This window comes from Cololabis saira, chromosome 11 (genome assembly GCF_033807715.1).
Source record: "Cololabis saira isolate AMF1-May2022 chromosome 11, fColSai1.1, whole genome shotgun sequence".
In the NCBI taxonomy this organism is placed as follows: Eukaryota; Metazoa; Chordata; class Actinopteri; order Beloniformes; family Belonidae; genus Cololabis; species Cololabis saira.
This window is the reverse complement of record NC_084597.1, coordinates 1,827,330-1,965,263: the sequence shown is the minus strand read 5'-3', so window position 1 is coordinate 1,965,263 and position 137,934 is coordinate 1,827,330. Positions and strand designations below refer to the sequence as shown.

The following is a 137,934-nucleotide window of genomic DNA, read 5'->3' as shown; positions in this document are numbered from 1 at the left end:
ATCTAACTGGTTTTGCTTTAATAAAAACTCCTGACGTCCTCTTGACTCTGTTACAGGATCTTGTGGATTTACTGAATCAACTAATGGTGCTTTTCCTCTAGTACCTATTCAGCACGCCGGGTTTTCAAAATGTATTTTTCACTCAAAGACGAAGATTTATGTAAATATAATACATTTGTGCTCAGGAATGAGCAGAACATCTGTCTAGTTTACATATAAATTATGTGTTAATTGTCTCCAGATATAGTCATTGTGAATGTTAAATATAATATTCAAATAAAGAAATATTATTTTAAATGCAAGTTCATTTTGAAACCATGCATTGTGCAAAACTTAATGAAATTGATATTGACCTACTAATATATAAAACTATTTAATATATATTAATTTTTTATTTTTTTTATTGAAAGACAAGATCCAAACAGCACAGGAAGAGGGAATCAGCGCAAGAGCGGCTCGCGGCTTCCTCTTTTTATTCAACAGTAAACGGCAGCAGAAGTGTGTTTCATGATCCAACTCTGCAGACGTTCATAAACCTGGTGCTGAGGAGAGAATTAAAAAGATCTATTAGTCCGGGGGCCGGAGCCCAAAATCTCACTGGTCAGCACCACTCAAGGTGACCAAACTTACTTATGATTGTTGAAAAGATCCATGTCTGTAGATGATATTCTGGTATAAAACCTTCCTGAGTGGCAGCTGGATCAGAGTTATCAGCTCATGAAGTTAGGGCTGAAACGATTCCTCGAATAATTCGAGTAATTCGATTACAAAAAATGATCGAGGAATTTTCTCTGCCTCGAGGAATCGTTTAATTTATTTATTTATTTATTATTATTTATGTTTAATTTCACCAGCTCAAATCCTCGTATTACGCCCGGACTACATTTCATGCGACACAACGCGCTGACGCTGCGCCGTACATCCATGCGCTGCGCACGTTAAAGGGGGAAGAAAGAGGCGGCGGGTATGTTTGGTTTTAGTAACATCATGCTCAGGCAGTGTGCAATGGCCCAGACGGGAGACACATGCAGCTCAGTGCTTAACTTTTATTTTTAATCCACGCTATATTCTTCTGGTCCGTTCCCCTATGTTCCCCCTCTAAAGCCAAAATTATTGTTCCGCGTTGAATCGACGCAGAGTCTACGGTGCTCTCCGGCGAGGGCGGAGAGCGCCGGTCCGGCTGGCGGTGCTGCGCTGACGTGCAGGCTCTGTTGCCACGACTACGCCGTAGGGTACGGCGTAGGGTACGCAGCGACGCGCACCATTCTGCGTTGTTGTAACGCGGAACCATAAATCAGCCTTTACCAGGTACATAAACCTCTGTTCCCGCTAAAGTTTTAACTAAAAGAAAAGGCATAAAATGTCAGAAAAATAAAAACGTAATAAAGCTAACTGGGTAGTTTTCATTTCATTTTATCTCTGTAGTCATTCATGGATAAAACAAGCAGCACTGGTGTCTAAGTTTATTTTGAACACTGCCAAAACTCTAACTTAAAACACAAATGACACAAATGAAAGTTCAATTGAAACACGTGGGAAAACCACCTAACATTTTAAGTTATGTGTTATCAGGTGTAATGGCATTTTTAGGTTAGAAATAAGAACATTTCTTGGTAAGATCCTTAGTTTTTTGAGTGAATCAGTGAATTTGGTCGACTGGTGTAAGTTCAGGGTTTTAAATGCACAGCCATGAACCTACTGGATTATATAATTTAGTCTTAGTAATGTCAATTAACATCTAACATCTTATGTATATTCATAATTGCTCTTTAACTAAACAAATATATTTTTTATCCGATTACTCGATTAATCGATGGAATTTTAAGTAGAATACTCGATTAGTAAAATATTCGATAGCTGCAGCCCTACATGAAGTTACCACCCCCTTCAGAAAATTACATTTTAGATGCTGCTGCATATCCTGGTTTAGACTCATGTACAGGAAATCTGTCAATGTTTCACTATATTGTCTTTGGTATCATTTTAAAGGAGACCTTTTAAGCATTCATTCAAGCTAAGATGTGATACATTTCCTGAATCCTTATGGTCCTGTGAGTATTCCAGTTTTTGTATTTTGTGTCTCTGTTGTTCCTAGATGACACAGGGATAAAAGATAATATATCATTTAGGTGAAAATTGTGTAAAAATGTGTGTTGTTTATAGTTTAAAGAGCTGCAGTGACCTCTATGTTGGTCAGAAAGATTCACATCTTAGCTTCCTTCCTTCTTAGCAACAATTTTCACCTGTTTCAAGTAGATTGTCACTCAAAATAAGTAGAAAAATCAAGATAGATTTGCTTGTAATGAGAAGATAAATCTTGTTCCACTGGCAGATTTTTCTATTTATTTCAAGTGAAAATTTACTTGAAACAGGTGAAAATTGTCAAATAACAAGTTATTTTTTCTGGTGATGACTCTTGTTTTAAGTGTAATGAGATTTTTTTGACTAAAAATGAGACATTTTAACTAGAGTTAACAGTGCAGAATTAGCTCGCGGCTAGCGGGATTAGCTCGGTGCTAACGTAATTAGCGATCTTTTTACACTCATTTATCGCCACTAAAATGATCTGTATCTGTATCTGTGTAGTCTCCCGTACTCTTGGCGACAGTATCACAGCTCCAATTGGTTTTTATTCATGAATCAAGAGTAACAGTCACAAGGAGTCCTGATAGCCAAGATGGCGGATTAGCATTAGCATTTCTTACCGGAGCTAAGCTGCTAACAGAGGCTCTCCATTCCAGCTGAATCCTCACACAATGTAACACCCTGGCGAACAAATAACATGTTAACAGTGTGTACCAGGCGAATTATGGTGAATTTCTGGTGTGAGGAGTGTTTATTCGTTACCGGGAGTTCTCAGTTGGTAAACTGTTGCTCTTGGCAATGACTTCTGCCGAAAAGAGAGTGAACACAGGCTGACCGTTTACTCATAGCGGACGCGCCACCCTCTGGTCGGCCATGGAACTGCACCGTTCCACAACATTAACTTCTGAATCCCAGGTGGGTTACACTATGTTATGTTATGTTATGTTATGTATTGTTATGTTATGTATCTTTGTGTATTGTTATGTTATGTTATGTTATGTATTGTTATGTATTGTTAAGTTACGTTATGTTATGTTATGTTATGTTATGTTATGTTATGTTATGTTATGTTATGTTATGTTATGTTATGTTATGTATTGTTGTGTTACCGTATTGGCCTGAATATAAAACGGTGTTTTTGACATTGAAATCAGACTGAAAAAGTGGGGGTCGTCTTACATTCGGGGACCCATTCACAACACTAGATGGCGCCAGATATCTTTAAAGTGAATGCTGAACTAAACTCCCCAGGCCAAAGTGAACCCCTGTCACGAAGAATAAAAATAAAAAATAGTATAAGAAAGAAAAGAGGAGAAAATAAGAGAAGAGATAATAGAAAGTGGAGAAACGTAGCGACAATCTGGAGAAAAGAGGGTGGAAGTTCGGCAGGTGAACCGGCAGCTGAGGAGAAGTTATGATGCAAACTTCAAGATAATGATTTCAAATAGTCAAAATAACATGCTTTTTCTCTCGAATATATTATTATAATCATTTGTTTCAGATGTACGGTAATTATTTTCTGTATAAAAATTGAATTTGGTGTTCAAAAAGTCTTTTTTCAAACTTGAGTCTTGAAAAAGAGGGGGTCGTCTTATAATCGGGGTCGTCTTATATTCGGGACAATACGGTATGTTATGTATTGATATGTATTATGTTATGTTATGTTACGTTACGTTATGTATTGTTATGTTATGTTATGTATTGTTATGTTATGTAATGTATTGTTACGTTACGTTACGTTACGTTACGTTACGTTACGTTACGTTACGTTACGTTACGTTACGTTACGTTACGTTACGTATTGTTATGTTATGGTGGTTGTGTTTGCACTGGGACTTTGAGATGTTTCCTCCTCCCCGAGTAGATAAAACCATCCTTGATTCAGACGAACCTGCAGGTGTTTATATATATATATTTGAGGTGAATCATGTGACTGCATGAACATGTACGTCCTGGCTGTTTCTCAGAAACTCAGCATCGCGTGGCTCGTTCCAGCAGGAGCTCTTGTTTCTGCACTTCTGCCTAATGAACCAGCTGCCATGTCTCTGTGTGCATGTTTGATGTCCGTAACCCCAGACGTGCATTAAACACACGGCTCTGACAGAAACGCTAATCCTAATGCTTTTACATCGAACTCAATGCCTTTTATTGTCATTATACAACAACGCTGTGGATGCCATGGCTTTAAAGGATTATTGAATTCTGCTAAATATTCATTTTAAACACATCTATGCAACAGTGCCATTATTTACTAATGTGGTGCCATGGACAGTGACAATAATCTTGGTTTTGAAAAGCATCTTATGTGAGTGGATGGATTTCTGCAGGCTGTGGGGCGGAGGGGGAGGGACGGCATTGACCTGAAAGTCAGGGAGGGATTTATGCCATTGTTCAGTATCACATATGAGAGAGAAATGCTGGGACAAGATGAGTTTAAAGCTAAATAGAGAGAGTAAAAAGCGCAGCGCAGGAAAAGAAGGTGCAAACGATGAGGAGATGTGACAGGTGAAGAGAGCAAACCAAAATAACAGCCGGATTCCCTCCAGGTTCCAACTGAATCTGAAATGAATAAGCACTGGATGTTTGTGAAATAAAGGACGCATGAAAAGCCGAGTCTAACGGATGATGAGCAGGAAAACAGCGCTCCCCATGACTCAGAGCTAAATCTCCCTTATCAACATATTAAGCCAATTAAATATTCATGGAGATAAATGTTAAAGGATCCAGCAGTGAGCCGGAGAAGGGTGTCATTTTCTTTTGTTTTTCCATGTAGATACAGATGTTAAATGACAGCAAGATACATTGTAGAATAAAACCGTTTAATAACATTTGTTACTACACAATTAACTGAAACATGGATTTGCTTTCTAACCATGAATAAGCTTTGCCTTTGGGATGAAACACACATTTGACCTGAACATGTTAACTTTAAAACAAATGATTTAAGAAAAGCAGTTATAGACTGTAAAGTTTTTTTATTTTTTTATTTATTTATTAATTTTTTTATTCTTTATTCCATTCAAAAATAAAACACACAATTCAATACAAATAAAAATGTTCATAAATTGTGAATGAAATTGTGAATAAAAAGGAAAGGAAAAAGGAAGAGAAAAAAGAGAAAAAGGAAAAAAGATAAAAAGGAAAAAAGAAGAAAAAAAAAGAAGAAAAAGAAGACAAACAGAGAAAAAGAAAAAAAAGAGAAAAAAAAGAAAAAAAAGGAAAAAAAAAGTCAAAAAGCTCCAGGAGCCACTAGGGCGGCGCTAAAGAGCCCCATGCGGCTCTAGATCCCTGATCTAGACGTTTGACTCTTTTCACATTATTTTGAGTGTTTAATGAATGTGTGATGTATGAGATGGCTTTTGGATTCATATATTAACTTATAAAATGAGTTGTATAGGAGGAATTGCCATTAATTGTTGGGGGAAGAAAATAAAACACATGACTTTCTAGTTCAACTTAACACGTAGTGGTTTATTGTGTCCATCACAAAAACACCCAAAACTGCCTGTTGTGATGGAATCTGGTGCAGTGATGGAAACAAGCAGAGGAAGAAAATATCCTGAAATCACTATCTATAAAAACAGCCCATATTCTGTAAAATATAGGTTTGAATTAAAGAAATCTGCAGCTGCTGAACAACGTTGACATAACTCCCTCCAGAGTAACAACTATTCAACTATTAACGTTGTTTCTTTCCCTAAAATAATACTTTTTATTAACTCAAAATTAAATTAACAATGCTAAATAAACACCAAGCTCTTATTCTTAAAAACAGCATGAGTAAACGACAGTGGTCAATATTCATAGTGGATCAAAACACGTCATCATTTTGTCCTGAGGGAAGAAACGGATATCGATCAACATTAGTTATTTTCCCTTCACCAGTAGATTTGTGCCAAACCCAACTATCACAAAGAAAAGCCTGTGATGGAAACACCTAGAATTTAACCTGATCATAAAACATTTTTACACTTTCATTAGTGTCAACAGCAGGAAAGTTAAACGCAACATTTTTCATGTTTGTCTGTATTCGGTCAATTTGTCATCCAGATCTAGTTTCCAGCTGATTTTGGTCTCGTAGATGTGAAGTAGTTGTACTACAACATTACTCCGTTACATGCAGGCATTGCCTTTAAATAATCAATATTCTTCTGTTGAACGTTTTCACAACGGCGAAGACGTTTCCATCTCCTGTTGGTTTTGTAGAAAAGCTACACAAGTTAGTGGAATAATGCACTGCAAAAATTCAAAATCTTACCAAGAATATTGTCGTATTTCTAGTTAAAATGTCTCATTTTTACTCAAAACAAGAGTCATTACCAGAAAAATAACTTGTTATTTGACAATTTTCACCTGTTTCAAGTAAATTTTCACTTGAAATAAAAGGAAAAATCTGCCATCTCCTCTTTTTTCTTTTTTTCCTCTTTTTTTCCTCTTTTCTTCCTCTTTTCTTCCTCCTTTTTCTCCTCTTTTATTCTCTTTTTTTCCACTGTCTCTTTTTTCATTTTTTTCTCTTTTTCTCCTCTTTTTTCCCTCTTTTTTCCTCTTTTAATGCGTGTTCGAAGTAAAATCTTCAAATCTTCAAATCAAATCAAATCAAAAGATAGAGAATATTTGACTTATTTCTAGTTAAAATGTCTCATTTTTAGTAAAAAAAAATCTCATTACACTCAAAACAAGAGTCATTACCAGAAAAATAACTTGTTATTTGACAATTTTCACCTGTTTCAAGTAAATTTTCACTTGAAATAAGTAGAAAATCTGCCAGTGGAACAAGATTTATCTTCTTATTACAAGCAAAAAAAATCTTGTTCCACTGGCAGATTTTTCTACTTATTTTAAGTGAAAAAAAATTGTTGTTTTTTCCAGTGATGAGTCTTGCTTTAAGTGTAATGAGATTTTTTTTACTAAAATGAGACATTTTAACTAGAAATAAGACAAATATTCTAGTTAAGATTTTGAGTTTTTGCAGTGCACTTCACATATCAGCATAAGTAGCTGTATCCTATAATATTATTATTAGTGCCACGGCCTCCAGTCAGAGGTACAACTCCTCCAAAGCTATGAAATAGCAAGGAGGAGGAATTGTTATTCTGCGGGTTTATTATTCCTCTTCCGGACAGATTTCGGTTCGCTACTCCTCCTACAGCTTTGAGAAAACGCGAAAAGTAAAAACGTAGAAACGTGCGACTTAATCGGGAATCGTGTGCTATGACTTTCATAAGCGATTGGCGTGCACGTTTTTGCGCAACGTGCACAAACGTGCGCGCTAAAACCCATCCGGAATGCATTGGGAGAACTTTGGGGCCTCACCACTCGCACACCGTTACTCGAAAAATTCTGAACCAAATTAGAAAGTTGTAGGCCCTGAATTTAACTACAGTCCTGTGGATTTTCAGAGCGATGGCACAAATGGTTTTTGCACTTTTTTGTCAAATCTAGAGGCAGGTTCTAATTGATTAGAGTGAGGAAACATTCAAAAAATGATCATAATTTTTATTTGTAACTCGGGCTCACGGCCAAACCGTGAAAGGTAGACAGATAATTTTTGGTCAGAATGTAGACATACGTCTTGGGATTCATAAAATGTGACTTTGACAGGCGGGGTATGCACAAAATTCAAACGGTGGGGCTAACAGCCACGCCAATTCCTGCCACGGTCTCCATTGACTGCAATGTAATAAAAATAAATAAAAACCTTTTCTTCAAAAAAATCTCACTTTGTTTTCGAACTGCCGTTACTAACACATTTTAAGGAATATCTGAATAAAATTAAGATTGTCAGAATCTGCCGGGTTCTGTGGCTCTCACGATGTCTTTATTTTTCTGCTAGGAGCTACGGTTTTCTCACAAATCGGAGTTATTTCAGAACTTCTCACAAGGCAAAAGCTGGAGTTTTCTCAAAGCGAACCCGGAACATTCCTCATTTCGAGGTTGCTGTTGCCCCTAGCAACCAGAGCACAGCTGTTGACTGATTAGACTGAGCCAGAACTGGTCACATGACCCAGTCAGTACAGACTTCATATAATATAACCTGGAAAATTGAGAAATCTGAACCCTGACCTTTTGACCTTAGATGATCACCAGTCCTGCTGGGAACAGGTTCATGGGATATATATGTATATTATTATTATCATACATATAAATATTTACATTTGTATACAAATTAGCCCCGCCCCTTCTTCTGATTGGCCGATATGTTATAGTCCAATAACTTTTGAATGGTTTGACATAGAGAGTCATGGGTGGTGTCATTGGACTCGGTATTGAGTCCTTGACCTTCATTGGTGCAAATTAGCCCCGCCCCTTCTTCTGATTGGCAGATATGTGAGTCCTTCACCTTTCTTGCTTGCAAAATGCAATAATGTACACAAATGTGCAGCAGCCCGCCGTGGCACTCTCGAAATTTCTGCGAGGAAATTGTCTAGTTATTATTATTATCCCTTCATTCTTGTTTCTTAGTCACAATTTTAAGAAGATGAAAACCTCTTTATTTAGATGTATTTATTTATTTAGATTCTGAACTCATAAGCTACTCTGAACTCATAAGCTACTGTATATACTATGCAATATTCTCCCATTCATTCAAATATATTTATATTGTGTGTTCCTTATTTTGTTTTTAGTCTTTTACATGTGTGCACTTTTATGGAGCTGCTGCTTAATCTAATTAGTGCCACGGCTGCAGCAAGAGGCACTCCTCCTCCAAAGCTATGCATTGGAGGAGGAGTGCCTCTGGCGAAGCCAGAGGCGCTAATGTTATCCTGCGTGTTTATTATTCAACTTATTGATTTTCCGGACAGATTTCGGTTCGCTACTCCTCCTACAGCTTTGAGAAAAAGCGAAAAGTAAAAACCTAGAAACGTGCGCCTTAAGCGGGAATCGTGTGCTATGACTTTTATTAGCGATTGGCGTGCACGTTTTTGCGCAACGTGCAAAAACGTGTGCGTTTACCCCCATCCGGTAATGCATTTTGGAAAACTTTGGGGCCTCACCACTCGCACACCGTTACTCGAAAAATTCTGAACCGATTTAGAAAGTTGTAGGCCCTGAATTTAACTACAGCCCTGTGGATTTTCAGAGCGATTGCACAAATAGTTTTTGCACGAAGTGCAAAAACATTTCCAAATTTCCAAACTAATGGGGAACTCATTTCCCATGTATTTCTATGGCGCCATTCAAAGTGGATGGGAAAATGTCGAGAAAAAAGACAAAATTTACCTTTTTTCTGAGTCACGTATCTTTCTCATACTTGTCATTCAAACTTCAAAACGGAGGAAAACTTCTCTTCTCTCTGCAAACCCTAAACAGTTTTTTCCTAAAATGTACAGTTTTCAAGATATGAGCGCTCAAGCGAGGACTGGAAATCACTTTTTTGTCAAATTTAGAGTGAAGCTCTAATTCTTTAGAGTGAGAGAAACAGTCAAAAAATGACCTTATTTTTTATTTGTAACTCGGGCTCACGGCCAAACCGTGAAAGGTAGACAGATAATTTTTGGTCAGAATGTAGACATACGTCTTGGGATTCATAAAATGTGACTTTGACAGGCGGGGTATGCACAAAATTCAAACGGTGGGGCTAACAGCCACGTGAATTCCTGCCTCGGTCTCCTTTGACTGCAATGTAATAAAAATAAATAAAAAACTTTTCTCTAAAAAAATCTCACTTTGTTTTCGAACTGCCGTTACTAACACATTTTAAGGAATATCTGAATAAAATTAAGATTGTCAGAATCTGCCGGGTTCTGTGTCTCTCACAATGTCTTTATTTTTCTGCTAGGAGCTACGGTTTTCTCACAAATCGGAGTTATTTCAGAACTTCTCACAAGGCAAAAGCTGGGGTTTTCTCAAAGCGAACCCGGAACCTTCCTCATTTCGAGGTTGCTGTTGCCCCTAGCAACCAGAGCTCAGCTGTTGACTGATTAGACTGACCCAGAACTGGTCACATGACCCAGTCAGTACAGACTTCATATAATATAACCTGGAAAATGGAGAAATCATAACCCTGACCTTTTGACCTTAGATGATCACCAGTCCTGCTGGGAACAGGTTAATGGGATATTATTATTATTATTATTATTATTATTATTATTATATATACAAATTAGCCCCGCCCCTCCTTCTGATTGGCCGATATGTTATAGTCCAATAACTTTTGAATGGTTTGACATAGAGATTCATGGGTGGTGTCATTGGACTCGGTATTGAGTCCTTGACCTTCATTGGTGCAAATTAGCCCCGCCCCTTCTTCTGATTGGCAGATATGTGAGTCCTTCACCTTTCTTGCTTGCAAAATGCAATAATGTACACAAATGTGCAGCAGCCCGCCGTGGCACTCTTGAAATTTCTGCGAGGAAATTGTCTAGTTATATTATTATAATGACAATAAAGGCTTTCTGTTCTATTCTGTTCTATTCTGTTCTATTCTTTTCTATTTACGTTTGTAGTAACGTTTGACAACATTGTCGACTATTTACCTGATGTTTTTTTGTTTGTTTCTTTGGCTTGCCAGAAGATGTTGAGTTTTTGCAGAGTAATAATATGAGAGAGTACAATCATTTGTTTCTCCATTCACGGTCTTACTGTTTATGCCATAACTCCAGCATTTTTCCCCCATTGTGAGATGAGAGTCCAGCATCTCTCTGCTACTTAATACTGTTCAAAATAAGACGTAAATGCTGTTTTAAAGCCGATGTTTCTGTGTGTTTGACCTACAACGTCCCGGCGGAGCCGTCAGTGACTCAGACGTCAGTGACTCAGACCGTGATCCAGTCCCGTGTCTGGAGGCGGAACCGCCGTGCCGTAACACTGCTAACCCAAAAGTGTTTCCTCCAAACTATTGAGGTCACTGGAATTCGTTCACACCGAATTAAACTCTTAAATTCATGGTCCGGTAGATTAGGGACACACACACACACGGGCTGCACGCACGCACACACACACACACACACACACACTCAGGCTACACACACACACACACACACACACACACGCACACACACACACACACACACACGCGGGCTGCACGCTCACACACACACACACACACACACACACACACACACACACACACACACGGGCCGCACGCTCACAGTTGAAAAGGACACTGTTGTTTACGTCTTTGGAGCTTCAGTCTCGCTGTTAAAAACTCACCTTTTCCTGCATTTAGTCCGTGTTTCAGACCAGATATCAGAACCATCAAGGTGACAAAACCTGAGTGGCAGCTGGATCAGAGTTATCAGCTCATGATCATGTTCATGTTCAGAAAATTACATTTTAGATGCTGCTGCATGTCCTGGTTTAGACTCATGTACAGCAGGTTTTTCAACCGGTGGTCCGCGGCCCTCTGCTGGTCCGTGGCGGTACTGCAGGTGGTCCGTGAAATTGTAAATGGAAAACAGTAATTTAAAAAATATATATTTATTTAGACTCAATTTATTTAAGAAATATCATGATCATTGTTAAGTTAGGTGGGTTTTCTTTTTTTTCTTTCTCTCTTTTTAGCACCATTGTCAAATTTTTTTTCTCTGAATCAAAAAAAGAATATCTGTGTTTGACGACAGCTATTTTGTGTTATTTTATAACTTTGTTGTAGTTTTGTTTTTGTTTTTTTGTGTTTGTTTTTTTAATAACGTTTATTGGAAAGTGTTTTTTATGGCATCATTTTTTTTTTTTTATTAGTAGACCTACATTAATTGAAATGTGATTTCTTAGGAAAAAGGGAAAGATAAAATAAGCTTAGTCGTCTTTCTGTTAATTTTTATTCAAGGAAAGAGATTTGTTGTAATTATATTGAACTGTTTTGTTTTTCTTAATGAATGAAATAAATAATAAAAAAAGAAAGTAAAGAAAGAAAGATCACACTTGAAGTTTGTTTCTTCCTCCAGGAGCCCGGGGAGATTTGAAAAAAGAGAAAGCAAGTATAATTTAAAAGGAACAGAGTTTTTTTTTAAAAACCAAGATGCAGGACTAAATTGATGGAACGTTGTGTTTCTGTGAAAAGAATCAGTTTATGGAACAATCTGAATAAAGAAAACAAAGAATCCAAATCAAACATTACATTCAAAAGAACAATTAAAGCCTGTATGTTAAGTAAATATAATGAAATATGTTAGTTAAGTTTGATTGACAGACTCATAGACGGCGGTAATTTAATTTTATTTTAGTTTTTTATTTACTTTTTTTTTTTTTTTTTAATTTATGTTATTTGTGAATTTTTTCTTGGAAAAAGGGGCAGATTAGATAAGATTCTTCTTCTTTCTGCTCCCTTTTCATTCACAATTTATGAACATTTGTATTTGTATTGAATTGTTTGTTTTATTTTTTGAATGAAATAAAGAATAAAATGAAAAATGAAATGAAATAAAAAAAATCAAATCAATGCTGTTTCTTAACCATTCTTCATGTTGATGGATTTTGTTGGTATAATTGAACCACACACAAACACTGTAATAATAAAAACAAACATGATAAAACTGAAAGCACAAAACCATTTTTAAAAAAGGCTTCTGTTTCTGTTGTTGCTGTTTCCTCTGAGAATAAAAAAAAAGAGGAAAAAAACAGAAATGTCACATCAAATCCCATATTGCTGATTCAGATCCGTGGACCAGAAACCAGTTGTGCATACGTGAGAAAAATATCTCCCGACAAGCTCGCAGCCGTCCAGGCCATGCTGACGCTGTTCATGCTGCTGCTGCTCTGAGGGAAATCAAACACGGCTGCTGCTGCACTCTCACGCTAAAATAACCCAGTAACAAGCAGGAAATACGGGGAAAATAACCCAGTAACAATCAGGAAATACGGGTAAAATAACCCAGTAACACAATCAGGAAATACGGGTCAAAGTCAGTCAGATTCAGTCAGAACACACTGCAAAAACTCAAAAATAACTTATTTGACAATTTTCACCTGTTTCAAGTACATTTTCACTTGAAATAAATAGAAAAATCATTTTTTTCCTCTTTTCTTCCTCTTTTTTTCCTCTTTTTTCTGCTCTTGTATTCTCTTTTTTCCACTTTTTTCTCTTTTTTCCACTTTTTTCTCTTTTTTCATTTTTTCTCTTTTTCTCCTCTTTTTTCCCTCTTTTTCCTCTTTTTTATGCATGTTCGAAGTAAAATCTTCAAATCAAATCAAATCAAATCGATAGATAGAGAATATTGGTCTTATTTCTAGTTAAAATGTCTCATTTTTAGTCAAAAGAAAATCTCATTACACTTAAAACAAGACTCATTACCAGAAAAATAACTTGTTATTTGACAATTTTTACCTGTTTCAAGTAAATTTTCACTTGAAATAAGTAGAAAAATCTGCCATCTCCTCTTTCTTTTTTATATATTTTTTTCCTCTTTTTTCTCCTCTTTTTTTCCTCTTTTTTCCTCTTTTCTTCTCTTTTTTCCACTTTTTTCCTCTTTTCTTCCTCTTTTTTTCTCTTATAGGGTTATCTGATTGGTCCAGACAGAAAAAAACTTTGTGCCTCAAGCCCCACAATACTGTTTGACGTACATGCAGGAAAATCGGTACACACCTGTATCATGTCACAACTTAAAGAAAAGTCTCTTGGCGCCATGGCCCAAACCCAACAGGAAGTCGGCCATTTTGAATTGTGTAATTTTGCCACAATTTATGCCATTTCTTCTGCCGCTTCTTCGCTCGAATTAAGAGCCAATTGTTTAATTTAAGCAATTCATATTTTATTGTATTTCATTTTTTCCCTTATTGCATAAAAGTTGCATGTCGTTCCACACTGTCTGCTATAAACTGCTAAATTGCGCCCCCTGGTGTTTGGGCTTTTCGTTTTTCATGCGCAGCTGCAGCAGTTAATTAGAGACTCGGGTTATAACAGTGAAATGAAGACGCTAGGCAAATCTAAGGAACTTCATCAGCACCAACGAGGACTAAGATCACAGGCGGTGCACAGTTCAGATGTTCAGATTGTTAATCTCCTCTGGTCCGTCTGCAGCTTCCTGTTTGGTTTAGGTGTAAATACCAACACAGGCTGCACTTGTTGAGTGTGAGAGCTTCATAATTACGTCCGTTAGCGAGACTTGCTCCAAGATATTCCTAACAGTGTTTTCATTTCTCACTTTGTGGCGATCAGGAGCTGCAGACCTGCCAGAATCGGTGTGGGAACGACAAACATCCCTCGTACCCAGGACCTGCCGGCAGCACCGGCAGCACCGTCAGCACCGGCAGCAGCGACGCTCTTTCGCTTCAGCCTGCGCTCCGACCAACAGCATTCATTTACAGCAGCACAAAGCCAACGTTAGCAGTGGGCGTTAGCAGTTAGCTGTTAGCAGTGGGCGAGTCAACATGAGGCTCCTGGAGCGTCTGGAGGACGGAGACGGAGACGCTTTGGACAAACACACGAACATGTCCCAATCTTAACCTTATCCTTTAACTTCCTAGTTTAAACTTGATGGTTATTGTGTAACACAAGACTGTATGAAAAATGACAGACATATATATATAGTATGTATAACGATAGATCTTTGAAAGAAAGAAAGAAAGAAAGAAAGAAAGAAAGAAAGAAAGAAAGAAAGAAAGAAAGAAAGAAAGAAAGAAAGAAAGAAAGAAAGAAAGAAAGAAAGAAAGAAAGAAAGAAAGAAGAGTGTGTTTGTGTGAATTAACGTCACATTTCCGGACTGGAATCTGTTTACGGATAAATATGATGCTTGAGCTTTTTCTGCTGCCAGTGTTTATCTTTAGTTTCTCAAAGCAGATTTTTATCTTGAGATAAAATTATATTCACGTTATTAAACATGTGAATGGAATTAAAAAGTAATACATTATACGTTTTACTTTCTTATTAAAATTCTGTTGAGGATCATTGGTTTTGACTTCTGTCAAGTGTAAAAGTGCAGATAGAAAAGACTGGTAACGGTGTGAAACTGCTTTCACTTCCTTGCATATTTTATTTGGCGGAGCACTATTTCTCTGCCAGATTTAAGAGACGTGAGGAAAGTAAAGGAATATTCCTGAGTGAAATCAACCCGTAGAGCTGGATCTGTTGGGCCGTGAACTCTCCTCGTTTCTCGTCTGTTGTATATCAGACATTTAGGGGTGAGAGTGGTGGTGAAGTGAACGGAAACAAAACTGTCCTTTTTATTATTAGTGCAGCAAGTTCTCATTTTTCAAGATGATACTTCACTTTGGTAAAGAAACATAACATTTGGCACAGATTCTCTCCAAGGTCTACTCTTTTGGAAAAAGGCGCGTGCCACTCAAAACTCCAAGATGGCAGCCCCTAAAATCTAACATGTCCAACCGATGTCCACAATACCCTGGTAAGACGCCCAAGTTCCCCCACCGGCCATCCCGTAGACGGGGGCCGGCCCTCCGAGCCGGGCCAGGGCCCCACCGTACCTCCACGGGCGCTCCCGGCACTGCCGGAGCCCCCAGGCGGAAGGAGAAATGGTCCAACATCCTCCCATTCATACTGACAACATAAGACAGACACCTGGGAATGGTGCCACCCCGCCGCCGCGCCCGCCCGTGCACCCCCCGGCTAGGGGAGGCCCGATCCCCGGACCCCGCCCCACATCCCCCCCCACCCCGCGGGGCCACCCCGGCGGACACCCCCAGGGGTCACTGAGTCCCCACAGACGCAGGGGCACTCGGCCCCAGCCCAGCGCACGAGGACCAAGGCAGCTATGCCCCCCCAGCGCAGACAGCCACCCCCCACCCAGGCAGGGCCGGGCCCTTCGAGTGGGACCCCCACGGTCCAGCCACCCCCCAGGAACACCAGAGACGCCCTAGCTACCGCCCCCCGCCCGAGCCCCCCCCCAGCCACTGCCATGAGATAATTATTTTTATAAATATATAGAGGCATCCTTTTCAAATTAAGAGCCATCCAGCTGTTTAAGATGCTTTTATTGTGAAATGTTTGCAGGAAGCTGTTGGGGGAACAATCATTAACTTGCAAAGTTCAAGTTAGGAAATTGCGAAAAGGTTAAAAAAACACAAAAAAACAAGAAGAACACAGATTTGCAGGGTACCGCTGTATTAGAGCATCAACTACGTCTGGCGGGAGAAGAACCAATGAACTCTGAAAGAACTCTGGAAATCAAAGCCCTGGGATAATAAGCACCCATTTTCTGCTCAAGATGAAATATTTTCGACATTTACAGTTAATTGGATCTGTGTCCTGCCCCCAGGCGACTCTGCATTCATCTGGTCCCCAGATCGAGTCGTATACGACGGCGCCAGCCACTGAATCTGCTCCGAGCTGCAGAAACACTCTGAATCTGAACAGGGTTCACTGGTTCCTCACTTACTCTTTTGTCAGAGAGGGACCTTAGCGAGGGACTGCTCATGTCTGAGGTGACGGTGTTTATAGAAACACTGACACAGAGGTTATTGTTGATGTGAAGTCCGAAGTTTAGAGATCAGCCAGTGCAGCACATGTAGTCTGATCTGTAGCGGAGCCAGAGGGGGGTTAGGGGGGCGGGCGCCACCAGGCCCACAAGCTCATAGGGCCCAATGATAGGGCCCCGTTTTGTGTGATACGTTCATATATAATCGTAAATTGTAGGCTATAATAACGATAAAATGTGCATTGTGCGGCCAGTGTAGCTAATTCTTACTTTACAACTGTCCTGAACGCATCAGGGCCAACGCTGATTGGCTGTAAAGCCTGAATTATGGTTCCGCGTTAAATCGACGCAGAGCCTACGCCGTAGGGTACGCGGCGTTGTGCACCGTACTACACATCGCCACGTACCGTACGCCGTAGCTCTGCGTTGATGTAACGTGGAACCATAAATCAGCCTTTACAGTTACAGCCAAGTTATATCGCCTTCATTTTCATGTTTTGAATTGAACTTTATCGTAGAGACATGGTTCGAACTTTCAAACCCTCGGCCCGATTGGCACTAAAGGACCGTTCAACCTCATTATGCCAATTATTACGGTTTTTGCGATATTTAACTTTCAATTTAAAAAAAAAAATCCATTTGACTTTGGTCGCTTGTTGCTAGGCAACAGGTTATCGTAGAGACATCGTACAAATTTTCCCCGACTCGGCACGCTGTGGACTTCAACATATTCAAATTTCATGAAGCTGGGACTTAAGGAAATTTTTATTTCAAAATCCAGGCCAAATGGCCCCATTCATTCGGATGGGTTTTTTACCATGGTGAAAAAAAACCCCATCCATTAACGTAGCCTGAACCAGAACGTGCACCATGCATGGCATACATCAACACATGTGGATCCATCGTGGCTCGAAGGGCAATACTTTTCTCTGCCACCGTGTCACTTTTGTCTGTTACCGTGGCAACGCTAGATGCCAAGAAGTGGAAAAAAAAGCTGAAAATTCGGATGCTTATTGCTCGGCCGAACTTTATCGTAGCGTTTATTATGCCAATTATTACAGTTTTTGAGATATTTAACTTTCAATTTAAAAAAAAATGTCCATTTGACTTTGGATGCTTGTTGCTAGGCAACAGGTTATCGTAGGGACATGATTCAAATGTTTCAAAACTCGACTCGCTGTGCACTACAACATATTGAAATTTCATGAAGCTGTGATTTACGTACATTTTAAGTCCTTCTTCTTTCAGGCTTCCTTCCTTCCTTCCTTCCTTCCTTCCTTCCTTCCTTCCTTCCTTCCTTCCTTCCTTCCTTCCTTCCTTCCTTCCTTCCTTCCTTCCTTCCTTCCTTCCTTCCTTCCTTAAATCAGCTTTACACAAAAACGTCATCAACGGGAATTTATCGTTTTTACCGTGAGATACAAATTCTTACTGTGGGGAATTTTTTTGACGTTTTATCGTGAACGGTAAAATATCACCCATTGCTACTAATCATTTATCAATCATAGCAGGACGATGCTCCGATCTGGTGGTTTCAAGAAGGAAATTAAGCTTTTTGCCAAACTCGAATAGGAAATACTTTTATTATAAAGTAATAATTATTTCTTCCCTAGATTAGAAATGTTTGGCAACATGTTTCTAAGGAATAAAAACATCAACCACATTAACTAAATCAGCTACAAGCCCAAACAAAAACACCCTCCAGCTGCCGCCAAAACCAAGAACAAAGACAACAAAGATGTTTTAATACCCAGATTAAATAATCAGAGTAGCTGCGACTAATCCAGAATAATCCAGATTACTTCAGATCATGACTTAACACACCTTTGGGTGAAATGTGACACAACAGTAAAAGCTGCAGCACATTGTTTCTCCATCTTGCTCAGCAACAGCACACATTAACCTCGGGGTGAACTTTGTAAATTAATCCCCATGACGAGCCGACTGACCCGCCAAGGAGAGTAAATCAAGCTTTTTTACAAATACATGAAAAACATGTGGTGGAGGATTTCCTCCTGCTCACGACCAGAGCTGGTAGTAACGAGTTCCATTTACTCCATTACATTTACTTGAGTAAGTTTTGGGAAATGTTGTACTTTTAGGAGTAGTTTTGAATCACTATACTTTTTACTTTTACTTGAGTAGATTTGTGAAGAAGAAACTGTTCCTCTTACTCCGCTACATTAGGCTACGTTGAGCTGTTACTTTTCTTTTATCCCTTTTATCCACGTACGCGTCAATCTCATGACATCACTGGGTGATTCTTTGGGATAAATGTTAGTTTTTGCATGTTTTGTCACATTTACACAGACTCAAACACACACAGAGTTTCTATGAGTTCATGTTTGTTCTAGTTCTGCTGGTTAAAAAAGAAAAGTACAAAGGCTGGAAATTTTGTGCTACTTGAGCTTAATTTATTTTTTTATTCAGTTATTTTATTTATTTTATTATTTATTAAAGTACTTGAATTTACTTTAAGCTTATTTTAATTTAAGCTATTTTGTTATTCATTTTAATTTATTTTATTTATTTTTTTTTTTTGTAATTTACTTTTTATTCATTTTTCTTTTGAAATAAAACAACATACATGTGCCAACTGGGCACAACACATATAACATGGGGGAGATCTGGGTGTTAATAAGACATCAGAATCAGCATAAATACAGTATACACACATAGACACATGTACCCACACCCTTACTTATCTTGACAGCTCAGTCAGTTTCCACATCTTACTCGCATATAGACACATATTCACATAGATACACACCATACCCACTCCTACTTGAACAGCACGTGTCTGTATATACCACATCTTTGTTTTTGCATGGGCACCAACATCCAAACTTAAAAAACATAAAAACAAAAACAAACAAACTTCTAAATTTGGAAGATATGACCTTACTAATGGTTTGCCGATTATACAAAATCAGGTCTTAAACTTGACACATAAGAGAGCCACTTTGACCAATTTCCTTCAAAAATCTCAATTTGTTGTCTCAGCCTAAATGTGATCCTCTCCATCACGTATATATTATATATTATATCAATCCATTCATTTATTGTTGGTTTGTCCTTCTTAAGCCATTTCCTGGTCAGGGCCTTTTTGCATCCCACTAATAAAACTCCTAACAGGTATTTATCCTGCTTTGTGTATTTTAGTCCATTCAGATCACCAAGATACATGATTTTAAAGTTTAGGTACATTTTCTTTTTAAAAACAGCTTCCAGGACCCCGTGGACATCTTTCCAAAATGGAGCCACAGAGGGACAACCCCAAAAAATATGATAGTGGTTTGCTAACGTGTTTCCACATGACCTCCAGCAGGCAGTCTGATTTGAATAGTTAGTCTTTTGCGCCGGAGTGGTAAAGAATCGTGTCGCATTCTTCCAGCTGAATTCCCTCCAGGTGGGGGAGCTTGTCACTGTCCATTGCTGTTTGCAGATCCTGTCCCACTCTTCCTGTGATACTGTGAGGCCTCCCTCTGTTTCCCATCTTTCCTTAATGTACAGGGTATGGTCACTTTATAGATTTTGGAGAGCCAAATATAGTTTAGATATTATTTTTTGGAAGGTAGCATTCTCATAAGCCTTTTGAAAAATGTTCAGAATTTCTTCCCCCCCTGAGGTAACATCCGTTAGGAATTTTTTGTTCACAAAGTCTCTGATTTGTAAATACCTGAAGTGATCTTGATTTTGTAGGCCAAATTTATCCTTGAGGTCCTGGAAGCTTCGAACTGTATCCTTTTTTAAGAGTGTGCAGTATGCTGTGAGCCCATTCCCCATCCAACCTTTAAACCTTGTATCATATTTATTAGGTATAAAATCTGGATCATAGGCAAACCATTTAAACATTTCAGTCTTTTTTCTCAGTTGATACCTTTTAACTATTTCATTCCATGTTTTTAGCGAGCCAATTATCCAAGGATTATTAGGGTTAATTTATTTTATTTTATTGATTTAATTTGCCCGAAGATGATAATTTTGTACTTTTGTCTGTTTGAATGGTTGTGTTAAAAAAATAAATAAAAAAATAAAAGTAAAGACGTTACTCAACAGTTACTCAGTACTTGAGTAGTTTTTTCACCAAGTACTTTCTTTTTTACTTTTACTCAAGTAATTATTCGGACGACTACTTTTTACTTCTACTTGAGTCATAATATTCTGAAGTAACAGTACTTTTACTTGAGTACAGTTTTTGGCTCCTCTACCAGTTCTTCTCATGACACACAACACAACTCCAGCTCCGGCAGCGTGGAGCACACGGCAGCCGCACAAAAATAGCATCAACTATTTCTGTCAAAACTCATATCTCACGTTATCTCTTCGGCCGGCCCTTCGACCCTCTTTCCCAGAACTCTGAAACGTCATAATCATTTACCCTTTTCCTCTCATTCTGTCGTCCACCTAAAAAAGCCGGATTCACCGGGTCCTTATCAGCTGCTGCGACGGGAAAACAAAGGATTGCTCTGAAACTCAGACAGCCTCCCGTAAGGGAAGCAGCACCACACTCCATACGCCGGTCTCTCTCACAAAAACTCTTGTTCTTTTTGTTTGCTGGACATTAATGTTGTTTTCAGCAGAACCCAGATAATCCAAACTTCCTCAAGTCCCATTTTCATGTTTAGAGAAGCCGATCGAATGTAATGAAGCTGCAAAACCCACAAATGCATCATTATCTGGCCCTGAATATTGGTAAGATGGACTTGTGTTCATCTAGTTTCTAGTTTATATACGTGTCCATTCACTTTGTATGACTAGGGGGGTAAACCTTTTACTAGGAATTGAATTTTGAATTGAATTTAAATTTTATTTCGAACATGAAACAGTAGTGAAAACAAAACAAAACAATAATAATCAATTAAAGCTGCAAGCAGCGATGAACGAGCCCTCGCACCCTTGTAACGTTCAGGCTGCAGTGGAAGCTCGTATGACTTGCATGTAGGGCTGGGCGATATGGACCAAAAGTCATATCTCGATATTTTCTAGCTGAATGTTGATACTCGATATATATCTCGATATTTTTTCTGTGCCTTAATTGGGGTTTCCCCCAAAGCATTATAGCATAGCATCTCTGTTAGCATATCTGTTAGCATCTCTGTTAGCATATCTGTTAGCATCTCTGTTAGCATCTCTGTTAGCTTCATTTTTTCTGAGGCAAAACTTAAAAAAACAGTCAGTTTTAATACAAAGCCTCGTGCCAAATGTCACACAGGTTCCTTTATTAACAGAGGTCTGCACAATATCAACATGTATAAAACAAATGAAATAAAAATAAACTGCCTGTATATATAGAATAAAAATGCTTCTTGAATAAAATAAAACAAATATCTCTTTCCTGCATAACAATTAAATTAAGATACACTGTAATTAATACAATGTAGACAGTAACAGGCAGACTTTTCCACTGAGGTTGACAGTTGTGAAAATAACAAAACATTTGTGCAAATCTCAAATAAAACATTCAAGTCAATTTGTCACAAAATAAGCTACCGTAGATGACCAAATAGTCGCCCGCGCGCAAATACGCGCCTGTGCTCTAATAGCCGCCGGGGTCCGAGCCCATTTGGCATAATAAACGCCGGTTCAATTAAACGCCTGGGCGACTACCGGTAATAACCTGGTAATAACACTGTATTTGCATTGTATTGTGTACAGTATCGTTCATACTGCTCTGATCAGCTCCGTGTGTCGCCGTTACACAGACAAACTGTCTTTGTATACCAGAGCATGTGAGCGGAGTGGCCGGAGGGACCCGACGTCCCAGCAAAATGAGAAGAGAAAAAAGAGTTGTTCCGAAGAGCAGACAGCGCACACACTTAAGGCTGATTTATGGTTCCGCGTTACACCAACGCAGAGCCTACGGCGTACGGTGCGTGTCGCTGCGTACCCTACGCCGTAGGCCACGCCGTACCATACAGCGTAGGTTCTGCGTCGATTTAACGCAGAACCATAAGTCAGGCTTCAGAGTCTACAGCGCGACTGAGAGCGACTGCACTGGTACGCGGCGACCCGCACCGTACGTGGAAATGCGCTCTTTTTTTTGCTATTAAAACATGATTTGTAATGTGAATTTGCAAAACTTAAACTACAAATAATAGTTTTTGACGTAACATCAGAGATTGTGCATGCTCTCTGTGAAAGGATGAGTCCAATCGGGTCGCAGCTGCTTCAACTGTGATTCCTTCACGAGGAGCGACCAGGATTTCAAACACACTTGATTTTCTTGCGACCTCACGATTCGTGATCGGGAGTTCGTCGTGAGGTGTTGTGTTGTGTACAGTGTGTACAATTTTAGTTCCAGTGGTACTATGGTGATCTCATATGTTCTTTGTAAGTAATGGTCTGGTGCTGCTCATTGCAAAAATAAATTGTAGCCTGGTGCAAATACCCGCCTGGTTCTTATCAACGCCTGGGGTCCAAGTGGATTTAGCATATTAAACGCCCGGGCTACTAAATGGTCATCTACGGTATATCAAAATCATTAAATAAAATCGATATAAACATTATTGTCTCGTACCATATCGCGTTTGAAAATATATCGATATATATTAAAAACTCGATATATCGCCCAGCCCTATGCTGAGTAGAAAGGTATAAAGACGCGACAGCCGGAAGTCCGGGTTAGAGTCAGCTGTGGGTCTAGTGCACGGACGCCCAGCGCGGTTTCTTTGGCCTACTCTGTATCAGGACTGTTCGGCTCTCCAGTCTCGTGTCGAGGTAAGAGTATGAGGCCTTGGCCCTTTGTAATTGTGTGTGCGTAATATTGCTCTGCCATTTGTGGGGGATAACTTGACACCTTATCCTAGCAAAAAGAGTAATTGTGTGTGTGTCTTCTATGCAAATGCTTGCTTTTCTGGAAGAGCCGGAGGGAGAGCCGGAGGAAGAGCCGGAGGAAGAGATGGAGGAAGAGATGGAGGAAGAGCTGGAGGAAGAGCTGGAGGAAGAGATGGAGGAAGAGCTGGAGGAAGAGCTGGAGGAAAAGATGGAGGAAGAGCTGGAGGAAGAGCTGGAGGAAGAGCTGGAGGAAGAGATGGAGGAAGAGCTGGAGGAAGAGCCGGAGGAAGTGTCTGGGGTGAAGGAAGTCTGCTGAGGCTGCTGCCCCCGCGACCCGGGAACGGATAAGCGGCAGAAAATGGATGGATGGATGGATTTAAAAAACAGAAAGAGAGGAAAAGGCAATGCAGGGGTGGTTAGAAAACAACACTTAAGGCTGCAGAAACTTAATCAGGACAGAAAAGAAAAGCAAGTAAAAATGGCATAAATTCTTTGAACAGAGTTGAATTTTTAATCCGAAAAAAAGATTGGAGATTACTTTGCGGTTTGCACTGACAGACAAAAGAGAGAGGACTGAGACAATAATGTCCAGAACAGACAAAAACCCACGCTGATAGATAATAGGACAGGAAAATGTACAAAGCTTATCCTTCGCATCACTAAAAGCAACAAACTAAACACTAAATCAGGTCAAACATTTTGGACCAAAGAAAGTTGACATTCTCCTTTTTAAAGATAATCAATTAGTGATGCGTTGCAGAGTGTGTAGCAGAGTGTGTAGCAGAGTGTGTAGCAGCTACATCACCACAAACACACAAACACACAGGGAAGTGCTGCTCAATCACAAACCCCGGATCACCAGTGACCTGAACAAAATTGCTCAAGAAGAAAAGAAAACAGCCTTCAAGGAGGAAAACAAGGAATTATTGTGTAATATACAAAATCAACTAAGAGTTAAAGCAGCACTATGTAACTTTTCCACCTTAATCTAATATTTCATCATCATCATTGTGATGGAACATCAACTTCCAACAGGTTTAATGAACCTCTGTCATGGTCTGAGGGGTCTGTATCGCCTTCACTGGCACTATGTAACTTTGAGGAGCTTGGTAGGAACCCTTCCACACTAAAAAACTACACATTTTTACGGCTTTGACTGCTTTACGGCATACGTCACTTCCCCCTCCTTCCCGATTCGTAGTGGATACAAAGCTGGGCGGGGCGTGGAGCGCAGAGCTCAGCAGAAGCTGGTGTCATGGCCGAAGCAGCGAATAAACCCAAGAAAATAAAAATTTTATCGGAAGAGGAGAAAAAAAAAGAAAGCGGGAGAGTAACAAGCTAAATGCCCGGACAAGAATAAACATTGGCCCGGCGTTCACTCGCTGGTGGGAGCTGAAAGACGAGGAGGGATGTCCGACAAGAGAGACAGAATTGTTATGATACAAATGTAAATGTTGTTGGATCCAAATCAACATTACATAAATTCATAACAAGGAAAGACACAGAGACTGCCTTGGAATGGGTTTTTAGCGCACTCCTGCAGGAGGGGGAGAGCAACAGGAGTGCAGGGCAACGTGTGGCCCTCATTGAGAACTCCTGAGCTTCCCCCAGATCCTCCCTCTAGAAGATGCTTTTATTAAGAAACTTTGACAGGAAATAATCATATAAGGACAATGAACAGTAAACAGTTAGACAGTAGACAATGGGTGGAAGTGATAACGTGTGATTGAGTCCTGACATTACAGTGGTCAGATGTCACCAGGACAGTCCAAAACCTGAGTAGATCAGGAAGTGGCTGTCGTGACTTCTGTTAGCCAAGCATGTGACAGTTTCATAATGACAAAACAAGTTCAAAGGTTGATTAACCTCACAATTACCTCCTCTTGTCATTTTGAAACTTCAACTAAAATACGTCCATTAGGCTTAGAATAATAGCCTCATATTAAGAGGCAAAAACCCGGTTATATGGGGCAAAATTCCTCTCCGACCCTCCTAGTGAGCGATCACTCTGGCCAAGACACATAAAAGCTTAAAACATTTCACAGTAAACAAGATGAAACAGTCTATACTCCAGTGTTATCATAAACATCCTTGTCATCAGTTAGGAATACTGGACTAAGGAAGTTTGGATGGTTCTTTGGACCATTGCACTAAGACACAGAATGATACACACAGAACAATACAAGGACAGTAATAATCGAAATCATAATTTTAGCCATTATTGTATGTCAGTCCAGGGGCCGGAAGTCAGCCAGGACCCGGAAGTGGTGCCTGCTGAGCGTCTGTCTTCTGACACGACTTTGGCCAACTGACGTAATTCGGCTATAGCTTTGGTAACATTCACTTCAGCACCAGTCTATGAACGTACAGAAGTGTAATCATAATTACAACACAGCAATGTAAGTAAAGAGTTTTAAGGAACAATTCCTAACATGTCAGCATGACTCATTAGTGGAAAAGTATCTTCCATCTCTCGGAGCTCCTCTCCAGTCTGTTGTAACCAATCAGCTTGGGCTAGTCATCATCTTCAGGCCTGTGGCAGGTGAGATAGGCATCAGTTGAGTTCTTCAGCGGACACAGGTTTTGATACCGTCCGACTTCCAGCACTACTCAAGGCCTGGAACATTTCTCACTAGCTTTCACTGCAACTGGTGCTTTGGTGACACAAAATTAAGTGAAAAAAAAAACAAAGTCATATGTATAAGAGATAAGATAAGATAATCTTTTATTACTCCCTCAGTGGGGAAACTCACAGGTTAGCAGCAGTAACTTAACACACACATGCAGGGAAGGGGGTGAAAAAGTAAAAAGTAAAAATAATATATAATTACAGGACAGTATATACATTGCGATGGAAAAAAAAGTAGTGCGAAAGAAAAAAAAGCAGGTAGAATGTGTGTGAGGTAGACAGACAGATATTGCATAGATATTGTATACAGGGTAAACCAAAGAGAAATGTAACGAATCACTTTACTCTTTTGGGGGGGGGGGGGCTCCAAGGTTTATTTGGCAGACAGCCCCCTTGATGTATCTGAGGAAATTAAATATGTAGGTCATGTCATTTCTGATGACTGGACGGATGACAGAGACCTGTATCGACAGCACTTTCACATTTATTCTCAAGCTAACATGCTTATCAGGAAGTTTTATGTGTTGTGACTCTGTGAAGTGTTCCCTGTTTGGAACCGACATCACACCGTTATACACTGTGGCCGAGAGCCGCCATTGCTGCAAATAAAAGAAACCCTGCTGCAAATAAAAGAAACGCTTAGCAAATGAAATAAACGCCGCTGCAAATAAAAAAAAAACGACGCAAATAAAAAAGCCAAAACGGAAGTGATTTACCGGGGACTATTTTTGCTGATGCACCGGTGTTTTTACGTTGATTGATTGAAGAATTTATTAGGAGAATTGCATAGGATCAGGTACAGTTTCATGACAGTACAGATTCGCTGATACAAAGTCAACTAAAAGGCATTATTCCAAGAAAGCATTACACTTGTTTACATTGGAGACCTTTTTTAACTCATATAACATTGAATGACAAACAGGTAAGAAGCAGTACTTGGTAGGGAAGATTGTAAAAAAAGGGGGGAATTACTGTTATTTTGCACCGAGAGAGACTAAAAAGGTGATGAGACAAATAGAATAAGCTAGGTAATACAAAACAAAAGCAGAAAACAAAACAAGTGAGAGGAGAAGGAGAGAGAGAGGAGAAGAAGAAGACGAAGAGGACGTAAGTGAAAAGGAAGAAATAAGAAGAGCGAGGAATAAGAAGAACAACGAACGAGAAAATAAGTGAAAAGGTTAGTGTTCAACGTCGCTACGTGTCATTTTTAATGTGCAACAACCGGTGCATCGGCAAAAACAGTCCCCGGTAATTCACTTCCGTTTTGGCTTTTTTATTTGCGTCGTTTATTTATTTTATTTGCAGCGGGGTTTCTTTATATTTGCAGCGTTTATTTTTGTTTGCAGCGTTTATTTTATTTGCTAAGCGTTTCTTTTATTTGCAGCGGCGTTTCTTTTTGTTTGCAGCGTTTATTTTATTTGCTAAGCGTTTATTTTATTTGCAGCGGCGTTTCTTTTTGTTTGCAGCGTTACTTTTATTTGCAGCAATGGCGGGTCTCGGCCACTGTAGTTATAAACTGCTCACTTATGGTCTAACTATAAGAAAAAGAGCCTGCAGGCTCAAGGAAGCAACAAGGATGAAATGAGGTTGCTGCTGCGTGTTCCTAGGTTTAAGGTTTTAAAGTGTTTCCTAGGTTTAAGGTTTTAAAGTGTTTCCTAGGTTTAAGGTTTTAAAGTGTTTCCTAGGTTTAAGGTTTTAGAGTGTTTCCTAGGTTTAAGGTTTTAGGTTAATTTAGTGCCAGTCAATTGTTTGTGTCCAACAGAGTGCCAACTTGTGAGGCTCTTAAGACAGTTGATGTTTAGTTTTATGTGTTGATTGGAAAAAATCAGAGAACATAATTAAAGCTATAGTCAGCCCTTTGAAAAGCTGCTATAGATTCACCTCTAGGATCAGGTGGCATTGGTGCAATCAGGGCCGCCGCAAGGGGTGTGCGAACCGTGCGACCGCACGGGGCCTCGCGCTTTTTTTTTCAAATTTTTTTTGTTTTTTCCCTTATAAATATCAACAGTCACATTCCATTACAGACCTAAATGTGTACTAGTCTGTGCATATCAATTAATATATGTGCAATGATGCGCGTGTCTGTTGTTCAATACAACTGATCAGACCAAGCGCAGACACAAGCTGCTCTGATCCAGACGGGGGAGTTGGAACAAACTGTCACACAATGTCGAGAGAACGAGACAGAATCAGGAAATTTCCAACAGGGGATGAAAAAAGAAAAAAAACTAAAGAAAATGGAAGAGTTTAAAGCCTCTCTGAAAGGCTCGTTTGATAAATTTGTTACAAAAATCACCGATCCGACCGGGTCTCAAGCAGCCGTGGGGCCCCGCGTCGAGGCAAGAGATGATGATGAGGCAGGGGAAGGTATCCAGTATTTTGATCATTGGAGAGTTAAAATTGAACATATAGACACTCGATCCGACCAGAAAAACCCAAAAACTTTGCGAGCGCTCATTACGCTCACGCGCAAGGGCCCCCCCGGCATTTCATTTCGCACAGGGCCTCACAAATCTCCCAGACGGCTCTGGGTGCAATAGCTTGTATGTTTTATGAATTGAATATTTTGTATATACAAGCAATAGCTTGTATGTCTTATAAATGTATATTTTGTATTTTTGTATTTCTTTTTTATACGTTTTATATTGTATTATGTTTTATATGGACCTGTTTCTGCAATAAAGTTGTTAATTAAAAGGTCACTAAATCTGATCTAAACCAGGATTCACAGCTTTTGAGGGAGTGTTTGTGTAGTTTGGTGAAAGGATCCAGGAGTAGTTAAAGTCTCCAGGTCAGCGTTTCACCAGAAATACGACGGCGCCCCCTGGTGGACGTTCTGGGGAATGCTGTGGTCGAGGACTTAATGCATTCTACATTTGCGGAAAAAGCACGAAAAAACAAAGTCGTTACAATATTGATTTAAATGATTTGAATGAATACATTAAATAGACACATGTATAATCTTACAGATTTACAGAACAGTGTTTAGTTAAGTTTCAAACAAAATTACACACAGTACTGGAGTTGTAAAAAAATAAATCAGGGGGGATGGTGGATTTTATCATATGGGGACAGATAATTTGTGCTGATTACAAATAATATAATATATTACAAATAATAGCAGTGACCAAAACAGCTGCAGAAATACTGCAGGAATGACATAGCAGCAGTTAAATGCAGCCTTCTGTAAGCTTTAAATATCCACTGGGCTTACATCAAATACATCAAAACACAACAATAAAAAACACTTTTCTGAACTTATCAATATGACTCTGTCCTTCACAGGATAAGTAACATGGATCACTGCAAAAACTCACAATCTTAACAAGATTATTTGTCTTATTTCTAGTTAAAATGTCTCATTTTAGTAAAAAAAATCTCATTACACTTAAAACAAGACTCATCACTGGAAAAACAACAATTTTCACCTGTTTCAAGTAGATTTTCACTTAAAATAAGTAGAAAAATCTGCCAGTGGAACAAGATTTTTTAGCTTGTAATGAGACGATAAATCTTGTCCCACTGGCAGATTTTTCTACTTATTTCAAGTGAAAATTTACTTGAAACAGGTGAAAATTGTCAAATAAGTTATTTTTCTGGTGATGATTCTAAATGTTGAAATAGCAGTAAAACCACATTCATTGATGAAATGACATAAGGGATGGAAAGGGGGGATGGCAGTTTTACCGGGGGGATGATTTGGACCGTTTTTATTTCAGGGGGGGATGATTTTTATTTCATCCCCCCTCAACTCCAGTACTGCCAATAGTATTCAAACCTGATATTTGAAAAAAGTCAAATGGGCCGCTCGGTGGCGCAGTGGGTTAAGCAGCGGCTCATATACTGAGGCTACAGTCCTCCTCCTGCAGCGATCGCAGGTTCGAATCCCGGCCTGCGCACCTTTGCTGCATGTCATCCCCGTTCTCTCTCTCTACCCCCTTCATATCTGCGACTTGAATAAAGGGCCACTAGAGCCCAAAAAAATCTTATAAAAAAAAAAAAAAGTCAAATAAACCTTCAGCCCTAGATGCATTATGGAGAAGTAAGTAAGTACGTTTTATTTGTACAGCGCCTTCACAGACCACGGTCACAGAAGCTTCACAGTTACAACAAAAACAAAACACAGTTAAAAGATACAGATGGTGCTAAATTAGCATGGCTGTTTCACTCGCGGGATACAAGATTCACGCAATTATAATAATAATTCTGGCTCCCTGCTGCTGTGGGCTGAGTGGTGTCCTCCTGCTCACAGATGCCCCTGGTGGGTGTTTGGCTACACTGCAGCCTCTGGTGACCCCCCCCTCCTCCCCCCTCGAACAAGAGACGTGATTCTCACATGAGATCTTGTGAGAATCAAGCGTGAGTGGCTTCGCATGGAACTTTACCCATCTTGTACATACAATTTAAGTTTAAAAGGCCAAGACAACACAATGACGATCATAACAGCCCCAAGACAATTAGGCAAAAGCTGCACAAATAAATAGCTCTTAAAGGGGACATATTATGAAAAACACGTTTTTTCTTGTTTTAACATATATAAAGTGGTCTCCCCTCACCCTGCCAGCACAGGGGAGACAAAATACCATGAATTTCTGCAAGCTCTCTGACCCCGCCGGACAGAGTCCCCCAGTGTCACGTGGTTTTTTTTGAGCCGATTAGAATCTGCTCCCGTCGTGACGTCACAACGGGAGCAGATTTCCAGAGGTTCAGCCTCCGCTGCTGAAACCACGCCCACAACCAGCTCTCTCCGCTGCTGGAGCGGTCCTTTCATTGAGCCAGTCGGACGCGGCGCCGCGGCGGAGCGGATCCGGGTTGAATCATCCAGGTTCCCGGGTGATTTGGGACCTGGGTCCTCGGAGGTCCGTCCCAGGTCGGACCAGCTTCACCCTCCGAGATTTTCAGGCAAATCTGTCGGTTTGATCCCCGGTAACGGGCGATGCGCCGCGGATGCGCTCCGGAGCCGATCTGTGCGCCCGCCGTGGGGTTGCAGCGCCCGTTGCGCAGCATCCGCCGCGTAGATCCGGCTGAAATTCCGCTGGTCGGTCCCCGGGAGTCCCTGCTACCAGTCCAGGCCGGTTCCTGCGGTCCCGGCCGGTCGGAACCGGTCATATTTCCCGGTTAAAGCCGCGGTGATGCGCGCTGCTCCAGCAGCGCTGATCCAGCAGCGCTGCTCCGGGACCAGCGTTCAGCATCCGCCGGGTAGATCCGGCTTAAATAGTGCATAAATGTTATTTATATACAACTCATATTTTATTTTTTTAACAATAAAGTTTCCATTTGTGAAAATTCAGTGTTGTGATAATTTACAGGCTCGGGCTGCTCTGGCGGAGCAGGTTTATTCTCCTCCCCTGCTACACGTCATTCAGGGAGCCAATCAGCACAGAGCCTCATTATCATACCCCCCCCTTCCCTTAGAATGGAGCACAGAAAAAGAGGTTAGAAGCGGTAAAACTAGTGACAGGGCCCACAGGCTGGATTTATGATTTATGTAGAAAAAACAAGCTTTAGATTGTTTTTAAGACATTCAAGGCCTGTTTAAAATATACATTAAATGCCATAATAGGTCACCTTTAAGTTTCCTTTTGAAGGATCAACAGACTCCATGGAACGCAGAGAGAGTGGAAGATCGTTCCAAAGCCTGGGAGCAACGGCCTGGACGGATCGGTCTCCTCTGGTCCGGAAACCAGTACGCGGAACCATCAGCAGATTCTGATCCACAGACCTCAGAGAGCTGGGGTTAGGGCTGGATCAGAAACCAGTACGTGGTACCATCAGGTTCTGGTCCACAGACCTCAGAGCCCGAGCTGGGGTTAGGGCTGGATCAGAAACCAGTACCATCAGCAGGTTCTGGTCCAGGGTTAGGGCTGGATCAGATCCTGATGGAAGGAGGAGCCTGAACATGCAAAGCTCTGAAAGTTAAAACCAGAATTTTAAAATTGATCCTAAAGGAAACTGGCAGCAAATGAAGATCTTTAAGAATAGGGGTTATATGCACGCCCGCCGATAGGGGGGGACAAACGGGTCTGTCATATTTCAAAATACCGTATGCCTATTTGTGGAAAGAATATGTAGTATTTGAGTTACATAAAAGCTTGTTATTTGTTTTCTTCCTAATTGTCCTTGTGGTCAAGAACCCCCAACACTAAAATGGTTTGGCCGCTGATCAAAATTTGATGTTATCATTTAATTTGAAGTTCAGTGCGCTCAAAATGTCCGGTCAGCACAAGTCCGGTGCTCAGAAAAGAAGAGAAAAGAGAAGAAGAGAGGAAGAAAATAGAGGCCTCAGAGATTCTCTACACAAATATTTAAAAAAAGGTTGCGATGGTGAAGCTGGAATTAATAAAGTCAGCGTAGAGCAAGGTAAGAAACAGCAGCCAACCAGAGGCGGATCTAGGGAGTGGCTACTTGGGCCACATCTTACCAGGAATATTTGTCTTATTTCTAGTTAAAATGTCTCATTTTAGTAAAATAATCTCATTACACTTAAAACAAGACTCATCACTGGAAAAAACAACAATTTCCACCTGTTTCAAGTAGATTATTATTTATATTTATTTTAGAAGATTATTTTGCTTGTAATGAGAAGATAAATCTTGTCCCACTGGCAGATTCTTCTACTAATTTCAAGTGAAAATTGACTTGAAACAGGTGAAAATTGTGAAATAAGTTATTTTTCTGGTGTTATTTTTCTGGTGATGACTCTAAATGTTGAAATAGCAGGAAAACCACATTCATTGATAAAATGACATAAGGGATGGAAAGGAGGGATGGAAGTTTTACAGGGGGGATGATTTGGACCGTTTTTATTTCAGGGGGGATGATTTGGACCGTTTTTATTTCAGGGGGGGATGCCATCCCCCCTCATCTCTAGTGTATTCTCAACAGAAGATTGTCTCAATTCCTCTGTATTATTGCAAACAGCAGAACACCATAATTTCCTGCTACCAGAGCTGGAAATAGGGCTGGGCGATACAGCTTTTTATTAATATCTCAATATTTTTAGGCCATGTCACGATACACGATATATTTCTCCATATTTTGCCCTAGCCTTGAATTACCAGTATGATGTTTCTATATGTCTACATTAAAACATTCTTGTTCATACTGCATTAATCCAAAAATCACCAAATTTTGCACCAAGCCAGACCTGGTGATAAATGTGATATTTCATGGTTTGCATTAATGGGCGTGGCCTAACGGCTCAACAGCGCCCCCTAGAAAACTTTGTGCCTCAAGCCCCACAATACGGTTTGACGTACATGCACGAACATCGGTACACACCTGTACCATGTCACAACTTAAAGAAAAGTCTCTTGGAGCCATGGCCGAAACCCAACAGGAAGTCGGCTATTTTGAATTAATCGTGTAATTTTGGCAAAATTTATGCCATTCCTTCGGCTGCTTCTTCACCCGAACCGTAACGTGCACCCAGGTGTGTTATACATAAAAATGTGTGTCTCCATCCTGCGACACCACGCATTACTTGATAGTTCCTACTTTCTCCCATAACTTTTGAATGGTTTGACATATAGAGTCGTGGGTGTTTCATCCCCTAAATGTCCAGGTCTGAAGAATCTACATTAGTCATACGAGCTTCCACTGCAGCCTGAACGTTACAAGGTGGAGGAACGTTCCTCCGTTCATCGCTGCTGCAGCTTTAATTATTGCTGTTCTTTGTGGACCCAGGAAGACTAGTTTGTTACTACGGTAACGGCTAACGGGGATTCTTAATAAACTAATAAACTAAACCAGTGCATTTAATGGAAAATTAAATATCCAGTGTTTTGTTTAACAGTCATTGTCATTCCAAGTTCATTGATACGGCCATAAAACAAATATTAAAACATCAAAACTCACAGTTGGGTTCCAGTATCATCCGTCCCATAATCAGCCCAAACATCTGCTCATCCACCTGACAGATTACAGATGTGGGTCACTTCAAAACATAAGCCTGTTCACAAAGATTTCCAATATAAGACATACCGGTATTTAAAACACTAATATGAACAGCCACAAAAGAAATTAAATCCTGGTAAAAAAACAACCTTAATTGAGCATTAATAAGTGCAAAGGCAGAAAAGTGGGTGGTTGGAAGCGTTTATTGACGTATTTACAGATGTGTTTTTGATCATTAAACCTCTGGAAACACATCTAACAAACATTTGATGCAAACTGTTACTTGTGATGTATTCATTTATTTTGGAATCTAAGAAAGATATTAATATTTAAATGTCTTAACATTCTTATCGTCTTTTATGAGGTAATTCATTTCTTTTCCAACTCTTTTTAAGTATAAAACTGTGTCAAAACAATGCACTGCAAAAACTCAAAATCTTACCAGGAATATTTGTCTTATTTCTAGTTAAAATGTCTCATTTTTAGTCAAAAAAAAAATCCCATTAAACTTAAAACAAGACTCATCACTGAAAAAAACAACAATTTTCTCCTGTTTGATTAGATTTTTCTACTTATTTCAAGATTTTACTTCGAACAGGCATAAAAAAAAGAGGAAAAAAAAGAGGAAAAAGAGAAAAAAAGAGGAAAAAAAGATGAAAAAAGAGAAAAAGAGGAAGAAAAAAAAAGGACATGGCAGATTTTTCTACTTATTTCAAGTGAAAATTTACTTGAAACAGGTGAAAATTGTCAAATAAGTTATTTTTATGGTAATGAGTCTTGTTTTAAATGTAATGAGATCTTTTTTGACTAAAAATGAAACATTTTAACTAGAAATAAGACAAATATTCCTGGTAGGATGTTGAGTGTTTGCAGTGTTTCCCATCACTTCACAACAGTCACGACACAGTCGTGGTGAACGTTCCCCCGGGTGTCCATCCCCCCGAACACGAAGGCCAGATGCCTCGTCTCCGTCTCCGAGGCCTCGGGCCGGCCGGCCCGGGTCTCCGTCTCCGAGGCCTCGGCCCGGGTCTCCGTCTCTCCACTCGGCCTCCAGGGCACCAGGCACATGGAATGGTCCAGGCGGCTCGCCGGCAGCGCTCCCGTAAACCTGAGCAGGACCCAGATGTTTGTGTCTGTAACAGAAGGTTTAAAGCAGAAGGTTTAAAGCAGCTCACGGATCAGTCAGATGTTTCAGTGACCTATAATAGTACAGCAGGTTAGTGAAACGATACTTCACTTTGGTAAAGAAGCAGAACATTTGGCACAGATTCTCTCCAAGGAAAAAGGTGCGTGCCACTCAAAATTCCAAGATGGCGGCTGTGAGATTAATTAAACTTCTGAATTAGTTTGTCCTTATGAAAACTATCAGAGTCAAGTCAGCTTGGAGAACTGCCTGTTGTTCACATGCTTATCACATGTTAACAGATGACAGGGCAGCACTTCCTGTGTTCCGTCAGGGGTGTCGGCTGTCCCACAACTGTCCCATTGTCAGTTGGACCATCTGTTCAAAACCCCCAACAGAGTTCCTGTTTTTAGTTGACCCCTTGACCCTTTGTGTTTTTTAAGGATGTCTGTTTGTTTCTGCATACCACAGATTAGTTGCTCTTTAACTGAAAATGTCACATGTGTGACCATCTGTTTCCTCCCATTGTCCATCCACTGTCTACCTTTGGCTGTCTTAAAATGGTCATTCCTGTCACCGTTTTCTCAAATAAAAGCGTCATGCTGCAAGAAGATTTTGGAGAGAAGAGCTTAGGAGTACTCTGTGAGGGCCTGCGGGTCCTGCACTCCTCTGCTCTCCTCTCCACTTCTGCAGAAGGCCTTAAAAACTCATTCTACAGTCTCTGTGTCTTTCCTAAGTTATGAATTTATGTTATGTTGATTTAGGGACCCAACATTTGGTGCCGAAACCCGGGATCTCTCAAGCTCTGACAATTGGGGCGGCGTAGGTTCAACAGGCCATCTAAACCTGTCGACAGCCGTTCCGACTTCAGGGACGGGGCAAAGTTAATCCTGCGCTGTTCCAGGAAGTCCAGGTGACGAGATCCCCGAGCCAGGGAAGGCACTAGGAGACTGGTGAGACCTCTTCTTAGTGAAATTCTGTGTATACTCTGTTGAGCCGTGCATTCCTGCAGCTCTCAGTAGTGAAGACTTTATGAGCTTCTTTAACAGTAAAATCACGAGAATTAGAGAAGAAATCAACCAGCCTGTTGTAGGTGTTTCTTCAGCTTGTTTGTACAGCCTTTTTTTCAAGCCTCAACCTTCTGTCCGAGTGCGCTGCTTTGTCTGCCTATCCGGCTTAGTTAAACCTGCGGGTTTGGATTATTTGGATTAGTGTTTGGATTATTTTAGAGTCCTTGTGCAAAGTATCAGGTTATGAGAGTAACATTTTCATAAATCCATACTCTCGTAACAACAATCAATCTTACAAAATTCTCACTTTTCCAGGTATATATCTCAAGAACTGTATTGGATACAGACATGCACTTGGTACCAAAATGTCCACAATACCCAACTTTATATTAAACTTTGATATATTTATGGGGCTTAAAACCCAGGCATTTTGAGTTATAAAGGAAAAGGCACGTTTTCGGGCGGATATCTTGGATTTGAGGGGCCGCCATCTTGGAATTTTGAGTGGCACGCGCCTTTTTCCTAAAGAGTTAAACCTTGGAGAGAATCTGTGCCAAATGTTCTGCTTCTTTACCAAAGTGAAGTATTGTTTCACTAATCTGCTGTACTATAAAGCAGGTCACAGGTCAGTCAGATGGTTTCAGTGACCTATAAATCAAGTGGATAAGTGATTTAAAACACGGTTTACCAGAGTCAAATCTGTACATGAGGTTTGTGGCCCCGTCCGTCGTCATCCCACCAAAGATATAGATGTGTTTGTCCTTCACCACGGCCGCATGGGAGGCCACGCCGGGGGGGACGTCTCCTCTGGTCTGGACTTTCTTCCACTTCATTGTTCCTTCAAACACACGTTTATACATAATATGCATATTATGTTGTAGATCAGGGGTGTCAAACTCATTTCTCTTGGCGGGACGGATTTGACCAATTTTTTTCTGGCGGGTCGCACGCTCAAAATAACAAAAACGGTGCGGAAAATCTTATTTCTAATTCTTTTTTTTTACTATTGTTATCTAATCCAATATCAGTTTATTTAATTTTAAAGGAAATATGCACTTTTTTTACACTCTAAATTATGTAAGATACTTTTAATATCATTTTACAAAGATAAACAGAAACAAGTGTGTTTTTTTTATATTTCGCTTTTTTATAGGAAATGTAATTAAAAGCTAAATCTTTCTTATTACATCCGAGAGTGTTTTTTTTTTTTGTGATTTAGAGATTTTTCCAGTACAATTAAGTGTATTTATTTTTAAAAATTGGCGCAGATATTTACGCCAGTGTGCTGAAAAAGTCAGCACTTCTTTTTTAACTGTTTTACTTTGTCACTATCCTCGTATTCAAAACTGAAATTCTCCCAATAAATATCTACTATCACCTTTTTTAGCAGTGATATTTTTCCTGCGAAAATATATAAAAGTATTCAGTTAATAAAAATAAACGACCGTCTACAAAGAAATAAAATTGGTAAATGCATTCTAGAAAACTATGAAATATATTATGGGATATGCTGCGATTCATGGCAAATATTTATACCTTCCTTTTTAGTAAATTAACATTTCGGTTTTTTGCGTCTGAAACTTCTCGCTGGCCGCACATTTGACACCTCTGGTGTATATTATACAGGTTTATACATAATATGCTGTATATTATACAACATTCCTGACAAACACTTTTTTAAATATTTAAAATACATTGTTCAATCACTTATCAAAGCAAATTAAATCCAACTATGGTTTTCTGAAATAGAGAATATATTGATAACCTCGTATACAATTAAAGGGAAGATCAGTGAGTTTTATAATATTTTGTCATCTTTCCAAACTTTAGTGAAGATATGGGGGAAGGAGTTGGGGATGGTCTTTGAAGAAAATACTTGGCCGAAAATACTTGGCCCAGGCCGGTTCCCTCACCGGCCTGGGCCTGGGAGGGTGGGTCGGGTTACCCGGGCCTGGCGGGGCCCGCCGTGCAGCCTGGGGTGCCTTCTGGCGGTGCTGGATCCCCCCGGGGAGGGGGAAACGGTGCGTGATTGTATGTCTGTGTTGGTGAGAATGCGGTATGGAAGGGTCCTGCCATGGAGGATTTGAGCCTCCATTGGCAGGACATCAAAAACTTAATAATTTATCAATATTATATTATACAAAGATGGTTATTATTATTATTATTATTATTAGTATTATTATTAGTATTATTATTATTATTATGTATAGTATATTATATTATTATTAGTATAGGTATCGGATAGGTGAATGGATGAATGAATGGGATGCCTGGGTCTGGGGCCCTCCGTTGTCGGGCCTGCGCGGGTGTCGCCTTGTTGGGGGGTTCCCTCTCTCCGGGCCCGTCTCCGGTCCCCCCCGCTGCCTCTACGGCGGGGCGCCCCTCTGGTCTTGGAGGGCCACTTTCGTGGGGGACGGGTGCGCCTGCCCGCGTCGGCGGCCGGGGTGGCTCTGTCTCTCCGGGCAGGCTGGCCCCCTGCCGGGTGGGGGTCGTTGGCCTGAAGGGTGAGGGCCTCCTGGCCGCGTGTCCGGCCCGGACCGGGTGGCCGGGGATTGCCTGGGTCGCGGTCCGCCGCCGCGGGATCCCTGGCTGCTTCTTTCCGCGCCGTGGGGGCCCCGCCCGCGGGCCCCCTCGGCCGCCGCCGGGTGGGGGGGGGGCCTCGCAGGCGGTGGGTTGCCTCCCTCCTACTTCTCCCCTCTGTGGGGTTGCCGGTGGCCTGGGTTCCGGGCTCTTCCTTGTCGGCCTCTGGTCTCACGGGTGGCGGGGTTGCTCCCCCCCTTCCCCCACTATAGATACACTTCAGGTGGAGCTTTGTTTGGTTTATTACACACACACACACACACACACACACACACACACACACACACACACACACACACACACACACATAGTCATTTAGTCACATGCATACACACACACACACACACACACACACACACACACACACACACACACACACACACACACACACACACACACACACACACACACACACACACATGCATGATCATATACATACACACACACACACATAGACATACACACTGGCTTGTTCACCTGCATGCTGGCTCTCTAGTTTTTGGGTTTAGGTAGCGGTAGCGATAGCTTAGCTCAGACTCAGACTGCGATCAGATCTCAAGATTTAGGTCGATTGCTGTTCGTGTTTTGGATGGCTCCGTGCCGGTTTCGTGCTTTGTTTGTGGTTTTTTTTGTTGCAGATTTCCAGTGCTTGACGTGTGTCTCCGTGTGTTCCTGCTTCCTGGATTGGCAGTGGATGTCGTCACCCCCCCACCCCCTCCCCCACCGTCATGGTATCAATCAATAATATGTGTGCAGACAAGGTGAGAAAAAAAAAAAAAAAAAAAAGAAGAAAATACTTGGTTAAATATATGTGAAAAAATACATTTTCCATTTACTAGTAATAACATTAACCCTCCGGGACACCTTTAATAATTGTTACACTCTGACCCCTTCGCGCAGAAAACGCGCTTTTCATAAGGTAGCTATAAAACATATTACACATTAATATTATATTCCACTTTAATTGAGCTAATTTCTTTCACCAATATCTGACCTAAGTGTTGATATCAAATATTAATGATATTTTAAAGATTTAACCCTTTAAATGCCAGGTTTTTGTCACGATGCCACCATGTTTTTAGATGAAAAAAACAGAAAAATTGAATTATTTTCAATATACTACATGCAAAGTAGATTTTTTTGTTTTGGGTTATTACAGCCTGGGATATGTCAATGATGAGTAGCAACATTGATTTTCATGCATTATTATTTTTTGTGCAGTGTCAAATAGTTACACTCTGACCCCTTCGCGCAGAAAACGCGCTTTTCATAAGGTAGCTATAAAACATATTATACATTAATATTATATTCCACTTTGATTGAGCTAATTTCTTTCACCAATATCTGACCTAAGTGTTGATATCAAATATTAATGATATTTTAAAGATTTAACCCTTTAAATGCCAGGTTTTTGTCACGATGCCACCATGTTTTTAGATGAAAAAAACAGAAAAATTGAATTATTTTCAATATACTACATGCAAAGTAGATTTTTTTGTTTTGGGTTATTACAGCCTGGGATATGTAAATGATGAGTAGCAACATTGATTTTCATGCATTATTATTTTTTGTGCAGTGTCAAATAGTTACACTCTGACCCCTTCGCGCAGAAAACGCGCTTTTCATAAGGTAGCTATAAAACATATTATACATTAATATTATATTCTACTTTAATTGAGCTAATTTCTTTCACCAATATCTGACCTAAGTATTGATATCAAATATTCATGATTTTTTAAAGATTTAACCCTTTAAATGCCAGGTTTTTGTCACGATGCCACCATGTTTTTAGATGAAAAAAACAGAAAAATCGAATTATTTTCAATATACTACATGCAAAGTAGATTTTTTTGTTTTGGGTTATTACAGCCTGGGATATGTCAATGATGAGTAGCAACATTGATTTTCATGCATTATTATTTTTTGTGCAGTGTCAAATAGTTACACTCTGACCCCTTCGCGCAGAAAACGCGCTTTTCATAAGGTAGCTATAAAACATATTATACATTAATATTATATTCTACTTTAATTGAGCTAATTTCTTTCACCAATATCTGACCTAAGTATTGATATCAAATATTCATGATTTTTTAAAGATTTAACCCTTTAAATGCCAGGTTTTTGTCACGATGCCACCATGTTTTTAGATGAAAAAAACAGAAAAATTGAATTATTTTCAATATACTACATGCAAAGTAGATTTTTTTGTTTTGGGTTATTACAGCCTGGGATATGTCAATGATGAGTAGCAACATTGATTTTCATGCATTATTATTTTTTGTGCAGTGTCAAATAGTTACACTCTGACCCCTTTGCGCAGAAAACGCGCTTTTCATAAGGTAGCTATAAAAAATATTATACATTAATATTATATTCCACTTTGATTGAGCTAATTTCTTTCAACAATATCTGACCTAAGTATTGATATCAAATATTCATGATTTTTTAAAGATTTAACCCTTTAAATGCCAGGTTTTTGTCACGATGCCACCATGTTTTTAGATGAAAAAAACAGAAAAATTGAATTATTTTCAATATACTACATGCAAAGTAGATTTTTTTGTTTTGGGTTATTACAGCCTGGGATATGTCAATGATGAGTAGCAATATTGATTTTCATGCATTATTATTTTTTGTGCAGTGTCAAATACTCACACTTTGACCCCTTAGCGCAAAAAATGCGCTTTTCATAAGGTAGCTATAAAACATATTATACATTAATATTATATTCCACTTTTATTGAGCTAATTTGTTTCACCAATATCTGACCTAAGTATTAATATCAAATATTCATTCAGTGATTCTTGAAAATTCGCCCAAAACAGGTCTCACCATTAAAAAGGCTTATTCTGCTTGAAATTAATCACATTTTCATATAAAACACTAATCATATTTATAATCAGATGTTTTTTCATACTTAAATGAAAGGGGTTTATTGGTAGATTTTCAATTTTAATAGTTTTATGACATCATGCGTGCCCATGGCCTTTGAAATCAGCTGTCCCCAGATGGGACCTCATCATTTCAATTTGATTAAAAAAACTTAAATTAATTCTAAAATGTAATAATAACCTTACCAGATTGAAGAGTTTATTGTTATATGTATGAAAAAATACAAAAAGTGCATTTTGAAAAATAAAAACTATAATTTTTTGGTAGTTGAAAATGTGTCCCCGACCTCCTGTCACTACCGTCAGACTTTTTGTAAAATCAATAAAATCAGGCAAATACAAGGTTCACTATATTCCTGAGGACCCCCATTGGAAATCTTCACTTCTTCAGCATGGTAGAAGATCACTCAAGCTCCTGTAAGTTTGCCATTTTCTCTAAAACCTGTACATATTATTTCAAACTGGTACCGTCGCAACCATAACATGTCACCACCGTATTTTTTGTGTATATAAAATAAAATAAAATGATAACATAAATGTTTAATATTTAAGAAGAGGTCTTGTGGTATCTAGCAACAGAGTGAAAACAAGATGGCTAATGTGGACAAGCTCTGCATAGCATGAAAAAGAGTAGATTTTTGTCACTACCGTCAGATGTCACTACTGTCAGACTTTCTGCCTGACGGTGGTGACATACAGTCTGACGGTGGTGACAATAACCTCCAAATGGTCCCTAAAAAAGGATTCAATATAGTTTTTGACCACAATTAGGGCAATTATAGTTTTTGGTTTTTAATTTATTTTTATTTTATCTGTTTTTGTTAATGAGAATAGCAACATTTCATCTTTATGAAGGGATAAACTGAATGGTATTGAGGACGTTTATCTTCGGCCTATCGCCCAATCCCTTGGGGTGAGGTGTGCCTTCCCTGTCACATTTCACTGGTCAGAACCTTCCAATGCTCAACCTACACCCTGGGATGTACTACACTAAAGGAGAGAAGGCAGCATTTTGCACAGTATCATAATCCAAGCGACAGGATGCTGCTGCCATTTGGAGTCACATGGAACCAATCCTAAGAGACATTCGTTTGAAGTTTCCGAAAGTTGATACTATTCACTTCTGGTCAGATGGCCCCAGCAAGCAGTACAAAAACAAGAAAAACTTTTCACTTCTCTGCAGTGTCCCTCCAACTCTAGGTTTCCAGAGAACGACCTGGAACTTCTTCCCAACCTCACATGGGAAGGGAGCCCCAGACGGGATTGGAGGAACTGTGAAAATGACTGCTGATAGCCTTATACTGAGGGGGAAGGACATTGTGGATGGCATTGTCTTCCATGACATGGTTGGGAGGAGTCTTTGCAGTACCAAGCTCTACATTATAACTGAAGCTGATATGCCACCATTTGATGCACTCCTAAATCGGGCCCTAAAAGCTGTACCTGCCACTAGGAAAATTCATCAGGTCATCTCGACAAACCAAAAAGAGTATGAGATCAGCTGCAGATCACTGTCATGTTTCTGCAGTGAACCAGAGATTTGCATGTTTCAGCCCTACGACATTCCAGTTGATGGCCAACACACCCAGGGGCAAGGACTTTGATGATGGACCACCGCAAAAGAAAAAGAAAAGTCCTCTGGCAGTGCTCATGGAGGACATGGAGCAGGAAGAGGAGAGCGAGCCACAAGCATGGGGAGGATGAAACGCCAACCAGCAGGGTTCCACTTCCTGATGGGACTATAGCTGATCTATCTGCTGATCCAGTTCATTGCGGAGATTGGCTTGAAGGGATTTATTACAACAACTGGTGGTTGGGAAAGGCAGTAACGGTGGATGCTCAGCATGAAGATGTACAGGTGGCATTTTTCCATCCTCATGGGCCTAACACACGATTCAGTCCAAAACAGGTTGAAGGGAGAAGGGATATGTGCTTCATACCATTTGAACATATTCTGGTCAAACTTGAGGAACCATCTGCACCAGGTCGTGCAAGCAGGACAAGGGAGATATACAGTCTGTCTAATGAAGTCATGGACTACATAGAGGAGAAACACATACACCACATACGGGCAGAGTCAAGGAATATGCAAAGGAAATTCAGACGAGAGATTATTTTCGTGCTAGATCTGTTTTGTGATGTTTACACAGAATACTGAGTCCTTTGAAATGATCTGTTCTGCTCATCCGTATGAAGTAGATCGAGTTTGGCATTACACCATCTTATAGTTCAGATTGATGTCAGAGCTATTCTGTCAATAAAACAAGAATTTTAAATTCAATTTATTTTATTTGATGGTTGAGGTCCACTTTATTCCAGTTCAACATGATATCAGTGATCCTATTGTCACCACCATTTTTCCTTTTTACTTAGATGATGATTAGTTATAAATATAAATGGTAATTTTATTATTGATAATCCCTATTGCTTAAATATTATTGGTCATCTGCTCTTTAATAGGCCTATTTGTTTAAAGGAGCCGTCTGTAAAAAAGGGCCAAAACTGGTACTGCAGTCACTTTCAAAATATTGTTGAGCGGCGTGTACCCTCCCCCTCCTCCCTCCGACCAGAGGTTGCCAGGTAGGCTGCAGAATGCAGCAGGAACGTAGGCTGCCATGGCTGCGATAATTAGAGCCGAGCTGGCAACCCGGATGCCGAAACAATACTGACTTGGTGATTGGGAGATAGGTGGAGGGTGGAGCTTCAGAAACAATACTGACTTGGTGATTGGGAGATAGGTGGAGGGTGGAGCTTCAGAAACAATACTGACTTTGTGATTGGGAGATAGGTGGAGGGTGGAGCTTCAGAAACAATACTGACTTGGTGATTGGGAGATAGGTGGAGGGTGGAGCTTCAGAAACAATACTGACTTGGTGATTGGGAGATAGGTGGAGGGTGGAGCTTCAGAAACAATACTGACTTTGTGATTGGGAGATAGGTGGAGGGTGGAGCTTCAGAAACAATACTGACTTGGTGATTGGGAGATAGGTGGAGGGTGGAGCTTCAACATAAACATCAGTTGAGGGCTGCAACTCCTCTTTTTAAACTGGAATATCCTGGCTTGAGTGCTGTTGTCAGTGACATAAGTATTTGAAATGAACATGATTTTTAAATGTCTGTTGACATATCGGGGTCATTTTATGATTCGTTTTATTATTGCTCTTACATACAGCTCCTTTAATATAGAGTTTACATGCACTGGATGGAAGTTTACAATGTCCGCGATAACATTATTTTCCAACGGTAATGGATATATTCTTCACTCTGATTTGATGACTTTGATCACTTAATTGTACTTCAAATTCCCCATCAAATGTGTATCTAGGTGCTCATACTTGTTCTGTGTTTTATTGATTGTTAAATAAAGTTGTAAAACAAAGAGGCATTGAGTGTTGGTTTATATTTTGGAGTTATATGTGGTGTTGTGGAATTTATCAAACCAGTTCAGAAGTCCGCTTTGTGGTTTTTTATGAGGTTTTATTGAGCCGGCGGTGAGCGTGTCTACACAGGCCAGAGGTCTGGTAGAAATGCTGACCTCGAGTGAGGTTGTAATCAGATTCTTATACAACAAGGAGTTTAACAAATGCAGGAATACACTAATCAGGCAAGAGACAAAAAGTAATTTACAGTCGGATGTGAATCGGGCCAAATGTCATTATCAGACATTTGGCATGACTGACACAGACCTCCAAATCACCCCATGGGGTGCTCTCTTGATTCCTGTCTGTTTGAACCAACTTCCAGGTGTCGGGATCTGCCCGGGGGGTAGGAAGTTGAGTAGCAAGTTGTAGCTTCCTCAAAAGGTCTTGAGTCCAGTTCAAAGCCCTGCAGGAGGTAGGACTGGGGCGACCTCCCCCTGCAGGGGGCCAAGCTGTCAAAATTCTTCATCAATTCACAATTTTTTTTTTTTTTTTTTTTTTGTTGAATTACAGTGGAGTATTTTGCAAGTGAACCTTAAACATGTGATCAGAAGTCAAATAACAACAAGCCAACAAAACAAATTCAAATATCAAGTAACCAACGTGTCCTAACTGTTCTTTAAAGCAATCAAAAAACTAGTTGCGACAGTTGTATGTAACGTTTTAGCAATGTCTTTCAAGTGATGCGTTATTTCTTGGACTGTGGCATTGCGGGTATAAATGTACAACATTCAGTTTTAATGACAGCACAAGTTCCCCCTTGAGAAGCTAATAAATCCATCATCCCTAAAGCAGTCATTTCTTGTGAGAGCATAGGCATGTCTTTTGCAGTGGTGTTGGCTAATCTTCAACTGCATGGGATAAATATCTTATCTGTTCCAAAGCTGCCATGACTCCGTAATTTGGAACGAGGGCACCAAAAAATCTTGTCCATGGTGTTTGTGTGTGTGTGTACAATTCTCTTCTAACAATGTGAACGATTCTCATGGCTGGTACCGCATGGCCCAGACCACATATTCCACACCAACCGTTTGGAAGATATTCACAAGCCTTCACGCCACAAATCCAGTAAACATCCTTTGGTAGAGGTATGGAACAGCGATTAACCATTGTAGCAAGGTAGCTATAATAGTGGATTTTGGCTGGTTTTAGGCTTAACAAGCGGTTCTTCAGAAGGAGAGCATGTGGAGTCACAGTTTGGCCTGTGCTGCTCCTTTGCTCCCCTGCTCCCCTGCTCCTCTGCAGAGGTCCCAGGTGCTGGAGCTCAGCTACTTCCGGGCAGGAAGAAGAAGGAATCGGCTGGTTTCCGCTGCATGGTCGAGGAGTTGTGTTCTTGCAGTGGGATGCGTGGAACCAGGTTAGACGCCCCTCACACTTGACGGCGGTGTTGGTGGTGAGCAGGACGTGTTGAGGTTTAGACCAGCGAGGTTTCAGGGCGTTTTTCCGTCGGAACTCCCTGACACAGACCCAGTTGCCGGGTTGGAGGTTATGGCACGGTTTGTGACTAGGAGGAGACTGGACAGCTTTTACTTGTCTGTGGATTGACTGGACAGCAAAAGTTTAGAGTACAACAGAATGATATCATGGATTCATCCATGGCATGGAAGTCCATCTTCTTCATATATACAGAACTGAATTGCTTGGTATGGTCATAGGTCTACCCATAATCCTTTCATGAAGCGTGAGTTTTGTGCTTCCTAATGGGTGTTAACAGGTGTCAACATTGTCCATTTAAGTCCAGTTTAAAATTCTCTGCACATACAAAAACATTTTCATACATGAACATTTTCATACAAGAATAATTTCATATCCCTCACATAATGTCTATTTGCAGAGCTTAAAAAAAAAAGTCACGGTGGGGGGAAGTGTTGATAATGTTTGCAATATTTTTATAGGATGCAAATCTTGGAGCTTATCAGTCTTTCAACACTATCTGACACATTCCCCCTTTTTCTCATCTGTGATTGCTAACTGTGATCAGCTATGCGACATGCATGCTATTTACGCGTAAAAGGATGTGGGTTTCACAACGCGGCCGTCGTTGCTGACCCACAAATTATTTACATTTTTACAACCATGGGAATGCTACAATCCGTTTTTTCTTCACCTCAGTAGTCTTCTTGTAGGAGGGCTACATCATTAGGAGAAACCAGGTCGTTAGCGGGTATAGAAGGGCAAAGTTTTACATAGACAGGTAAGCCAAATTTGGCAGTTTCTTTTGCTGCATGGTCAGCTGAAGCATTGCCTAGTGAAAACAGGGTTGGACTGGGTGTGGGCTTCACATTTAACAAAGCAATAGATGAAGGTAGTTGACAGGCTTGTAACAGTTCACCAATCAATTAACCACATTTATCTCCGAGGATGCGATAAATGCTCGGTTCGCCCACAATATATAAAATCTATAAGATACAATATACACAACCAAAAGCATATCTGGAATCTGTATAGATTGTAACAGTTTTACCTTTTGATCAGTATATAGTTTCATCTACTTGGGTGGAGCTGGAGAGGGGGGCGCTTTCAACAATTAAGAATTATCACAAATTGTATAACCTGCGTATGGTATTCCATTTTTATAAGCAGAGCCGTCAGTGAGGAAAACAGGAAAAGTCAGGACGAGTGTTAAAGACAGAGGTGTCAAAAGTATTCTCATTCATTACTCAGGTAGAAGTATAGATATTAGAGTTCAAAAATACTCCTGTAGAAGTTGAAGTATTGTAGAAGTTGAAGTATCAACTCAAAATTTATTTATTTTTATTTTTCTCAAGTAAAAGTATAAAGTACTGGTTTCAAAAGTACTTGAAGTATAAAAGTAAAAGTAATATAAGCGGGGAAAAACCATTAAGGCTAAAAGCCATTGAAAATGAATGCATCTTAGTATAATGCAAATATATTAAAGAACCATATATGTGCATTATTGAGCATTAACATGTGTTTCAGAGACCAGACACGTACAAACCAAATATGTTTATACTTCTCATCCAACCACAACCAAATTCACTCTATCCGGATGGCACAATTTAACTGGATAGTTTTTTTAAAGGCCGAAATGAAGTAGAGTAAGGAGGCTGTTTTTAAAACGTAAGGAGTAAAAAGTAAAGATAATTGCGTGAAAATGTAAGGAGTAAAAGTAAAAACCGTCTAAAAAATAATTACTCCTGTGAAGCATACACAACCAAAAGTTCTACTTAAGTAAGGTAATGAGGTATTTGTACTTCGTTACTTGACACCTCTAGTTAGAGATTAGTTATACATGCATTCAGAGACGTTATAGTAGGCCACAGACAGATTTCCATGCACTTCCATGATGAAGTTACCATAGGCAGGATACGATTATGTAAATTGGGATGCTCTGATTTGGCTCACCCCAATGGGAGCCGATCATTGGCTGTTTCCTCTGCGCCTCCTCTCAGCGCTCAACCTGTGTAGGAAACACTTTTGAAAAAGACATTAGTATTTTCATACATTTCAGATTCTTTTTTGCGTTATCCAGGCCTACCCTTTGTGGAGGGCAATTAGCAAATATATATTTTGCATGTACCCTGGAGGGAATCCATCAATCTGATCTCGTGACAGACCACAATTCTCTTTTGCTGTCAAAATTGTTTTAGCATAAAGTTCCCTGGGATTATCAATTTTCCCTTTGAACTGTTAAGGCAATAAATACTGTGAAAAAAAAGTCTGAGCTTGCTCTGGTGTGATTTTGGCAACAGCTGTGGGATTAAAAGGGAATTCTACAAGCATCAAGTACTTTGCGCATCAAGTACTTTACTTTTCAAATCATGTGGCAAAGTTAGTTTAACCGCTGTTTCCTCTAGCCATTTTGTTTATTAATTTAAAATCTCTTACCATTATTTGGCTCCAAATTTTGTAGGCAACAGATCTTGGATTTTTGTAAAATCCAGTCGTCATCAGAAGTGTCATCGTCATTTGATTCTTTAATCAGTTTCATCGGATAAAGGTTTTGATTTTATCATTTAACTGGTTCTCTAATTTCTTTTTCGTCTGCGTTGTGTTTTTAAATCCTTCTAGCCATCAGCTTTTTATTTTGATCAGTAAGCGAAGCTATTTGAGATTCTGCATTACGGCGTCTACCTTCATCCCTCCAAAAATCTGAGGGAGTTTGAAGTGCTTTTTAGTTATTTTAACAATATTTAATACTAACTGAGTAACAAACAAAACTAACAAATAAAACTATCGGTACCGTGATTACCATACATGTATTTAAAGAACTGAAAAACTTCACTTGACAGAGCATACAAATCATTCCTGTTGGTGCAAGAAGAGCAAGTCGATTCTTGCAGAAATGAAATATACCTCATTTTGGGAGAGCGTGTCATCCCGACTTATAAAATAAAACAGTTTCTCTACATACATTATGTCTATTTCTCACAAATATATCAATGTTCCAACACTTACGGACCCCACGTCCTGCATATGCATAAGAATAGTCCCCCTGGACTATCTTTTTATTGGTACCAGACCAACCATGGCGCTCTTGGCCATTTCTCTCTTTAATGTTACCTGAGATATTAAACCTTTTTTAGAAGAGCGAGTCAGATTCTTAAGGCAGGAGAAGCAGAACATTCTCACAACACAATCAAATTCAAGTGTTATGAAATTGCCAGCGTTCCTAAAAACATCTCTACAATAACGTTCCCAATAACACAAAATAATAAAATAACCTTCACAACCACACAGCGGACTTACCTAAAATCTCAGGATGACGTCAACCATTCTCCGGCACTCCAATTCACAGACTTTCGACAACAACTCAGCAACAATAATTTAGGATTTTTAAGTGGATCCCTTACCAATAAAATTTTAGATAGAGTCGCTGATTGCGCCGTTGTTCTGGAACAGGAGTTTCCATCGAAGGTCTATTGTCATCCGGGTCAACGGGCACCAAATTGTTGTGGAATTTATCAAACCAGTTCAGAAGTCCGCTTTGTGGTTTTTTATGAGGTTTTATTGAGCCGGCGGTGAGCGTGTCTACACAGGCCAGAGGTCTGGTAGAAATGCTGACCTCGAGTGAGGTTGTAATCAGATTCTTATACAACAAGGAGTTTAACAAATGCAGGAATACACTAATCAGGCAAGAGACAAAAAGTAATTTACAGTCGGATGTGAATCGGGCCAAATGTCATTATCAGACATTTGGCATGACTGACACAGACCTCCAAATCACCCCATGGGGTGCTCTCTTGATTCCTGTCTGTTTGAACCAACTTCCAGGTGTCGGGATCTGCCCGGGGGGTAGGAAGTTGAGTAGCAAGTTGTAGCTTCCTCAAAAGGTCTTGAGTCCAGTTCAAAGCCCTGCAGGAGGTAGGACTGGGGCGACCTCCCCCTGCAGGGGGCCAAGCTGTCAAAATTCTTCATCAGTGGTAATGAGGTCACTTGTCACTACCGTCAGATTTGTGTCACCACCGTCAGGTCTTATGTCACCACCGTCAGAGGGACTTTTATTTGTTTTAAATACATATGTTTGTAATTTGTTACTTTAGTGCTCCTAGGTTATTGAAATACAATTCTATTTCAGTAGGGAAAAGTAATTTTAGGTAAAAAAAAAGCATTTTTGACATGTTTAGGTGAAAGATAAACGTTGTATTATGTAAGATCCTATGGAGCAAGACACTTGAAACAGTATAAAAAGTAAAGAAAAGTGAATATTTACCATTTAACACAATTGATGTGTACCTATAATGCAAGGCATTGGGTTAAAAGCTCTTAATTGGTATTGGACTAAATAAATAACAATAAATGAGCTTTTTATTATATCTGACGGTAGTGACGAATGTTACAAAGTGACTGCAAAAAAGTCTATTTTATGAAAAAAGTAAAAATTGGGGAGCTGGCCCCAGTACATTGCTGAACAGCCAAGACATTGGTCTATAATGATATTATTTCAAAGTTTGTAATCAAAACTTTGTTTTAAAAAAAAAACCAAACCCTGTTTTAGGCGATTTCTCAAGAATCACTGCATTATTTTTTAAAGATTTAACCCTTTAAATGCCAGGTTTTTGTCATGATGCCATGTTTTTAGATGAACAACACAGGGAACACAGAGCAGCAACATTGATCTTCATGCATTATTATTTTTTATGCATTTCAAAAGGTAGCTATAACACATACTTTTTTACCCAGAAGTGAAACAATGAACAATGAACCAGGAACAGTGAGCCAGGAACATCAAAACTGACTAAATAACATTCAATAACATTCAATAACAGCAACAAAATTGTGACAGAGAGAAAGAGACTGTGTGTGTGTGTGCGTGTGCGTGTGTGTGTGTGTGTGTGTGTGTGTGTGTGTGCGCGTGTGCGTGTGCGTGTGCGTGTGTGTGTGTGTGTGTGTGTGTGTGTGTGTGTGTGTGAGTGTGTGTGTGAGTCAGTTCAGGTGAGGCAGGAGCTGCAAACAATTTGGTAGTGCTCCATGCAGATGGGACTGTCGCACTTTCTGCAGGTGGAGTAGACGTAGGAGTTTGTTGCTGGTGCTCAAAACACACTGCCTCCTCCTCTGGGTGGTGTGTGGGGATGGGCTTGCACTTGAGCTTGGACCTGGGTCTCCTTTGAGTTCAGCACCAACACCAAGGCCGCAGCAGCTGGTGTGCGGGGAGGTGGCGTCTCCTTGTCATTTGTGGAGCTACAAGAGTCTTCCCCAGCTCCTCAATGAACAGCCTCCTCCGCTAACTTTTTCCCCGTTGCCATGAGGGATCCACGGTGGTCCAAAGGATGAAAGCAAATTTCACTGCCACTGAATTTCCCCACTTCTGGAAGTCTCATCTTCCTCACTGTCAGATGACACATCAAAGCTCTCAGAAGACGATTCAGACACCGGTTCCTCGTCTGTAGTATCTGTGTTCTCTGTGTCAGATTCCTATTGCCCGCGATCAGAATCAGACTCCATCGCTATGTCCAAAGCGTTGTGCACTCAATAGGCTCTCTCCATCTTGCCAAATAAGAAATGACTAGTTCCACAGGTTGCATTTTTATAAACTTTGGCTGCAGTCGCAGCTGTGTAAACGACTCAACAAAAAGCATGATTCTCTCTATGGCTGCACCTTTCATGTGATTCAAAATGCCCCATGTTTGGATTTATTTGTGTTTATGGACCTCTTGTGTAGGTGTGTGTGGTGTGCATTTATACAAAATAATCTTAGAGGGGCTTTAAACTTCTGCACAAAAACGATGTGAATGAATGAAAACAGTGGCACTTGAAAGCCTTTGCTCATAATGTCATAAGGTCACACACACACACACACACACACACACACACCACACACACACAAACACACACACACACACAAACACACACACACACACACACCCATATACTAACTGTACATGCACACATACACACACACACACACACATTAAGGGAGGGGGAGGGGTGAATTGTGACGGTGCCATCCAGTGGAAATAGCATGTTTTTTCTCCATATGCCAAATATGGTAAAAATGAGGTAATCTGGTTCAGAGTAGTAAATATGATCAATTCCAAGGCAAAAGACCAGATTGACACCTAGATATAATAAAATGCATTTATTATGCTTTAATGGAAGCGAGATCAAAAATTGAAGTTTGAATGGGTTTCAATGGCGCGTTTTTTGCGCTAAGGGGTCAGAGTGTAACAATTGTATTTTACAGAGTGTATTTTAGACTTACTGTAGGAACTGAGCTGGAAATATAAAGATCATATAAAAATACACAATCTCACCAAAATTCATGCCATATGGATGAACTCAGCCAAAATTATCCAAAAATGAAAAGTGAAAAGCGCGTAAAATGCGCCTAGGTGTCCCGGAGGGTTAAAGAAGATAATTTTAAATGTATTCACAAACTGTATTTAACTCCAATTAAAATGCACAAAACTTTCAAAGGATATCTCTTCAAAATGTCTAAGATGTAAAAGAACCGATGGAACATTTGAGCATTTGTTTTGGGAATGTAATCTTTTAATAAGTTTCTGGAAATCAATTAATTCCTTCACACAATCAGTTTTAGAAATTAATTTTGAGTTAAGCTCCAGTTTGTTTTTATTAAATGATAAACTGGATCTTCAGTTAAACCGAAAAAAAAGCAGATATTAATTATGATCACATGCTTTTACTTTGGAAAGATGATTCCCCTCCAACTTTCAAGTTCTTTTTGGATCAAATGTCAGTTTTTTTTACCATTTTACCATACAACATTGGTCAAATCTTTCAACAATTTTGGTTTCCATTATTTTCAAAACTGGATAATTTTTCCAAAGGATCAATGAGTATCTCTGTTTTTGAACCTTATATGTATGTATACATGTATAGATATATATAGTTTGATATCGCTGTTGCTGCCATTTTTAACTTTTTTTTTTTTTTATTTAATTTTTTTTATATTTATTTAATTTTGTTTCCCTTAACCCTTGTACCGTCTTCGGGTCAAAATGACCTGATTCTCCCGTCCGTCTGTCCGTCCGTCCCTCCCTCCCTCCCTCCCTCCCTCCCTCCCTCCCTCCCTCCCTTCATATCTTTCATCATGTATCCTGATTTAAAGTCTTACTGGAGTCGAGAGAGTACATGTCGTTGAAGAACTTGTCTCCCGTCATTCCTCCGTGGACGTAGATCTTGGAGCCGACGGCGGCGACGACGTGTCCCTGTCGGGCGGCCGGCCGCCGGCCCTGGGTGGCCGGCTGGGACCAGGAGGAACAAGCTGGAACAAAGTTTAGTTTAGTTTAGATTAGTTTAGGCCCTGGGTGTCCGGCTGGGACCAGGAGGAGGAGGCTGCAACATATTTACACAAGTTTAGTTTAGTTTAGTGTAGTGTGTGTGTGTGTGTGTGTGTGTGTGTGTGTGTGTGTGTGTGTGTGTGTGTGTGTGTGTGTGTGTGTGTGTGTGTGTGTATATATATATATATATATATATATATATATATATATATATATATATATATATATATATATAAATAATATGATGTTCTGGACCTTCGCTTGAGTACATTTTCTCTGCATGGACCTCTTAAAGTTTTAGTTGAATACCTGCTATACAGGGTTAATATTTAACGGGCCCCGGGGCCACCCTGTACGGAAAAAATTGGGCCTCAAGGTCAGAAAGGTTAAGAATCCCTGACTTAGGTAAACCATTGATGTTTATCAAAAAAAACAATGGACACAAAAAGGACCTTGTGGAACTTTGAGAACATCCCACTGTGACAATGTATCATTAAAAATTACATTTCCGTTGTGCAAATAGTTTTCAACCCATTGCAAAACTCTATTTTAAAACCATAACAAGACATTTTTGATAATAAAATTCCATAATTAACTGTGTCAAAAGCTTTTGATAAATCTAAGAAAATTCCTAAAGCGTATCAATTTTTCAAATCTTTACGTATCAAATCTTTTCTCTAAGATGCAAGAGAGCCATAAAGGTAGAACGATTTTTTCTAAAACTATATTGATGCTCATACTAAACGCTGTTGGCATCGAGATGCTTCAGAATTCTGGTATGTACCAACCTCTCAAGTATCTTAAAAAAGCAAGGGAGAATTGATATAGGACGATAATTTTTAAATACAGATGGTTCATCAGCTTTAAACAGTGGGAGGACCCTGGCAAGTTTTACATCTTGTGAGATAATACCAGATTCAAGTGACACAGAAAAAATACACGTTAAGGGAAAAATAATTGTAGGTGCGACTTTTTTGATGAGATAGGCTGTGATTTCATCATGGCCAGCAGAAGAAGTTTTAAGGTTCTTAATAATATCAAGTTCCTCCGAAGGCTTTATTGGTCTATCGATCGTATTTTGAATATTCTCTTTTTGGGGGGACCTGGAGGGAGGGCGGTGGCCAGGAGTGCGAGGGCCCGATCAACGAGGGCCCGATCAACGCTGCTTGCAGCTTTAATTTTGATTCTAATTCCGGTTAGAGCGCCCCGAGCGGTGGAAGAAAAATCCACAGAATAGCTGCATCTTTGTATAAGCTGCATTAGGGCTGGGCGATATATCGAGATTTTAATATATATCGATATATTTTCAAACACGATATGGTACGAGACAATATCGTTTATATCGATTTAAAAAAAAAAAAAAAACATTTTTTTTTTTTTTTTTTTACTTTTTTTTTTTAAATGATTTTGATATATTATTTTGTAACAAATTGACTTGAATGTTTTATTTGAGATTTGCACAAATGTTTTGTTATTTGCACAACTGTCAACCTCAGTGGAAAAGTCTGTTACTGTCTACATTGTATTAATTGCACAGTGTATTTTAATTTAATTGTTATGCAGGAAAGGGATATTTGTTTTATTTTATTCAAGAAGCATTTTTATTCTATATATGCAGGCAGTTTATTTTTATTTCATTTGTTTTATACATTTTGATATTGTGCAGACCTCTGTTAATAAAGGAACCTGTGTGACATTTGGCACGAGGCTTTGTATTAAAACTGACTGTTTTTTTAAGGGTTTGCCTCAGAAAAAAATTAAGCTAACAGAGATGCTAACAGAGATGCTAACAGAGATGCTAACAGAGATGCTATGCTATAATGCTTTGGGGGAAACCCCAATTAAGGCACAGAAAAAATATCGAGATATATATCGAGTATCGCCTTTTAGCTAGAAAATATGGAGATATGACTTTTGGTTCATATCGCCCAGTCCTAAGCTGCATGGATGAAAACCTATGAAAAAGTAGCGGCTTATAGTCCAGAAAATCCGGTAAGTAACTAAGTAACAAACCCGTATCAAAGACGTGCAGCCTGGAGTCCTGGACCGGAGCAGCTCCAGCTTCCCCCCCGGAGAAAACGTACAGTCGGTCCCCGACGCCGGCGGAGGAGGAGTGGTAGGTCCGGGGGCTGGGGGGGGTCCCTGTGGCCGCCACCGTCCTCCAGCGGGGCTCCGCGTCTGACACACACAAGGCTGTTATTAGTAGGGGTGAAAGTAAACCGGTACGATCCGGTACTCCGTACCACCAAAAGATTCTGTGCCGGTAGCAGAACCGGGAAAAAAACACACACAAATTGCTGACAATAATCTTCACATACAGCGGGACTCGAACCCTCGACCTCTCACACCAAAGACAGCGACGTTACCGCTTAGCGATGACTCAGCTCTGGCTTTTTTGGCTGACTGAGTGAGGAGAGACGAACATAGCGATATAATCTAACTGAGTCCCAAACTGAAATAAAAACGGTCCAAATCATCCCCCCTGAAATAAAAACGGTCCAAATCATCCCCCCCTGAAATAAAAACGGTCCAAATCATCCCCCTGAAATAAAAACGGTCCAAATCATCCCCCCCTGAAATAAAAACGGTCCAAATCATCCCCCTGTAAAACTGCCATCCCTCCTTTCCATCCCTTATGTCATTTCATCAATGAATGTGGTTTTACTGCTATTTCAACATTTAGAGTCATCACCAGAAAAATAACACCAGAAAAATAACTTATTTGACAATTTTCACCTGTTTCAAGTAAATTTTCACTTGAAATAAGTAGAAAAATCTGCCAGTGGAACAAGATTTATCTTCTTATTACAAGCAAAAAAATCTTGTTCCACTGGCAGATTTTCCTACTTATTTTAAATGAAAATCTACTTGAAACAGGTGAAAATAGTTATTTTTCCAGTGATGAGTCTTGTTTTAAGTGTAATGAGATTTTTTTACTAAAATGAGACATTTTAACTAGAAATAAGACAAATATTCTTGTTAAGATTGTGAGTTTTTGCAGTGATCCATGTTACTTATCCTGTGAAGGACAGAGTCATATTGATAAGTTCAGAAAAGTGTTTTTTATTGTTGTGTTTTGATGTATTTGATGTAAGCCCAGTGGATATTTAAAGCTTACAGAAGGCTGCATTTAACTGCTGCTATGTCATTCCTGCAGTATTTCTGCAGCTGTTTTGGTCACTGCTATTATTTGTAATATATTATGTTATTATTAGTACTGATTTACCGGTCATGTGTAGTTCCTGGATGCAGTTGCGGTTGCTCGTCTGCTGGGCCCCCCCGAACACCCAGAGACTCTGGGGCCGGCTCTGCGGGACGAAGCTGCAGTGCTCGTACCGGGCCGTCAGCCCGCCGCACGCTAACCGCACCCACTCATGGTTGTCTGGAAAAACAACCACAAAAACAAACATATTCATTTAAAAGAAACTCTGTAACAAGTCTATGACAAATGACACGATGAGCAGGATAACGTTACTTCCTCCCCCGAGCTGTTGATGAATCTCATCAGTCTCAGAGTAATCAATCACTGTGTAATAATAATAATTAAAGCTGCAAGCAGCGATGAACTTATTTTAAGTGGGAATCTACTTGAAACAGGTGAAAATTGACTTTTGACTTTTTTCACAAAATTTTGACTTTTTTTCTTGACATTTCGACTTTTTTCACAAAATTTTGACTTTTTTTCTCGACATTTTGACTTTTTTCACGACATTTCGACACTGGAAGATTTTTCTACTTATTTTAAGTGAGAATCTACTTGAAACAGGTGAAAATTGACTTTTGACTTTTTTCACAAAATTTTGACTTTTTTTCTCTACATTTCGACTTTTTTCACAAAATTTCGACCTTTTTTCTAGACATTTGGACACTGGAAGATTTTTCTACTTATTTCAAGTGAAAATTTACTTAAAACAGGTGAAAATCGTCAAATAAGTTATTTTTCCAGTGATGAGTCTTCTTGTTTTAAGTGTAATGAGATTTTTTTTACTAAAAATGAGAAATTTTAACTAGAAATAAGACTAATATTCTTGTTAAGATTTGGAGTTTTTGCAGTGTAATAAAGGGCAAATATTACCAACACATATGTGTTCAGGATTAAACCTTGGGATATTACAATATCTACCTTTAGGAGCAAAACACAGTAAATAACCTTCTAGCAGCGCCTGGTGGAATAATCTCTAGCAGTGTAATGAACTATACGTGTGTTTTACCAGATTAATGACGTAGGAGTGTGTGTTTTACCAGATTAATGACGTAGGAGTGTGTGTTTTACCAGATTAATGACGTAGGAGTGTGTGTTTTACCAGATTAATGACGTAGGAGTGTGTGTTTTACCAGATTAATGACGTAGGAGTGTTTGTTTTACCAGATTAATGACGTAGGAGTGTGTGTTTTACCAGATTAATGACGTAGGAGTGTGTGTTTTACCCAGATTAATGACGTAGGAGTGTGTGTTTTACCCAGATTAATGACGTAGGAGTGTGTGTTTTACCAGATTAATGACGTAGGAGTGTGTGTTTTACCAGATTAATGACGTAGGAGTGTGTGTTTTACCCAGATTAATGACGTAGGAGTGTGTGTTTTACCAGATTAATGACGTAGGAGTGTTTTACCAGATTAATGACGTAGGAGTGTGTGTTTTACCAGATTAATGACGTAGGAGTGTGTGTTTTACCAGATTAATGACGTAGGAGTGTGTGTTTTACCAGATTAATGACGTAGGAGTGTTTTACCAGATTAATGACGTAGGAGTGTGTGTTTTACCAGATTAATGACGTAGGAGTGTGTGTTTTACCAGATTAATGACGTAGGAGTGTGTGTTTTACCAGATTAATGACGTAGGAGTGTGTGTTTTACCAGATTAATGACGTAGGAGTGTGTGTTTTACCAGATTAATGACGTAGGAGTGTGTGTTTTACCAGATTAATGACGTAGGAGTGTGTGTTTTACCAGATTAATGACGTAGGAGTGTGTGTTTTACCAGATTAATGACGTAGGAGTGTGTGTTTTACCAGATTAATGACGTAGGAGTGTGTGTTTTACCAGATTAATGACGTAGGAGTGTGTGTTTTACCAGATTAATGACGTAGGAGTGTGTGTTTTACCAGATTAATGACGTAGGAGTGTTTTACCAGATTAATGACGTAGGAGTGTGTGTTTTACCCAGATTAATGACGTAGGAGTGTGTGTTTTACCCAGATTAATGACGTAGGAGTGTGTGTTTTACCAGATTAATGACGTAGGAGTGTGTGTTTTACCAGATTAATGACGTAGGAGTGTGTGTTTTACCAGATTAATGACGTAGGAGTGTGTGTTTTACCAGATTAATGACGTAGGAGTGTGTGTTTTACCAGATTAATGACGTAGGAGTGTGTTTTACCCAGATTAATGACGTAGGAGTGTTTTACCAGATTAATGACGTAGGAGTGTGTGTTTTACCAGATTAATGACGTAGGAGTGTGTGTTTTACCAGATTAATGATGTAGGAGTGTGTGTTTTACCAGATTAATGACGTAGGAGTGTGTGTTTTACCAGATTAATGACGTAGGAGTGTGTGTTTTACCAGATTAATGACGTAGGAGTGTGTGTTTTACCAGATTAATGACGTAGGAGTGTGTGTTTTACCAGATTAATGACGTAGGAGTGTGTGTTTTACCAGATTAATGACGTAGGAGTGTGTGTTTTACCAGATTAATGACGTAGGAGTGTGTGTTTTACCAGATTAATGACGTAGGAGTGAGTGTTTTACCCAGATTAATGACGTAGGAGTGTGTGTTTTACCAGATTAATGACGTAGGAGTGTTTTACCAGATTAATGACGTAGGAGTGTGTGTTTTACCAGATTAATGACGTAGGAGTGTGTGTTTTACCAGATTAATGACGTAGGAGTGTGTGTTTTACCAGATTAATGACGTAGGAGTGTGTGTTTTACCAGATTAATGACGTAGGAGTGTGTGTTTTACCAGATTAATGACGTAGGAGTGTGTGTTTTACCCAGATTAATGACGTAGGAGTGTGTGTTTTACCAGATTAATGATGTAGGAGTGTGTGTTTTACCAGATTAATGATGTAGGAGTGTGTGTTTTACCAGATTAATGACGTAGGAGTGTGTGTTTTACCAGATTAATGACGTAGGAGTGTGTGTTTTACCAGATTAATGACGTAGGAGTGTGTGTTTTACCCAGATTATTGACGTAGGAGTGTGTGTTTTACCCAGATTAATGACGTAGGAGTGTGTGTTTTACCAGATTAATGACGTAGGAGTGTTTTACCAGATTAATGACGTAGGAGTGTGTGTTTTACCAGATTAATGACGTAGGAGTGTGTGTTTTACCAGATTAATGACGTAGGAGTGTGTGTTTTACCAGATTAATGACGTAGGAGAGTGTGTTTTACCAGATTAATGACGTAGGAGTGTGTGTTTTACCAGATTAATGACGTAGGAGTGTGTGTTTTACCAGATTAATGACGTAGGAGTGTGTGTTTTACCAGATTAATGACGTAGGAGTGTGTGTTTTACCAGATTAATGACGTAGGAGTGTGTGTTTTACCAGATTAATGACGTAGGAGTGTGTGTTTTACCCAGATTAATGACGTAGGAGTGTTTTACCAGATTAATGACGTAGGAGTGTGTGTTTTACCCAGATTAATGACGTAGGAGTGTGTGTTTTACCAGATTAATGACGTAGGAGTGTGTGTTTTACCAGATTAATGACGTAGGAGTGTGTGTTTTACCCAGATTAATGACGTAGGAGTGTGTGTTTTACCAGATTAATGACGTAGGAGTGTGTGTTTTACCAGATTAATGACGTAGGAGTGTGTGTTTTACCAGATTAATGACGTAGGAGTGTGTGTTTTACCAGATTAATGACGTAGGAGTGTGTGTTTTACCCAGATTAATGACGTAGGAGTGTGTGTTTTACCAGATTAATGAAGTAGGAGTGTGTGTTTTACCAGATTAATGACGTAGGAGTGAGTTTTACCAGATTAATGACGTAGGAGTGTGTGTTTTACCCAGATTAATGACGTAGGAGTGTGTGTTTTACCAGATTAATGACGTAGGAGTGTGTGTTTTACCCAGATTAATGACGTAGGAGTGTGTGTTTTACCAGATTAATGAAGTAGGAGTGTGTGTTTTACCAGATTAATGACGTAGGAGTGAGTTTTACCAGATTAATGACGTAGGAGTGTGTGTTTTACCAGATTAATGACGTAGGAGTGTGTGTTTTACCAGATTAATGACGTAGGAGTGTGTGTTTTACCCAGATTAATGACGTAGGAGTGTGTGTTTTACCAGATTAATGACGTAGGAGTGTGTGTTTTACCAGATTAATGACGTAGGAGTGTGTGTTTTACCAGATTAATGACGTAGGAGTGTGTGTTTTACCAGATTAATGACGTAGGAGTGTGTGTTTTACCAGATTAATGACGTAGGAGTGTTTTACCAGATTAATGACGTAGGAGTAGGGTTGCAAAATTCCGGGAATTTTCAAAGTTGGAAACTTTCCATGGGAATTAACGGGAATATATGGGAATTAACGGGAATATATGGGAATTAACGGGAATTAACGGGAATAAATAAGAAATTTACAGAATTGAAGGTTGGCCCTTAACAGGGAACTTAAATATAGTTGGGGGAAATATATTGTAGCATAGTCTTGGCTAAAACAACCAGATTTAATGCAAGTACACTCCTCAATCACTTGCACACAGCACATTGCTTACTGCAGGGCTATTGAGGCCACACCCCCTACATGCACTGTGCATTCCACCATCACATGCACAGGTGATTTCTTGAAGCCTGGAGGCCACACATTTGAGCTCAAAGCACAAGACTATTGAAGCCACACATTTGAGCCCACGGACTATATAAAGTCAAGTAAGTTTTGATAATATTATGGGGTAAATATATTTGATCTATAATGGTATTAATGTTTAACTTGCAAATATTAAATAAAAAAAACATGTTGAATGGGACTTTTTTGGAGGGAGTGGGGCTCCTTTTATTTAACATTTTGAATGGGACTTTTTTTTTTTTGGGGGGGGGGGGTGGGGTCATTTTACTTTTTGATTGGGTGGGGGAGTGGGTGAGTTAGTATTTACTCAACATTCATGTTTTTGTTGTTCATTAAAATAATTGTTCATACAAGAATAAAAACTAAAGTTCTACTCAAATAAATCTGTTGAAATGTAATGTTTTAGTATTATCTTGCATGGATATCTGCTTATGACAAAATAAATATTTACATTTATGTTTGGATATGATACAGTTTGTTTAAATTACCCCCAATTTCCAGTTAATTCCCATAAATTCCCATAAATTCCCATAAATTCCCAATAATTCCCATAATTCCCATAATTCCCATGGAAAGTTTCCAATTTGGAATATTTCCAAAATTCCCAAGCTTAACTTCCCATGGAAAGTTTCCGGAAAGTTTCCGGAAATTTACCGGAAATTTTCCACCCCTTTGCAACCCTACGTAGGAGTGTGTGTTTTACCAGATTAATGACGTAGGAGTGTGTGTTTTACCAGATTAATGACGTAGGACTGTGTGTTTTACCAGATTAATGACGTAGGAGTGTGTGTTTTACCAGATTAATGACGTAGGACTGTGTGTTTTACCAGATTAATGACGTAGGAGTGTGTGTTTTACCAGATTAATGACGTAGGAGTGTGTGTTTTACCAGATTAATGACGTAGGAGTGTGTGTTTTACCAGATTAATGACGTAGGAGTGTGTGTTTTACCAGATTAATGACGTAGGAGTGTGTGTTTTACCAGATTAATGACGTAGGAGTGTGTGTTTTACCAGATTAATGACGTAGGAGTGTGTGTTTTACCAGATTAATGACGTAGGAGTGTGTGTTTTACCCAGATTAATGACGTAGGAGTGTGTGTTTTACCAGATTAATGACGTAGGAGTGTGTGTTTTACCAGATTAATGACGTAGGAGTGTGTTTTACCCAGATTAATGACGTAGGAGTGTGTGTTTTACCAGATTAATGACGTAGGTGTGTTTTACCCAGATTAATGACGTAGGAGTGTGTGTTTTACCAGATTAATGACGTAGGAGTGTGTGTTTTACCAGATTAATGACGTAGGAGTGTGTGTTTTACCAGATTAATGACGTAGGAGTGTGTGTTTTACCAGATTAATGACGTAGGAGTGTTTTACCCAGATTAATGACGTAGGAGTGTGTGTTTTACCAGATTAATGACGTAGGAGTGTGTGTTTTACCCAGATTAATGACGTAGGAGTGTGTGTTTTACCAGATTAATGACGTAGGAGTGTGTGTTTTACCAGATTAATGACGTAGGAGTGTGTGTTTTACCAGATTAATGACGTAGGAGTGTGTGTTTTACCAGATTAATGACGTAGGAGTGTGTTTTACCAGATTAATGACGTAGGAGTGTGTGTTTTACCAGATTAATGACGTAGGAGTGTTTTACCAGATTAATGACGTAGGAGTGTGTGTTTTACCAGATTAATGACGTAGGAGTGTGTGTTTTACCAGATTAATGACGTAGGAGTGTGTGTTTTACCCAGATTAATGACGTAGGAGTGTGTGTTTTACCAGATTAATGACGTAGGAGTGTGTGTTTTACCAGATTAATGACGTAGGAGTGTGTGTTTTACCAGATTATTGACGTAGGAGTGTGTGTTTTACCAGATTAATGACGTAGGAGTGTTTTACCAGATTAATGACGTTGGAGAGTGTGTTTTACCAGATTAATAACGTAGGAGTGTGTGTTTTACCAGATTAATGACGTAGGAGTGTGTGTTTTACCAGATTATTGACGTAGGAGTGTGTGTTTTACCAGATTAATGACGTTGGAGAGTGTGTTTTACCAGATTAATGACGTAGGAGTGTGTGTTTTACCAGATTAATAACGTAGGAGTGTGTGTTTTACCAGATTAATGACGTAGGAGTGTGTGTTTTACCAGATTATTGACGTAGGAGTGTGTGTTTTACCAGATTAATGACGTAGGAGTGTGTGTTTTACCAGATTAATGACGTAGGAGTGTGTGTTTTACCAGATTATTGACGTAGGAGTGTGTGTTTTACCAGATTAATAACGTAGGAGTGTGTGTTTTACCAGATTAATGACGTAGGAGTGTGTGTTTTACCAGATTATTGACGTAGGAGTGTGTGTTTTACCAGATTAATAACGTAGGAGTGTGTGTTTTACCAGATTAATGACGTAGGAGTGTGTGTTTTACCAGATTATTGACGTAGGAGTGTGTGTTTTACCAGATTATTGACGTAGGAGTGTGTGTTTTACCCAGATTAATGACGTAGGAGTGTGTGTTTTACCAGATTATTGACGTAGGAGTGTGTGTTTTACCAGATTATTGACGTAGGAGTGTGTGTTTTACCAGATTAATGACGTAGGAGTGTTTTACCAGATTAATGACGTAGTAGGAGTGTGTGTTTTACCAGATTATTGACGTAGGAGTGTGTGTTTTACCAGATTATTGACGTAGGAGTGTGTGTTTTACCAGATTAATGACGTAGGAGTGTTTTACCAGATTAATGACGTTGGAGAGTGTGTTTTACCAGATTATTGACGTAGGAGTGTGTGTTTTACCAGATTAATGACGTAGGAGTGTGTGTTTTACCAGATTAATGACGTAGGAGTGTGTGTTTTACCAGATTAATAACGTAGGAGTGTGTGTTTTACCAGATTAATGACGTAGGAGTGCGTGTTTTACCCAGATTAATGACGTAGGAGTGCGTGTTTTACCAGATTAATGACGTAGGAGTGTGTGTTTTACCAGATTAATGACGTAGGAGTGTGTGTTTTACCAGATTAATGACGTAGGAGTGTGTGTTTTACCAGATTAATGACGTAGGAGTGTGTGTTTTACCAGATTAATGACGTAGGAGAGTGTGTTTTACCAGATTAATGACGTAGGAGTGTGTGTTTTACCAGATTAATGATGTAGGAGTGTGTGTTTTACCAGATTAATGACGTAGGAGTGTGTGTTTTACCAGATTAATGACGTAGGAGTGTGTGTTTTACCAGATTAATGACGTAGGAGTGTGTGTTTTACCAGATTAATGACGTAGGAGTGTTTTACCAGATTAATGACGTAGGAGTGTGTGTTTTACCAGATTAATGACGTAGGTGTGTTTTACCCAGATTAATGACGTAGGAGTGTGTGTTTTACCAGATTAATGACGTAGGAGTGAGTGTTTTACCAGATTAATGACGTAGGAGTGTGTGTTTTACCAGATTAATGACGTAGGAGTGTGTGTTTTACCAGATTAATGACGTAGGAGTGTGTTTTACCAGATTAATGACGTAGGAGTGTGTGTTTTACCAGATTAATGACGTAGGAGTGTGTGTTTTACCCAGATTAATGACGTAGGAGTGTGTGTTTTACCAGATTAATGACGTAGGAGTGTGTGTTTTACCAGATTAATGACGTAGGAGTGTGTGTTTTACCCAGATTAATGACGTAGGAGTGTGTGTTTTACCCAGATTAATGACGTAGGAGTGTGTGTTTTACCAGATTAATGACGTAGGAGTGTGTGTTTTACCAGATTAATGACGTAGGAGTGTGTGTTTTACCAGATTAATGACGTAGGAGTGTGTGTTTTACCAGATTAATGACGTAGGAGTGTGTGTTTTACCAGATTAATGACGTAGGAGTGTGTGTTTTACCAGATTAATGACGTAGGAGTGTGTGTTTTACCCAGATTAATGACGTAGGAGTGTGAGAAGCTGCCGCCGGGGTCGGCCCCCCCGACCACCAGGATCCGTCCTCGTCCTCCCTCCTGGGAGGGCAGGAAGGTGCAGGTGTGGCCCACACTCTCACCTGGGCCGGTCCCAGCCGGGACCACCGCGTACCTGTATTACATGATCGGTAAAAATGTTATTACAATATCCGTCAGGATATTTTATTACATTATTGGGGAAGTTATTACATCATTGGGTTTTATTACATTTTCGATTGAGTTAAGTGCAAATTTTATTACATTTTCAGGAAATTATTACATTATAGGAAATTATTACATTATAGGGTGAAATTATTATATTATAGGGTGAAATTATTACATTATAGGGTGAAATTATTATTATAGGGGTGAAATTATTACATTATAGGGTGAAATTATTACATTATAGGAAATTATTACATTATCGGGTGAAATTATGACATTATAGGAAATTATTACATTATAGGGTGAAATTATTACATTATAGGGTGAAATGATACATTATAGGAAATTATTACATTATTGGGTGAAATTATTACATTATAGGGTGAAATTATTACATTATATGGTGAAATTATTACATTATAGTAAATTATTACATTATAGGGTGAAATTATTACATTATAGTAAATTATTACATTATAGGGTGAAATTATTACATTATAGGAAATTATTACATTATAGGGTGAAATTATTACATTATAGGAAATTATTACATTATAGGGTGAAATCATTACATTATAGGGTGAAATCATTACATTATAGGGTGAAATCATTACATTATAGGAAATTATTACATTATAGGGTGAAATTATTACATTATAGGGTGAAATTATTACATTATAGGGTGAAATTATTACATTATAGGAAATTATTACATTATAGGATGAAATTATTACATTATAGGAAATTATTACATTATAGGGTGAAATTATTACATTATAGGAAATTATTACATTATAGGATGAAATTATTACATTATAGGGTGAAATTATTACATTATAGGAAATTATTACATTATAGAAAATCATTAAATTATAGGAAATTATTACATTATGGAAATTATTACATTATAGGATGAAATTATTACATTATAGGGTGAAATTATTACATTATAGGAAATTATTACATTATAGAAAATCATTACATTATAGGAAATTATTACATTATAGGGTGAAATTATTACAATATAGGGTGAAATTATTACATTATAGGAAATTATTACATTATAGGGTGAAATTATTACATTATAGGGTGAAATTATTACATTATAGGAAATTATTACATTATAGGGTGAAATTATTACATTATAGGGTGAAATTATTACAATATAGGGTGAAATTATTACATTATAGGAAATGATTACATTACAGGGTGAAATTATTACATTATAGGAAATGATTACATTATAGGGTGAAATTATTACATTATAGGGTGAAATTATTACATTATAGGGTGAAATCATTACATTATAGGAAATTATTACATTATAGGGTGAAATTATTACATTATAGGGTGAAATCATTACATTATAGGACATTATTATATTATAGGAAATTATTACATTATAGGGTGAAATTATTACGTTATAGGGTGAAATTATTACATTATATGGTGAAATTATTACATTATAGGGTGAAATTATTACATTATAGGGTGAAATTATTACATTATATGGTGAAATTATTACATTATAGGGTGAAATTATTACATTATAGGGTGAAATTATTACATTATAGGGTGAAATCATTACATTATAGGAAGTTATTACATTATAGGGTGAAATTATTACATTATAGGGTGAAATCATTACATTATAGGACATTATTATATTATAGGAAATTATTACATTATAGGGTGAAATTATTACGTTATAGGGTGAAATTATTACATTATAGGGTGAAATTATTACATTATAGGAAATTATTACATTATAGAAAATCATTAAATTATAGGAAATTATTACATTATGGAAATTATTACATTATAGGATGAAATTATTACATTATAGGGTGAAATTATTACATTATAGGAAATTATTACATTATAGAAAATCATTACATTATAGGAAATTATTACATTATAGGGTGAAATTATTACAATATAGGGTGAAATTATTACATTATAGGAAATTATTACATTATAGGGTGAAATTATTACATTATAGGGTGAAATTATTACATTATAGGAAATTATTACATTATAGGGTGAAATTATTACATTATAGGGTGAAATTATTACAATATAGGGTGAAATTATTACATTATAGGAAATGATTACATTACAGGGTGAAATTATTACATTATAGGAAATGATTACATTATAGGGTGAAATTATTACATTATAGGGTGAAATTATTACATTATAGGGTGAAATCATTACATTATAGGAAATTATTACATTATAGGGTGAAATTATTACATTATAGGGTGAAATCATTACATTATAGGACATTATTATATTATAGGAAATTATTACATTATAGGGTGAAATTATTACGTTATAGGGTGAAATTATTACATTATATGGTGAAATTATTACATTATAGGGTGAAATTATTACATTATAGGGTGAAATTATTACATTATATGGTAAAATTATTACATTATAGGGTGAAATTATTACATTATAGGGTGAAATTATTACATTATAGGGTGAAATCATTACATTATAGGAAGTTATTACATTATAGGGTGAAATTATTACATTATAGGGTGAAATCATTACATTATAGGACATTATTATATTATAGGAAATTATTACATTATAGGGTGAAATTATTACGTTATAGGGTGAAATTATTACATTATAGGGTGAAATTATTACATTATATGGTGAAATTATTACATTATAGGGTGAAATTATTACATTATAGGGTGAAATTATTACATTATATGGTGAAATTATTACATTATATGGTGAAATTATTACATTATAGGGTGGAATTATTACATTATAGGGTGAAATTATTACATTATAGGGTGAAATTATTACATTATAGGGTGAAATTATTACATTATAGGGTGAAATTATTACATTATAGGGTGAAATTATTACATTATAGGGTGAAATTATTACATTATAGGGTGAAATTATTACATTATATGGTGAAATTATTACATTATATGGTGAAATTATTACATTATAGGGTGAAATTATTACATTATAGGGTGAAATTATTACATTATAGGGTGAAATTATTACATTATATGGTGAAATTATTACATTATATGGTGAAATTATTACATTATAGGGTGAAATTATTACATTATAGGGTGAAATCATTACATTATAGGAAGTTATTACATTATAGGGTGAAATTATTACATTATAGGGTGAAATCATTACATTATAGGACATTATTATATTATAGGAAATTATTACATTATAGGGTGAAATTATTACGTTATAGGGTGAAATTATTACATTATACGGTGAAATTATTACATTATAGGGTGAAATTATTACATTATAGGGTGAAATTATTACATTATAGGGTGAAATTATTACATTATATGGTGAAATTATTACATTATAGGGTGGAATTATTACATTATAGGGTGAAATTATTACATTATAGGGTGAAATTATTACATTATAGGGTGAAATTATTACATTATAGGGTGAAATTATTACATTATAGGGTGAAATTATTACATTATAGGGTGAAATTATTACATTATAAGGAGCTACAGGCAGCTTTTTTGATAGGGTAGCAAACATCGACGGACAGACGCTTCTATCAGTTTATGCGGCGGGAGCATTTCTCGACAGGGCAGCAGAAACCGACACTCACCAAACCGCGTCCCGCGGTTCGTCCCGCGGCTCCAGCACCGGGAGAAGCGGCTCCGGCCCCGGGAGAAGCTCCATATCTGCCGGCACACGGGGACGGAGCTGCCGTTAGAGTTTCCTCCGGGATAAAACTGGCAATAATAACGCACTTCTGGCCCGGGTCATTTGTTACAAACACATAAATCCCAGTAACGACCAGATTGTAAACGACAGACTAAAAACACACACAAAAAAACTGCGGATATTTACATAACTGCTTTTTTCTTTTAAATAACAAGCGTCAAACCGATTGTAAAATGCCGTAGACCAGTTCATTGGGAGAGTTTGTGAATGAAAAGCATCATTATTAGTTTTTAACATGTGCTTCCTGTTCCTCCACTTCCTCTTCCGGTCGCTGCAGATTTTCCGTTTTTTATCTAAAACAATCAATCATAACTTTCCCAAACTGGACGTTACAGTAACGCAGAGTAGTAACAGCTGTTACAGTGAGTTACTGGCTCTGAACATCATAGACATGTATCCGTAGTTTTAATCATGTTCTTTTTTTCTTTTATTTTTATTGAACACAATTTTTTAAACAAGAAAAAAAAAAAATATATAAATATATATATATGTGTTATAATGTAATAATGCAAATACATGTTATGTCATAAATATATATATATATATATATATCAGGGATTCTTGAGATAAGGGACAAAACAGGTTTTAAAAATCTTTTTTTTAAATGCATTCATTGGAACTGTATATTTCTTGAGAGAAGGGTCTTAGCTATTTAACCATGTAAAGGAACAGGTTCTAAATAAAAACAACAAAAAAATAAACATGCTTTACTTTAGAACTTGGTTTAAGTCAACTCCGTCAGACACTCAAAAGTATAAAATTGTAATTCTTCGTCCAACAAGAATCTAAAGTCCTGAAGTTTTTCGGTATAGTGTTTAGTTACTCTGATCAGAATCAGAATCAGAATCAGAATCAGAATCAGCTTTATTGGCCAGGTTCGAACATTGTCCAACAAGGAATTTGATTCGGTTATTTCGCTCTTTGGTAGTAAAAAAAAATAAACAATAAACAAATAAACAATAAACAAATGTGGTATTACTATATACATATAAACATTTTAACATTTTAAGGTGCAGCAGTTTGAGGTAGTGATAAAAGAAGGATAGTTCTGAATAAAAATAAGAATAAGTATAAGAATAAAGTATAAGTATAACCTATATACAATTTTAACAGACAAATTATACAAAAAATACAAAAAATTATACAAAAGGAAGTACAAAAGTGAGAGGTGCAGCAGAGTGAGGCAGACATGATTATTAACGATTTTATTGCACGTGTTTGGTTACTCTGAGACTTATTATTTGTGGGAGTTCATCAGAGCAACCGCTTGCGGGAAGAAACTGTCTTTGTGTCTGGAGGTTTTGGCGTACAGTGCTCTGTAGCGCCGTCCAGAGGGGAGGAGTTGGAACAGGCGGTGTCCCGGGTGTGAGGGGTCGGCAGAGATTCGACCTGCCCGTTTCCTGGTCCTGGACCGGTACAGGTCGTCGATAGATGGGAGGTTAGTCCCAACTATCCTCTCTGCAGTCCTGATGGTCCGTTGCAGTCTGTGCCTGTCTAGTTTGGTGGCTGATCCAAACCAGACAGTGATGGAGGAGCAGAGAACAGACTGGATTATTGCAGTGTAAAATGTGATCAGCAGCTGCTGTGGCAGGTTGAACTTCCTGAGCTGCCGCAGGAAGTACAACCTCTGCTGCGCCTTCTTCCTGATGGAGTTGATGTGGGTGGACCACTTCAGGTCCCGGGAGATGGTGGACCCCAGGAACTTGAAGGAGTCTGTGGAGGAGACGGTGCTGTTGAGGATGGTGAGGGGGAGGAGTGGCAGTGGGTTTTTCCTGAAGTCCACTGTCAACTCCATAGTCTTGAGCGGGTTCAGTTCCAGGTGGTTCTGACTGCACCAGTGGACCAGCTGATCCACCTCCCGTCTGTACGCGGACTCGTCACCTTCCCGGATCAGGCCGATGACGGTGGTGTCGTCCGCGTACTTCAGGAGCTTCACAGACGAGTCCCCTGAGGTGCAGTCGTTAGTGTAGAGGGAGAAGAGCAGTGGCGAGAGGACGCACCCCTGGGGGGCGCCAGTGCTGATGGTACGGGTGCTGGATGTGATGCTCCCCAGCCTCACCTGCTGCCTCCTGTCACTCAGGAAGCTGGTAATCCACTGACAGGTGGGGGCAGGCACGGTGAGCTGGGTGAGCTTCTGGTGGAGGATTGCGGGAGCGATCGTGTTGAACGCAGAGCTGAAGTCCACAAACAGGATCCTTGCATAAGTCCCTGAGGTGTCGAGATGACGCAGGATGTAATGCAGTCCTATGTTGACTGCGTCATCCACCGACCTGTTTGCCCGGTAGGCAAACTGCAGGGGGTCGAGCAGGGAGCCTGTGGTGTCTTTCAGGTGGCTCAGCACCAGTCGCTCAAAGGTCTTCATGACCACAGACGTCAGGGCGACGGGTCTGTAGTCATTTAGACCTGTGATGGTGGGTTTCTTGGGGACTGGGATGATGGTGGAGCGTTTGAAGCATGAGGGCACCTCACACAGCTCCAGGGACCGGTTAAAGATCCGTGTGAAGGTGGGAGCCAGCTGCTCGGCGCAGGCTCTCAGGCAGGAAGGGGACACGCCGTCCGGGCCAGGAGCCTTCCTGATCTTCTGCCTTTTGAACAGCCGGCACACGTCTTCCACAGAGATCTTCAGTGCAGGCAGGGTCTTGGGTGGGGGGAGGGGGGTAGACAGAGGTGGGGGGGGTTGGCTGAGGTGAGGTGTGAAAAGGTGGGCAGTGGGGGGGGAGGGGGGGGATGGTGGAGGTGTAGCTGCAGGGGGGGGAGGGTGAGGGGGGGGGAGGTGGTGATGATGATGATGATGAAGGTGATGATGATGATGAAGATGATGAAGGTGATGATGATGGTGATGATGATGATGATGATGATGATGATGAAGGTGATGATGATGATGAAGATGATGAAGGTGATGATGATGGTGATGATGATGATGGTGATGATGATGGTGATGATGAGTCGAACCGGCAGTAAAAGCTATATATGTAATATATATATATATGTAATAAAATACAATGTATACATTTATGTTGTGATTTCACATTATTCTGAAAACCCAGATGTCTAAATGTCAGCATTTTCAATCTTTGTATTTGTATTGTATTACTGATTAATGAACAAATGTGTTTTTAAAGAGATGGAAGAGACAAAAGATGAAGAACTAACTACTCTTTGTCTTATATTGAACATAAATCAGATAATAATAATAATAATAATAATAATAATAAAGATACTGCAAATTCTCTTTTTTAAGTGGTGTGTGTGTGTGTGTGTGTGTGTGTGTGTGTGTGTGTGTGTGTGTGTGTGTGTGTGTGTGTGTGTGTGTGTGTGTGTGTGTGTATATGTGTGTGTGTGTGTGTGTGTGCGTGCGTGCGCAGTCAGCTTTCCCTTCTAACTGTATCATTTAACAATTCTTGTCTTCATCTTTCACCAGGTGGAGAATGTCTGCAGGATGCTGAGATTTATTCAGCCTACCGGACGTGAAGTCAACACTGACTTTTTGGAAAAAAATACAGAGACCATGGACTTCATGAAATCCCTGAAGGCTGCAAAAATAAAATAATTATTAAAATAAAAGTCTCAAGTATTATGTCAACGTGGCCTTTCAAAATAAAATTCAATATAATATGTAACCAAGGCATTTGAAAGTAAGTGTCATGAAATGTAATAGGTAAACACGGCATTTCAAAATAAAAGTCCACACATCATAAACATAGTTTGTTCTGTACAAAATACACATTTTTAATCGTGGAACACAATTATACAACTAACAGAAATGTGCAAAAGGAAAAAAAAATAAAAATAAAGACCTTTTTTTCAAAATAAAAGTCGTGAAGTGTCCACTAAAAGACCCGGAAAAAAAACAACCTTTTTTCAAAATAAAAGTCGTGAAGGGTCCACTAAAAGACCCTGAAAAAAGACGTTTTTTTTCAAAATAAAAGTCGTGAAGTGTCCACTAAAAGACCCGGAGAAAAAAAAAAGACGTTTTTTTCAAAATAAAAGTCGTGAAGTGTCCACTAAAAGACCCGGAAAAAAATACCTTTTTTCAAAATAAAAGTCGTGAAGTGTCCACTAAAAGACCTGGAAAAAAAAAACAACCTTTTTTCAAAATAAAAGTCGTGAAGCGTCCACTAAAAGACCTTTTTTTTCAAAATAAAAGTGGTGAATTGTCCACTAAAAGACCCGGTCGAACTCGGTCTGGCTGGTGGCGGCCGGGTTCCGGTTCTGGTTGGGCTGCTGCTGCGGCAGGTGGCCGCGGCGGCGCGGCGGCGCCAGGTACTCGAACATGGACGTGTTGTGGGTGGAGAGCATGTTCTTCAGGTCCGACGGCATGGGGTCGGACCAGAAGAAGTCGTGGTTGAGGGCGTCGTCGCTGTCCGTGCGCTGGGCCGGGTCCAGGACCAGCAGCTTGTCGATCAGGTCCAGGGCGTACGGATCCTTCACGTACGCCTTCAGACGGTCCTTCACCTTCCTCTTCTGGCCCTTCGGAAGCTCCATCTTCTGGTACAGCTCGTACTTCTTATCCACGCCGGGCCAGACCTGGGGGGGGAGGTCAGAGGTGAGGGGGGGGTCACCAGGGGGGGAAACAGTACCTAAGAACCAGTTTCGGAGGCCCTGGGACCATCTGGCCCCCCTAGGAAACAGTTTAGGGGTCCCCAAAGTGTTGAAATGTCGAGAAAAAAAAGTCGAAATGTAGAGAAAAGTCAAAATTTTGTGAAAAACGTTGAAATGTCGAGAAAAAAGTCGAAATGTCAAGAAAAAAAGTCAAACTTTTGTGAAAAACGTTGAAATGTCGAGAAAAAAGTCGAAATGTCAAGAAAAAAAGTCAAAATTTAGAGAAAAAAAGGCGAAATGTCGAGAAAAAAGTCGAAATGTCGAGAAAAAAAGTCAAAATTTTGTGAAAACCGTTGAAATGTAGAGAAAAAAGTCGAAATGTTGAAAACGTAAGAACGGACGCACGAAAAAACTGAAAAAAAGTCAAAATGTCGAAGAAAAAAGTAAAATTTGAAGAAAAAAAAGGCGAAATGTCGAGAAAAAAGTCAAAATTTTGTGAAAAACCTTGAAATGTAGAGAAAAAAGTGGAAATGTCAAGAAAAAAAAAGTAAAAATTTAGAGAAAAAAAGGCGGAATGTCGAGAAAAAAGTCAAAATTTTGTGAAAAACGTTGAAATGTAGAGAAAAAAGTGGAAATGTTGAGAAAAAAGTTGAAATGTTGAAACGCACGAAAGAACGCACGCACGAAAAAACGTAAAAAAGTAAAAATGTTAAAGAAAAAAGTCGAAATGTCGAGAAAAAAAGTAAAAATTTAGAGAAAAAAAAAGGCGAAATGTCGAGAAAAAAAGTCAGAATTGTTGAAAACGCACGAAAGAATGCACGCACGAAAAAACGCATGCACGCACGAAAAAGGAAAAAAACGAAAAAAGTGAAATGTCTAGAAAAAAAGTCAAAAAAGTCAAAAAAAGTCAAAAAAGTGAAAAACGTTGATATGTAAAGAAAAAGTGGAAATGTTGAGGAAAAAAGTTGAAATGTTGAAAAATACACGAAAGAACGCACGCACGAAAAAAAAGTCAAAATGTCGAAGAAAAAAGTCGAAATGTAGAGAAGTAAAAATTTTGAGAAAAAAAGGCGAAATGTTGAGAAAAAGTCAAAATGTTGAAAACGCACGAAAGAACGCACGCACGCACGAATAAAGAAAGAAAGGAAAAAAAATGTGAAATGTCGAGAAAAAGTAAACATTTTTTGAAAAACGTTGAAATGTTGAAAACGCACGAAGGAACGTATGCACGGAAAAAAAGTCAAAATGTCGGAAAAAAAGGCGAAATGTTGAGAAAAAAAGGCGAAATGTCGAGAAAAAAAGTCAAAGTTTTGTGAAAAAAACGTCCCCCCCTGGTGGCCACCCCTCCTGGCCCCCCCGGCCCTCACCTCGGCCGTGATGGAGCCGCACAGCTGGCTGATCAGGGTCAGCTGGTGCTGCTCCGTGTTGCCCTGCATGATGGGAGATCGGGTCCACATCTCCGCCATGATGCAGCCGGCCCCCCAGAGGTCGATGGGGGGGCCGTAGTCTCGCTCGCCTAGGGGGAAAAAAAATAGATTAAAAAATAAATTAATAAAAAATAAAGGCCCAATTGGGCTGAAACTTTGCCAGATCTGGCAACACATATTCCGGAAGATTCTCCTCAAAGCCATGAAAATAAACTTTTAATGATTAAGATTCAAAAATTAAGACCCTCTGATTGATTTTTAAGACGTTTTAATACCATTTTTAAAGAAAATTTAAGACAAGGTTGCCAGATCTGCCCATTTCCAGCCCAAACACAACATAAAACGCACCGAAAGATGAAAAAAAAACAACCTGAATCAAACATTTTCTATGTTCAACCCGTCAATTATTGAATTATTTGTGAATAATTTCTCCTAAATATTTAGTAAAAACAGGAAAAGCAGCACAAATATCTGTTTTAAAGCCCAATTGGGCTAAAACTTGCCCAACCTGGCAACGCGGATTCAGGAGATTCTCCTCAAAATAGAATAAAACTTTTTAATGATTAGGATTCGAAAATTAAGACCCTCTGATTGAGATTTAAGACTTTTTAATACAATTTTCAAACTAAATTTAGGTCGAGGTTGCCAGATCTCACAATATCCAGTCCAAACGGGATGTACAACCCGCCAAAATAATGAAAAACCCGGTTCAAATTAAAAATGATTTACGTTAAAACCGTCAATTATTACATTATTTATGAATAATTTCTCGTAAATATTTAGTAAAAACCAGGAAAAAGCAGCCCAAACTTATATTCTTCAGCCCAATTGGGCTGAAACCTGCCCAACCTGGCAACACAGATTGAGGAGATTCTCCTCAAAACGATGAAATGAAACTTTTTAATGCTTAAAAATTCAAAAATGAACACCCTTGGACCAAGATTTAAGACAAATTTTTGCTAAAATAAAGGCTTACATATATACTTAAATGTGGCATTACAAAATAAAAGTTTCATGAAATTTTATACGTAAACGTGGCATTACAAAATAAGTGTATAATAAGTAAGTGTTTCTTGGAGACATTAATCTGCCGAAGTTACATCAGGAACAGGTTACGAATTTAGATTCACCGCTCTCAATAGGAGAACTCCATGAAGCTCTTCAACATATGCCCAATAATAAAGCTCCGGGCCCAGATGGTTTCCCAGCTGGAGGAATTCTGGAGCATATTAGCACCAACATTGTATAAAATGATTCTAAATGCTAGGGAGAATAAAAGCTTACCCTTAAATATGAACTCTGCTAATATTAATCTTTTATTAAAATCGGACAAAGATTCCTTGCTCCCATCGAGCTACCGCCCAATTTCATTGATAAATGTAGACCTTAAAATAATTAGCAAGGCCCTTACTGAACGTCTGAAAAGAGTCACCCCTTCTATTATACATCCGGATCAAACAGGCTTCATTAAAGGTAGACATTCCTCTACTAATATTCGCAGATTATTAAATATAATATTCGAGTATCAATAAACAGGAGACTACTATTATATCCTTAGACGCGGAAAAAGCATTTGATAAGGTAAATTGGAAGTTTCTATTGGCAACTTTGCATAAATTTGGATTTGGCAAATCTTTCATTGACTGGATAAAAATATTATACAGCTCTCCCAAGGCACGTGTAAGGACAAATGATCAAATCTCTACAAGTTTTACCTTGCAAAGAGGCACTAGACAGGGTTGCCCTCTCTCTCCCTCATTATTTGCAATATTTATTGAACCTTTAGCAGCAGCTATTAGACAAAATCAAAATATTAAAGGTATACAATGCAAAATATTAGAGCACAAAATAAGTCTTTATGCGGATGACGTACTCCTCTTCCTCCAGAACTCACGATCTTCACTATCACAGACAATTGCACTTATAGAGGGATTTTCATCTCTGTCTGATTATTCTATTAATTGGTCTAAATCCACTGTTTTGTGTGTTAACTGCAATTTTAGGAATATAACCAATACTCAATTACAATCAGGGAACATTAGATATTTAGGCATAAACATCTCCCCTAGGCTGTCAGAGTTAATAAAATTAAATCATGTTCAGCTTATAAAGAAAATAGAAGATGATCTTTCCAGATGGAGCTCTCTCCCCATCTCGCTCATGGGTAGAATAGCCACCATTAAAATGATGGTTTTACCAAAAGTAAATTATTTTTTCTCAATGATACCATGCAAACCCCCTCTTTCCTGGTTTAAATCATTGGACTCATATGTTTCAAAATTTCTGTGGAAAAATAAAACTCCACGTATTAGTTTAAAGACATTGCAAAAATCCAAAGAATATGGAGGTTTAGAGTTACCTAATTTTCAGTATTACTTCATAGCCAGTAAGTTACAGTATATTGTAAAATGGTCAAAAGATCATCCTTTAGATAGTCAATGGCTGGACTCAGAGCAAGTGTTTTTTAATGAACTAGAAATCTCAGAGTTACCATTCATTAGTCAAAGTATCAAACATCATCAATGTTTCAAAAGCATTAATATTAGCACAACTTTATCAGCTTGGTGGGAATTTCTTAAAGTAGCTAAAATTACGGAGTTAGCAGTAATACATTTTTAGAGTATCAACAACTTAAGGCCATAATAAATAAAACATACAAAATTAGCCAATTAGACTTACAACTTCCCGCTAAGATAATAGATTTATTGAATCTAAGCACTTTAAAGTTGTTATCAAAACTCTACAGGTTAGTGTCTAAACTGGACAATTCAGTCTCTCTCCCGATCTCCAAGTGGGAGGCGGATCTCTCTCTTAATACCGACCAGTTTTCTTGGTCACAAATATGCTTAAATACGTTTACTATGACTAAAAACCCAAACTTACAACTTATACAGTACAAAGTTCTTCATAGAATACATTATACAGGACAAAGGATGTTCCAGATGGGCTTTGTTCACCTCTAATATCTGTTCACAGTGCACAGAGAACACCCCAGATAATTATATGCATGCTTTATGGTTCTGTACACCGGTACAGAGGTTCTGGAAGGAGATTTGTGAGGATTTATCCACATGGATCAACCACAGAATCCCAGTGTGCCCCACGGTATGTATATTAGGTCACCTGGGAGACACTCAAATAGATCCTAATTGGACACACCGGGTTCTCACTGCCTTATGTATCGCAAAGAAAACCATTCTAGTAAATTGGAAACAAAAATCCAGTTTATGTATCAACCATTTTAAGAATCTTTTATCAGATCATATTAGTAGTGAGATAATGTCTGCCTCCACTGAACAACATTCGGCTGAATTGCACTCTCTGTGGTCCCCAATTATTGGCTTCGTTACCTAGTGGGGGCGGGGGGGTGATGATCTCGTAGCCCTTGGGGTTGGGGGTCGGCTTGGGGTGTCTGGGGCGCGGGCTTCTGGTGGCCCCTGGGGGGCGGTGGGGGGGGCCGTGGGGCCCTGTCCCTGGCCGGTGGGGGCCTTGGGGGCCTATGGGGGGGGTTGCCTCATGGCGGTGGGGGGGGGTGGCTGGGGGGGGCTCGGGCGGGGGGCGGTTGCTTGGGCATCTCCGGTTTTCCCGGGAGGGGCTGGGCCGTGGGTGTGGGGGTCCCGCTCGGAGGGCCCGGCCCTGCCTGGGTGGGGGGTGGCTGTCTGCGCTGGGGGGGCATTGCTGCCTTGGTCCTCCGTCGCTGGGCGGGGGCCAAGTGCCCCTGCGGATGTGGGGACTCCGTGACCCTTGGGGTGTCCGCCGGGGTGGCTCCGGGGGGGGTGGGGCCGGGTCCGGGGATCGGGCCTCTCCTGGCCGGGGGGTGCACGGGCGGGCGCGGCGGCACCATTCCCAGGTGTCTATGTCTTATGTTGTCAGTATGAATGGGGGGGATGTTGGGCCATTTCCCCCTCCGTCTGGGGGCTCCGGCGGCGCCGGGGGCGCCCGTGGAGGTACGGTGGGGCCCTGGCCCGGCTCGGAGGGCCGGCCCCCGTCAACTGGAGGACCGGTGGGGGAGCGCGGGTGTCTTACCTTTGCTGGTCCTGCTTCCTGCCTCCGGCCTCCGCTCCCCCTCCTTCCCCCCCCTACACGATTCATACGCACATAGGCGAGGGGCGGGGGGTCCGGGTCGTGGGGGGCATTGTCCCGCGTGGCCTGGCACTCCCCGCCTCACGGTTTTAACAACAATGTAGACACTGCACATTCAACACTTAATAAATACATTTGACAAGGACACGTAGTTCGGGAGGGGGGGTTGCCTCCCTCCTACTTCTCCCCTCTGTGGGGTTGCTGGTGGCCTGGGTTCCAGGTTCTTCTCCTCTGTGGGGTTGCTGGTGGTCTGGGTTCCAGGTTCTTCTCCTCTGTGGGGTTGCTGGTGGCCTGGGTTCCAGGTTCTCCTCTGTGGGGTTGCTGGTGGCCTGGGTTCCAGGTTCTTCTCTGTGGGGTTGCTGGTGGCCTGGGTTCCAGGTTCTCCTCTGGGGGGTTGCTGGTGGCCTGGGTTCCAGGTTCTCCTCTATGGGGTTGCTGGTGGCCTGGGTTCCAGGTTCTTCTCCTCTGTGGGGTTGCTGGTGGCCTGGGTTCCAGGTTCTCCTCTGTGGGGTTGCTGGTGGCCTGGGTTCCAGGTTCTTCTCTGTGGGGTTTCTGGTGGCCTGGGTTCCAGGTTCTTCTCTGTGGGGTTGCTGGTGGCCTGGGTTCCAGGTTCTTCTCCTCTGTGGGGTTGCTGGTGGCCTGGGTTCCAGGTTCTCCTCTGTGGGGTTGCTGGTGGCCTGGGTTCCAGGTTCTTCTCTGTGGGGTTGCTGGTGGCCTGGGTTCCAGGTTCTTCTCCTCTGTGGGGTTGCTGGTGGCCTGGGTTCCAGGTTCTTCTCCTCTGTGGGGTTGCTGGTGGCCTGGGTTCCAGGTTCTCCTCTGTGGGGTTGCTGGTGGCCTGGGTTCCAGATTCTTCTCTGTGGGGTTGCTGGTGGCCTGGGTTCCAGGTTCTTCTTCTCTGGGGGGTTGCTGGTGGTATGAGTTCCAGGTTCTTCTCCTCTGTGGGGTTGCTGGTGGCCTGGGTTCCAGGTTCTCCTCTGTGGGGTTGCTGGTGGCCTGGGTTCCAGGTTCTTCTCTGTGGGGTTGCTGGTGGCCTGGGTTCCAGGTTCTTCCGTGTCAGCCTCCAGTCTCGCGGGTGGCGGGGTTGCCCCCTCCCACTATAGACACACTTCAGGTGGAGCTTTGTTTGGTTTATTTTACACACACACACACACACACACACACACACACACACACACACACACACACACACACACACACACACACACACACACACACACACACACACACACACACACACACACACACACACACGCATACACACACACAGACATACACACTGGATTCTTCACCTGCATGCTTGCTCTGTAGTTTTTGGGGTTAGGTAGCGGTAGCGATAGCTTAGCTCAGACTGCGATCAGATCTCAAGATTTGGGTCGATTGCTGTTCGTGTTTTGGTCGGCTCCGTGCCGGTTTCGTGTTTTGTTTGTGTTTTTTTGTTGCAGATTTCCAGTGCTTGACGTGTGTCTCCGTGTGTTCCTGCTTCCTGGATTGGCAGTGGATGTCGTCACCCCCCACCACCCCCCCCCCCAAAAAAAACAAAAAAAAAACAAAAAAAAGTCACTGGGTTTGTATGTGTATATTTATGTATGTGTACGCATATGTATGCGTATATATATGTATATATATTAAATATAGTAATAATGCACATATATATACCTTTGGTTTCTACCGTCATGGTATCAATCATTAATATGTGTGCAGACAAGGTGAAAAAAAAAAAAAAAGTGCTATATAGATAAACTTGAACTTGAACTTTGAACGGAGCCTGAGGGTTTAATCGCTGAATCAGTCACGTGGTCCAGCCAGGTTGCGAGATATCTGACCTTATCGTGTCCAGCCCCGCCCGGCTATTCATTCGCTCCTCGTCCGTTATAGGATCCATTATAAAATGATTTTATTTGTTCTGAAATCTTTACATGGTCTTGCACCTTCTCATATCTGAGGTCTTTTAACGGTTCATAGACCTTCTCGGGCTCTTAGGTCAGCTGACCAGCTCTAACAGTCCCCCCCCCATGGCTTAAGAGCAGGGAGACCAGGCCTCTTCTCCCCATCCGCTACCGTCTTCATTTCAAACTTCTCCTGACTGCTTACAAATCCCTCCACGGCCTCCTGGCCCCCACATACCAGTCTGAGATTCTCCACCACCACGGCCTCCTGGCCCCCACATACCAGTCTGATATTCTCCACCACCACGGCCTCCTGGCCCCCACATACCAGTCTGAGATTCTCCACCACCACGGCCTCCTGGCCCCCACATACCAGTCTGAGATTCTCCACCACCACGGCCTCCTGGCCCCCACATACCAGTCTGAGATTCTCCACCACCACATCCATCTAGAGCATCCCCGTCAGCCCACCAACTGTTGTTGGAAGTGCCCAGGACCAGCTTAAACCCAGGGGGGACAGAGCCTTTGCTGTGGCCCCCAAACTCTGGTACTACTGGTACTATAAGTGGTACTACTGGTACTATAACTGGTACTACTGGTACTATAACTGGTACTACTGGTACTATAACTGGTACTACTGGTACTATAACTGGGACAGAGCCTTTGCTGTGGCCCCCAGACTCTGGAACTCCCTTCCCCTACACCTCCGGGCGGCCCAGTCCTTACATATTTTAAAATCTCAGTTAAAGACCCACCTTTTTCCTTTGCTTTTAATTAGTGTCTTTTATACTGTCTTATTCAGATGTTTTCTCTTAGCCCTTTTCTAGTCCCTTTTTTATGTCTTCGCTTTTTAAAGCACTTTCTGTGAAGCACTTTGGTTGCGGCTCAGCCGTTTGTTTCTGTGCTATATAAAATACAATTTGACTTGACTTGACTTGACTCTTCAGTAACTGGCCCCGAACTCTGGACCGAGCTGCCGCTGCACCTACACCCGGCTCCTTCTACGGCTGTTTTTAAATATCATCTTAAAACTCATTTTTACTCTCTAGCTTTTAACTCGCCATGAGTGGTGTATTTCATTTATCTGTTTTATGTTTTACATTGTCCTGTTTTGTTTTTATTTTTCTCCACTTGTCCAGCACTTTGGTCAGCGGTTGTTGTTTTTAAAGTGCTATATAGATAAACTTGAACTTGAACTTTGAACGGAGCCTGAGGGTTTAACGGCTGAATCAGTCACGTGGTGCAGCCAGGTGTTGAGATATCTGACCTTATCGTGTTCAGCTCCGCCCCTGAGTGAAGAAATCCTTCATTCCTCAGAGTTTTTGTTCAGGGGAAGGTTAAACTGTCTGACAGTTGCTACGAAGAGGACGATGGCGCAGCAGGAAAACCAGCTCGACCCAGTTAAATTCTCTTGTTCCATCTGTTTGGATCTTTTAAAGGATCCGGTGACTATTCCCTGTGGACACAGTTACTGTATGAAGTGTATTAAGGACTTCTGGGATGAAGGAGAGAAGAAACTCCCCAGCTGTCCTCAGTGTCGACGCACGTTTATTCCGAGGCCAGAGCTGCTGAAAAACACCATGTTAGCTGATTTATTGGAGGAACTGAAGAAGACCGGACTCCAAGCTGCTCCTGCTGATCACTGCTATGCTGGACCTGAAGATGTGGCCTGTGATTTCTGCTCTGGGAGAAAACTGAAAGCTGTCAAGTCCTGTTTGGTCTGTCTGGCCTCTTACTGCCAGAAACACCTTCAACCTCACCGTGATTCATCTACATTCAAGAAACACCAGCTGGTGGATCCCTCCAAGAACCTGCAGGACAACATCTGCCCCCGTCACGGTGAGGTGATGAAGATGTTCTGTCGTACTGATCAGAAGTGTATCTGCTATCTCTGCTCTGTGGATGAACATAAAGGCCACGACACGGTCACAGCTGCAGCAGAAAGGACTGAGAGGCAGAGAGAGATGGAGGTGAGTCGACAACAAATCCAGCTGGAGATCCAGGACAGAGAGAAAGATGTGAAGCTGCTTCAGCAGGAGGTGGAGGCCATCGATCAGTCTGCTGATAAAACAGTGGAGGACAGTGAGGAGATGTTCACTGAGCTGATCTCTCTCCTCCAGAGGAGAAGCTCTGAGGTGAAGCAGCAGATCAGATCCCAGCAGGAAAGTGAAGTGAGGAGAGTCAGAGAGCTGGAGGAGAAGCTGCAGCAGGAGATCAGTGACCTAAAGAGGAGAGACGCTGAGATGAAGCAGTTCTCAGACATCGAGGACCACAACCAGTTCCTCCACAACTGCCCCTCACTGCCACCACTCAGTCAGTCCAAACACTCCTCCAGCATCAGCATCCGTCATCTCACACACTCCTCCAGCATCAGCATCCGTCCTCTCAGGTACTGCATATTTACAACATATTTAACCATTTACTTCGACATGCACGTCGGGGCACTCGTCACGTGATCAGGATCTCCGCTCGTTACTCTGACGTAGAGGGGACGCTCAGGGAATTCCCTGTGGTTGACGAAATGGGAGAAACAATGGGTTAAAGCAATGAATTTAAATATCGCCTGTTTCCACTCCCTGGTTCCAAAGCCATTAAAAATGATATTTTGTGGCTGGACGACGCTCTGGTTAAGGTCTGGTTAGGTTAAAGCACCACTTATGATTGGTTAGAAGTAGGGAACGGTTGACAACAGATCCCAATTGACTTCGCATAGGTACAAGATCCGTGTTGCTCACACAGAGTTGACCTCTTTCGGTGCTGGTGCCACGGAAAATAGTGGTGAGAGGTCGTGGGCATTTCAAGGATTTTTGTGAGATCCGGTTGGAAACGTCGCAGCTTCACATTAAGCCTGAATTATGGTTCCACGTTAAATCGACGCAGAGCCTACTGCGTAGGGTACGCAGCAACGCGCGCCGTACGGTGTGCATCGCCACGTACCCTACGCCGTAGGCTCTGCGTTGGTGTAACGTGGAACCATAAATCAGCCTTTGTTCTGGCGAGATCTGAAAAAACTTTACAACAACGAGCAAGCGAGTGATTATGTACATTCACTGAGTGAATATCGTGAAAGTAAAATATATATTTCTCGCTAGAAATGTAATCAAAACGCATTTTTATGCAGAAACTAACTCAAAATATTGATTTTTTTCACTAAAAAATTAGGAATGTCCGCCATGTTTTTTGGTGTCACGGCCAGAATCTTGAAAGTCACGTGACTTGGACGCAAAACTAATAGGCAGAAAAAATGTAACATTTCAAGGGCTATTATTGTAACTCTCTACGTTTTTGCACTTTGGACCAACGTAGGCAGGGTACGTTTTTATGTGAGACTTGGTTGCAATCCTGCGACGATGCACATTACTTTTCTCAGTCAAAAGTGTTACCATGGCGACGATAGACGCCAAAAAGCGCCCCCCCCACCCCAGAGTCCAGAGTCATTGTGATGGAACATCAACTTCCAACAGGTTTAATGAACCTCTGTCATGGTCTGAGGGGTCTGTATCGCCTTCACTGGCACTATGTAACTTTGAGGAGCATGGTAGGAACCCTGCCACACTAAAAAACTACACATTTTTATGGTTTTGACTGCTTTACGGCATACGTCACTTCCCCCTCCTTCCCCATTCGTAGTCTAGATGAAAATGGGCGGAGCGTGGAGCGCAGAGCTCCGCAGAAGCTGGTAACCCGTTGCTGCGTTGTGGTTATTCTGTAACCATGGTAACCATGGTAACCCGTTGCTGCGTTGTAGCTGCAGCAGCTCCACACAACAGACGTGGGGAAAATATCGCTAATGGTTTAACTTTTCACCACTTTCCTGCTCGGAGGCAGAACCACGGAGGCCAAGTATCTGATATAACAGAGTAAAAGAGTGAAAGAGTCGTCGGCTCGCTTGGATCGCGGCTGTAACGACCAAACCTTCCACACAGTAAAGCCTGAATTATGGTTCTGCGTTAAATCGACGCGACCGAGGCTCTGCGTCGATTTAACGCAGAACCATAAATCAGCCTTAAACCACAAACACTCACACAGACCGGGTCGGATCAAAACACGGGTTTTATTCCCCACTTCTCCAGCTAAACGCAGTTGCTGGCCAGCTCTCTGCGGTGCAATTAACCCCAATCTTCAGATAAAACTAGTTTGTTAGAGGAAAAAATATTAACTCTTATTTGTAGCTGCAGAGGAAAAAAATAATCTCACGAGGAAAACAAAAATATTGCTCACGCCTCGGAGCCTCTTCACCATAATATAGCAGTCAAAAAAAAAGAAAAGAGAAGTAAGAGGGATACAAAACATGTACTGTATGTTGTACTATTATACAAATTTATTGAAACACATGGCTCTTCAGTAGGGATTTCATACGGATCCAGACCGTTAATAATCATTATTTTCTCCATATACTGCTCCCTGGCTTCCTTGTTTAAGGTATCCCGGTAAATTCCAGTTCCTTTCCAGCAGTTTAACATCTTTTTTTTTGCGTTCCGTCTGTTCACTTGGTGAAACAGAAAAGCGTCCCGTCTTCTCTCAAAACAAATGCAGCGACGGGACAGGAGTTTTCCGGCAGTACGCGCTGGTGCTCATGGGAAACGTAGTGTTCTTTCTGGTAAAGCACTACCGCTTTTGTCCAAAAGATGCCGCCAAACTCAGAAAAGCTGAAAGTTACGTTGTGCAGCTTTAACTAAAGTTAGTCTTCCTAGGCTCATACCAGTCCACATTATCCTCCTCTCTCTCCTCCTCTGATAAGAGCATTTGCACAGACTTATGAACAGCAGAAAATTCCTCCATAGCTTCATGAAATGATCTCAAACACCCATTAACATGATCAACACTTCCACCATCCTGTAGTAATGCTTTGATTTCATTCATTTTTCTCGTGCACGCGCCCAGTCTTCCCTTGCGGGACGCTTTAAGTGTTTTTAACATGGTTTCTGCCTCCTGTGCGTTTTCTGGGACGTCCATTTTATTTGTTTTCACTGTCGTTTGATGGTGTTGTATTTTATCCGTTTGTTTTATCCGTTTGTTTACGGAACAGCACCGTGCTCACGGGACGCTCCTTTAATTATCTTTCATCATGTGCGTCTGCAGACACATCCAACCTCAGTTTATTTCACAGACAATATTTGCACTCTTCCGTTTAGCTCACGTCATCACTTTCATTTCATAACATTTCCAGCAATCCGTAAACCGTATCCGTATAAATCCGTATCCGTAAACAGCGCTGTTCATTCCTATGATTTACTAACGACCTGAACTTATCTGTCCATAATACAACACAAACACCAGCCCCCACAAACCAATTCATATTCACCTTCTTTCAAATAAAGGATGAAGTAAATAAAGTTTATTTAGACTAACCAAGATGAACTTTGGCCTCAACAGGTACTTTCAGGACGTGGCAGCAGCCGTGTCCGAGGTCAGAGGTCGACTACAGGACATCCTGAGAGACACGTGGACAAACGTCTCACTGGCCGTCGCTGATGTGGATGTTTTACTGTCACGACCAGAACCAGAACCAGAACCAGAACCAGAACCAGAACCAGAACCAACGAGCAGAGCTGGATTCCTGAAATATTCATGTGAAATCACTCTGGATCCAAACACAGTAAACCCATATCTGTCACTGTCAGAGCAGAACAGAAAGGTGACGTTAATGAACCAACGTCAGTCTTATCCTGATCATCCAGACAGATTCAGTGGTTATTATCAGGTTCTGAGTAGAGAGAGTCTGACTGGACGTCATTACTGGGAGGTGGAGACAGCAGGTAGAGTTGTTGTAGCAGTTTCATACAAGAATATCAGCAGATCAGGGGATGAAAGTAGATTTGGATTTAATGATAAATCTTGGTCACTAGTTTGTTCCTCAGACAGTTATGTATTCATGTACAACAGCATCAGAACCTCCGTCTCAGGTCCTGCTTCCTCCAGAATAGGAGTTTACCTGGATCACAGAGCAGGAGTTCTGTCCTTCTACAGCGTCTCTGGAACCATGACCCTCCTCCACAGAGTCCAGACCTCCTTCACTCGGCCGCTCCACGCTGGAGTCTGGATTCACTGGAGTACTGGAAAATCAGCTGAGTTCTGTAAACTCAAATAAGATCAACGAGTTTCCTCTTCATGTCTTTATTGATTTTCTTTTCTTCTCAGAGACGATCGTCTCAAACTCTGATGGACGGAGGGACGTTTCTGTTCTATAAGTTGATGTTTTGTTGTTATTTCCTCTTTTGGAGGTGGAAGTTGTTCTTTTGTAGTTTCACTTGGGATTTATTAATAATATTAACATCTTCTATTTCATTATAAAAACATAGAAATAAGCCTGTGTTGTAATTGTTAACTGTTAGTTTTCATGTGTTTTTATTTTGTATTTCTCTTTTCTTCCACTTCTTTAAAATAATTTGTTCTTTTGTGTTTGACCAATCACCCCCTCAAATTCCTTGTGTCTTAAACTGGTTGGAAATAAACTTCATTCTGATTGCGATATTGATTGTGATTGTGATGAACTCCACCAGACCTTCTTCATCTCTGATTTCACGTCTGCATTCAGACTCGTTTCCTCCTTCATTATCAAACCAAAGGTTCTTGTTTTCTAAAGATAAACATATAGTTTATGTAGTAAATGATTCCAGAGACGTTAGTGACAGCAGCAGCAACGCAGCAAACGGTTGAGTGAAGCCTCTAGTTGGTGTGAGAGTGTCGGGGCCGGTAGTCGTCGCTGCAGCTGCAGGACCAGACTAGATCTGCACATCACATGTTGCTGATGTCCAAATCTGTTGACCATGTTTCATGTTTAACAATCTGAATATTTAGTAAGAAATAAAACTTCTGATGTTCTAAAAAAAAAACATTGAGATCTTCTTTTTTGTTGTGTTGTAGAGAAGTCTTGCAGGAGAGTTATGAGATATGAGGAGTTACGGAGAATTACAAGAATTCCTCTTATTGAAAACACACATTTCAACTCCGACCCCGGCAGCTCCGCTGTCAGGTCCAAACTGACCCTCAGAGACTCGGCTAAGTCTGCTGGATATTAACAAGAGACAGAGACATCGGTTCAGGGTAAATACTGGCGAGGAGAGAAGTCAGAGGACGAGCAGTCCCAATGCTGCAAACGTCTCTGTCCGTCTCTGCTTCGTCTCCTCTTTTAATTACTTTGGGAACTGGTTACACGAACACCTGCAGCATCAGGGTGGGGGTTAAGGCTGCTCATGCTCAGAAATCATTAGCTCACAATAGTAGAACAATACTAGCAGTCAGTTAATATCTTTAGCCTAGATGCGGTCAGGCCTCGCCCTCCGTTGGAATCTGGCCGTTTCCTTCCTGCTTGACAGAACACGTTCACACACTACTGGTTGGTAAGAGGACGTGTGCTACCCCCACATTCTGAGCTTGACAGAGCAGCTTGGCAGGTTGGTCTAGTCACAATCTCCCTGGTGGAATGAAAACAAAACGCTCCGCCAGGACTCCTGTGGACCGGTATCAGAACTATACCGAGCTGATAACAGGACTATGAATGAGGAGCAGATCTGGGGCAAAGTTCACAGACTTACCGCTCACTCACACACACTCTTTGAACCCTCTGCAACGCCAACTAGCTCTGTGGAAGTCGCACAGCCACGGGACCAAAAGATCCTAGCAAAGGGCCTTCTGCATTGCAACATAGTCAAAAATCAGTCTCCCAGCTCAAAGCGTTAGTGAATTGTGCAAAAAACACACAAAAAAGGCCCGAAAAGCAACACACGCGGTGACCTTTGACACTTCCGAAGGTCACACAGATCTGAAACTCGGCACAGTGGATGAGAGTCACCTCCTGATACAGAGTCTAGAATCTCAGCCTCCTAGCTCAAAGCGTTAGTGAACTGTGCAAAAATAGACACGAAATAGGCCTCATAGGCAAACCCATAACAATACATAACAAACCTCCTGTGCCTACTGAGCATTAAGAACATGTCATAATCGAAGGAGAACTAATTAAAACGGATGTCCTTAACATGAACCTATTGTATTATTGAATTATCAAGGACACTTTCGTGTTTTTGTGTTTAGAAATGTTAAAGATATTTAAAGAAAACCATAACACAATGAGGAAAATACTGTGGCGAACAAGTCGTGCCCAGAGCGTGTCTCGAACCACAGTCTCCCAGACCACAGTCAACTGCACTAACCAGTCTCCCAGACCACAGTCAACTGCACTAACCAGTCTCCCAGACCACAGTCAACTGCCCTAACCAGTCTCCCAGACCACAGTCAACTGCACTAACCAGTCTCCCAGACCACAGTCAACTGCACTAACCAGTCTCCCAGACCACAGCCAACTGCACTAACCAGTCTCCCAGACCACAGTCAACTGCACTAACCAGTCGACCAAATGCTGATGTGTTGCCCAGGCGGGCAAGGCCTTATCTTATCTGTGGTCGTTACACTATGTTCCAAAAAGTATTGTTTTTAATGGACAAGATCAGGCATTTTACGTTGAATTCTATTGTTCAGTTTTTAAAATTCTAACTAAATACATAAAAAAGGGAGGTGAGGTGTGAGCTTCATAACAAAACTTCTGTGCCTACTGAGCATTAATAACATGGGGTTAGCCATAGAAAGGGGCGATAACAGCCTCCTGCGCCTACTAGTAGGTAGAGTAGGGCCATACTGGCCCATATCTATGGGATGATTGTTATCGTTTTGTCCTTCATTCCATGGTATGACAGCAGTCAAATCGGATGACGGATCCCATTGACTTCACATAGTACTATATCCGTGGTGCTCCCATTAAAACCTCAATAAAACACTACTAAAACAGCGTTAAAAACATGCTTTTACAGCGCAGCGCAGGGCAGCGAACGCACCACGAGATGTGGTAGTATCGCGAGAACGAGGCAGCAGAATCCAACATGGCGAGGTAATACTTTCGTTTTCAATAAATGCTTTAAAAACGATTATATACTCAGATTAAAATAACGAAAGGGTAGTTTATAGTTAGATTATATAGTTACGAACCCAACCTGGAGCAAAGCGAATCTTTAGACGCATCCATAGACGAGTATTTTGAGAGATTTGTCATGGTGAAGAAGTCTGGGGGCACGTCCTCCGGCGCGTCCTCCACGCCGAAGCGTTCCCGAGCTGAGGATTCCCCTGGAGCAATCTCTCCTCCAGGAAATACCACGAGGACATTCTGAGGTCCATTGACACCCGCTTGGCCTCCCATGACTCCCGTTTATCCCTGGTGGAAGTCCTGCACAAGGAATTCCAGTCATTAAGAGAAGCGATGGAATACGGTAACCAGCAGGTGGAAAAATTGATGGCTGAAAACACCAGTCTGAAGAAGTCGGTGAAATCTATGTCAGAGGGTTTTAGCCGACTCCAAAATGAGAATAAATCTTTAAAGGAGGCCGTTTTAGACCTTCAAGCTCGTTCCATGAGGGACAACCTGGTGTTCTCAGGGATCCCGGAGAAACCTGATGAAGATCCTGAACAATCCGTCCAGGATTTCATCCGGAACCACCTGAAGCTTCCAGAAGACCTGGCGAACTCCATCACGTTTCACCGCGTCCATCGCCTAGGAGGAAGAAGACCCGAAGCCCAGAGACCCAGGCCCATTGTTGCTAAATTCGAACACTACAAACACAAAGAGCAGGTTCGGAGACAGGGGCCACAGCTGCGCGGACTGCCGTTCTCCGTGAACGACCAGTTCCCCCGGGAGATCCTGGACCGTCGCGAGTCCTCTTCCCGGTCCGGAGGAGGTTCATGACGGAGGGATCTCGTGCTGTCATCACCGTGGACAAGCTGTTCGTGAACGGACAACTGTACCGCGACTCCAACATCACGCCCTGGCTCTTCTAAAAAGGATGAGTACAAAATTTACTTTCTTTTCCTCTCTTTCTTTCTCACTAACTGGTGATTAGGTTAGATATAGTTACATAAACACTTGGTGATTAGATTAGATATAGTTTCATGAAACATTCTCGGTATATATTAATGTATTAATAATTCTTGCTCTGCTAGTCTCGGTAAGTTATAGGCTCACACTGGTGATTGCCTTTCTCTCTCTTTTTTTTATTTTCTCTATTTTTTTTTCTATCATGTTTAGAATTATCTCCCTCCCCCCCACCTCACTCCCTTTCCCCTTTTTTTTTCTTTTTTCCCTCTATGTCCCACTCTGCTGCACTTTCTTTCTCGGTTTGGTAAATTGGTACAAACACACATTTCACACATTTAGAATAACATGGCACACACACATACAACAGCTTTTCATGCAACATTACCACTTACATATAATGTTACTTTCAATGATTGGATTATGGATAAATTAAAGTTTGTCACCTGGAACGTAAACGGAGCCGGGAACACGGCAAAGAGATTAAAACTTCTTAACCAGATACAAACTCTGCAAGCAGACATTGTCCTACTGCAAGAAACTGATTTAGTTAAAGCTTCGGTAGATGCATTGGCCACGGCACAATTTCCGCATGTTTTCTCCGCCTGTTACAACTCCAGACAAAGAGGGGTAGCAATTCTCATTAATAAAAGAGTAAATTTCACCGTAAAGGACACACACATTGACTCAGAGGGTAGATATTTAATTTTAGTCTTGCAAATTCAAAGCTTGAATTTATGTATTTCTAATGTATATGGTCCAAATGTTGATGACTCTTCGTTTTTTCACTCTTTTTTCACCTCACTTTCTGCTCACCTAGACAACACAGTCATCATCGGAGGAGACCTCAACATGGTTCTGGACCCTGGAGTGGACAGGCTCAGTAATGCAGGGGGACACAGGAGTTGGCAGTCAGCAAGTATTGTTAAGTAATACATGAATGATCTGGGTCTTTGCGATACATGGCGCTCTTTACACCCAACCCTTAGGAACTACACTTTTTTCTCAGTCGTTCATCACTCATACTCTAGGTTAGATTATTTTTTAGTCAGTAGCTCTCTGATGAGAGATATCTCAGAATCACAAATTCACCCAATCATTATTAGCGATCACGCACCTGTTTCTTTCACTCTGGGGAAGAGGGGGAGCGTATCATCCTCCAAAGTTTGGAGATTTAATACATCATTGCTCAAAGACCCCGACTTTATTAATTTTTTTAAGAAAGAATGGGATATATTTTTACAAAATAACGACCAGCCGGAAATATCAGCGAGCGTTCTATGGGAAGCAGGAAAAGCAGTAATGCGAGGCAAAATAATTTCCTTTTCTTCAAATAAGAAAAAAAAAGACAACTTAAAAACAAAAGAATTAGAATGTGAAATAAAGACGCTAGAGGAGGCCTTCCAGACCTCTGCAGACGAACGTATCCTTAACAGAATAAGGAAAACTAAAATAGAATTAAATAAAATAATTGACGCAAAAACACAGTTTCTAGTACAAAGGCTTCGCCTGGAAAACTTTGCACATGCTAACAGATCGGGAAAATACTTAGCCAATCAATTAAAAATAAACAAAGAAAAAACAACCATAACATCCATTAAGGACCAGTCAGGGGGAGTTACACATGACCCCTGTTTAATAAATTCAGTCTTTAGAGACTTTTACTATAAATTATACTCGTCACAAATTGAACCATCTGATCAATCCATTAATGAGTTTCTTGGAGACATTAATCTGCCGAAGTTACATCAGGAACAGGTTACGAATTTAGACTCACCGCTCTCAATAGGAGAACTTCATGAAGCTCTTCAACATATGCCCAATAATAAAGCTCCGGGCCCAGATGGTTTCCCAGCTGAATTTTACAAGGAATTCTGGAGCATATTAGCACCAACATTTTATAAAATGATTCTAAATGCTAGGGAGAATAAAAGCTTACCCTTAAATATGAACTCTGCTAATATTAGTCTTTTATTAAAACCGGACAAAGATCCCTTGCTCCCATCGAGCTACCGCCCAATTTCATTGATAAATGTAGACCTTAAAATAATTAGCAAGGCCCTTACCGAACGTCTGAAAAGAGTCACCCCTTCTATTATACATCCGGATCAAACAGGCTTCATTAAAGGTAGACATTCGTCTACTAATATTCGCAGATTATTAAATATTATAGACTATTCGAGTATCAATAAACAGGAGACTACTATTATATCCTTAGACGCGGAAAAAGCATTTGATAAGGTAAATTAGAAGTTTCTATTGGCAACTTTGCATAAATTTGGATTTGGCGAATCTTTCATTGACTGGATAAAAATATTATACAGCTCTCCCAAGGCACGTATAAGGACAAATGATCAAATCTCTACAAGTTTTACCTTGCAAAGAGGCACTAGACAGGGTTCCCCTCTCTCTCCCTCATTATTTGCAATATGTATTGAACCTTTAGCAGCAGCTATTAGACAAAATCAAAATATTAAAGGTATACAATGTAAAATATTAGAGCACAAAATAAGTCTTTATGCGGATGACGTACTCCTCTTCCTCCAGAACTCACGATCTTCACTATCACAGACAATTGCACTTATAGAGGGATTTTCATCTCTGTCTGATTATTCTATTAATTGGTCTAAATCCACTGTTTTGTGTGTTAACTGCAATTTTAGGAATATAACCAATACTCAATTACAATCAGGGAACATTAGATATTTAGGCATAAACATCCCCCCTAGGCTGTCAGAGTTAATAAAATTAAATCATGTTCAGCTCATAAAGAAAATAGAAGATGATCTTTCCAGATGGAGCTCTCTCCCCATCTCGCTCATGGGTAGAATAGCCACCATTAAAATGATGGTTTTACCAAAAGTAAATTATTTTTTCTCAATGATACCATGCAAACCCCCTCTTTCCTGGTTTAAATCATTGGACTCATATGTTTCAAAATTTCTGTGGAAAAATAAAACTCCACGTATTAGTTTAAATCCAAAGAATATGGAGGTTTAGAGTTACCTAATTTTCAGTATTACTTCATAGCCAATAAATTACAGTATATTGTAAAATGGTCAAAAGATCATCCTTTAGATAGTCAATGGCTGGACTCAGAGCAAGTGTTTTTTAATGAACTAGAAATCTTAGAGTTACCATTCATTAGTCAAAGTATCAAACATCATCAATGTTTCAAAAGCATTAATATTAGCACAACTTTATCAGCTTGGTGGGAATTTCTTAAAGTAGCTAAAATTTCACTTTTTCCATGTGACCGTACACCCATATGGAACAACCCAGACATCGTGAAAAATGATAAAAAGATGGTTAATTTCGTTCAATGGAGAGATCAAGGAATACGGTTTTTACAGCACGTAATTGTAGGAGGACAGTTTGTACCTTTCATACACTTATTGTTCAATACGGAGTTAGCAGGAATACATTTTTAGAGTATCAACAACTTAAAGGAGCTTGAGGCCGGATTGTGGCAGGATTTATGAAAAAAATCCGTATACATTTTAAGTTTTCTAGTAATAATGTCAGATGAAGCGTTCCAAACCCAAAAGAATGAGCCCTCTAGTGCAGTGATTCTTAACCATAGGGCCGCGGCCCACACTTGGGCCGCGAGCGCCATCTAGTGGGCCGCAAAAAAAAAATCTGTTTTGTACGTTTGGGCCGCGGGGGCCGCGGGACTGCATAGCAACTCCCAACCAAATGAGGAGAAGACACTCAGCTAGCTGTACGTGTAATAGTAAGAGAAATGGTGTGTATTTACAGAGTAAATCCTTAATTTTGCACAGAGTAGGTTTAGATCAGCCAGTATCAGGGATCGATTAATTGGGTCTGCGCCCAGAGCGAGCGCGGCGTGATTATTTATCCTGACGCGTCCCCGCGGCCGGGGAGGTCGGTGCCGCTCGGGCTTGCGGGCTCCGTCGTTACTGCTGAATGATTGTACCATCCATGGATTGTACATGTAGATGCGTGGGCTGACGTGTCTGCTGGACTGGGCTGTTCGGGCTTTCTCAAAAGCATCGGAAAGACTCAGGTGCTCCGCAGCCAGAGAGCTGCGGGCTCCCCGTCTTAGCTGATCAGGCTCGGATGAAACCTGACGCGCTGAGTCCTCTGACAACTGATTAATGTAATATTTATGTAATATCTTAAATAAAGTACAATCAAACTAAGTTTTGCTTTGTAAAACTAAATATCGTTCCAGGCTCACCAATGTTTATATTAATTTATTATAAAAATGTGTTGAGACAATTAACAAAGAAAAGGGGAAATTCAAACTGCTGGTAGAGAAATAAAATAAGATAGCATTTGAAAAATAAAATAAAATGTATTTTATTTTTAAGAGAAAAAAATGTGTGTAATTCAAGTTACACATGTTAAGTGGCAAATATGTACTTTTTTTAATATAACAGTCAGATGCAGATGTATACAACTATAAGGCTACTTGAATATATACATACATATACACACACACATATATATATATATATATATATATATATATATATATATATATATATATATATATATATATATATATATATATATATAATGATGTTCTGGACCTTCGCTTGAGTGAATTTTCTCTAAATGGACCTCTTAAAGTTTTAGTTGAATACCCCTGCTATAAAGTGTTAATATTTAATGGGCCCCGGGCCACTCTGTACTGAAAAAATTGGGCCCCAAGGTCAGAAAGGTTAAGAACCCCTGCTCTAGTGTATCTCTCCTTTGCCTTGAACAGGCTGTGTGCTGCAAAATGTGCTGCAATTCGGTCCCGAATTTCCCGCGCTGTCCTGCGGATGTGACGTCACATGACGCTGCATGTGCGTTCTCCCCGTTCTCCCGTGCCGGCTTCACTGTTGGCTGCAGTACCCCCAACGGCCGTCGTGGTGAAGGGTGGCGCTAGAGAGTCTCATTTCTTAAAAGGAGCCTCAAGCTCCTTTAAGGCCATAATAAATAAAACATACAAAATTAGCCAATTAGATTTACAACTTCCCGCTAAGATAATAGATTTATTGAATCTAAGCACTTTAAAGTTGTTATCAAAACTCTACAGGTTAGTGTCTAAACTGGACAATTCAGTCTTACTCCCGATCTCCAAGTGGGAGGCGGATCTCTCTCTTAACACCGACCAGTTTTCTTGGTCACAAATATGCTTGAATACGTTTACTATGACTAAAAACCCAAACTTACAACTTATACAGTACAAAGTTCTTCATAGAATACATTATACTGGACAAAGGATGTTCCAGATGGGCTTTGTCACCTCTAATATCTGTTCACAATGCACAGAGAACACCCCAGATAATTATATGCATGCTTTATGGTTCTGTACACCGGTACAGAGGTTCTGGAAGGAGATTTGTGAGGATTTATCCACATGGATCAACCACAGAATCTCTCTCGGGCGGGGGGCGGTGGCTTGGGCATCTCCGGTTTTCCCGGGAGGGGCTGGGCCGTGGGCGTGGGGGTCCCGCTCGGAGGGCCCGGCCCTGCCTGGGTGGGGGGTGGCTGTCTGCGCTGGGGGGGCATTGCTGCCTTGGTCCTCCGTCGCTGGGCGGGGGCCAAGTGCCCCTGCAGATGTGGGGACTCCGTGACCCTTGGGGTGTCCGCCGGGGTGGCTCCGGGGGGGGTGGGGCCGGGTCCGGGGATCAGGCCTCTCCTGGCCGGGGGGTGCACGGGCGGGCGCGGCGGCGGGGTGGCACCATTCCCAGGTGTCTATGTCTTATGTTGTCAGTATGAATGGGGGGATGTTGGGCCATTTCCCCCTCCGTCTGGGGGCTCCGGCGGCGCCGGGGGCGCCCGTGGAGGTACGGTGGGGCCCTGGCCCGGCTCGGAGGGCCGGCCCCCGTCAACTGGAGGGCCGGTGGGGGAGCGCGGGTGTCTTACCAGGGCCGGCTTTGCTGGTCCTGCTTCCTGCCTCCGGCCTCCGCTCCCCCTCCTTCCCCCCCTACACGATTCATACGCACATAGGCGAGGGGCGGGGGGTCCGGGTCGTGGGGGGCATTGTCCCGCGTGGCCCGGCACTCCCCGCCTCACGGTTTTAACAGCAATGTAGACACTGCACATTCAAGACTTAATAAATACATTTGACAAGGACACGTAGTTCGGGAGGGGGGGTTGCCTCCCTCCTACTTCTCCCCTCTGTGGGGTTGCTGGTGGCCTGGGTTCCAGGTTCTTCTCCTCTGTGGGGTTGCTGGTGGCCTGGGTTCCAGGTTCTCCTCTGTGGGGTTGCTGGTGGCCTGGGTTCCAGGTTCTCCTCTGTGGGGTTGCTGGTGGCCTGGGTTCCAGGTTCTTCTCCTCTGTGGGGTTGCTGGTGGCCTGGGTTCCAGGTTCTTCTCCTCTGTGGGGTTGCTGGTGGTCTAGGTTCCAGGTTCTCCTCTGTGGGGTTGCTGGTGGCCTGGGTTCCAGGTTCTTCTCCTCTGGGGGGTTGCTGGTGGCCTGGGTTCCAGGTTCTTCTCTGTGGGGTTGCTGGTGGCCTGGGTTCCAGGTTCTTCTCCTCTGTGGGGTTGCTGGTGGCCTGGGTTCCAGGTTCTTCTCCTCTGTGGGGTTGCTGGTGGCCTGGGTTCCAGGTTCTTCTCTGTGGGGTTGCTGGTGGCCTGGGTTCCAGGTTCTTCTTCTCTGGGGGGTTGCTGGTGGTATGGGTTCCAGGTTCTTCTCCTCTGGGGGGTTGCTGGTGGCCTGGGTTCCAGGTTCTCCTCTGTGGGGTTGCTGGTGGCCTGGGTTCCAGGTTCTTCTCCTCTGTGGGGTTGCTGGTGGCCTGGGTTCCAGGTTCTTCTCCTCTGTGGGGTTGCTGGTGGCCTGGGTTCCAGGTTCTCCTCTGTGGGGTTGCTGGTGGCCTGGGTTCCAGATTCTTCTCTGTGGGGTTGCTGGTGGCCTGGGTTCCAGGTTCTTCCGTGTCGGCCTCCGGTCTCGCGGGTGGCGGGGTTGCCCCCTCCCACTATAGACACACTTCAGGTGGAGCTTTGTTTGGTTTATTACTTACACACACACACACACACACACACACACACACACACACACACACACACACACACACATACACATACACATACACATATACACACACACACACACACACACACACACACACACACACACACACACACACACATACACATACACATACACATATACACACACACACACACACACACACACACACACACACACGCATACACACACACAGACATACACACTGGATTCTTCACCTGCATGCTTGCTCTGTAGTTTTTGGGGTTAGTTAGCGGTAGCTTAGCTCAGACTGCGATCAGATCTCAAGATTTGGGTCGATTGCTGTTCGTGTTTTGGTCGACTCCGTGCCGGTTTCGTGTTTTGTTTGTGTTTTTTTGTTGCAGATTTCCAGTGCTTGACGTGTGTCTCCGTGTGTTCCTGCTTCCTGGATTGGCAGTGGATGTCGTCACCCCCCACCACCCCCCCCCCCCCAAAAAAAAAAAAAAAAAAAAAAAAAATCACTGGGTTTGTATGTGTATATTTATGTATGTGTACGCATATGTATGCGTATATATATGTATATATATTAAATATAGTAATAATGCACATATATATACCTTTGGTTTCTACCGTCATGGTATCAATCATTAATATGTGTGCAGACAAGGTGAAAAAAAAAAAAAAAAAAAAAAAGTGCTATATAGATAAACTTGAACTTGAACTTTGAACGGAGCCTGAGGGTTTAATCGCTGAATCAGTCACGTGGTCCAGCCAGGTTGCGAGATATCTGACCTTATCGTGTTCAGCCCCGCCCGGCTATTCATTCGCTCCTCGTCCGTTATAGGATCCATTATAAAATTATTTTATTTGTTCTGAAATCTTTACATGGTCTTGCACCTTCTCATATCTGAGGTCTTTTAACGGTTCATAGACCTTCTCGGGCTCTTAGGACAGCTGACCAGCTCTAACAGTCCCCCCCCATGGCTTAAGAGCAGGGAGACCAGGCCTCTTCTCCCCATCCGCTACCGTCTTCATTTCAAACTTCTCCTGACTGCTTACAAATCCCTCCACGGCCTCCTGGCCCCCACATACAGGTTCTCCTCTGTGGGGTTGCTGGTGGCCTGGGTTCCAGGTTCTTCTCCTCTGTGGGGTTGCTGGTGGTCTGGGTTCCAGGTTCTTCTCTGTGGGGTTGCTGGTGGCCTGGGTTCCAGGTTCTTCTTCTCTGGGGGGTTGCTGGTGGTATGGGTTCCAGGTTCTTCTTCTCTGTGGGGTTGCTGGTGGCCTGGGTTCCAGGTTCTTCTCCTCTGTGGGGTTGCTGGTGGCCTGGGTTCCAGGTTCTTCTCTGTGGGGTTGCTGGTGGCCTGGGTTCCAGGTTCTCCTCTGTGGGGTTGCTGGTGGCCTGGGTTCCAGGTTCTCCTCTGTGGGGTTGCTGGTGGCCTGGGTTCCAGGTTCTTCTCTGTTACCCCTTTTACACCAAGCTGGTTCCAGGGCTGGTGCTGGTGCTGGAGCTAGAGCCGGTTCGCGGTTGGTTCTTAAGTAAGAACCGTTTGCTTCTACACAGCTGGTGTTGGCCTGGAGCTGGCCAGAGAGACACGTCATCACGTCACCACGCCCCCTCGTTTTCATCCCTACCCTGATCAGGAAGCTGAGAGCCAAAAGCCGTTTTAATTTCAGCTGTAGCGCTGTTAATATGGCACTTTATTAAGTTTTAATATTTTTTCAGGTAAAGTAACCTTTAAGATCCCCAACCTGGGCTCAGTTTATCCAAATAACGCCTGTTAAGAAATTTGACCCGATGTTTTCGGAGATGAATTTCTGGCTGACTGCCGGCTCCGGAGCTGATTTATGGTTCCGCGTTAAATCGACGCAGTGCCTACGGTGTAGGGTACGGCTTACGGCGCCCGTCGCCGCGTAACCTATGCCGTAGGCTCTGCGTCGATCGTCACACCATATGAGGAAGCTGAGAGCCAAAAGCTGTTTTAATTTCAGCTGTAGCGCTGTTAATATGGCACTTTATTAAGTTTTAATATTTTTTTCAGGTAAAGTAACCTTTAAGATCCCCAACCTGGGCTCAGTTTATCCAAATAACGCCTGTTAAGAAATTTGAGCCGGCAGCTCCTCTCCTCTCCTCTCCTCTCCTCCTCCGTAACATACGCCGTAGGCTCTGCGTTGGTGTAACGTGGAACCAGAACCGCGGGCTGGGAGGCGTCCCCGCGGGCCGGGAATTTTTATGAAATAAATGGATGGAGCTGCGCTGCATCGGCGGGCTCCGCAGCCTCGCGTCCAAGCGTCCCAGAGCTGGAACGCTCCCCCGCGGGCTCGGACGCGAGGCTGCGCCGCTGCATCGGCGGCACGGAGCCCGCAGACGTTACTGTTGGTGGATTGTACCGTAGACCACTGCTGCTTCTGTTTTACATCCATTATTAAATAAATGGATGTAATAATAAAAGAGTCTGCTAACTTAACCGCCTTCTTCAACGCTACGTTGTTTAAAAACGGCGCTCTTCCGCGTTTATTCTGCTTTGGTGGTTCAGTAACACCGTCCCCAGCCCCGCCCCCAGCCCCCGACGTAACTGGTTCTTTGAGCTGGACCAGCAGCTCAAAGGGGCTGGCGTAGCACCCGTTTTGAGAGTCAGGAGCCGGAGCTTAGGCTGTGTAAAACCAAAGAACTGGTGCTAAGTCTGGCTCTAGCCCAGAACCAGCCCTGGAACCAGCTTGGTGTAAAAGGGGTATGTGGGGTTGCTGGTGGCCTGGGTTCCAGGTTCTTCCGTGTCGGCCTCCGGTCTCGCGGGTGGCGGGGTTGCTCCCTCCCACTATAGACACACTTCAGGTGGAGCTTTGTTTGGTTTATTACTTACACACACACACACACACACACACACACACACATACACATACACACACACATACATACACACACACACACACACACACACACACACACACACACACACACACACACACACACACACACACACACACACACACACACACACACACACACACACACACACACACACGCATACACACACACAGACATACACACTGGATTCTTCACCTGCATGCTGGCTCTCTAGTTTTTGGGTTTAGGTAGCGGTAGCGATAGCTTAGCTCAGACTGCGATCAGATCTCAAGATTTGGGTCGATTGCTGTTCGTGTTTTGGTCGGCTCCGTGCCGGTTTCGTGTTTTGTTTGTGTTTTTTTGTTGCAGATTTCCAGTGCTTGACGTGTGTCTCCGTGTGTTCCTGCTTCCTGGATTGGCAGTGGATGTCGTCATCCCCCACCATCCCCCCCCCCCCCCCAAAAAAAAAAAAAAAAAAAAAGTCACTGGGTTTGTATGTGTATATTTATGTATGTGTACGCATATGTATGCATATATATATGTATATATATTAAATATAGTAATAATGCACATATATATACCTTTGGTTTCTACCGTCATGGTATCAATCATTAATATGTGTGCAGACAAGGTGAAAAAAAAAAAAAAGAAAAAAAAAGTGCTATATAGATAAACTTGAACTTGAACTTTGAACGGAGCCTGAGGGTTTAATCGCTGAATCAGTCACGTGGTCCAGCCAGGTGGCAAGATATCTGACCTTATCGTGTTCAGCCCCGCCCAGCTATTCATTCGCTCCTCGTCCATTATAGGATCCATTATAAAATTATTTTATTTGTTCTGAAATATTTACATGGTCTAGAACCTTCTCATATCTGAGGTCTTTTAACGGTTCATAGACCTTCTCGGGCTCTTAGGTCAGCTGACCAGCTCTAACAGTCCCCCCCCCATGGCTTAAGAGCAGGGAGACCAGGCCTCTTCTCCCCATCCGCTACCGTATTCATTTCAAACTTCTCCTGACTGCTTACAAATCCCTCCGTGGCCTCCTGGCCCCACATACCAGTCTGATATTCTCCACCACCACGGTCTCCTGGCCCCCACATACCAGTCTGAGATTCTCCACCACCACGGCCTCCTGGCCCCCACATACCAGTCTGATATTCTCCACCACCACGGTCTCCTGGCCCCCACATACCAGTCTGAGATTCTCCACCACCACGGCCTCCTGGCCCCCACATACCAGTCTGATATTCTCCACCACCACGGTCTCCTGGCCCCCACATACCAGTCTGAGATTCTCCACCACCACGGCCTCCTGGCCCCCACATACCTGTCTGAGATTCTCCACCACCACGGCCTCCTGGCCCCCCACATACCAGTCTGATATTCTCCACCTCCACGGCCTCCTGGCCCCCACATACCAGTCTGAGATTCTCCACCACCACATCCATCTAGAGCATCCCGGTCAGCCCACCAACTGTTGTTTGAAGTGCCCAGGACCAGCTTAAAACCAGGGGGGACAGAGCCTTTGCTGTGGCCCCCAAACTCTGGTACTACTGGTACTATAACTGGTACTATAACTGGTACTACTGGTACTACTGGTACTATAACTGGTACTATAACTGGTACTACTGGTACTACTGGTACTATAACTGGTACTACTGGTACTACTGGTACTATAACTGGTACTATAACTGGTACTACTGGTACTATAACTGGTACTACTGGTACTATAACTGGTACTACTGGTACTATAACTGGTACTATAACTGGTACTACTGGTACTATAACTGGTACTACTGGTACTACTGGTACTATAACTGGTACTATAACTGGTACTACTGGTACTACTGGTACTATAACTGGTACTACTGGTACTACTGGTACTATAACTGGTACTATAACTGGTACTACTGGTACTATAACTGGTACTACTGGTACTATAACTGGTATTACTGGTACTATAACTGGTACTACTGGTACTATAACTGGTACTATAACTGGTACTACTGGTACTATAACTGGTACTACTGGTACTATAACTGGTACTATAACTGGTACTACTGGTACTATAACTGGAACTACTGGTACTATAACTGGTACTACTGGTACTATAACTGGTACTACTGGTACTATAACTGGTACTATAACTGGTACTATAACTGGTACTACTGGTACTACTGGTACTATAACTGGTACTACTGGTACTATAACTGGTACTATAACTGGTACTACTGGTACTATAACTGGTACTATAACTGGTACTACTGGTACTATAACTGGTACTATAACTGGTACTATAACTGGTACTACTGGTACTATAACTGGTACTATAACTGGTACTATAACTGGTACTACTGGTACTATAACTGGTACTACTGGTACTATAACTGGTACTATAACTGGTACTACTGGTACTATAACTGGTACTATAACTGGTACTATAACTGGTACTACTGGTACTATAACTGGTACTATAACTGGTACTACTGGTACTATAACTGGTACTACTGGTATTATAACTGGTACTACTGGTACTATAACTGGTACTACTGGTACTATAACTGGTACTACTGGTACTATAACTGGTACTATAACTGGTACTACTGGTACTATAACTGGTACTATAACTGGTACTACTGGTACTATAACTGGTACTACTGGTACTATAACTGGTACTATAACTGGTACTATAACTGGTACTACTGGTACTACTGGTACTATAACTGATACTACTGGTACTATAACTGGTACTATAACTGGTACTACTGGTACTATAACTGGTACTACTGGTACTATAACTGGTACTATAACTGGTACTACTGGTACTATAACTGGTACTATAACTGGTACTATAACTGGTACTACTGGTACTATAACTGGTACTATAACTGGTACTACTGGTACTATAACTGGTACTACTGGTACTATAACTGGTACTATAACTGGTACTATAACTGGTACTACTGGTACTATAACTGGTACTACTGGTACTATAACTGGTACTATAACTGGCTCTACTGGTACTATAACTGGTACTACTGGTACTATAACTGGTACTATAACTGGCTCTACTGGTACTATAACTGGTACTACTGGTACTATAACTGGTACTATAACTGGTACTACTGGTACTATAACTGGTACTACTGGTACTATAACTGGTACTATAACTGGTACTACTGGTACTATAACTGGTACTACTGGTACTATAACTGGTACTACTGGTACTATAACTGGTACTATAACTGGTACTATAACTGGCTCTACTGGTACTATAACTGGTACTTCTGGTACTATAACTGGTACTACTGGTACTATAACTGGGACAGAGCCTTTGCTGTGGCCCCCAGACTCTGGAACTCCCTTCCCCTACACCTCCGGGCGGCCCAGTCCTTACATATTTTAAAATCTCAGTTAAAGACCCACCTTTTTCCTTTGCTTTTAATTAGTGCCTTTTATACTGTCTTATTCAGATGTTTTCTCTTAGCCCTTTTCTAGTCCCTTTTTCATGTCTTCGCTTTTTAAAGCACTTTCTGTGAAGCACTTTGATTGCGGCTCAGCCGTTTGTTTCTGTGCTATATAAAATACAATTTGACTTGACTTGACTTGACTTGACTCTTCAGTAAGTGGCCCCGAACTCTGGACCGAGCTGCCGCTGCACCTACACCCGGCTCCTTCTATGGCTGTTTTTAAATATCATCTTAAAACTCATTTTTACTCTCTAGCTTTTAACTCGCCATGAGTGTTCATTTATCTGTTTTATGTTTTACATTGTCCTGTTTTGTTTTTATTTTTCTCCACTTGTCCAGCACTTTGGTCAGCGGTTGTTGTTTTAAAAGTGCTATATAGATAAACTTGAACTTGAACTTTGAACGGAGCCTGAGGGTTAAATGGCTGAATCAGTCACGTGGTGCAGCCAGGTGGCAAGATATCTGACCTTATCGTGTCCAGCCCCGCCCCTGAGTGAAGAAATCCTTCATTACTCAGAGTTTTTGTTCAGGGGAAGGTTAAACTGTCTGACAGTTGCTACGAAGAGGACGATGGCGCAGCAGGAAAACCAGCTCGACCCAGTTAAATTCTCTTGTTCCATCTGTTTGGATCTTTTAAAGGATCCGGTGACTGTTCCCTGTGGACACAGTTACTGTATGAAGTGTATTAAGGACTTCTGGGATGAAGGAGAGAAGAAACTCCCCAGCTGTCCTCAGTGTCGACGCACATTTATTCCGAGGCCTGAGCTCTTGAAAAACACCATGTTAGCTGATTTATTGGAGGAACTGAAGAAGACTGGACTCCAAGCTGCTCCTGCTGATCACTGCTATGCTGGACCTGGAGATGTGGCCTGTGATGTCTGCTCTGGGAGAAAACTGAAAGCTGTCAAGTCCTGTTTGGTCTGTCTGGCCTCTTACTGCCAGAAACACCTCCAACCTCACCGTGATTCATCTACATTCAAGAACCACCAGCTGGTGGATCCCTCCAAGAACCTGCAGGACAACATCTGCCCCCGTCATGGTGAGGTGATGAAGATGTTCTGTCGTACTGATCAGAAGTGTATCTGTTATCTCTGCTCTGTGGATGAACATAAAGGCCACGACACAGTCTCAGCTGCAGCAGAAAGGGCGGAGAGGCAGAGAGAGATGGAGGTGAGTCGACAACAAATCCAGCAGGAGATCCAGGACAGAGAGAAAGATGTGAAGCTGCTTCAGCAGGAGGTGGAGGCCATCGATCAGTCTGCTGATAAAACAGTGGAGGACAGTGAGGAGATGTTCACTGAGCTGATCTCTCTCCTCCAGAAGAGGAGGTCTGAGGTGAAGCAGCAGGTCAGATCCCAGCAGGAAACTGAAGTGAGGAGAGTCAGAGAGCTGGAGGAGAAGCTGCAGCAGGAGATCAGGGACCTGAAGAGGAGAGACGCTGAGATGAAGCAGTTCTCAGACATCGAGGATCACAACCAGTTCTTCCACAGCTGCCCCTCACTGCCACCACTCAGTCAGTCCAAACACTCCTCCAGCATCAGCATCCGTCATCTCACACACTCCTCCAGCATCAGCATCCGTCCTCTCAGGTACTGTATATTTACAACATATTTAACCGTTTACTTCGACATGCATGTCGGGGCACTCGTCACGTGATCATGATCTCCGCTCGTTACTCTGACGTAGAGGGGACGCTCAGGGAATTCCCTGTGGTTGACGAAATGGGAGAAACAATGGGTTAAAGCAATGAATTTAAATATCGCCTGTTTCCACTCCCTGGTTCCAAAGCCATTACAAATGATATTTTGTGGCTGGACGGCGCTCTGGTTAAGGTCTGGTTAGGTTATTGAACCACTTATGATTGGTTAGAAGTAGGGAACGGTTGACAACGGATCCCAATTGACTTCGCATAGGTACAAGATCCGTTGCGTCACATGGAATTGACCACTTTCAGTGCTGGTGCCACGGAAAATAGTGGTGAGAGGTCGTGGGCATTTCACGGATTTTTGTGAGATCCGGCTGGAAACGTCGCAGCTTCACATTAAGCCTGAATTATGGTTTTGCGTTAAATCGATGCAGAGCCTACTGCGTAGGGTACGCAGCAACGCGCGCCTTACGGTGTGCATCGCCACGTACCCTACGCGGTAGGCTCTGCATTGGTGTAACCATAAATCAGCCTTTATTCTGGCGAGATCTGAAAAAACTTTGCAACAACGAGCAAGCGAGTGATTATGTACATTCACTGAGTGAATATCGTGAAAGTAAAATATATATTTCTCGCTAGAAATGTAATCAAAACGCATTTTTATGCAGAAACTAACTCAAAATATTGATTTTTTTTCACTAAAAAAATGAGGAATGTCCGCCATGTTTTTTGGTGTCATGGCCAGAATCTTGAAAGTCACGTGACTTGGACGCAAAACTAATAGGCAGAAAAATGTAACAATTCAAGAGCTATTTTTGTAACTCCTCTACGTTTTTGCACTTTGGACCAACGTAGGCAGGGTACGTTTTTATGTGAGACTTGGTTGCGATCCTGCGACGATGCACATTACTTTTCTCAGTCAAAAGTGTTACCATGGCGACGATAGACGCCAAAAAGCGCCCCCCCCCACCCCAGAGTCCAGAGTCATTGTGATGGTACATCAACTTCCAACAGGTTTAATGAACCTCTGTCATGGTCTGAGGGGTCTGTATCTCCTTCACTGGCACTATGTAACTTTGAGGAGCATGGTAGGAACCCTGCCACACTAAAAAACTACAAATCTTTACGGCTTTGACTGCTTTACGGCATACGTCACTTCCCCCTCCTTCCCCATTCGCAGTCGAGACGAAAATGGGCGGGGCGTGGAGCGCAGAGCTCCGCAGAAGCTGGTAACCCGTTGCTGTGTTGTGGTTATTCTGTAACCATGGTAACCATGGTAACCCGTTGCTGCGTTGTAGCTGCAGCAGCTCCACACAACAGACGTGGGGAAAATATCGCTAATGGTTTAACTTTTCACCACTTTCCTGCTCGGAGGCAGAACCACGCAGGCCAAGTATCTGATATAACAGAGTAAAAGAGTGAAAGAGTCGTCGGCTCGCTTGGATCGCGGCTGTAACGACCAAACCTTCCACACAGTAAAGCCTGAATTATGGTTCTGCGTTAAATCGACGCGACCGAGGCTCTGCGTCGATTTAACGCAGAACCATAAACAGCCTTAAACCACAAACACTCACACAGACCGGGTTGGATCAAAACACGGGTTTTATTCCCCACTTCTCCAGCTAAACGCAGTTGCCTGCCAGCTCTCCGCGGTGCAATTAACCCCAATCTTCAGATAAAACTAGTTTGTTAGAGGAAAAAATATTAACTATATTTGTTGTTGCAGAAGAAAAAAATAATATCACGAGGAAAACAAAAATATTGCTCACGCCTCGGAGCCTCTTCAACATAATATAGCAGTCAAAAAAAAAGAAAAGAGAAGTAAGAGGGATACAAAACATGTACTGTATGTTGTACTATTATACTAATTTATTGAAACACATGGCTCTTCAGTAGGGATTTCATACGGATCCAAACCGTTAATAATCATTATTTTCTCCATATACCGCTCCCTGGCTTCCCTGTTTAAGGTATCCCGGTAAATTCCAGTTCCTTTCCAGCAGTTTAACATCTTTTTTTTTGCGTTCCGTCTGTTCCCTTGGTGAAACAGAAAAGCGTCCCGTCTTCTCTCAAAACAAATGCAGCGACGGGACAGGAGTTTTCCGGCAGTACGCGCTGGTGCTCATGGGAAACGTAGTGTTCTTTCTGGTAAAGCACTACCGCTTTTGTCCAAAAGATGCCGCCAAACTCAGAAAAGCTGAAAGTTACGTTGTGCTGTTTTAACTAAAGTTAGTCATCCTAGGCTCATACCAGTCCACATTATCCTCCTCTCTCTCCTCCTCTGATAGGAGCATTTGCACAGACTTATGAACAGCAGAAAATTCCTCCATGGCTTCATGAAATGATCTCAAACACCCGTTAACATGATCAACACTTCCACCATCCTGTAGTAATGCTTTGATTTCATTCATTTTTCTCGTGCACGCGCCCAGTCTTCCCTTGCGGGACGCTTTGAGTGTTTTTAACATGGTTTCTGCCTCCTGTGCGTTTTCTGGGACGTCCATTTTGTTTTTTTTCACTGTCGTTTGATGGTGTTGTATTTTATCTGTTTGTTTACGGAACAGCACCGTGCTCACGCGACGCTCCTTTAATTATCTTTCATCATGTGCGTCTGCAGACACATCCAACCTCAGTTTACTTCACAGACACTATTTGCACTCTTCTGTTTAGTTCACGTCATCACTTTCATTTCATAACATTTCCAGCAATCCGTAAACCGTATCCGTATAAATCCGTATCCGTAAACCAGTGCTGTTCATTCCTCTGATTTACTCACGACCTGAACTTATCCGTCCATAATACAACACAAACAACACCAGTCCCCACAAACCAATTCATATTCACCTTCTTTCAAATAAAGGATGAAGTAAATAAAGTTTATTTAGACTAACCAAGATGAACTTTGGCCTCAACAGGTACTTTCAGGACGTGGCAGCAGCCGTGTCAGAGGTCAGAGGTCGACTACAGGACATCCTGGGAGACACGTGGACAAACGTCTCACTGGCCGTTACTGACGTGGATGTTTTACTGTCCAAAGACCCAACGAGCAGAGCTGGATTCCTGAAGTATTCATGTGAAATCACTCTGGATCCAAACACAGTAAACACACGGCTGTTACTGTCAGAGCAGAACAGAAAGGTGACTCGGATGAACCAACGTCAGTCTTATTCTGATCATCCAGACAGATTCAGTAAATATCTTCAGGTCCTGAGTAGAGAGAGTCTGACTGGTCGTCATTACTGGGAGGTGGAGACGACAGCAGGTGTAGTTGCTGTAGCAGTTTCATACAAGAATATCAGCAGATCAGGGGGGGAAAGTAGATTTGGATATAATGATAAATCTTGGTCACTATATTGTTACCCAGGCAGTTATGGATTCTTTTACAACAGCATCAGCACCTCCGTCTCAGGTCCTCTGAGCTCCAGAATAGGAGTTTACGTGGATCACAGAGCAGGAGTTCTGTCCTTCTACAGCGTCTCTGGAACCACGACCCTCCTCCTCCACAGAGTCCAGACCTCTTTCACTCGGCCGCTACACGCTGGAGTCACGATTAACTACGGTACTGGATCCTCAGCTGAGTTCTGTAAACTCAAATAAGATAAAGAAATTCCTCTTCATGTCTTTATTTTTCTTCTTTTCTTCTTTCTCTGATGGACGGAGGGACGTTTTTGTTCTATAAGTCGGTGTCTTGTTGTTATTTCCTCTTTTGGAGGTGGATGTTGTTCTTTTGTAGTTTCACCTGGGATTTATTAATAATATTAACATGTTCTATTTCATTATAAAAACATAGAAATAAGCCTGTGTTGTAATTGTTAACTGTTAGTTTTGATGTGTTTTTATGTTGTATTTCTCTTTTCTTCCACTTCTTTAATATTATTTGTACTTTTGTATTGGACCAATCACCACCTCAAATTCCTTGTGTGTTAAACTGGTTGGAAATAAACTTCATTCTGATTGTGATAGCGATAGCGATGGCGATAGCGATTGCGATTGCGATTGCGATAGCGATAGCGATAGCGATATCGATAGCGATAGCGATAGCGATAGCGATAGCGATAGCGATAGCGATTGTGATTGTGATAGTGATAGTGATAGTGATAGTGATTGTGATTGTGATAGTGATAGTTATAGTGATGGTGATTGTGATGAACTCCACCAGACCTTCTTCATCTCTGATTTCACGTCTGCATTCAGACTCGTTTCCTCCTTCATTATCAAACCAAAGGTTCTTGTTTTCTAAAGATAAACATATAGTTTATGTAGTAAATGATTCCAGAGATGTTAGTGACAGCAGCATCGCAGCAAACGGTTGAGTGAAGCCTCTAGTTGGTGTGAGAGTGTTGGGGCCGGTAGTCGTCGCTGCAGCTGCAGGACCAGACTAGATCTGCACATCACATGTTGCTGATTTCCAAACCTGTTGACCATGTTTCATGTTTAACAATCTGAATATTTAGTAAGAAATAAAACTTCTGATGTTCTAAAAAAAACCATTGAGATCTTCTTTTTTGTTGTGTGGTAGAGAAGTCTTGCAGGAGAGTTATGAGATATGAGGAGTTACGGAGAATTACAAGAATTCCTCTTATTCAAAACACACATTTCAACTCCGACCCCGGCAGCTCTGCTGTCAGGTCCAAACTGACCCTCAGAGACTCGGCTAAGTCTGCTGAATATTAACAAGAGACAGAGACATCGGTTCAGGTTAAATACTGGCGAGGAGAGAAGTCAGAGGACGTGCAGTCCCAATGCTGCAAACGTCTCTGTCCGTCTCTGATTCGTCTCCTCTTTTTATTACTTTGGGAACTGATTACACGAGCACCTGCAGCATCAGGGTTAAGGCTGCTCATGCTCAGAAATCATTAGCTCACAATAGTAGAACAATACTAGCAGTCAGTTAATATCTTTAGCCTAGATGCGGTCAGGCCTCGCCCTCCGTTGGAATCTGGCCGTTTCCTTCCTGCTTGAAAGAACACGTTCACACACTACTGGTTGGTAAGAGGACGTGCGCTACCCCCACATTCTGAGCTTGACAGAGCAGCTTGGTCTAGTCACAATCTCCCTGGTGGAATGAAAACAAAACGCTCCTCCAGGACTCCTGTGGACCGGTATCAGAACTATACCGAGCTGATAACAGGACTATGAATGAGGAGCAGATCTGGGGCAAAGTTCACAGACTTACCGCTCACTCACACACACTCTTTGAACCCTCTGCAACGCCAACTAGCTCTGTGGAAGTCGCACAGCCACGGGACCAAAAGATCCTAGCAAAGGGCCTTCTGCATTGCAACATAGTCAAAAATCAGCCTCCCAGCTCAAAGCGTTAGTGAATTGTGCAAAAAACACACAAAAAAGGCCCGAAAAGCAACACACGCGGTGACCTTTGACACTTCCGAAGGTCACACAGATCTGAAACTCGGCACAGTGGATGAGAGTCACCTCCTGATACAGAGTCTAGAATTTCAGCCTCCTAGCTCAAAGCGTTAGTGAACTGTGCAAAAATAGACACGAAATAGGCCTCATAGGCAAACCTATAACAATACATAACAAACCTCCTGTGCCTACTGAGCATTAATAACATGTCATAATCGAAGGAGAACTAATTAAAACGGATGTCCTTAACACAAACCTATTGTATTATTGAATTATCAAGGACACTTTCGTGCTTTTGTGTTTAGAAATGTTAAAGATATTTAAAGAAAACCATAACACAATGAGGAAAATACTATGGCGAACAAGTCGTGCCCAGAGCGTGTCTCGAACCACAGTCTCCCAGACCACAGTCAACTGCACTAACCAGTCTCCCAGACCACAGTCAACTGCACTAACCAGTCTCCCAGACCACAGTCAACTGCACTAACCAGTCTCCCAGACCACAGTCAACTGCACTAACCAGTCTCCCAGACCACAGTCAACTGCACTAACCAGTCTCCCAGACCACAGTCAACTGCAATAACCAGTCGGCCAAATGCTGATGTGTTGCCCAGGCGGGCAAGGCCTTATCTTATCTGTGGTCGTTACACTATGTTCCAAAAAGTATTGTTTTTAATGGACAAGATCTGGCATTTTACGTTGAATTCTATTGTTCAGGTTTTAAAATTCTAACTAAATACATAAAAAAGGGAGGTGAGGTGTGAGCTTCATAACAAAACTTCTGTGCCTACTGAGCATTAATAACATGGGGTTAGCCATAGAAAGGGGCGATAACAGCCTCCTGCGCCTACTAGTAGGTAGAGTAGGGCCATACTGGCCCATATCTATGGGATGATTGTTATCGTTTTGTCCTTCATTCCATGGTATGACAGCAGTCAAATCGGATGACGGATCCCATTGACTTCACATAGTACTATATCCGTGGTGCTCCCATTAAAACCTCAATAAAACACTACTAAAAGGCCGCTCGGTGGCGCAGTGGGTTAAGCAGCGGGCCATATACTGAGGCTACAGTCCTCCTCCTGCAGCGGTCGCGGGTTCGAATCCAGCCCGCGCACCTTTGCTGCGTGTCTTCCCCGTTCTCTCTCTCTACCCCTTTCCAGTCTGAATCTCCAATAAAGGGCCACTAGAGCCCAAAAAAAAAAAAAAAAAAAAACACTACTAAAACAGCGTTAAAAACATGCTTTTACAGCGCAGCACAGGGCAGCGAACGCACCACGAGATGTGGTAGTATCGCGAGAACGAGGCAGCAGAATCCAACATGGCGAGGTAATACTTTCGTTTTCAATAAATGCTTTAAAAACGATTATATTCTCAGATTAAAATAACGAAAGGGTAGTTTATAGTTAGATTATATAGTTACGAACCCAACCTGGAGCAAAGCGAATCTTTAGACGCATCCATAGACGAGTATTTTGAGAGATTTGTCATGGTGAAGAAGTCTGGGGGCGCGTCCTCCGGCGCGTCCTCCACGCCGAAGCGTTCCCGAGCTGAGGATTCCCCTGGAGCAATCTCTCCTCCAGGAAATACCACCGAGGACATTCTGAGGTCCATTGACACCCGCTTGGCCTCCCATGACTCCCGTTTATCCCTGGTGGAAGTCCTGCACAAGGAATTCCAGTCATTAAGAGAAGCGGTGGAATACGGTAACCAGCAGGTGGAAAAATTGATGGCTGAAAACACCAGTCTGAAGAAATCGATGAAATCTATGTCAGAGGGTTTTAGCCGGCTCCAAAATGAGAATAAATCTTTAAAGGAGGCCGTTTTAGACCTTCAAGCTCGTTCCATGAGGGACAACCTGGTGTTCTCAGGGATCCCGGAGAAACCTGATGAAGATCCTGAACAATCCGTCCAGGATTTCATCCGGAACCACCTGAAGCTTCCAGAAGACCTGGCGAACTCCATCACGTTTCACCGCGTCCATCGCCTAGGAGGAAGAAGACCCGAAGCCCAGAGACCCAGGCCCATTGTTGCTAAATTCGAACACTACAAACACAAAGAGCAGGTTCGGAGACAGGGGCCACAGCTGCGCGGACTGCCGTTCTCCGTGAACGACCAGTTCCCCCGGGAGATCCTGGACCGTCGCCGAGTCCTCTTCCCGGTCCGGAGGAGGTTCATGACGGAGGGATCTCGTGCTGTCATCACCGTGGACAAGCTGTACGTGAACGGACAACTGTACCGCGACTCCAACATCACGCCCTGGCTCTTCTAAAAAGGATGAGTACAAAATTTACTTTCTTTTCCTCTCTTTCTTTCTCACTAACTGGTGATTAGGTTAGATATAGTTACATAAACACTTGGTGATTAGATTAGATATAGTTTCATGAAACATTCTCGGTATATATTAATATATTAATAATTCTTGCTCTGCTAGTCTCGGTAAGTTATAGGCTCACACTGGTGATTGCCTTTCTCTCTCTTTTTTTTTATTTTCTCTATTTTTTTTTCTATCATGTTTAGAATTATCTCCCTCCCCCCCACCTCACTCCCTTTCCCCTTTTTTTTTCTTTTTTCCCTCTATGTCCCACTCTGCTGCACTTTCTTTCTCGGTTTGGTAAATTGGTACAAACACACATTTCACACATTTAGAATAACATGGCACACACACATACAACAGCTTTTCATGCAACATTACCACTTACATATAATGTTACTTTCAATGATTGGATTATGGATAAATTAAAGTTTGTCACCTGGAACGTAAACGGAGCCGGGAACACGGCAAAGAGATTAAAACTTCTTAACCAGATACAAACTCTGCAAGCAGACATTGTCCTACTGCAAGAAACTCATTTAGTTAAAGCTTCAGTAGATGCATTGGCCAGGGCACAAATTCCGCATGTTTTCTCCGCCTGTTACAACTCCAGACAAAGAGGGGTAGCAATTCTCATTAATAAAAGAGTAAATTTCACCGTAAAGGACACTCACATTGACTCAGGGGGTAGATATTTAATTTTAGTCTTGCAAATTCAAAGCTTGAATTTATGTATTTCTAATGTATATGGTCCAAATGTTGATGACTCTTCGTTTTTTCACTCTTTTTTCACCTCACTTTCTGCTCACCTAGACAACACAGTCATCATCGGAGGAGACTTCAACATGGTTCTGGACCCTGGAGTGGACAGGCTAGGTTAGATTATTTTTTAGTCAGTAGCTCTCTGATGAGAGATATCTCAGAATCACAAATTCACCCAATCATTATTAGCGATCACGCACCTGTTTCTTTCACTCTGGGGAAGAGGGGGAGCGTATCATCCTCCAAAGTTTGGAGATTTAATACATCATTGCTCAAAGACCCCGACTTTATTAATTTTTTTAAGAAAGAATGGGATATATTTTTACAAAATAACGACCAGCCGGAAATATCAGCGAGCGTTCTATGGGAAGCAGGAAAAGCAGTAATGCGAGGCAAAATAATTTCCTTTTCTTCAAATAAGAAAAAAAAAGACAACTTAAAAACAAAAGAATTAGAATGTGAAATAAAGACGCTAGAGGAGGCCTTCCAGACCTCTGCAGACGAACGTATCCTTAACAGAATAAGGAAAACTAAAATAGAATTAAATAAAATAATTGACGCAAAAACACAGTTTCTAGTACAAAGGCTTCGCCTGGAAAACTTTGCACATGCTAACAGATCGGGAAAATACTTAGCCAATCAATTAAAAATAAACAAAGAAAAAACAACCATAACATCCATTAAGGACCAGTCAGGGGGAGTTACACATGACCCCTGTTTAATAAATTCAGTCTTTAGAGACTTTTACTATAAATTATACTCGTCACAAATTGAACCATCTGATCAATCCATTAATGAGTTTCTTGGAGAAATTAATCTGCCGAAGTTACATCAGGAACAGGTTACGAATTTAGACTCACCGCTCTCAATAGGAGAACTCCATGAAGCTCTTCAACATATGCCCAATAATAAAGCTCCGGGCCCAGATGGTTTCCCAGCTGAATTTTACAAGGAATTCTGGAGCATATTAGCACCAACATTGTATAAAATGATTCTAAATGCTAGGGAGAATAAAAGCTTACCCTTAAATATGAACTCTGCTAATATTAGTCTTTTATTAAACCGGACAAAGATCCCTTGCTCCCATCGAGCTACCGCCCAATTTCATTGATAAATGTAGACCTTAAAATAATTAGCAAGGCCCTTACCGAACGTCTGAAAAGAGTCACCCCTTCTATTATACATCCGGATCAAACAGGCTTCATTAAAGGTAGACATTCCTCTACTAATATTCGCAGATTATTAAATATTATAGACTATTCGAGTATCAATAAACAGGAGACTACTATTATATCCTTAGACGCGGAAAAAGCATTTGATAAGGTAAAATGGAAGTTTCTATTGGCAACTTTGCATAAATTTGGATTTAGCGAATCTTTCATTGACTGGATAAAAATATTATACAGCTCTCCCAAGGCACGTGTAAGGACAAATGATCAAATCTCTACAAGTTTTACCTTGCAAAGAGGCACTAGACAGGGTTGCCCTCTCTCTCCCTCATTATTTGCAATATTTATTGAACCTTTAGCAGCAGCTATTAGACAAAATCAAAATATTAAAGGTATACAATGTAAAATATTAGAGCACAAAATAAGTCTTTATGCGGATGACGTACTCCTCTTCCTCCAGAACTCACGATCTTCACTATCACAGACAATTGCACTTATAGAGGGATTTTCATCTCTGTCTGATTATTCTATTAATTGGTCTAAATCCACTGTTTTGTGTGTTAACTGCAATTTTAGGAATATAACAAATACTCAATTACAATCAGGGAACATTAGATATTTAGGCATAAACATCTCCCCTAGGCTGTCAGAGTTAATAAAATTAAATCATGTTCAGCTTATAAAGAAAATAGAAGAGGATCTTTCCAGATGGAGCTCTCTTCCCATTTCACTCATGGGTAGAAAAGCCACCATTAAAATGATGGTTTTACCAAAAGTAAATTATTTTTTCTCAATGATACCATGCAAACCCCCTCTTTCCTGGTTTAAATCGTTGGACTCATATGTATCAAAATTTCTGTGGAAAAATAAAACTCCACGTATTAGTTTAAAGACATTGCAAAAATCCAAAGAATATGGAGGTTTAGAATTACCTAATTTTCAGTATTACTTCATAGCCAATAAATTACAGTATATTGTAAAATGGTCAAAAGATCATCCTTTAGATAGTCAATGGCTGGACTCAGAGAAAGTGTTTTGTAATGAACTAGAAATCTTAGAGTTACCATTTATTAGTCAAAGTATCAAACATCATCAATGTTTCAAAAGCATTAATATTAGCACAACTTTATCAGCTTGGTGGGAATTTCTTAAAGTAGCTAAAATTTCACTTTTTCCATGTGACCGTACACCCATATGGAACAACCCAGACATCGTGAAAAATGATAAAAAAGATGGTTAATTTCGTTCAATGGAGAGATCAAGGAATACGGTTTTTACAGCACGTAATTGTAGGAGGACAGTTTGTACCTTTCAATACACTTATTGTTCAATACGGAGTTAGCAGGAATACATTTTTAGAGTATCAACAACTTAAGGCCATAATAAATAAAACATACAAAATTAGCCAATTAGACTTACAACTTCCCGCTAAGATAATAGATTTATTGAATCTAAGCACTTTAAAGTTGTTATCAAAACTCTATAGGTTAGTGTCTAAACTGGACAATTCAGTCTCTCTCCCGATCTCCAAGTGGGAGGCGGATCTCTCTCTTAACACCGACCAGTTTTCTTGGTCACAAATATGCTTAAATACGTTTACTATGACTAAAAACCCAAACTTACAACTTATACAGTACAAAGTTCTTCATAGAATACATTATACAGGACAAAGGATGTTCCAGATGGGCTTTGTTCACCTCTAATATCTGTTCACAGTGCACAGAGAACACTCCTGATAATTATATGCATGCTTTATGGTTCTGTACACCGGTACAGAGGTTCTGGAAGGAGATTTGTGAGGATTTATCCACATGGATCAACCACAGAATCCCAGTGTGCCCCACGGTATGTATATTAGGTCACCTGGGAGACACTCAAATGGAACCTAATTGGACACACCGGGTTCTCACTGCCTTATGTATCGCAAAGAAAACCATTCTAGTAAATTGGAAACAAAAATCCAGTTTATGTATCAACCATTTTAAGAATCTTTTATCAGACCATATTAGTAGTGAGATAATGTCTGCCTCCACTGAACAACATTCGGCTGAATTGCACTCTCTGTGGTCCCCGATTATTGGCTTCGTTACCTAGTGGGGGCGGGGGGGTGGTGATCTCGTAGCCTTTGGGGTTGGGGGTCGGCTTGGGGGGTCTGGGGCGCGGGCTTCTGGTGGCCCCTGGGGGGCAGTGGGGGGGGCCGTGGGGCCCTGTCCCTGGCCGGTGGGGGCCTTGGGGGCCTATGGGGGGGGTTGCCTCATGGCGGTGGGGGGGGTGGCTGGGGGGGGCTCGGGCGGGGGGCGGTGGCTTGGGCATCTCCGGTTTTCCCGGGAGGGGCTGGGCCGTGGGCGTGGGGGTCCCGCTCGGAGGGCCTGGCCCTGCCTGGGTGGGGGGTGGCTGTCTGCGCTGGGGGGGCATTGCTGCCTTGGTCCTCCGTCGCTGGGCGGGGGCCAAGTGCCCCTGCGGATGTGGGGACTCCATGACCCTTGGGGTGTCCGCCGGGGTGGCTCCGGGGGGGGTGGGGCTGGGTCCGGGGATCGGGCCTCTCCTGGCCGGGGGGTGCACGGGCAGGCGCGGCGGCGGGGTGGCACCATTCCCAGGTGTCTATGTCTTATGTTGTCAGTATGAATGGGGGGATGTTGGGCCATTTCCCCCTCCGTCTGGGGGCTCCGGCGGCGCCGGGGGCGCCCGTGGAGGTACGGTGGGGCCCTGGCCCGGCTCGGAGGGCTGGCCCCCGTCAACTGGAGGGCCGGTGGGGGAGCGCGGGTGTCTTACCAGGGCCGGCTTTGCTGGTCCTGCTTCCTGCCTCCGGCCTCCGCTCCCCCTCCTTCCCCCCCTACACGATTCATACGCACATAGGCGAGGGGCGGGGGGTCCGGGTCGTGGGGGGCACTGGCACTCCCCGCCTCACGGTTTTAACAACAATGTAGACACTGCACATTCAAATACATTTGACAAGGACACGTAGTTCGGGAGGGGGGGTTGCCTCCCTCCTACTTCTCCCCTCTGTGGGGTTGCTGGTGGCCTGGGTTCCAGGTTCTTCTCCTCTGTGGGGTTGCTGGTGGTCTGGGTTCCAAGTTCTTCTCCTCTGGGGGGTTGCTGGTGGCCTGGGTTCCAGGTTCTCCTCTGTGGGGTTGCTGGTGGCCTGTGTTGTGCGACTCGGGTAGCTTGGCTGATTAGTTATCCAAGGCCATAAATTAATATTATTAATAATTATTAATAATTAATAAAGTGGACTATTTATCAAATTGAATTACCAATATGATAATAATTCTCGTCGGGGCACCACTCCGGGGGCCTTAAATCCGGAGAAATTTGATAACTAAACAGCAGAAAATCAGTCTCATTATGATTTGAATTATCCTGCAGAACAGCAAATCTTACAATATCTTACAGAATAACAGTGAAGGCGTGATATCCGAACACTGGGCTCTGCTTAAACAAATCAACTTGTGACCAAATCTTGCATGAAATAACACAACCACTCATTAAGAATCAATCAGAATTTATTTACATACGGGTATCAAAAGGGATGTAAATAAATACCCGAATAAATCTGATGGCACACGACATTATTATAAAACCATTAACTAACAAGAAAAACAACAATCAATAAAATTAAACATAAACGTTAAATGCATGGAATGAAAAATCAATCAAGCAATAATAAAAATGATATCACGAACATGTACGGTTTAAAATATTGCAGTGTTAAAGAAGCCGGGGTATTTAAAGATGGCGGAAACTCTGTGGTATTTAAGCATGGACGCGCCCTCTGGGCCACGTGCAATCGGACCGGATGGCGAACGCAGCATTTAAAACGTGCCTACGGCAGAAAACAACGACTACCAAATAATCAAACATGATAATGATAACAATGATGATGTAATCTCAGCTCTGAACACAGATTTAGCTCTGTAACACGTTCTTAAGTTACTGATAAACAGAGATCCCGACTTCACACAGTTCTGAACCGTTCTTAGTCCTACTGATCTGCCGTTCCCGGGCTCACGTTTCCTCGGGGATCCGGATCGGATGCCTGCGGGTTCTGTGACTGGGCCGTCCCTTCCCCTGAAACGGATTAGACAGCGGCGGGGCCGCCTCGTGCCGGGCCGTGGTTCCGGACCAAACGGAGGCTCACACGCATTCCTAGGCGCGGCGGGGGACCGGTCTCTCCTGCCGTGCTTCCCTCTCTGCGCCGGTCGCCGACGCGCGGCCGTCCGGGCCCCGGGAGAGCTCACGCCGGCGAGACGCCGGCCGTCCGTCCCGATCCCTGCGCTGACAGGGGCTCGGAGCGGGGAGGGGGGGGTTCAGTCGCAGCTGTGTCCCGATCTGGTTGCCGGGAGCGCGTGGGCGTCGGAAGCTTGGATCTGTGAACTTAGAGGACAGAGTTAGTGGAAGCCGGAGCCTCCCCGGGGGACCGCCGCTTCAACCGCGGCTTCAACGGGCTGCAGGTCCAACGGAGCGGCCCGATGGGGGCCTTACACCTCCCCCCAGCCGGGGGGAGAACGGAAGATGGGATCTTGGCACAGAGCCAAACGATCCAGCTCGGATGAGATCTAGTGGAGAAGGAAAAGAGATGCAGCCGGCGCTGTCTGCGCCGCGGGTCCTCGCTGACCCCCCGACCAGACCACGCTGCAGATCCCCCCCTTTGGGGGGGGGGGAAAGCCGTGGTCCCTTTGGCCCGGAGCCAGAAAAGACGTCCTGCTCACCAGTTGAATGAAGGAAGAAGAGCCAAAGTCTCGGTGCAGCACGGAGTTTTGTATCTCCGCGCGCTGCGATGACGTCATCAGTGCCTCGCTCGGGATTGGGTGCGCGTCGCTCTCAGGCGCCGCCCCATCCCGCAAGGCATGCTGGGATTGTAGTTCATGGCACAGTCGCCATTTTATGAGGCACATTAAAGCCAGTTCCAGGCTGGGGGGGTTGCTGGTATTTAAGAAGCAGTACCATTTTGGAGGCCTGGTTTTCGGGCTCCGCTGTGTCCGGCCCCCCCCAGGGGGTGTCGTAAATCCCCAGGGAGTCTGTTTCCCTGGCAGAAACTTTCCTTGCTTGCTTTGATCCGTTTTGACCCCCCCTCTAGGGGTCATAAACTTGCTATCTCGGGCTAGGCAGTGGGGTCGCAAACGGACTATCTCGGCCGAGATCACCAGGAGGCACATTGCAGCCGATTTTCAGCTGAGCCGTTTCAAAGTTGGATATACACATTCACAAAGTGTTCATACATTTTATAAGTTCACATGGGCACATGGGCGAGCACAACACCTGGGTTCCAGGTTCTTCTCCTCTGTGGGGTTGCTGGTGGCCTGGGTTCCAGGTTCTTCTCCTCTGTGGGGTTGCTGGTGGCCTGGGTTCCAGGTTCTTCTCCTCTGGGGGGTTGCTTGTGGTCTGGGTTCCAGGTTCTCCTCTGTGGGGTTGCTGGTGACCTGGGTTCCAGGTTCTTCTCTGTGGGGTTGCTGGTGGCCTGGGTTCCAGGTTCTTCTTCTCTGTGGGGTTGCTGGTGGCCTGGGTTCCAGGTTCTTCTCTGTGGGGTTGCTGGTGGCCTGGGTTCCAGGTTCTTCTCTGTGGGGTTGCTGGTGGCCTGGGTTCCAGGTTCTTCTTCTCTGTGGGGTTGCTGGTGGCCTGGGTTCCAGGTTCTTCTCCTCTCAGGGGTTGCTGGTGGTCTGGGTTCCAGGTTCTTCTCCTCTGGGGGGTTGCTGGTGGCCTGGGTTCCAGGTTCTCCTCTGTGGGGTTGCTGGTGGCCTGGGTTCCAGGTTCTTCTCTGTGGGGTTGCTGGTGGCCTGGGTTCCAGGTTCTTCCGTGTCGGCCTCCGGTCTCGTGGGTGGCGGGGTTGCCCCCTCCCACTATAGACACACTTCAGGTGGAGCTTTGTTTGGTTTATTACACACACACACACACACACACACACACATACACACATACATACATACACACACACACACACACACACACACACACACACACACACACACACACACACACACACACACACACACACACACACACACACACACACACACACACACACACACACTGGATTCTTCACCTGCATGCTTGCTCTGTAGTTTTTGGGGTTAGGTAGCGGTAGCGATAGCTTAGCTCAGACTGCGATCAGATCTCAAGATTTGGGTCGATTGCTGTTCGTGTTTTGGTCGGCTCCGTGCCGGTTTCGTGTTTTGTTTGTGTTTTTTTGTTGCAGATTTCCAGTGCTTGACGTGTGTCTCCGTGTGTTCCTGCTTCCTGGATTGGCAGTGGATGTCGTCACCCCCCACCACCCCCCCCCCCCAAAAAAAACAAAAAAAAGTCACTGGGTTTGTATGTGTATATTTATGAATGTGTACGCATATGTGTGCGTATATATATGTATATATATTAAATATAGTAATAATGCACATATATATACCTTTGGTTTCTACCGTCATGGTATCAATCATTAATATGTGTGCAGACAAGGTGAAAAAAAAAAAAAAAAAAAAAGGTGCTATATAGATAAACTTGAACTTGAACTTTGAACGGAGCCTGAGGGTTTAATCGCTGAATCAGTCACGTGGTCCAGCCAGGTGGCAAGATATCTGACCTTATCGTGTCCAGCCCCGCCCGGCTATTCATTCGCTCCTCGTCCGTTATAGGATCCATTATAAAATTATTTTATTTGTTCTGAAATCTTTACATGGTCTTGAACCTTCTCATATCTGAGGTCTTTTAACGGTCCATAAACCTTCTCGGGCTCTTAGGTCAGCTGACCAGGTCTAACAGTCCCCCCCCCCATGGCTTAAGAGCAGGGAGACCAGGCCTCTTCTCCCCATCCGCTACCGTCTTCATTTCAAACTTCTCCTGACTGCTTACAAATCCCTCCACGGCCTCCTGGCCCCCACATACCGGTCTGAGATTCTCCACCACCACGGCCTCCTGGCCCCCACATACCAGTCTGAGATTCTCCACCACCACGGCCTCCTGGCCCCCACATACCAGTCTGATATTCTCCACCACCACGGCCTCCTGGCCCCCACATACCAGTCTGAGATTCTCCACCACCACATCCATCTAGAGCATCCCCGTCAGCCCACCAACTGTTGTTGGAAGTGCCCAGGACCAGCTTAAACCCAGGGGGGACAGAGCCTTTGCTGTGGCCCCCAAACTCTGGTACTACTGGTACTATAAGTGGTACTACTGGTACTATAACTGGTACTACTGGTACTATAACTGGTACTACTGGTACTATAACTGGTACTATAACTGGCTCTACTGGTACTATAACTGGGACAGAGCCTTTGCTGTGGCCCCCAGACTCTGGAACTCCCTTCCCCTACACCTCCGGGCGGCCCAGTCCTTACATATTTTAAAATCTCAGTTAAAGACCCACCTTTTTCCTTTGCTTTTAATTAGTGTCTTTTATACTGTCTTATTCAGATGTTTTCTCTTAGCCCTTTTCTAGTCCCTTTTTCATGTCTTCGCTTTTTAAAGCACTTTCTGTGAAGCACTTTGATTGCGGCTCAGCCGTTTGTTTCTGTGCTATATAAAATACAATTTGACTTGACTTGACTTGACTCTTCAGTAAGTGGCCCTGAACTCTGGACCGAGCTGCCGCTGCACCTACACCCGGCTCCTTCTATGGCTGTTTTTAAATATCATCTTAAAACTCATTTTTACTCTCTAGCTTTTAACTCGCCATGAGTGTTCATTTATCTGTTTTATGTTTTACATTGTCCTGTTTTGTTTTTATTTTTCTCCACTTGTCCAGCACTTTGGTCAGCGGTTGTTGTTTTTAAAGTGCTATATAGATAAACTTGAACTTGAACTTTGAACGGAGCCTGAGGGTTTAACGGCTGAATCAGTCACGTGGTCCAGCCAGGTGGCAAGATATCTGACCTTATCGTGTCCAGCCCCGCCCCTGAGTGAAGAAATCCTTCATTACTCAGAGTTTTTGTTCAGGGGAAGGTTAAACTGTCTGACAGTTGCTACGAAGAGGACGATGGCGCAGCAGGAAAACCAGCTCGACCCAGTTAAATTCTCTTGTTCCATCTGTTTGGATCTTTTAAAGGATCCGGTGGCTATTCCCTGTGGACACAGTTACTGTATGAAGTGTATTAAGGACTTCTGGGATGAAGGAGAGAAGAAACTCCCCAGCTGTCCTCAGTGTCGACGCACGTTTATTCCGAGGCCAGAGCTGCTGAAAAACACCATGTTAGCTGATTTATTGGAGGAACTGAAGAAGACTGGACTCCAAGCTGCTCCTGCTGATCACTGCTATGCTGGACCTGAAGATGTGGCCTGTGATGTCTGCTCTGGGAGAAAACTGAAAGCTGTCAAGTCCTGTTTGGTCTGTCTGGCCTCTTACTGCCAGAAACACCTTCAACCTCACCGTGATTCATCTACATTCAAGAAACACCAGCTGGTGGATCCCTCCAAGAACCTGCAGGACAACATCTGCCCCCGTCATGGTGAGGTGATGAAGATGTTCTGTCGTACTGATCAGAAGTGTATCTGCTATCTCTGCTCTGTGGATGAACATAAAGGCCACGACACGGTCACAGCTGCAGCAGAAAGGACTGAGAGGCAGAGAGAGATGGAGGTGAGTCGACAACAAATCCAGCAGGAGATCCAGGACAGAGAGGGAGATGTGAAGCTGCTTCAGCAGGAGGTGGAGGCCATCGATCAGTCTGCTGATAAAACAGTGGAGGACAGTGAGGAGATGTTCACTGAGCTGATCTCTCTCCTCCAGAAGAGAAGCTCTGAGGTGAAGCAGCAGATCAGATCCCAGCAGGAAACTGAAGTGAGGAAAGTCAGAGAGCTGGAGGAGAAGCTGCAGCAGGAGATCAGTGACCTAAAGAGGAGAGACGCTGAGATGAAGCAGTTCTCAGACATCGAGGACCACAACCAGTTCCTCCACAACTGCCCCTCACTGCCACCACTCAGTCAGTCCAAACACTCCTCCAGCATCAGCATCCGTCATCTCACACACTCCTCCAGCATCAGCATCCGTCCTCTCAGGTACTGCATATTTACAACATATTTAACTGTTTACTTCGACATGCACGTCGGGGCACTCGTCACGTGATCAGGATCTCCGCTCGTTACTCTGACGTAGAGGGGACGCTCAGGGAATTCCCTGTGGTTGACGAAATGGGAGAAACAATGGGTTAAAGCAATGAATTTAAATATCGCCTGTTTCCACTCCCTGGTTCCAAAGCCATTAAAAATGATATTTTGTGGCTGGATGACGCTCTGGTTAAGGTCTGGTTAGGTTAAAGCACCACTTATGATTGGTTAGAAGTAGGGAACGGTTGACAACAGATCCCAATTGACTTCGCATAGGTACAAGATCCATGTTGCTCACACAGAGTTGACCTCTTTCGGTGCTGGTGCCACGGAAAATAGTGGTGAGAGGTCGTGGGCATTTCAAGGATTTTTGTGAGATCCGGTTGGAAACGTCGCAGCTTCACATTAAGCCTGAATTATGGTTCCACGTTAAATCGACGCAGAGCCTACTGCGTAGGGTACGCAGCAACGCGCGCCGTACGGTGTGCATCGCCACGTACCCTACGCCGTAGGCTCTGCGTTGGTGTAACGTGGAACCATAAATCAGCCTTTGTTCTGGCGAGATCTGAAAAAACTTTACAACAACGAGCAAGCGAGTGATTATGTACATTCACTGAGTGAATATCGTGAAAGTAAAATATATATTTCTCGCTAGAAATGTAATCAAAACGCATTTTTATGCAGAAACTAACTCAAAATATTGATTTTTTTCACTAAAAAATTAGGAATGTCCGCCATGTTTTTTGGTGTCACGGCCAGAATCTTGAAAGTCACGTGACTTGGACGCAAAACTAATAGGCAGAAAAAATGTAACAATTCAAGGGCTATTATTGTAACTCCTCTACGTTTTTGCACTTTGGACCAACGTAGGCAGGGTACGTTTTTATGTGAGACTTGGTTGCAATCCTGCGACGATGCACATTACTTTTCTCAGTCAAAAGTGTTACCATGGCGACGATAGACGCCAAAAAGCGCCCCCCCCACCCCAGAGTCCAGAGTCATTGTGATGGAACATCAACTTCCAACAGGTTTAATGAACCTCTGTCATGGTCTGAGGGGTCTGTATCGCCTTCACTGGCACTATGTAACTTTGAGGAGCATGGTAGGAACCCTGCCACACTAAAAAACTACACATTTTTATGGTTTTGACTGCTTTACGGCATACGTCACTTCCCCCTCCTTCCCCATTCGTAGTCTAGATGAAAATGGGCGGAGCGTGGAGCGCAGAGCTCAGCAGAAGCTGGTAACCCGTTGCTGCGTTGTGGTTATTCTGTAACCATGGTAACCATGGTAACCCGTTGCTGCGTTGTGGTTATTCTGTAACCATGGTAACCATGGTAACCCGTTGCTGCGTTGTAGCTGCAGCAGCTCCACACAACAGACGTGGGGAAAATATCGCTAATGGTTTAACTTTTCACCACTTTCCTGCTCGGAGGCAGAACCACGCAGGCCAAGTATCTGATATAACAGAGTAAAAGAGTGAAAGAGTCGTCGGCTCGCTTGGATCGCGGCTGTAACGACCAAACCTTCCACACAGTAAAGCCTGAATTATGGTTCTGCGTTAAATCGACGCGACCGAGGCTCTGCGTCGATTTAACGCAGAACCATAAATCAGCCTTAAACCACAAACACTCACACAGACCGGGTCGGATCAAAACACGGGTTTTATTCCCCACTTCTCCAGCTAAACGCAGTTGCTGGCCAGCTCTCTGCGGTGCAATTAACCCCAATCTTCAGATAAAACTAGTTTGTTAGAGGAAAAAATATTAACTCTTATTTGTAGCTGCAGAGGAAAAAAATAATCTCACGAGGAAAACAAAAATATTGCTCACGCCTCGGAGCCTCTTCACCATAATATAGCAGTCAAAAAAAAAGAAAAGAGAAGTAAGAGGGATACAAAACATGTACTGTATGTTGTACTATTATACAAATTTATTGAAACACATGGCTCTTCAGTAGGGATTTCATACGGATCCAGACCGTTAATAATCATTATTTTCTCCATATACCGCTCCCTGGCTTCCTTGTTTAAGGTATCCCGGTAAATTCCAGTTCCTTTCCAGCAGTTTAACATCTTTTTTTTTGCGTTCCGTCTGTTCACTTGGTGAAACAGAAAAGCGTCCCATCTTCTCTCAAAACAAATGCAGCGACGGGACAGGAGTTTTCCGGCAGTACGCGCTGGTGCTCATGGGAAACGTAGTGTTCTTTCTGGTAAAGCACTACCGCTTTTGTCCAAAAGATGCCGCCAAACTCAGAAAAGCTGAAAGTTACGTTGTGCTGCTTTAACTAAAGTTAGTCATCCTAGGCTCATACCAGTCCACATTATCCTCCTCTCTCTCCTCCTCTGATAGGAGCATTTGCACAGACTTATGAACAGCAGAAAATTCCTCCATGGCTTCATGAAATGATCTCAAACACCCATTAACATGATCAACACTTCCACCATCCTGTAGTAATGCTTTGATTTCATTCATTTTTCTCGTGCACGCGCCCAGTCTTCCCTTGCGGGACGCTTTGAGTGTTTTTAACATGGTTTCTGCCCCCTGTGCGTTTTCTGGGACGTCCATTTTATTTTTTTTCACTGTCGTTTGATGGTGTTGTATTTTATCCGTTTGTTTTATCCGTTTGTTTACGGAACAGCACCGTCCTCGCGCGACGCTCCTTTAATTATCTTTCATCATGTGCGTCTGCAGACACATCCAACCTCAGTTTATGTCACAGACACTATTTGCACTCTTCCGTTTAGCTCACGTCATCACTTTCATTTCATAACATTTCCAGCAATCCGTAAACCGTATCCGTATCAATCCGTATCCGTTAACCAGCGCTGTTCATTCCTCTGATTTACTCACGACCTGATCTTATCTGTCCATAATAACAACACAAACACCAGCCCCCACAAACCAATTCATATTCACCTTCTTTCAAATAAAGGATGAAGTAAATAAAGTTTATTTAGACTAACCAAGATGAACTTTGGCCTCAACAGGTACTTTCAGGACGTGGCAGCAGCCGTGTCAGAGGTCAGAGGTCGACTACAGGACATCCTGAGAGACACGTGGACAGACGTCTCACTGGCCGTCGCTGACGTGGATGTTTTACTGTCACAACCAGAACCAGAACCAGAACCAACGAGCAGAGCTGGATTCCTGAAGTATTCATGTGAAATCACTCTGGATCCAAACACAGTAAACACATATCTGTTACTGTCAGAGCAGAACAGAAAGGTGACGTTAATGAAGCAACCTCAGTCTTATTCTGATCATCCAGACAGATTCAGTGATAATTATCAGGTTCTGAGTAGAGAGAGTCTGACTGGACGTCGTTACTGGGAGGTGGAGAGAGCAGGTGGAGTTTATGTAGCAGTTTCATACAAGAATATCAGCAGATCAGGGGGGGAAAGTGCATTTGGATTTAATGATAAATCTTGGTCACTAGATTGTTCCTCAGGCAGTTATGTATTCAGGTACAACAGCATCAAAACCTCCGTCTCAGGTCCTGCTTCCTCCAGAATAGGAGTTTACCTGGATCACAGAGCAGGAGTTGTGTCCTTCTACAGCGTCTCTGGAACCATGACCCTCCTCCACAGAGTCCAGACCTCCTTCACTCGGCCGCTCCACGCTGGAGTCAGGATTCACTGGAATACTGGAAACTCAGCTGAGTTCTGTAAACTCAAATAAGATCGAGTTTCCTCTTCATGTCTTTATTTTTCTTCTTTTCTACTTTCTCTGATGGATGGAGGGACGTTTTTGTTCTATAAGTTGATGTTTTGTTGTTATTTCCTCTTTTGGAGGTGGAAGTTGTTCTTTTGTAGATTCACCTGGGAATTATTAATAATATTAACATCTTGTATTTCATTATAAAAACATAGAAATAAGCCTGTGTTATAATTGTTAACTGTTAGTTTTCATGTGTTTTTTATGTTGTATTTCTCTTTTCTTCCACTTCTTTAAAATAATTTGTTCTTTTGTGTTGGACCAATCACCACCTCAAATTCCTTGTGTGTTAAATTGGTTGGAAATAAACTTCTTTCTGATTGCGATGGCGATGGCGATTGTGATGGTGATTGTGATTCTGATTCTGATTGTGATGGTGATGGTGATGGTGATAGTGATGGTGATGGTGATGGTGATGGTGATGGTGATTGTGATTGTGATGAACTCCACCAGACCTTCTTCATCTCTGATTTCACGTCTGCATTCAGACTCGTTTCCTCCTTCATTATCAAACCAAAGGTTCTTGTTTTCTAAAGATAAACATATAGTTTATGTAGTAAATGATTCCAGAGATGTGAGTGACAGCAGCGACGCAGCAAACGGTTGAGTGAAGCCTCTAGTTGGTGTGAGAGTGTCGGGGCCGGTAGTCGTCGCTGCAGCTGCAGGACCAGACTAGATCTGCACATCACATGTTGCTGATTTCCAAACCTGTTGACCATGTTTCATGTTTAACAATCTGAATATTTAATGAGAAATAAAACTTCTGATGTTCTAAAAAAAACATTGAGATCTTCTTTTTTGTTGTGTTGTAGAGAAGTCGGCTAAGTCTGCTGGATATTAACAAGACACAGAGACATCGGTTCAGGGTAAATACTGGCGAGGAGAGAAGTCAGAGGACGAGCAGTCCCAATCCTGCAAACGTCTCTGTCCGTCTCTGCTTCGTCTCCTCTTTTTATTACTTTGGGAACTGGTTACACGAGCACCAGCAGCATCAGGGTGGGGGTTAAGGCTGCTCATGCTCAGAAATCATTAGCTCACAATAGTAGAATTCAATTCAATTTTATTTATATAGCGTCTAATACAACAGATGTTGTCTCTAGACGCTTTCCAGAGATCCAGAACATGAACATAAACATAAACATAAACATAAACATAAACATAAACATAAACATAAACATAAACATAAACCCCCGAGCAGTTATTACATAAACAATGGCAGGTAAAAACTCCCTTAGTGGGAGAAAAGCCTTAAGCCAAACAGTGGCAAGAAAAACTCCCCTTTAGGACGGAAGAAACCTTGAGCAGGACCAGGACCAGAGAGGGGGGGGGCACAGGCAGGCGGAAGCAGCAACAGCAGACATCCACGTAGGCAGGTGGAAGAAGCAATGGGATGACCAGGGGGGGGGGGGGCGGGAACACAGGCCAGAACGCAGCTCCTGAGGCTCCGGCCTGCAAACATGCACAAAAGAGAAAAAAAGGGGGGCAGCACAAGAAACTACAGGGACGATGGACAAAAATGATAGCTATGAGATATTTATAATAAATAAAAATGGTAATGGAGAAGAGAGGCAGGGAAGAGGAGAGGAGAAGAAGGGTGAGAGGCACCGCCCAGCGGATCATGTCGGTCCCCCCTGCAGCATAGGCCTATAGCAGCATATCTACCACCAAGCTATATTTGAGACTAACTATTATAGTCGTGTTCTATAGCTGCAACTATGACTACTGACTCTAACACACTAGAGTTTACACTACCTAGAGATTTACCAACACCAGCTAGAGGTTTACTAAACACTAACTATAGGCTTTACTAAACAGAAAGGTTTTAAGTTTAGTTTTAAAGGTGGAGGTGGTGTCAGCCTCCTTAACCCAGATTGGAAGTTGGTTCCAAAGTAATGGTGCCTGATAGCAGAACGCCCGCCCTCCAAATCTACATTTGGATACTCTAGGAACTACGAGTAAACCTGCACTCTGAGAACAGAGAGCTCTGCCAGGAACATAAGGCTCTATCAGGTCTTGTAAATAATGCGGAGCTAAGCCGTTTTGGGCTTTATATGTAAGTAATAAAATTTTAAATTAAATTCTGAATTTTACAGGTAGCCAATGGAGCGACGCTAACACTGGAGAGACGTGGTCTCTCCTGCTAATTCCTGTCAGTACTCGTGCTGCTGCATTCTGGATCAGCTGGAGCCTATTCAGCAAATTACTTGGACATCCTGCTAACAACACATTACAGTAATCCAGTCTAGAAGATACAAACGCATGAACTAGTTTTTCTGCATCCCTCTGCGAGAGGATTTTCCTAATTTTTGCAATATTACGGAGATGGAAAAACGCTATTTTACAAACCTGATTAACATATGGTTTAAACGACAAATCCTGATCGAAAACAACACCAAGGTTTCTCACAGTTGCACTGGAAGCCATCGCAACACCATCTAATCTAGTAGAAGAATACTAGCAGTCAGTTCATATCTTTAGCCTAGATGCGGTCAGGCCTCGCCCTCCGTTGGAATCTGGCCGTTTCCTTCCTGCTTGACAGAACACGTTCACACACTACTGGTTGGTAAGAGGACGTGCGCTACCCCCACATTCTGAGCTTGACAGAGCAGCTTGGTCTAGTCACAATCTCCCTGGTGGAATGAAAACAAAACGCTCCTCCAGGACTCCTGTGGACCGGTATCAGAACTATACCGAGCTGATAACAGGACTATGAATGAGGAGCAGATCTGGGGCAAAGTTCACAGACTTACCGCTCACTCACACACACTCTTTGAACCCTCTGCAACACCAACTAGCTCTGTGGAAGTCGCACAGCCACGGGACCAAAAGATCCTAGCAAAGGGCCTTCTGCATTGCAACATAGTCAAAAATCAGTCTCCCAGCTCAAAGCGTTAGTGAATTGTGCAAAAAACACACAAAAAAGGCCCGAAAGGCAACACACGCGGTGACCTTTGACACTTCCGAAGGTCACACAGATCTGAAACTCGGCACAGTGGATGAGAGTCACTTCCTGATACAGAGTCTAGAATTTCAGCCTCCTAACTCAAAGCGTTAGTGAACTGTGCAAAAATAGACACGAAATAGGCCTCATAGGCAAACCTATAACAATACATAACAAACCTCCTGTGCCTACTGAGCATTAATAACATGTCATAATCGAAGGAGAACTAATTAAATCGGATGTCCTTAACATGAACCTATTGTATTATTGAATTATCAAGGACACTTTCATGTTTTTGTGTTTAGAAATTTTAAAGATATTAAAAGAAAACCATAACACAATGAGGAAAATACTGTGGCGAACAAGTCATGCCCAGAGCGTGTCTCGAACCCCAGTCTCCCAGACCAAAGTCAACTGCACTAACCAGTCTCCCAGACCACAGTCAACTGCACTAACCAGTCTCCCAGACCATAGTCAACTGCACTAACCAGTCTCCCAGACCACAGTCAACTGCACTAACCAGTCTCCCAGACCACAGTCACTGCACTAACCAGTCGGCCAAATGCTGATGTGTTGCCCAGGCGGGCAAGGCCTTATCTTATCTGTGGTCGTTACACTATTTTCCAAAAAGTATTGTTTTTAATGGACAAGATCCGGCATTTTACGTTGAATTCTATTGTTCAGGTTTTAAAATTCTAACTAAATACATAAAAAAGGGAGGTGAGGTGTGAGCTTCATAACAAAACTTCTGTGCCTACTGAGCATTAATAACATGGGGTTAGCCATAGAAAGGGGCGATAACAGCCTCCTGCGCCTACTAGTAGGTAGAGTAGGGCCATACTGGCCCATATCTATGGGATGATTGTTATCGTTTTCTCCTTCATTCCATGGTATGACAGCAGTCAAATCGGGTGACGGATCCCATTGACTTCACATAGTACTATATCCGTGGTGCTCCCATTAAAACCTCAATAAAACACTGCTAAAACAGCGTTGAAAAACATGCTTTTACAAACTGACAGTAACAAACAGTACCTTGCGCGACAAAAACTCATAATTTAGCCACTATTATAAAGAATAATATGTAAATAATAATAATGTCATAATCCGTGTATATATCACGACAACGGATCCCATTGACTTTGCATAGTACTATATCCGTGGTATATACACGGAATTATACCATTTTCCGTGTATATACCACGGAAAATAGTGGTGAGAGGTCGTGGGCATTTCACGGATTTTTGTGAGATCAGGTTGGAGCAATTATTACATAAACACTGGCAGGTAAAAACTCCCCTTTAGGAGGGAAGAATCCGGGACCAGGACCTGATCATAAGGGGGGACCCAGACTGGGCAGAGCAGCACGCAGCTCCTGAAGCTCTGGCCTGCAAACATACACAAAAGAGAAAAAGGGGGGGGGGGGGGCAGACCAGCACAACAAACTACAAGAACGATGGACAAAAATGATGGTGAGAGGAGAAAGGCTGGCCGGCTAATGGCATTAGCCGGCCAGCCTGCTTTTAGCCTTCTGCTGTTGCCTGTTACTAGGCTGTTAGCCTGTCATTATCAGGCTAGCCTGTTGTTAGCCTGCTACTGCCTGTCATTAGCCTGTTAGCCTGTCGTTAGCCTGCTACTACCTTGTTGTTAGCTGTTGCCGACTATCATTAGCCTGTTAGCTAACTACTATTCTGTCATTAGCTTGATGCTAGCCTCTCGTTAGCCTGTCATTAGCTGGGTAGCCTGCTGTTAGCCTGCTACTACCTTGTTGTTAGCTGTTGTTAGCTTGGCGGTCACCTGGTGGTTACGTTTTCTCTGCTGCAAAAAGGTTAGCAGGTTGAGGTTCAGACCGGTTTAGACCGGTTCCGTTTGGTTCTTTACTTCATGATTCTGATGAACCACAGTTCAACATCAATGGGAGTTTTTTATTGTCAGTAAATCCTTATTTATCATTAGTTTAGTCAGTTTCAAGTCATTTCAGTGATAATTGTGGTTTGTAGATGTTGCATGAACGTCAACAGTTTGAGGTTAACGTACCTGCTCAGGTAAAAGTGGGCGTGGTTTATGAGTGAGCTTTGAACAGGCTGTTGGGAGGAAACCACCTTTCTTTTTTTTTTTTAATTTATTTACATACAGTGCAAACGACAAAAGACAACATCAGTATGTGTGTGTGTGTGTGTGTGTGTGTGTGTGTGTGTGCGTGCCGTGTTTTAGTGTAAATAAGATGATGAAAATAGATACATAAATTGAGAATATTAATTCAAGAGTGAACAAATAAATAATTATCATATAGAGTGGTGTAGCATGATATCATATAAATATAGCATAATAAATATAGGAAACCATCAGATCTCAAGATTTAGGTCGATTGCTGTTATTGTTTTGGTCGGCTCCGTGCCGGTTTCGTGCTTTGTTTGTGGTTTTTTGTTGCAGATTTCCAGTGCTTGACGTGTGTCTCCGTGTGTTCCTGCTTCCTGGATTGGCAGTGGATGTCGTCACCCCCCCCCCCCCCCCCCCCCCAAAAAAAAAAAAAAAAAAACACTGGGTTTGTATGTGTATATTTATGAATGTGTACGCATATGTGTGCATATATATATATATATGTATATATATTAAATATAGTAATAATGCACATATATATACCTTTGGTTTCTACCTTCATGGTATCAATCATTAATATGCGTGCAGACAAAAAAATAAAAAATAAAAGTCTCAAGTAATATGTCAAAGTGGCCTTTCAAAATAAAAGTCTCAAGTAATATGTCAACGTGGCCTTTCAAAATAAAAGTCGATATAATATGTAACCAAGGCATTTGAAAGTAAGTGTCATGAAATGTAATAGGTAAACACGGCATTTCAAAAAAAAAGTCCACACATCATAAACATAGTTTGTTTTGTACAAAATACACATTTTTAATCATGGAACACAATTATACAACTAACAGAAATGTGCAAAAGGAAAAAAAAATAAAAGTCGTGAAGTGTCCACTAAAAGACCCGGGAAAAAAGGACCTTTTTTCAAAATAAAAGTCGTGAAGTGTCGACTAAAAGACCCGGAAAAAAAGGACGTTTTTTCAAAATAAAAGTCGTGAAGTGTCCACTAAAAGACCCGGGAAAAAAAGACCTTTTTTCAAAATAAAAGTCCTGAAGTGTCCACTAAAAGACCCGGAAAAAAAAAAAAAGTTCAAAATAAAAGTCCTGAAGTGTCCACTAAAAGACCCGGAAAAAAAAGACCTTTTTTCAAAATAAAAGTCGTGAAGTGTCCACTAAAAGGCCTTTTTTCAAAATAAAAGTCGTGAAGTGTCCACTAAAAGACCTTTTTTCAAAATAAAAGTCGTGAAGTGTCCACTAAAAGACCTTTTTTCAAAATAAAAGTCGTGAAGTGTACACTAAAAGACCTGGAAAAAAAAAAGTAATTTTTTTCAAAATAAAAGTCGTGAAGTGTCCACTAAAAGACCTTTTTTCAAAATAAAAGTCGTGAAGTGTCCACTAAAAGACCCTTTTTCAAATTAAAAGTGCTGAAGTGTCCACTAAAAGACCCGGAAAAAAAAGACCTTTTTTCAAAATAAAAGTCGTGAAGTGTCCACTAAAAGACCCTTTTTCAAAATAAAAGTGGTGAAGTGTCAACTAAAAGACCCGGAAAAAAGACCTTTTTTCAAAATAAAAGTCGTGAGTGTCCACTAAAAGACCGGGAAAAAAATACCTTTTTTCAAAATAAAAGTCGTGAAGCGTCCACTAAGACCCGGAAAAAAAGACCTTTTTTTCAAAATAAAAGTCGTGAAGCGTCCACTAAAAGACCTGGAAAAAAACAAACTTTTTTCAAAATAAAAGTGAAGTGTCCACTAAAAGACCTTTTTTCAAAATAAAAGTCTTGAATTGTCCACTAAAAGACCCGGTCGAACTCGGTCTGGCTGGTGGCGGCCGGGTTCCGGTTCTGGTTGGGCTGCTGCTGCGGCAGGTGGCCGCGGCGGCGCGGCGGCGCCAGGTACTCGAACATGGACGTGTTGTGGGTGGAGAGCATGTTCTTCAGGTCCGACGGCATGGGGTCGGACCAGAAGAAGTCGTGGTTGAGGGCGTCGTCGCTGTCGGTGCGCTGGGCCGGGTCCAGGACCAGCAGCTTGTCGATCAGGTCCAGGGCGTACGGATCCTTCACGTACGCCTTCAGACGGTCCTTCACCTTCCTCTTCTGGCCCTTCGGAAGCTCCATCTTCTGGTACAGCTCGTACTTCTTATCCACGCCGGGCCAGACCTGGGGGGGGAGGTCAGAGGTCAGGGGGGGGTCAGGGGGGGAAACAGTACCTAGGAACCAGTTTCGGGGGCCCTCAAAGTGTTGAAATGTTGAGAAAAAAAAGTCGAAATGTCGAGAAAAGTCAAAATTTTGTGAAAAAAGTCGAAATGACGAGAAAAAAAGTCAAAATTTTGTGAAAAATGTTGAAATTTAGAGAAAAAAGCAAAAATGTTGAAAACGCACGAAAGAACGCACGCACGAAAAAACGCACGCACGAAAAAGGAAAAAAAGGGAAAAAAATGTGAAATGTCAAGAAGAAGTCAAAATTTTGTGAAAAACGTCGAAATGTAGAGAAAAAAGTGGAAATGTAGAGAAAAAATACTTGAAATGTAGAGGGGTGGAGGTCAGAGGTCAGGGGGGGAAACAGTACCTAGGAACCAGTTTCGGAGGCCCCCCTGAATCGGGGGCCCTCAAAGTGTTGAAATGTCGAGAAAAAAAACGCAAAATTTTGAGGAAAGTCAAAATTTTGTGAAAAACGTTGAAATGTAGAGAAAAAAGTCGAAATGTCAAGAAAAAAAGTAAAAATTTAGAGGAAAAAAAAGGCGAAATGTCGAGAAAAAAGTCGAAATGACGAGAAAAAAAGTCAAAATTTTGTGAAAAACGTTGAAATGTAGAGAAAAGTCGAAATGTCAAGAAAAAAAGTAAAAATTTAGAGAAAAAAAGGCGAAATGTCGAGAAAAAAGTCGAAATGACGAGAAAAAGTCAAAAGTTTGTGAGAAACTTTGAAATGTAGAGAAAAATGTTGAAAACGCACGGAAAAATGCACGAAAGAACGCACGCACGAAAAAACTGAAAAAAAGTCAAAATGTCGAAGAAAAAAGTCAAAATTTAGAGAAAAAAAAGGCGAAATGTCGAAAAAAAGTCAAAATTTTGTGAAAAACGTTGAAATGTTGAAAACGCACGAAAGAACGCACGCACGAAAAAACGGAAAAAAGTAAAAATGTTGAGAAAAAAAGTTCAAATTTTGTGAAAAACGTTGAAATGTAGAGAAAAGTCGAAATGTCAAGAAAAAAAGTAAAAATTTAGAGAAAAGAAAAAAGGCGAAATGTCGAGAAAAAAGTCGAAATGTTGAAAACACACGAAAGAACGCACGCACGAAAAAACGGAAAAAAGTTAAAATGTTGAAAAAAGTCGAAATTTGTCGAGAAAAAACATGAAAAAACGCACACACGAAAAAACGGAAAAAAGGTCAAAATGTTGAAAACGCACGAAAGAACGCACGCATGAAAAAACGTACACACGCACGAAAAAGGAAAAAGGAAAAAAAAAGTCAAATGCCAAGAAAAAAAGTCAATTTTTTTTAAAAAAGTCTAAATGTTGAAAACGCACAAAAGGGCGCACGCACGAAAAAACGGAAAAAAAGTCAAAATGTCGGGAAAAAAAAGGCGAAATGTTGAGAAAAAAAGTCAAAATTTTGTGAAAAACTGCCCCCCCCCTGGCGTCCCCCCCGGCCCCCCTCTGGGGGCCACCCCTGCCCCCCCTGCCCCCCTGGCCCCTCCCGCTCTCACCTCGGCCGTGATGGAGCCGCACAGCTGGCTGATCAGGGTCAGCTGGTGCTGCTCCGTGTTGCCCTGCATGATGGGAGATCGGGTCCACATCTCCGCCATGATGCAGCCGGCCCCCCAGAGGTCGATGGGGGGGCCGTAGTCTCGCTCGCCTAGGGGGGGGAAAAATAGATTAAAAAATAAATAAATAAAAAATAAAGGCCCAATTGGGCTGAAACTTTGCCAGATCTGGCAACACAGATTCCGGAAGATTCTCCTCAAAACCATGAAAATAAACTTTGAATCAAACATTATCTATGTTCAACCCGTCAATTATTGAACTATTCGGGAATAATTTCTCCTAAATATTTAGTAAAAACAGGAAAAGCAGCACAAATATCTATTTTAATTGGGCTAAAACTTGCCCAACCTGGCAATGCGGTTTCAGGAGATTCTCCTCAAAACAATGAAATAAAACTTTTTAATGATTAAGATTCTAAAATCAAGACCCTCTGATTGAGATTTAAGACTTTTTAATACCATTTTCAAACCAAATTTAGGTCGAGGTTGCCAGATCTCACAATATCCAGTCCAAACGGGATGTACAACCCGCCAAAATAATGAAAAACCTGGTTCAAATTAAAAATTATTTGTTAAAACCGTCAATTATTACATTATTTGTGAATAATTTCTCGTAAATATTTAGTAAAAACCAGGAAAAAGCAGCCCAAACTTATATTCTTCAGCCCAATTGGGCTGAAACCTGCCCAACCTGGCAACACAGATTGAGGAGATTCTCCTCAAAACGATGAAATGAAACTTTTTAATGATTAAAAATTCAAAAATGAACTCCCTTGGATCAAGATTTAAGACAAATTTTTGCTAAAATAAAGCCTTACATATATACTTAAACGTGGCATTACAAAATAAGTGTCATACAGTGTAATACGTAAAAAAGGCATTTCAAACTAAACGTTTCATGAAATTTTATACTTAAACATGAGATTTAGACAAAAGACGTTTAAAGGCCAAATATTAAAAAATAAAAGCATTTAAGAAATTACAGGTGTATTAGCGTTAGAGAAACGTTAGAGGGCTCT

The 137,934-nt window shown here is 41.7% G+C and overlaps 5 protein-coding genes across 5 annotated transcripts in view; 3 read left to right on the top strand and 2 right to left on the bottom strand.

The window, feature by feature from the left end:
- Nucleotides 1–34,503: 34,503 nt before the first annotated feature.
- Nucleotides 34,504–69,295, bottom strand: LOC133454890 (rab9 effector protein with kelch motifs-like). Its single transcript, XM_061733605.1, has 7 exons — nt 68,943–69,295; nt 65,125–65,279; nt 56,651–56,806; nt 55,438–55,602; nt 53,259–53,408; nt 36,518–36,667; nt 34,504–34,829 (listed from the first exon to the last, which is right to left on the bottom strand). Exons 1-7 carry the CDS (start codon nt 69,014–69,016, stop codon nt 34,579–34,581), a joined length of 1,101 nt encoding a protein of 366 aa, XP_061589589.1. The 5' UTR covers nt 69,017–69,295; the 3' UTR covers nt 34,504–34,578.
- Nucleotides 69,296–82,336: 13,041 nt separating this feature from the next.
- Nucleotides 82,337–87,835, top strand: LOC133454511 (tripartite motif-containing protein 16-like). Its single transcript, XM_061733231.1, has 2 exons — nt 82,337–83,388; nt 86,376–87,835. The coding sequence occupies exons 1-2, from the start codon at nt 82,370–82,372 to the stop codon at nt 87,088–87,090; spliced, it is 1,734 nt and encodes a 577-aa protein (XP_061589215.1). The 5' UTR covers nt 82,337–82,369; the 3' UTR covers nt 87,091–87,835.
- A 16,813-nt stretch (nt 87,836–104,648) lies between these two features.
- On the top strand, nt 104,649–109,357 carry LOC133454845 (tripartite motif-containing protein 16-like). The gene is made up of 2 exons (XM_061733568.1): nt 104,649–105,663; nt 108,686–109,357. The coding sequence occupies exons 1-2, from the start codon at nt 104,686–104,688 to the stop codon at nt 109,355–109,357; spliced, it is 1,650 nt and encodes a 549-aa protein (XP_061589552.1). The 5' UTR covers nt 104,649–104,685.
- A 13,974-nt stretch (nt 109,358–123,331) lies between these two features.
- On the top strand, nt 123,332–128,085 carry LOC133454509 (tripartite motif-containing protein 16-like). Its single transcript, XM_061733230.1, has 2 exons — nt 123,332–124,357; nt 127,395–128,085. The coding sequence occupies exons 1-2, from the start codon at nt 123,339–123,341 to the stop codon at nt 128,083–128,085; spliced, it is 1,710 nt and encodes a 569-aa protein (XP_061589214.1). The 5' UTR covers nt 123,332–123,338.
- A 6,757-nt stretch (nt 128,086–134,842) lies between these two features.
- Nucleotides 134,843–137,934, bottom strand: part of LOC133454508 (cyclin-dependent kinase 9) — a 14,972-nt gene continuing 11,880 nt past the window's right edge. The window contains exons 7-8 of the mRNA XM_061733229.1: nt 136,859–137,007; nt 134,843–135,311 (exon numbers count right to left, since the gene is read on the bottom strand). Coding sequence (XP_061589213.1) covers nt 134,946–135,311; nt 136,859–137,007 — 515 coding nt within the window. The 3' untranslated portion in view covers nt 134,843–134,945. The remainder of the gene's footprint in view (nt 135,312–136,858; nt 137,008–137,934) is intronic.

Excerpts from the sequence above, each read along its gene's own strand:
- LOC133454890 (XM_061733605.1), bottom strand. The coding sequence starts at position 69,016 with ATGGAGCTTCTCCCGGGGCCGGAGCCGCTTCTCCCGGTGCTGGAGCCG. Across the intron at positions 56,807-65,124 it reads CTCCTACGTCATTAATCTGG|ACAACCATGAGTGGGTGCGG; the intron begins GTAAAACACACA and ends TTGTTTTTCCAG. Across the intron at positions 55,603-56,650 it reads CCAGGAACTACACATGACCG|ACGCGGAGCCCCGCTGGAGG; the intron begins GTAAATCAGTAC and ends TGTGTGTGTCAG.
- LOC133454509 (XM_061733230.1), top strand. The coding sequence starts at position 123,339 with ATGGCGCAGCAGGAAAACCAGCTCGACCCAGTTAAATTCTCTTGTTCC. Across the intron at positions 124,358-127,394 it reads ATCAGCATCCGTCCTCTCAG|GTACTTTCAGGACGTGGCAG; the intron begins GTACTGCATATT and ends TGGCCTCAACAG.
- LOC133454845 (XM_061733568.1), top strand. The coding sequence starts at position 104,686 with ATGGCGCAGCAGGAAAACCAGCTCGACCCAGTTAAATTCTCTTGTTCC. Across the intron at positions 105,664-108,685 it reads CCTCCAGCATCAGCATCCGT|GACGTGGCAGCAGCCGTGTC; the intron begins CATCTCACACAC and ends AGGTACTTTCAG.
- LOC133454511 (XM_061733231.1), top strand. The coding sequence starts at position 82,370 with ATGGCGCAGCAGGAAAACCAGCTCGACCCAGTTAAATTCTCTTGTTCC. Across the intron at positions 83,389-86,375 it reads ATCAGCATCCGTCCTCTCAG|GTACTTTCAGGACGTGGCAG; the intron begins GTACTGCATATT and ends TGGCCTCAACAG.